This window comes from Cherax quadricarinatus, chromosome 16 (genome assembly GCF_038502225.1).
Source record: "Cherax quadricarinatus isolate ZL_2023a chromosome 16, ASM3850222v1, whole genome shotgun sequence".
NCBI classification, from domain to species: domain Eukaryota; kingdom Metazoa; phylum Arthropoda; class Malacostraca; order Decapoda; family Parastacidae; genus Cherax; species Cherax quadricarinatus.
The window spans coordinates 8,623,638-8,731,188 of NC_091307.1; the positions used below are offsets into that span (position 1 = coordinate 8,623,638).

General features: G+C 39.5%; 1 protein-coding gene across 1 annotated transcript; it reads left to right on the forward strand.

Moving 5' to 3' along the window:
• The first annotated feature begins 5,803 nt into the window (after nt 1-5,803).
• LOC138852758 (uncharacterized) lies at nt 5,804-101,295 on the forward strand. Its single transcript, XM_070085381.1, has 8 exons — nt 5,804-6,000; nt 25,222-25,602; nt 40,447-40,599; nt 69,799-69,969; nt 76,341-76,493; nt 85,420-85,665; nt 87,887-87,996; nt 100,829-101,295. The coding sequence occupies exons 1-8, from the start codon at nt 5,974-5,976 to the stop codon at nt 100,926-100,928; spliced, it is 1,341 nt and encodes a 446-aa protein (XP_069941482.1). The 5' UTR covers nt 5,804-5,973; the 3' UTR covers nt 100,929-101,295.
• The last annotated feature ends 6,256 nt before the right edge of the window (nt 101,296-107,551 follow it).

Consider the following 107,551-nt stretch of genomic DNA (forward strand, 5'->3'; position numbering starts at 1 on the left):
CATCTCTTTCTTATCATTTGCACAACATCCACGCACATTCAGACTTCCCACTTTGACAATTTTCTTCTTATTGTTTTTAGTAATCTTTACAGGAAAATGGGTTACTAGCCCATTGTTCCCAGCATTTTAGTTGACTTTTACAACACGCATGGCTTACGGAGGAAAGATTCTTATTCCACTTCCCCATGGATATAAAAGGAAAAGTAATAAGACCAAGAACTTTTAAGATAAAATCAAAGAAAACTCAGATGAGTGTGTGTAAATAAATGTGTACATGTATGTTTAGTGTGACCTAAGTGTAAGTAGAAGTAGCAAGACATACCTGTAATCTTGCATATTTATGAGACAGAAAAAAGACATCAGCAATCCTACCATCATGTAAAACAATCACAGGCTTTCTTTTTACACTTGGCAGGATGGTAGTACCTCCCTGGGTGGTTTCTGTCTACCAACCTACTACCTTGGAAATAAATAAATAAATAAATAAATAAATATAAATAAATAAATATAAATATAAATAAATATAAATAAATAAATATAAATAAATAAATATAAATAAATAAATATAAATAAATAAATATAAATAAATAAATATAAATAAATAAATATAAATAAATATATATAAATAAATATAAAAAAAAATATATAAATAAATATATATAAATAAATATATATAAATAAATATATATATATATATATATATATATATATATATATATATATATATATATATATATATATATATATATATATATACATATATATATATATATAATTTTTTTTTTTTTCAACAAATCGGCCGTCTCCCACCGAGGCAGGGTGACCCAAAAAAGAAAGAAAATCCCCAAAAAGAAAATACTTTCATCATCATTCAACACTTTCACCACACTCGCACATTATCACTGTTTTTGCAGAGGTGCTCAGAATACAACAGTCTAGAAGCATACACATATAAAGATACACAACATATCCCTCCAAACTGCCAATGTCCCAAACCCCTCCTTTAAAGTGCAGGCATTGTACTTCCCATTTCCAGGACTCAAGTCCGACTATATGATATATAGATATATATAGTAGGTTGGTAAACAGCAACCGCCCAGGGAGGTACTACCGTCCTGCCAAGTGAGTGTACAACGAAAGCCTGTAATTGTTTTACATGATGGTAGGATTGCTGGTGTCTTTTGTCTGTCTCATAAACATGCAAGATTTCAGGTATGTCTTGCTACTTCTACTTACACTTAGGTCACACTACACATACATATACAAGCATATATATACACACCCCTCTGGGTTTTCTTCTATTTTCTTTCTAGTTCTTGTTCTTGTTGTTTATTTCGTCTCGTCTCCATGGGGAAGTGGAACAGAATTCTTCCTCCCTAAGCCATGCGTGTTGTAAGGGGCGACTAAAATGCCGGGAGCAAGGGGCTAGTAACCTCTTCTCCTGTATATATTACTAAATGTAAAAGGAGAAACTTTTGTTTTTCCTTTTGGGCCACCCTGCCTCGGTGGGATACTGCCGGTGTGTTGAAAGAAGAAAGATATATATATAATTTTTTTTTTTTTTTTTTTTCAACAAGTCGGTCGTCTCCCACCGAGGCAGGGTGACCCAAAAAAAGAAAGAAAATCCCCAAAAAGAAAATACTTTCATCATCATTCAACACTTTCACCACACTCACACATTATCACTGCTTTTGCAGAGGTGCTCAGAATATAACAGTTTAGAAGTATATACGTATAGAGATACACAACATATCCCTCCAAACTGCCAATATCCCAAACCCCTCCTTTAAAGTGCAGGCATTGTACTTCCCATTTCCATATATATATATATATATATATATACAGTGGACCCCCGGTTAACGAACTTTTTTCATTCCAGTAGTATGTTCAGGTGCCAGTACTGACCGAATTTTTTCCCATAAGGAATATTGTGAAGTAGATTAGTCCATTTCAGACCCCCAAACATACACGTACAAACGCACTTACATAAATACACTTACATAATTGGTCGCATTTGGAGGTGATCGTTATGCGGGGGTTCACTGTATATATATATATATATATATAGAGAGAGAGAGAGAGAGAGAGAACACGCTCATGCATGCCTGCTGGAAGTCCAAGCCCCTCGCCCACAAAACCTCCCTTACCCCTTCTTTCAAACCTTTTTGAGGATGGATGACCCTTACATTAACATATTAACATATTTTTTTTTTTTGTTTTCTTTTTTTTTTCAACAAGTCAGCTGTCTCCCACCGAGGCAGGGTGACCCAAAAAGAAAGAAAATCCCTACAAAGAAATTACTTTCATCATCATTGAACACTTTCACCTCACTCACACATAATCACTGTTTTTGCAGAGGTGCTCAGGACAAAACAGTTTAGAAGCATATACCTATAAAGATACACAACATATCCCTCCAAACTGCTAATATATTAACGTATAATAACACATGTTGATTTATTCTATTGTTGGGCGTCTTTATCATGTTTATATATTACGTAGCATATTTATTATATAATTTTCAAAAATATCATAAATGGTTTAGCGAAAATGTCTTTATTAACCCTTTGACTGTTTTGGTCGTGTATATATGTCTTACGAGCCACCATTTTTGACATACATATCTACTCATAAATTCTAGTGGCTTCAGATCAAGCAGGAGAAAGCTGGTAGGCCCACATGTGAGAGAACAAGTCTGTGTGGTCAGTGTATGCCATATAAAAAAAATCCTGCAGCACACAGTGCATAATGAGAAAAAAAAAATCTGACCGGGTTTTTTTTTAATTAATTAAAATGCCGACTTTGTGCTCTATTTTCGTATAGTATTTATGGGTGTATTCTCGTTTTCTTGGTCTCATTTGATAGAATCGACAACATATTATAGAAATAGAGGTGATTTTGATTGGTTTTACTATGAAAAGAACCTTGAAAATGGAGCACAAAGCAGGGGAAATGTTTGATTTTTGTCGATATTCAAAAGTAAACAAATGTCATTTTCCAATAAATGTCCAAGTAGCCATTCTAATATGCAGTCATGAATGGGTTGACATTATTATACAATTATTACAATGTTACAGTAGTCTGCATAACAGTAAATCTTCTATTTTTTGTTTGAATAAAAATTCAAAATTTAAAGCCAGAGTAATGTCAGAGGGGCCTGGAGAGATGACTGATGAACAAAGAAAATGTTTCTTTAGAGCGAGGAATATCTGCATTATTCATTCTGGACCGTATTTTGATATTGTCATATTTTTTAATTTTTGTGAAATTGACCAAATTGCAAATTTCTGACCATGTTATTGGGTAGTTGAAATCGGTAAATGGGCAGCTTCTTGTACTCAATCGATAGAAAAAATGGAGTTCTAAAGAAATAGCTATGGGTTGGGTCGACTGGAACAATGGAATTAGCTGAAAATAGGGGTTAAAGTGGGCGAAATCGCCAATTCGTAAATATCACCACTTCGCTTACTTCGTGAGAGCGTGACTCCATCAGTTTTCCATCAGATTTTGTTCTTTTGGTGCCATTACAATCTGGAAAAGATTCTCTATCATTTAATAAGAAAAAAAATTTATTTTAATTTTTTTTTTTTTTGCGACACCAGGAGACACCTCAAGATTTGGGGTTGCGACAGTCAAGGCGTTAATGTAATACAGCCTTGTCTCACTTAACGACAGAGTTCTGTTCCTAAGACCACGTTGATAAATGAATTCGTCGCTAAGTGAGGACCATATGATAATGGTATGTGTCAGCCATCCTTAATAATGTTTTAATGTCACCTTTGCACCATGTATAACATTTTTGGTATATATTTAAATGTTTAAACACTAGTTTACTCTGTATTGTAATAAACAGAATAGAGGAAATCAGCTCTAATATACATTATTTAGATATGAATACTGGTCAGAGAACCTGTCGTAAGTCTGAGTTGTCATTAAAAGAGTGCGTCATTAAGTGCGAAGAGGCTGTATACATTATTTAATGCACCTCAGAGTTTTTATTATTGCATATTATTATCATTATTAACCCTTTGACTGTTTTCGACGTATAAATATGTCTTACGAGCCAATGTTTCTGAGGTATTTACTCGATAATTCTAGCGGCTTCAAATCAAGTGGGAGAAAGCTGGTAGGCCCACATGTGAGAGAATGGGTCTGTGTGGTCAGTGTGCACCACATAAAAAAAATCCTGCAGCACACATTGCGTAATGAGAAAAAAAAAACTGATCGTTTTTTTTGGAATAAAACGCCGACTTTGAGGTGTATTTTCGTATAGTATTTATCGTTGTATTCGCGTTTTCATGGTCTTAGGTGATAAAATGGAAAACATATTACAGAAATAGAGATGATTTTCATTACTTTTACGATGAAAACGACCTTGAAACTGAGCTCAAAATAGCGGAAATGTTCGATTTTTACCATTGTTCAAGAGTAAATAAATCACACTACACGTCAACTGGGGAGTCTAATATTCTTTCACTAGTGCACTGTTATTATTTATACCATTTTTACAATAATGCAGTCGTCTGCATAACAGTAAATTTTGTATTTTTTTGTATGAATAAAAAATCAAAATAGAAAGCAATAATAATATAAGAGGGGCCTAGAGATGTGACTAATGAACAGAGCATATGTTATTTTAGTGCCACGAATGTCTACCTTGTTTATTCTGGACCCTATTTTGAAATTGGCATCTTTTTTATTTTGCGTGAAATTGGCCAAATTGCCAATTTCTGACCACCATATTGGGTAGTCCAAATTAGTAAATGGGAGGTTTCTTGTACTCAGCTGATAGATAAAATGGAGTTCTAAAGAAATAGCTATGAGTTTGGTCAACTGGAACAATGGAATTGGCTGAAAATTGGGCTCAAAGTCGGCGAAATCGCCGATACGCATATGTCGCCAAGACCGCTAACTTCGCGGGAGCATAATTCCATGAGTTTTCAACCAAATTTCGAACTTTTGGTGTCATTACCATCGGGAAAAGATTCTCTATCATTTCATAAGAAAAAATAATTTTTTTTTTTTTTCAAAAATTGAGCGACATAGAATGACAGTTTCAGAGAGGGGCCTGAAACAGTCAAAGGGTTAATGTGGCATCTTCGAGACTAATAAGAGACACACTTAGTGATTTTAATTTGTACCTGCATGCCAGCACAGTATATAAGTTTACTTAGGTACAGGTACACATAAGTATAATTATCAGAGTATATATAACCAGCGTCGGTTGAATACGGCCGGTACGTTGAAAGAAGAAAGATGTTTAAAATATGAAATAACTTTAAAACACTTGGAATTTTGGAAGATTTCCAGACATAATGGTGAAATGTGCTCACAGAGAATGTAAGCAAACCGGGTGGCACGCAGTGACCATATTAAAAAGTCAAGTGGGGGGAGACATATAGCGAGTTTTCGTCATATTTTGAAATGCCCCTATTAGTGGAGTGCTTTAAAGCGGGGCCCTACTGTATCGTGCAAATTTCCCTTTGAGTGTTCACTTCATACTAATTTCCAGTTATGCAGTATCACACCTGAGTAATGATGTGTGTGTGATATACAGTACATGAAGTGTTAGGAAATGGTAGGGTTTGCAAAATATATATAAAAAAAAACTCCTTCAGAATTAGGTGTTCATGGCATGATTGAGCTGAGTACATTTATGGACCTGGAATGTAGCTACTGCACAAAGCAATGGAAACCTGTACTATAGTAACATTTCATTTCATGAAGCAAGGGACACTTACACTGTAGTAACATTCTACTGTTTTAAAAAAGGGCCATCTATACTGTAATAATATCTTACATATTTGTAATTTCTTCACCTTTCAGGGACTTCCTAAGGTCTCATCAGAAACCCAGATAAGTCAGATTATTGTTACAAGACCTTCTTTATCATCAGCTGAAGATGATTGGGATGTGAATGATTCCAAACAAGAGCTTCTTACTGGAAGAACCTCCAAAGGAGTTCGAAAGACAATGACACGAGCTGCTTCGGCAGATGCGGTTGGTAGTGGGTTCTGAATAAATTATTCTTTATTTTGTTACTAATTCATTATTTCGGTTTTAAAATTGTTGAGAGGATGAGATCTTTATTCTGATTATTTCTTTTCCTTTAACACAGGCCATCTTTCGCCGAGTTAGTGTGACCCGAAAAAGAAACACTTTCACAATCATTCGCTCCATCACTGTCTTGCCAGAGGTGTGCCAGCACTACATTTCAGATGCCCTTCCAAGCAGAAAATATCCCCACTCTTCTTTCAGAGTGCAGGCACTGTACTTACCCCCTTCAGGATTCAAATCTGGCTAACCAGTTTGCCTGAATTCCTTCAGAAAATGTTACCTTGCTCTCACTCCAACAGCTCACCAAGTCTCAAAAGCCATTTGCCTCTACTCCTATCTATTACACTGGTCTGCATGATTTTTTTTATTGACCCTGTGGTATCTTTTTCAGTATATATATGGAAAATAGTGATTCATTGTGTTTTTTATTCATCTATCACATCAGGTTGTCAAGTTACATGGAAACATTACTTTTCTTTTTTCATACAAGTAAATGAGAAAGTGGTATATTACCAATTAAAGTGCTTACCTTGTATTGACTTATATGTTAAATCTAATATATTTTTCTTTATTTTCACATTACTAATACGTCTAGAGGTTGCGTAAATTCACCAGACATATTTTGCTATGTCTGCAGGCAATTCACCCCTTCAGATTCCCAGAGCACCATTACTCCTTTATTGAAGTTCTGCTGCTATGCTTATTTTGGCTGCAAGCTTAGAGACCAGGACAAACCATTTGCGCCACACAAAGCTTGCAAGAGCTGCATCAGTAAGCTCCAAATGTGGTCACTTGAAAAACTTAAATGTATGCCCTTTGGAGTACCAGTGGTATGGCAGGAGCAGATGAACCACCATGATGACTGCTACTTTTGTATGAATAAAGTAGCTGGATTCAACAAGAAGACTGAAGATCGCATAATATACCCAAATATTCCTTCAGCAATAAGGTCTGTTCCACACACTGAAGATATTCTTGTACCTGTGCCACCTGAGACATGGCAGATTTCATCAGTTTGATACCAGTGATTCTAAGGAGATGGAAGTAGACTATGAACCACCAACAAATGACATTCCCAAACCCTTCAACCACATTGAGCTCAATGACTTGGTGAAAGACCTTAACCTTCCCAAAGAAAGTGCAGAGTTACTTGGTTCTAGACTGAAGGAACATAGGCTTCTAGGTCCTACAACAACATTCGCTTGGTACTGCCATTGTGAAGCAGAATTCACTTAGTTCTTTGACAAAGAGGAATCTTTAGTTTTGTGTTCAAATATTTCAGGCCTCATTGAACACATAGGATGTCATACAAAGCAGATGAATGGAGACTCTTCATTGATTCTTCTAAAAGAAGTTTCAACACTACTTCTCTACAATGGCAATGTGCCAATTGGCCATAGTGTCTATATGTCAGAAACTTCCACAAATATGAATACAGTTATTGCTCTCCTACTAGGTCTTCAAAGGGGGTACACCAAGTTTCTCTATTTTGTGTGTCTTTGGGATAGTAGGGCAGACAGCCAGCACTATGAGCAAAAAGATTAGCCACCAAAAACCAGCTTCTTACCTGGAAATCACATGAAAACTGCCACTAGTTGACCCCAAGAAAATTCTGCTGCCACCACTTCGCATCAGATTAGGCCTTATGAAAAATTTCGTGAAGGCCTTGAACAAGAATGGAACTGCTTTCAAGTACCTGGAGTCAAAGTTTCCACATATAAGTGAAGACAAGCTAAGGGCAGGAATCTTTGTAGGGCTTCAGATTCGGGAATTAATGAAGGACGGGCATTTTGATGAAGCATTAGTGGGAGAGTTTCAATGGAGAGGAATAAATGGGATTAGGTCAGGGGTTTCAAATAGAGTTAGAGCTAAAGAAGGAGTAGCAATAATGTTGAAGGATAAGCTATGGCAGGAAAAGAGGGACTACAAATGTATTAATTTAAGGATTATGTGGAGTAAAATAAAGATTGGATGTGAAAAGTGGGTTATAGTAAGCGTGTATGCACCTGGAGAAGAGAGAAGTGTAGAGGAGAGAGCTTTTGGAAAATGTTGAGTGAATGCATGAGGAGTTTTGAATCAAGTGTGAGAGTAATGGTGGTTGGGGATTTCAATGCTAAAGTGGGTAAAAATGTTATGGAGGGAGTACAGTGGACCCCCGCATAACAATCAGCTCCCAACTCGACCAATTATGTAAGTGTATTTTTGTAAGTGCTTTTGTAGGTGTATTTTTGGGGGTCTGAAATGAACTAATCTAATTCACAATATCTCTTATGGGAACAAATTCGGTCTATAACGGCACCCAAACAGACTTCTGGATTGAAATAATATCTTTATGCGGGGTCCACTGTAATAGGTAAATTTGGGGTGCCAGGGGTAAATGTAAATGGGGAGCCTTTAATTGAGCTATGTGTAGAAAGAGATTTGGTAATAAGTAATACATATTTTATGAAAAAGAGGATAAATAAATATACAAGGTATGATGTAGCACGTAATGAAAGTAGTTTATTAGATTATGTATTGGTGGATAAAAGGTTGATGGGTAGGCTCCAGGATGTACATGTTTATAGAGGGGCAACTGATATATTGGATCATTATTTAGTTGTAGCTACAGTTAGAGTAAGAGGTACATGGGAAAAGAGGAAGGTGGCAACAACAAGTAAGAGGGAGGTGAAAGTGTATAAACTAAGGGAGGAGGAAGTTTGGGTGAGATATAAGCGACTATTGGCAGAAAGGTGGGCTAGTGCAAAGATGAGTAGTGGGGGGGGGGGGGGGTTGAAGAAGGTTGGAATAGTTTTAAAAATGCAGTATTAGAATGTGGGGCAGAAGTTTGTGGTTATAGGAGCGTGGGGGCAGGAGGAAAGAGGAGTGATTGGTGGAATGATGAAGTAAAGGGTGTGATAGAAGAGTAAAAGGTTGCTTATGAGAGGTTTTTACAAAGCAGAAGTGTTATAAGAAGAGCAGAGTATATGGAGAGTAAAAGAAAGGTGAAGAGAGTGGTGAGAGAGTGAAAAAGGAGAGCAGATGATAGAGTGGGAGAGGCACTGTCAAGAAATTTTAATGAAAATAAGAAAAATTTTTGGAGAGGTAAACAAGTTAAGAAAGCCTAGGGAAAGTATGGATTTGTCAGTTAAAAACAGAGTAGGTGAGTTGGTAGATGAGGGGAGGGAGGTATTAGGTAAATGACGAGAATATTTTGAGGAACTTATAAATGTTGAGGAGGAAAGGCAGGCAGTAATTTCATGCACTGGCCAGGGAGGTATACCATCTTTTAGGAGTGAAGAAGAGCAGAATGTAAGTGTGGGGGAGGTACGTGAGGCATTACGTAGAATGAAAGAGGGTAAAGCAGCTGGAACTGATCAGATCATCACAGAAATGTTAAAAGCAGGGGGGGACGTAGTGTTGGAGTGGTTGGTACTTTTGTTTAATAAATGTATGAAAGAGGGGAAGGTACCTAGGGATTGGCGGAGAGCATGTATAGTCCCTTTATATAAAGGGAAAAGGGACAAAAGAGATTGTAAAAATTATAGAGGAATAAGTTTACTGAGTATTCCAGGAAAAATATAGGGTTGTAATTGAAAGAATTAGAGGTAAGACAGAATGTAGGATTGTGGATGAGCAGGGAGGTTTCAGAGTGTGTAGAGGATGTGTAGATCAAGTGTTTACATTGAAAGATATATGTGCACAGTATTTAGATAAAGGTAGGGAAGTTTTTATTACATTTGTGGATTTAGAAAAGGCATATGATAGAGTGGATGGAGGAGCAATGTGGCAGATGTTGCAAGTGTATGGAATAGGTGGTAAGTTACTAAATGCTGTAAAGAGTTTTTATGAGGATAGTGAGGCTCAGGTTAGGGTGTGTAGAAGAGAGAGAGAATACTTCCCGGTAAAAGTAGGTCTTAGACAGGGATGTGTAATGTCACCATGGTTCTTTAATATATTTATAGATGGGGTTGTAAAAGAAGTAAATGCTAGGGTGTTTGGGAGAGGGGTGGGATTAAATTATGGGGAATCAAATTCAAAATGGGAATTGACACAGTTACTTTTTGCTGATGATACTGTGCTTATGGGAGATTCTAAAGAAAAATTGCAAAGGTTAGTGGATGAGTTTGGGAATGTGTGCAAAGGTAGAAAGTTGAAAGTGAACATAGAAAAGAGTAAGGTGATGAGGGTATCAAATGATTTAGATAAAGAAAAATTGGATATCAAATTGGGGAGGAGGAGTATGGAAGAAGTGAATGTTTTCAGATACTTGGGAGTTGACGTGTCGGCGGATGGATTTATGAAGGATGAGGTTAATCATAGAATTGATGAGGGAAAAAAGGTAAGTGGTGCGTTGAGGTATATGTGGAGTCAAAAAACGTTATCTATGGAGGCAAAGAAGGGAATGTATGAAAGTATAGTAGTACCAACACTCTTATATGGATGTAAAGCTTGGGTGGTAAATGCAGCAGCAAGGAGACGGTTGGAGGCAGTGGAGATGTCCTGTCTAAGGGCAATGTGGTGTAAATATTATGCAGAAAATTCGGAGTGTGGAAATTAGGAAAAGGTGTGGAGTTAATAAAAGCATTAGTCAGAGGGCAGAAGAGGGGTTGTTGAGGTGGTTTGGTCATTTAGAGAGAATGGATCAAAGTAGAATGACATGGAAAGCATGTAAATCTATAGGGGAAGGAAGGAGGGGTAGGGGTCGTCCTCGAAAGGGTTGGAGAGAGGGGGTAAAGGAGGTTTTGTGGGCGAGGGGCTTTGACTTCCAGCAAGCGTGCCTGAGCGTGTTAGATAGGAGTGAATGGAGACGAATGGCACTTGGGACCTGACGATCTGTTGGAGTATGAGCAGGGTAATATTTAGTGAAGGGATTCAGGGAAACCGGTTATTTTCATATAGTCGGACTTGAGTCCTAGAAGTGGGAAGTACAATGCCTGCACTTTAACCCTTTGACTGTCGAAGGGCTCAATCCTGAAGTTGCTCCTGGTGTCGCAAAATATTCGAAAAAAAAAAATTATTTTTCTTATGAAAATGTTAAGATTATTTTTCTGAGTGTTTTAGTCCCAAAAAAATTTTTTTGCCATCAGTACTTACCGAGATATAGAGGCGTTAAGTTTGCAGAAAATGAGCCGCATATGGCAACAGAGGCGACTGCCGCTCACCTGGTAAACTTTCGTTTACTTGTATTTGAAGGTTTGTTGTTTTTTTTCACTATTTTATTTTTTCTTACAACTTATGTGGCCTGTGAGACCAAAGTAAGGTGCAATGTACATATATACACTCGTTGTATACAACACAATCAGCACACAAACATAATTATCAATATATTGTTTACAAAACTTGTTTACCAAAACAAACAATACAAAAAATTGTTTATTACTATTGTTCTATAATATATATACCAATATACAGTCACTGAACATATTCCTAGAAGTTCTGCAGCTTGTGGAACTCTGTGAACCATGTGTCATACACAGTGGTGTTTTACACTCTTACACATAAAACATGGTGTCATACACAGTGGTGTTTTACACTCACACACATAAAACATGGTGTCATACACAGTGGTGTTTTACACTCTTACACATAAAACATGGTGTCATACACAGTGGTGTTTTACACTCCCCACACATAAAACATGGTGTCATACACAGTGGTGTTTTACACTCACACATAAAACATGGTGTCATACACAGTGGTGTTTTACACTCTCACACATAAAACATGGTGTCATACACAGTGGTGTTTTACACTCTCACACATAAAACATGGTGTCATACACAGTGGTGTTTTACACTCTCACACATAAAACATGGTGTCATACACAGTGGTGTTTTACACTCTCACACATAAAACATGGTGTCATACACAGTGGTGTTTTACACTCTCACACATAAAATCAGTGTGTGTGCATTTTTGTTGAATTTTTTTTTTTTATGTGCAAAGACAAAATACCTCGTCTGAGCCGTTTTCTTCAAAGTATTAGCAGGCAGTTGTGTTATGTAGTTATCCTAGGTAAATGGTCGTGTGTCATCATTCCTTCCTTCCTAATTTCCTTCATTCCTTTCCTACCTGGAGGCTACCTGGAGGGCATTCCACCTCTCTTCCTACATTCCTTCATCTGTCCTTCATTACTTTTTTCCTTCCTTTCATCTAGTCCTTCCTTCATTCCTGCCTTCCCTTCTTGCTTCTGGTTTCTATAATATATATACACATATATAGTCACTAGATACTTTCATAAAACTGCTATTATCACCCTTCAGCAAGCTTGTCTTGTGTGCGAGTGTGTGGCTTATAATTGTTTTGAGTCAGGAGTCGGCAGTTGTCAAAATGACATATTGTCTCATTACTCACTCCCCCTACTGCCTGTCAAAACAATGGGGTCGGATGCTGCTTCCCCCTCCATTCTATCTAATTATCTTTCTCCCTCATTCTATCTCTTTCAATCTGTCTCTCTTTCTCTCTCTCTGTCTATCTCTGTTTGGCAGGCAGACAAATGGACAGACAGACAAATGTGTCTTCTTCTTCTCCTTCTTCTTCTTCTTCTTCTTCTCCTTCTTCTTCTCCTTCTTCTTCTCCTTCTTCTTCTCCTTCTTCTTCTCCTTCTTCTTCTCCTTCTTCTTCTCCTTCTTCTTCTCCTTCTTCTTCTCCTTCTTCTTCTCCTTCTTCTTCTCCTTCTTCTCCTTCTTCTTCTCCTTCTTCTTCTCCTTCTCCTCCTCCTCCTCCTCCTCCTTCTCCTTCTACTTCTCCTCCTCCTCCTCCTCCTCCTCCTCCTCCTCCTCCTCCTCCTCCCCCCCTCCCTCCACCCTCGTTTACGCTCATCAAAGGTCAGCTCTTATCAGATGTTATCTCCCCTTATCTTGTCACTGTCATGGGGTGAACTGTTTTCATGCCTCAAGGGAACATATTATTACATATTGTTATTATTAGGTATTATTATTATTCTTATTCTTCTTCTTCTTCTTCTTCTTCTTCTTCTTCTTCTTCTTCTTCCACCTTCCTCCTCCTCCCTCCCTCCTTCCTCCTCCTTCCTCCCTCCCTCCTTCCTCCTCCTCCCTCCCACCTCCTCCCTCCTTCTTCCTCCTCCCTCCTTCTTCCTCCTCCCTCCTTCCTCCTTCCTCCTCCTCCCTCCTTCCTCCCTCCTTCCTTCCTCTTCCTCCTTCCTTCCTCCTCCTCTTCTTCCTCCTCCTCTTCTTCCTCCTCCTCTTCCTCCTCTTCCTCCTCCTCCTCCTCCTCCACCTCCTCTATTGCTTTTGGTCTCAAACTCCTCTAAATCATGAAATTGATCTTCATTGACACTTCCATCTGTGTTAGAGCATCACTTGGGAAGAGAAGAGTCCCAGATTTGCAGGGAAGTCACATATTTCTTACCGCTAGACATGCTGAAAAAGGATGACTGAAATGGTATTCCCACAATGCACCACTGGCTCCCCGATTTTTTTTATATGGTGCACACTGACCATGGAGACCCATTCTCTCACATGTGGGCCTACCAGCTTTCTCCTGCTTGATTTGAAGCCGCTAGAATTTATGCGTAGATACGTCAAACAAGGTATCTCCTATGACGTACATATACGACCGAGACAGTCAAAGGGTTAAAGGAGGGGTTTGGGATATTGGCAGTTTGGAGGGATATGTTGTGTATGTTTATATGTATATGCTTCTAAACATTTGTATTCTGAGCACCTCTGCAAAAGCAGTGATAATGTGTGAGTATGGTGAAACTGTTGAATGATGATGAAAGTATTTTCTTTTTTGGGTCACTCTGCCTCGGTGGGAGAAGCCGACTTGTTGAAAAAAAAACAAAAAATTAGCAGGTATCGAGTTGAATGCCTGGTTTTCATTAAAGCAGATTGTCCACAACTTTCTGGGAAACAGACGCTCCCTTGAATGTAAAAAAATGAACCAAGTCCTGATTTCAAGTTTGCAACAACGTGGGTCTAGAATGAGTGTGAAAATGCACATTTTGCACTCGCATCTTTACTATTTTCCCAACAATTGTGGGGACTACAGTGAGGAACAAGGAGAGTGGTTCCATCAGGATATTTGCACCATAGAAACTAGATACCAGGGCAAATGGAATGTCAGCATGTTTGCGGATTACTGCTGATTATTGAAACATAATGATCTCGATGCATAGCACAAGCAAAAATCAAAGCGGTCCTCCTTCCTTTGATTCAATATATAGCCTAACCATTAGGAGCAAATTTTTTTAATAAAATCATTTGATTTGGAATTCATACGTTCTTAAAGCTAACAGAATGTGCCTTTCCATGATTACTTGCCTATTTTAATAAATTAACAATTTATTAAAATTTCACATTGTTTTCTAAGGGTAATGTTGGAAAATGTTGAGTGAATGCATGGGGAGTTTTGAACCAAGTGTGAGAGTGATGTTGGTTGAGGATTTCAATGCTAAAGTGGGCAAAAATGTTGTGGAGGGAGTAGTAGGTAAATTTGGTGTGCCAGGGGTAAATGAAAATGGGGAGCCTTTAATTAAGCTATGTGTAGAAAGAGGTTTGGTAATAAGTAACGCATATTTTATGAAGAAGAGGATAAATAAATATACAAGATATGATATAGCACGTGATGAAAGTAGTTTGTTAGATTATGTATTGGTGGATAAAAGGTTGATGAGTAGGCTCCAGGATGTACACGTTTATAGAGGGGTAACTGATGTATTGGATCATTATTTAGTTGTAGCTACAGTTTGAGTAAGAGGTAGATGGGATAAGAGGAAAAGGGCAACAACAAGTAAGAGGGAGGTGAATGTGTATAAACTAAGGGAGGAGGAAGTTCGGGTGAAATATAAGCAATTATTGGCAGAAAGGTGGGCTGGTGCAAGTATGAGTAGTAGGGGGTAGGGGGTTAAAGAGGGTTGGGATAGCTATAAAAATGCAGTATCAGAATATGGGGCAGAAGTTTGTGGTTATAGGAGGGTGGGTGCAGGAAGAAAGAGGAGTAATTGGTGGAATGTTGAAGTAAAGGGTGTGATAAATGAGAAAAGGGTAGCTTATGAGAGGTATTTACAAAGCAGAAGTGTTATAAGAAGAGTAGAGTGTATGAAGAGTAAAAGAATGGTGAAGAGAGTGGTGAGAGAGTGCAAAAGGAGAGCAGATGATAGAGTGGGAGAGGCACTGTCAAGAAATTTTAATGAAAATATGAAAAAAATTTCGAGCGAGTTAAACAAGTTAAGTTAAGAAAACCTAGGGAACGAATGGATTTGTCAGTTAAAAACAGAGTATGTGAGTTAGTAGATGGGGAGATGGAGGTATTGGGTAGATGGCAAGAATATTTTGAGGAACTTTTAAATGTCGACGAAGAAAGGGAGGCGGTAATTTCATGCACTGGCCAGGGAGGTATACCATCTTTTAGGAGTGAAGAAGAGCAGGATGTGAGTGTGGGGGAGGTGCGTGAGGCAAGGGGTAAAGGGGGTAAAGCAGCTGGAACTGATGGTCATGACAGAAATGTTAAAAGCAGGGGGGGGACATAGTGTTGGAGTGGTTGGTTTTTTTGTTTAATAAATGCATGAAAGAAGGGAAGGTACCTAGGGATTGGCGGAGAGCGTGTATAGTCCTGTTATATAAAGGGAAGGGGACAAAAGAGATTGTAAAAATTATAGAGGAATAAGTTTGCTGAGTTTTATAGAGGGGCCACAGATATATCAGATCACTTTCTAGTTGTAGCTACACTGAGAGTAAAAGGTAGATGGGATACAAGGAGAATAGAAGCATCAGGGAAGAGAGAGGTGAAGGTTTATAAACTAAAAGAGGAGGCAGTTAGGGTAAGATATAAACAGCTATTGGAGGATAGATGGGCTAATGAGAGCATAGGCAATGGGGTCGAAGAGGTATGGGGTAGGTTTAAAAATTTAGTGTTAATGTGTTCAGCAGAAGTTTGTGGTTACAGGAAAGTGGGTGCAGGAGGGAAGAGGAGCGATTGGTGGAATGATGATGTAAAGAGAGTAGTAAGGGAGAAAAAGTTAGCATATGAGAAGTTTTTACAAAGTGATGCAAGGAGGGAAGAGTATATGGAGAAAAAGAGAAAGGTTAAGAGAGTGGTGAAGCAATGTAAAAGAGAGCAAATGAGAGAGTGGGTGAGATGTTATCAACAAATTTTGTTGAAAATAAGAAAAAGTTTTGGAGTGAGATTAACACGTTAAGAAAGCCTAGAGAACAAATGGATTTGTCAGTTAAAAATAGGAGAGGAGAGTTATTAAATGGAGAGTTAGAGGTATTGGGAAGATGGAGGGAATATTTTGAGGAATTGTTAAATGTTGATGAAGATAAGGAAGCTGTGATTTCGTGTATAGGGCAAGGAGGAATAACATCTTGTAGGAGTGAGGAAGAGCCAGTTGTGAGTGTGGGGGGAAGTTCGTGAGGCAGTAGGTAAAATGAAAGGGGGTAAGGCAGCCGGGATTGATGGGATAAAGATAGAAATGTTAAAAGCAGGTGGGGATATAGTTTTGGAGTGGTTGGTGCAATTATTTAATGTATGGAAGAGGGTAAGGTACCTAGGGATTGGCAGAGAGCATGCATAGTTCCTTTGTATAAAGGCAAAGGGGATAAAAGAGAGTGCAAAAATTATAGGGGGATAAGTCTGTTGAGTATACCTGGTAAAGTGTATGGTAGAGTTATAATTGAAAGAATTAAGAGTAAGACGGAGAATAGGATAGCAGATGAACAAGGAGGCTTTAGGAAAGGTAGGGGGTGTGTGGACCAGGTGTTTACAGTGAAACATATAAGTGAACAGTATTTAGATAAGGCTAAAGAGGTCTTTGTGGCATTTATGGATTTGGAAAAGGCGTATGACAGGGTGGATAGGGGGGCAATGTGGCAGATGTTGCAAGTGTATGGTGTAGGAGGTAGGTTACTGAAAGCAGTGAAGAGTTTTTACGAGGATAGTGAGGCTCAAGTTAGAGTATGTAGGAAAGAGGGAAATTTTTTCCCAGTAAAAGTAGGCCTTAGACAAGGATGTGTGATGTCACCGTGGTTGTTTAATATATTTATAGATGGGGTTGTAAGAGAAGTAAATGCGAGGGTCTTGGCAAGAGGCGTGGAGTTAAAAGATAAAGAATCACACACAAAGTGGGAGTTGTCACAGCTGCTCTTTGCTGATGACACTGTGCTCTTGGGAGATTCTGAAGAGAAGTTGCAGAGATTGGTGGATGAATTTGGTAGGGTGTGCAAAAGAAGAAAATTAAAGGTGAATACAGGAAAGAGTAAGGTTATGAGGATAACAAAAAGATTAGGTGATGAAACATTGGATATCAGATTGGAGGGAGAGAGTATGGAGGAGGTGAATGTATTCAGATATTTGGGAGTGGACGTGTCAGCGGATGGGTCTATGAAAGATGAGGTGAATCATAGAATTGATGAGGGAAAAAGAGTGAGTGGTGCACTTAGGAGTCTGTGGAGACAAAGAACTTTGTCCTTGGAGGCAAAGAGGGGAATGTATGAGAGTATAGTTTTACCAACGCTCTTATATGGGTGTGAAGCGTGGGTGATGAATGTTGCAGCGAGGAGAAGGCTGGAGGCAGTGGAGATGTTATGTCTGAGGGCAATGTGTGGTGTGAATATAATGCAGAGAATTCGTAGTTTGGAAGTTAGGAGGAGGTGCGGGGTTACCAAAACTGTTGTCCAGAGGGCTGAGGAAGGGTTGTTGAGGTGGTTCGGACATGTAGAGAGAATGGAGCGAAACAGAATGACTTCAAGAGTGTATCAGTCTGTAGTGGAAGGAAGGCGGGGTAGGGGTCGGCCTAGGAAAGGTTGGAGGGAGGGGGTAAAGGAGGTTTTGTGTGCGAGGGGCTTGGACTTCCAGCAGGCATGCGTGAGCGTGTTTGATAGGAGTGAATGGAGACAAATGGTTTTTAATACTTGACGTGCTGTTGGAGTGTGAGCAAAGTAACATTTATGAAGGGATTCAGGGAAACCGGCAGGCCGGACTTGAGTCCTGGAGATGGGAAGTACAGTGCCTGCACTCTGAAGGAGGGGTGTTAATGTTGCTGTTTAAAAACTGTAGTGTAAAGCACCCTTCTGGCAAGACAGTGATGGAGTGAATGATGGTGAAAGTTTTTCTTTTTCGGGCCACCCTGCCTTGGTGGGAATCGGCCAGTGTGATAATAATAAATAAAAAGTTTTCTGAGTATACCAGGAAAAGTGTACGGTAGGGTTATTATTGAAAGAATTAGAGGTAAGATAGAATGTAGAATTGTGGATGAGCAAGGAGGTTTTTGAGCTGGTAGGGGATGTGTAGATAAGGTGCTTACATTGAAGCATATATGTGAAAAGTATTTAGATAAAGGTAGGGAAGTTTTTATTGCATTTATAGATTTAGAAAAGGCAAATGATAGAGTGGATAGGAGAGCAATGTGGCAGATGTTGCAAGTACAGTGGACCCCCGTTTAACGATATTTTTTCATTCCAGAAGTATGTTCAGGTGCCAGTACTGACCGAATTTGTTCTCATAAGGAATATTGTGAAGTAGATTAGTCCATTTCAGACCCCCAAACATACACGTACAAACGCACTTACATAAATACACTTACATAATTGGTCGCATTGGGAGGTGATCGTTAAGCGGGGTCCACTGTATATGGAATAGGTGGTAAGTTACTAAATGCTGTAAAGAGTTTTTATGAGGATAGTGAGGCTCAGGTTAGGGTGTGTAGAAGAGAGGGAGACTACTTCCCGGTAAAAGTAGGTCTTAGACAGGGAAGTGTAATGTCACCATGGTTGTTTAATATATTTATAGATGGGGTTGTAAAAGAAGTAAATACTAGGGTGTTCGGGAGAGGGGTGGGATTAAATTATGGGGAATTAAATACAAAATGGGAATTGACAGTTACTTTTTGCTGATGATACTGTGCTTATGGGAGATTCTAAAGAAAAATTGCGAAGGTTAGTGGACGAATTTGGGAGTGTGTGTAAAGGTAGAAAGCTGAAAGTGAACATAGAAAAGAGTAAGGTGATGAGGGTATCAAATGATTTAGATAAAGAAAAATTGGATATCAAATTGGGGAGGAGGAGCATGGAAGAAATGAATGTTATCAAATACAGTGGAAAGAAGGAGTATGGAAGAAATGAATGTTTTCAGATATTTGGGAGTTGACTTGTCAGCAGATGGGTTTATGAAGGATGAGGTTAACCATAGTTAGTTTAATATGTTTATTATGCACCCCATACCCATCCTGTGGGCGGTAGTCAAAAGATTACAGAGGTACATAATTGGTCCAGGGACTGGACTCCAAAGTTTTGATAGCTGAGCAAGTTACAGAGGTAATGAACTCACAATTTACAAAGGTAATGAACTCACATTTTACAAAGGTAATGAACTCACAATTTACAAAGGTAATGAACTCACAATTTACAAAGGTAATGAACTCCAGGTAAGTCTGGTCACAATCATGACAAGTTACAAAGGTATTTACAGATTACAGAGGTACGTAATGGGTCCAGGGACTGGGCCCCCAAAGTTTTGATAGCTGAACTAGGTACAAAGGTAATGAGCTCACAAGTTACGAAGGTAATGAATTCTGTAGAATGGTTACTTACGTTTATACATGGCTACAATCATGAACAAATTATAGAGTAATGAGCAATTCACACTTCCACACCCGGTCACAACTGTAATGAGTTATTGGTGCAAATATTGATTGTTGAGTCACACACACACACACACACACACACACACACACACACACACACACACACACACACACACACACACACACACACACACACACACACACACACACACACACACACACACACACACACACACACACACACACACACACACACACACACACACACACACACACACACACACACTGATGAAGGAAAAAAGGTGAGTGGTGCACTGAGGTATCTGTGGAGACAAAAAATGCCCCGAGTTTCGTGATTAATCTGTTCCAAGGAGCCTGCTGAAAGTTGAAATTTCCGAAACTCAAAACCATTTTCCCCTTAAGAAATAATGGAAATAAAATGAATCCGTTCCAGACACCCAAAAATATTAAAATAATTTTTTTTTTTTTTTTTTTCAAATTAAATAAAGATTTACATAATGAAAACAATCAGAAATCAAGTACGTGCATATAAAAAATAATAATAACATTCCACTTATCTTTACTGAAGACTTCTGGGAGGAGGGGATAGGAGGAAGGTGTACACTATTGTTTGGAAGGAGAATCTCCTTCCATTAGGATGTCATGTGGCAAGTCCTTTTCTGGGGTTACTTCCCTTCTTCTTTTAATGCCACTGGGAGCAACTTGAAGTCACTGGACCCCTGTCACACAAAATATCTGTCCAGAGAGGTCTGTTTCTGGCATTTCTTTATGATTTGCCTGAAGTGGGACAAGGTTTTGACACTGAACATGTTGCAGATATGGTTTGTTTCAGCTTGGTCAGAGTGATACTCTTCAACAAAACTTTACAACTCATTCCACATTGAACACATGTCCTTAATCACCGAAGAAGACACCTCCTTCACTCTTTTCCTCCTCCTCTGAAGCAAGTTCCTCAGCTGTGGTCTGATGCTGCTCCAGTTGAGGCTCTTGCAGTTCATCAGTGGTTAGCTCTTCCCTGTGGTCCTCCACCAACTCTTCCACATCCCCGTCACTCACTTCCAACCCCATGGACTTGCCCAATGCCACAACGCCTTCCACAACAGGCAGAGGGTCGGCAGGGTCAGGGTCTGCCTCAAACCCTTCAAAATCCCTCTGGATTGTGTTCTTCGCTTTCTTTACCAAAGGACTTGCACTAGCTTTCCTTGGGCCCATGGCGACTTATTTAGCAGTTGCAATCACAAAAAAACAATGGATTATTACGTATGAACCTGTGGGGTGATGGTCATGTGTTGGTAAACAATGGCACACTGAGTGCGAATAGCGTGGGAGGCTGGCTTTGTGTGCGCGGTGATGGGCGGACGGGTACCGGACGGTCACCGAATCACGAGTCTAATCACGAAACTCGAGGTCAAATTTCATGAAAGTTGATGCTGCTGAAACTCGGGGGTCCACTGTATTTGGGAGTTGACGTGTCAGCGGATGAATTTATGAAGGATGAGGTTAATCATAGAATTGATGAAGGAAAAAAGGTGAGTGGTGCATTGAGGTATATGTGGAGGCAAAAAATGTTATCTATGGAGGCAAAGAAGGGAATGTATGAAAGTATAGTAGTACCAACACACTTAGATGGGTGTGAAGCTTGGGTTGTAAATGCGAGGAGGTGGTTGGAGGCAGTGGAGATGTCCTGTCTAAGGGCAGTGTGTGGTGTAAATATTATGCAGAAAATTCGGAGTGTGGAAATTAGGACAAGGTGTGGAGTTAATAAAAGTGTTAGTCAGAGTTCTGAAGAGGATTTGTTGAGGTGGTTTGGTCATTTAGAGAGAATGGATCAAAGTAGAACGACATGTAGAGTGTATAAATTTGTAGGGGAAGGAAGGCGGGGGAGGGGTCGTCCTCGAAAAGGCTGGAGAGTGGGGGTCAAGGAAGTGTTGTTGGCAAGGGGCTTGGACTTCCAGCAAGCGTGCATGAGCATGTTAGATAGGAGTGAGTGGAGATGAATGGTATTTGGGACCTGACGAGCTGTTGGAGTGTGAGCAGGGTAATATTTAGTGAAGGGATTCAGGGAAACCGGTTATTTTATATCACCAGACTTGAGTACTGGAAATTGGGAAGTACAATGCCTGCACTTTAACCCTTTGAGGGTCGACAGGCCCTCTCCGAAACTCGTTCTCAGGGTCGGCCAAATTTAAAAAAAAAAAAAATTCTTATGAAAAAATAGAGTATTTTTTTCTAAACATTATAGGCTAAACAAAAATATTTTAACGTCAATACTTACCGAGATATGGAGGTGTGAAATTTGCCAAAATTGAACAACATATGGTAACATCGCCGACTGCCGTCACCCGGTATTTTTCTATTTACTTTTTTATGCACTATTTTCGATTATTTTTCAATTTTTCTTTTTCTGAGTAACTTTTATGGCCTCTGAGGCCAACATGATCAGTATTTTGTAAGTTATTTCTTTTTCAATACTACACAATAAGGGCGTAAACACTGTTGTCATTATTTTGTTTACAGAAAATATTTACACAAACAAACGATATGAAATGTTGTTTATTACTATTTTTCTATATTTTATATACACATATACAGTCACAGGACATGTTTCTAGAAGTTCTGCAGCCTGTGGAAGTCTTTGAAACATGGTGTCATGCACAGTGGAGTTTTGCACTCCTCACACATAAAACGAGTGTCTCTGCGTTGTTGTGTGCGTTTTCTTGTATGTGCACAGACGTAACACCTCTTCTGAGCCTTTTTCTTCAAAGCAGTAGCAGGCAGTTTTACCAGGAAGTGATCACCATGCTTCAGACGAGCAGGTAGTTGTTGATAATTTGGTGGGCGGTCAATTGCAGGTGCTGTTCCTTGGTACTTGAATACTATTTGTCTGATGACAGACAAACAGAATTCGCCGTACTGTGGTTTGTTTCTGGTGCTCATCTTATACATATTATAAGCATTGAGCATGGAAATGTCCAGAAGATGGGAAAACAGTTTGATGTACCACTTATAACTCTTGCGAACACAATCAGCAAACCCAATCTGCATGTCACATTTGTCCACTGAACGCATGTTGAAGGTGTAATCAATCACAGCTGCAGGTTTTAGAATGGGTTCATTTCTCTCTCTATGCTGCCTGCCACTGTTTGCCATTTCATTAGGGTGAATTGATGACAACAGTGTGACATCTCATTTGTCATGCCACCGAAATGCCATGATGTCATTGCCAGCAAACGCCTGCACCTCACCTCTACGAGTGTCAGCGTCAAACCTGGGCATGTGTTTTCGATTTGCACACACTGTGCCACACACATCTGTCATGTTCACTCGCAAAAAATCACTGAGTGAGGGGCTTGTGTACCAGTTATCTGTATATAATATATGCCCCTTACCAAGGTATGGTTCTATCATTGTTCGAACCACACCACCTGAGATGCCCAATAACTTCCTGGTATTTTGCAATGTATAACTTCCAGTGTACACAATAATATCCAGTACCAGACCACTGTAACTATCACAAAGCACAAACAACTTTATACCAAAGCGTTTCCTCTTGCTTGGTATGTACTGCTTGAAAGAGAGTCTTTGAACAGAATCAAAGACTCGTCAATTACAAGCTTCCTGAAGGGATAAAAATGCGTACTGAATTTCTGTTTCAGATTCACAAACACATTCCTAATCTTATATAACCTGTCAGTTCTGTCAGGCCTTTTTTTATCTGAGAAGTGAAGCATACGTAACATTAGCACAAATCGATTCACTGGCATTATATCACTGAAACCTGGTGTTGCAATCAGGGGGTCTGTTGACCAGTATGATTTCACTTTGTGCTTATTCTCTTGTGGCATAAGCATTATTGTGGCAAAGAAAAGATACATCTCAGCCACAGTTGCCTCCTTCCACTGGTGTAGACGTGATTTTGGTGAAAGTAATGTGTTTGCCATGGTGTACTCGTAGTATGTGTTGCTTTCCATGACAATACTTTTCATCAGTGGTTCGTCAAAGAATAACTCGAAACATTCCAGTTCAGTGGCATTGTTCCCAAGTGCACAAGATGGCCGTATTCCACTTTGGCTGCCATCAAACTGGTGGGGATTTGGAACAAAATTGACAGCTTCCTGCCAATCCCAGGTGCGGTCTGCTGGTGGGTACTGGACAATGACAGGTGGTTGTGGTTGTGGAGGTTGTGGTTGTGGAGGCTGGTGTGGTGGGGGAGTGGGGGATGGTGGCCTTTGTTCTAGATCAGCTGAGGCAGCGGCGTGGGTGGCAGCATGGCCCACTGCTGGTGCCTCACCGCCGGCACCACTACCACCACGCACATTTTCCATCCCAATTGCAACAGTATCTTCGTCATTTTCACTGTCTGTTCCTGTTGTACAGCCACGGGATGTACTCCGAGATACACTCCTTCCCCTTGGAATAGCATATGGCACACTTCCAGAGCGCATATATCGTCGTATATACTGACGCTTCACTGGGGAATATTGCACTTCACTGTCACTACTGGAACTAGTTTGAAGAGCTTGTAGTTCATATTCACTATCACTATCATCACCCATGCTCTCATCTGAGTCTGGGATTTGGGAAAATAGAAGTTTCCTCTTGGGTTCTGGAACAACTGAACGTGAACACAAGGGCCCAGCACCAGAGGTGGAAGGCTGAGGGTCGTCTGGGTTTTCTTCACTATTACCGATATTATGGTCATTAGTTTCGGTCAAAACCTCACTAAAACCACGAAACTCATCTTCACTGGCACTTCCATCACTATTAGAACTGTCACTGGGGAACAAAAGTGTCCCAATTCGCCGAGGAGTGAGGAGCTTCTTACCGCGAGGCATGGTGGACATTGTTTACTAAGAGGGCATTCCCACAATGCACCACTGGGTCCCAGATTTTTTTTCTACCACGCACACCGACCACGCAGACCCATTCTCTCACACCTAGGCCTACCAGCCTTTTCGCGCGAGATTTGAGGCCGCTAGAATTTATGCGTACTAGTACATCAAAAACCCCTACGCGTAAGACGTACTAGTACGACGAAAACCCTCAAAGGGTTAAAGGAGGGGTTTGGGATATTGGCAGTTTGGAGGGATATATTGTGTATTTTTATACGTATATACTTCTAAACTGTTGTATTCTGGGCACCTCTTTAAAAACATTGATTATGTGTGAGTGTGGTGAAAGTGTTGAATGATGATGAAAGTATTTTCTCTTTGGGGATTTTCTTTCTTTTTGGGTCACCCTGCCTCGGTGGGAGATGGCCGACTTGCTGAAAAGAAAAATGTACTTATCCTAGAAATATTTTTTGTATATGGTACTGAGAAGGTACGTTGAAAGTGAAATTTACGGTAAGTATGTTTTGGACATTCATATTTATTACTTATATTAGATAAGGAATTTTATGGCTTGGAAATGCATATTTGATTATAGCATGGGTTTCTTTGGAAAAATGGGTTCTGAGTACTGAACACTAGACTTGGGATAAATTATCAGGAATGCGTTAATGTTGTACATTGGAGCATGTAACTGTATAGTAATAAATATGTATTTAGTTGTGAGATAAACATTTCAATCATATCTGTGGATAGCATCATGGTACTGTTTTATCTTCCAAACAGGTGTTCAGAAAACCATGTATGCGAAGTGAAGGTGCTACACATCAGACTGCTGCTGCTTCATGTAAGAATGCTGCTAGTGCTACTTCGCACAGAAATGCAGCTAGTGCTGCCTCACATAAGAATGTTCCTGGTGCTGCCTCACATAAGAATGCTCCTGGTGCTGCCTCACATAAGAATGCTCCTGGTGCTGCCTCGCATAAGACTGCTTCTGTTTCTGCTACTTCTCATCAGAATGTTGTTGCTAAGAAGAACACTTTGCAGTCATCAGAGACTAGTCATATTTCTGATAAATCCTTGGGGAAGTCAGTACCAAGGGAAATGCGCTTTAATTGTGAAGATGAGGATGAAGAGTTCAGCACTAAATATCTCCTTGATATGCAGGTATTTTTTTTTTTTTTTTTTTTTTTTTTATGTACAGTATAAGCATTTGTTTCTGTGCTGTCTGCCCACCCGAAGCGTGCAAACAGTACAGCTCAAATGACCTGCCAAACCTCAGCATTCCCCATCCTTCAGAGTGCAGACATTGTACTTACCACCTCCAGAACTCAAATCACAACTAACTCACAAATTGTAAATAAAACAGATGAACAAGGAGGCTTTAGGAAAGGTAGGGGGTGTGTGGACCAGGTGTTTACAGTGAAACATATAAGTGAACAGTATTTAGATAAGGCTAAAGAGGTCTTTGTGGCATTTATGGATTTGGAAAAGGCGTATGACAGGGTGGATAGGGGGGCAATGTGGCAGATGTTGCAAGTGTATGGTGTAGGAGGTAGGTTACTGAAAGCAGTGAAGAGTTTTTACGAGGATAGTGAGGCTCAAGTTAGAGTATGTAGGAAAGAGGGAAATTTTTTCCCAGTAAAAGTAGGCCTTAGACAAGGATGTGTGATGTCACCGTGGTTGTTTAATATATTTATAGATGGGGTTGTAAGAGAAGTAAATGCGAGGGTCTTGGCAAGAGGCGTGAAGTTAAAAGATAAAGAATCACACACAAAGTGGGAGTTGTCACAGCTGCTCTTTGCTGATGACACTGTGCTCTTGGGAGATTCTGAAGAGAAGTTGCAGAGATTGGTGGATGAATTTGGTAGGGTGTGCAAAAGAAGAAAATTAAAGGTGAATACAGGAAAGAGTAAGGTTATGAGGATAACAAAAAGATTAGGTGATGAAAGATTGAATATCAGATTGGAGGGAGAGAGTATGGAGGAGGTGAACGTATTCAGATATTTGGGAGTGGACGTGTCAGCGGATGGGTCTATGAAAGATGAGGTGAATCATAGAATTGATGAGGGAAAAAGAGTGAGTGGTGCACTTAGGAGTCTGTGGAGACAAAGAACTTTGTCCTTGGAGGCAAAGAGGGGAATGTATGAGAGTATAGTTTTACCAACGCTCTTATATGGGTGTGAAGCGTGGGTGACGAATGTTGCAGCGAGGAGAAGGCTGGAGGCAGTGGAGATGTCATGTCTGAGGGCAATGTGTGGTGTGAATATAATGCAGAGAATTCGTAGTTTGGAAGTTAGGAGGAGGTGCGGGATTACCAAAACTGTTGTCCAGAGGGCTGAGGAAGGGTTGTTGAGGTGGTTCGGACATGTAGAGAGAATGGAGCGAAACAGAATGACTTCAAGAGTGTATCAGTCTGTAGTGGAAGGAAGGCGGGGTAGGGGTCGGCCTAGGAAAGGTTGGAGGGAGGGGGTAAAGGTTTTGTGTGCGAGGGGCTTGGACTTCCAGCAGGCATGCATGAGCGTGTTTGATAGGAGTGAATGGAGACAAATGGTTTTTAATACTTGACGTGCTGTTGGAGTGTGAGCAAAGTAACATTTATGAAGGGATTCAGGGAAACCGGCAGGCCGGACTTGAGTCCTGGAGATGGGAAGTACAGTGCCTGCACTCTGAAGGAGGGGTGTTAATGTTGCAGTTTAAAAACTGTAGTGTAAAGCACCCTTCTGGCAAGACAGTGATGGAGTGAATGATGGTGAAAGTTTTTCTTTTTCGGGCCACCCTGCCTTGGTGGGAATCGGCCAGTGTGATAATAAAAAAAAAATAGCATTTTATCCTGTCCTTGATCTTCATTAAGTCACAAGCGAAACAGAAAAGGGGGAACAGCCAGTAGTCAGGCCGGGTAAGATTATGTTAGGATACACAAAAAAGAAGCTAGGCGAAGATGAAGAGATATTAGGATTAACCAGTGTTAGGTCTCATGTCATGTATGTTCCGAAGACTAGAGAATTTTCCAGTGTGCTGGGAGAGGCAAGCATCTAAAGCAAAGCCAGGGCTGAGGTTTGTTGGGAATATTTTGTATAAGGGCCAGTTCAACAAGACTTGTGTTTGTGAATGCTTGAATTCAAGAGGATTTTCAAGCAACAGAGGGAGTTTTTTGTACTTGTTACTTGAAAAGATACTTTTTGGGTAAACTCTGGTAGACTTCTGAGTATTCTTTCCATAAGAGGCACTCTTAGGTATTCTCCATATTTAGTGGGGCATCCCAGTTTGTTGAACACTGAACAAAGTGTTCTGTTGTCACAAGTCTGAAGCGCTAGACAGTGTAGAAATCCGAGAATATAATGACCTTGCACAAGTCTTAACCCTTTCAGGGTCCGTCCTGTAGATCTATGGCTTTACGTTCAGGGTCCAAACCGTAGATCTACGCCATGAGCTCAGCTCACTCTGATAAACTGTGAGTGGTAAATTTGGGCCTAGATATGAGAGAATACATCTATGTGGTATGTGTGCACCACATAAAACAAATCCTGCAGCACACTGTGTATAAGGAGAGAAAAAAAACTGAGACAGCGATTTTCGATTAAAACAGCTACTTTGCAGTGTTTTTTCGTATGTTTTTTATAGTTGTATTTGCGATTTCTTGGTCTCGTTTGATAGAATGGAAGACGTATTACAGAAATAGAGATGATTTTGATTGGTTTTAGTACTGGAAATGGCTTGAAACTGTGCTCAAAGTAACGGAAATGTTAAATTTTTGCCGATGTTCAAGAGTAAACAAACGACCTCACACGTCTAATACATGCCAGCTGGTGGGTCTAACATACATTCACAAATGTGGTGATGATATTTATACAATTATTACAATATTGCATAACAGTAAATCTTCTATTTTTTGGTGTGAATAAAAATTCATTATGCGAATAAAAAATCAAAATGGAATTTATTTGTAAAGCCTCAAAACGTAACTAATGAACAGAGGAAATGTTAATTTAGTGCCATTAATACCTACATTGTTTATTCTGGACCCTATTTCGAAATTGGAATATTTTGAACTTTGTTAAATTGGCCAAATTACCAATTTCCGATCACTTTACTTTGTAGTTGAAACAGTTGACTTGGCAATTTCTTGTGCTCAATTGATAGAATAGATGTAATACTAGTGAAATAGCTAAGAATTTGGTCGACTGGAATAATGTAATTGGCCCAAAATGGGAGTCAAAGTCGGCAAAATTGCCAATTCGTAAATATCGCTGACGCATCAAAATTCGCGAGAGCATAATTTCATCAATTTTCCATCAAATTTCGTACTTTTTGTTTTATCACCTTCACAGCAAGATTCTCTATCATTTCATAAGGATTTTTTTTTTTTTTTTTTTTTTTTTTTTTTTTTTTTTTTTTTTTTTTTTTTTTTTTGAAAATTCTTGGACACTGGGGCACCACTTCAGATTTTGGCCTTGGACCCTGAAAGGGTTAAACTATGAAGCAAGCCCTGCAGGGAGGTTGGATGGATGATGACCTAGGATTAGAGTTGTTTGTGAAGGCTTACTCAGCCCTGTAACAACTTCAGACAGTATTACTCAGGCTGGCTCCTCCTCAGGAAAATTAATGAATAGAAAAAGAAATAATAATTCACAAAGATAAACACTTTATTATTTATTAAATCAAACATAAAACAATAAAACATGAAAGGTATATCCTATTTGAAAGAAAAATGAAAAATGAAATGAATAAAATAACATTTGAACTCAACGCTAATATCTACAGGGGTGTCTGGTGTTGGTGACACTGTTGTTGAAATCGTAGCCGTTGCTGATGATGGGGTGGGGGGGGGGGGTCGCAGGTGTTGGTGACCATCCACTGGCTAGTTCTTCACAGTATACCAGTGAGTAATCTCTCCCGATGACAGGAAAGCAGGTTCTTTACCGCTGCAATGATGTGGGGTTACGTCCTGCAATTTCATACAGGTGCACAGGTACTTAAATGCAAAATGGGGAAGTCTCTGGACGTTAGTCCTTCTCCTGTTCTTCTCGTTGATTGACAGGTGACCCTCACTGTCATCCAAGCTGAAAAGATAGACAGGTTACCCACTGCTTAAATAATCACTCTCCATGGCAGTGTACAATACTCAAAAGACGTGGTGATTATTACAACAGTCAACCTAGAGCAAGACTGAAAGGACTAAGTTTATTATTGGTCAAAAGTGAAGCTTTTAACCAATAAATCCACTAGAATACAAGGCAGGCATGTACTTACAGTAGTGTTGGGAGCTGTGAGTCGAGTGATTTACTGTTTGACCAGAGCCCCACACGTCACCTTTCGGGGGGGGGGGGGGAAGAGGGAGGGGAAGGGATAGCGGGAGCTAGACTGACCCTACCTTAACAAGCAGCCGGCAGTCAAACTATCACTTTAGGGGGGGCGGGGGGAGCTTGACTTACCCTACCTTAAAAAGGCGGGAAAAAGCGGGAGCTTGACTTACCCTACCTTAACTAGTAGCCGGCAATGAAACTATTGTTACTATATCGCTACTCCTATCTATTGAACTTTTCCCTCACACTCCCCCATACCAAGACTTATAGTCAAGGAGTATAAGAAGAATAGGCGAGGAAAAAGTTCTAACATGTGGAAGTCGCGTAAGGCAACAAATCTTCTACTGACTGTCACGACTTAACCAGTCAGAGAAATAATTGGATGAACCATTGATATACACAATATGGAACTTAAAAGCCTGGAGTGCCAATGTCCACCTCAAGAGGCGACTGTTGGTTCCCTTAAAAGTTTCTAGGTATATCAAAGGTTTGTGGTCCGTTTCTAAAATGAATTCTTTTCCCAGCAAATAAAATTTAAGTTTGGAGATACCCCACACAAGGGCTAAACATTCCTTTTCTATTGTGGAGTATCTTGTTTCTGCGGGAAGGAGTTTCCGGCTTAGGAAGCATACAGGGAAGGGAGTACCATCATGGTATTGTAGTAACACTGCACCTAAGCCAGTATTGGAGGCATCAGTTCTCAAACAAAATGTTTTATTAATATCAGGAATCTTAAGTATAGGGTCTTTCGAAAAGATACTTTTAATCTCATTAAACTTATCCCGAGCTACGTCGGAAAGTTCAAGAGGTTCCTTCACAGACTTTTTAAGGAAGTCGGATAAGATGCCTGTAAGATCAGTAAGGTTCGGGATAAACCGTGCATAAAAATTTACAGAACCAAGAAAGCTTCGCATGAGCTTCTTGGTTTTGGGGAATTTAAATTCTAATAAAGCTTTGATCTTACTGGGGAGAGGCTGCAGAGAGTTATTAGAAAGTATCAGTCCAAGATATCTAATCTTGTTATACCCAAGGAAGCATTTCTTCGGCTTGGCAGTGAGGCCATGTGAGCGTAACCTACGCAAAACTGATGTTAATGTTTGGATATGTTCGCCCCACGTAGATGTCATTACGTAAATGTTATCAAAATAAACTGAAACATTTGGCATATTACCCAAGACCTTTCTCATCAGTCTCACGTAGGTAGCACAGGCAGTTACCAAACCGAAGGGCATAGTTCTATACTGCATCAGTCCTTGGTGTGTAGGAAAAGCGGTGTACTGCTTAGAAGAAGGATCTAACATTACTTGATGATATGCCTGCGCAATATCAATCTCTGAAAAGAAGGAAGCGTCATAAAATTTGTGTAGATCGCTATCTATTAAGGGCATAGGCTCAGCATCCCACCGAGTTATAGCATTAAGGCCTCTGAAGTCAATAGCAAGTCTATATGAATTATCCTCCTTCTTAACCATGACTACTGGTGAGCAATATGCAGATACTGAAGGTTCAATGATCTTTAGTTTTAATAATTTGTCTACCTCTCGGTCAAATGCATCCCTAAGGTGAACTGGAACTGGGTATAATTTCCGTTTGATAGGATTGTCCGTCACTAAGTCAATCTTATGGACTACCGTGGAGGTAACACCTGGAATATCAGTAAAGACGTCTGAAAAGTTACTCACACATTGAAGTAGTTCATGTCTCTTATGGTCATCCAAAGATTCATTAATATTAATGTTGGTTGCGTCCGAGTGGTCAAGAGTCACCAAGTCATGTAGTTCTTCATCATAGTCTAAGTTAGAGGTGTCAATTACGCACACTTTACATTCTTCAGTTGTCTTATCAAGTTCGTGTGGAAAAACTAAGTCAAAGTTATTAAGGCAGTTAACCGAATTTCTTCGGTAATATTTCTTAAGGATGTTGATATGATAAAGCTTAGGTTTCCCCTTGACTTCTATGAGGTAGTCAACTTTCCCACAAATTTTTAATACTTTATATGGACCTTTCCATGCTACTAATAATTTATTTGACTTAATAGGCAAAAGTACAAGAACTTCATCCCCTACTTTAAAACTTCTCTGACTTTTGGAATCAAAATAGGTTTTGTACTGGTCCATTGACAAGCTTAGGTTTTTCGAAACTATGTCAGAGGTCTCCTCAAGTTTGGATCTAAGGTCAAGGAGAAACTGGTAAGAAGACTGAACCTCAGCATTTACCTCCTCATTAGTCCATAAGTCATGAAGGATGGACAATGGGCCTCTGGCCTGTCTACCATAGAGAAGTTCAAAAGGTGAAAACCCCAAAGAGTCACTGGGAACTTCCCTCATGGCAAACAAAGCACAGGGTAGGTAACGATGCCACTCCTTAGGTTTAAGGGAGCAAAGTTTCCTTAAAATGGACTTGAGAATCGAATGCTGGCGCTCAATCCTCCCATTACAGCTGGGATGATAGGGTGTGGTGAAGAGAGGCTTCACTCCCAGAAGTTGGTATAGATGTTGCATTAAGTCAGATGTGAATTGTGTCCCACGGTCAGACAAAATTTCTCTAGGGATGCCCACTCTGGAGAAGATGGACAAAAGGGCTTCAGCCACCTCTGTAGTAGTTATGGTCTTTAAGGGAACGGCTTCAGGGAAACTCGAAGCATAATCAACTAATGTTAATATATATCTATGTCCCCCAGATGAAAGTGGAGATAAAGGACCAACGATGTCAATAGCTACTCTTTCAAACGGTACCGTAAAGACTGGCATTTTGACCATAGGTACTCGCCTGGTACCTCGGGAGGATGACAGTTGGCAAACTTTACACGATCTACAATAAGTAGTGACATCTGAGGACATTTGAGGCCAAAAATAGGTTTCCCTAATTTTATTTAAAGTTTTACGATGCAAGAAATGTCTGGCCACTGGCAGGTCATGAGCCATTTTAAGAACAGTCTCTCTGCATTGACTTGGAACAACTAAGATGGAATAGTCTGTCTCATCTGAATATAATTTTAATGCTGACTTGTACAAGATACCTTTTATATATTCAAATTTATATGAAAAGCTTTTCCTTTGGATCACTTGATTTTGTTTAGCGGCATTATGGCAATTCTGAAGAGAAGGGCAATTACGTTGTAAATTGACAAAGGAGTCCTTCGATATGTCTAAAGGCTTAAAGTCAGGGAAAATCAAAGGATGGACAGTAGGGGAAGCATGGGCTTTGGTCTGAGCCCTAGTCAAGACATTTATGGTATCGGAGGTGATACCTTCACTTTCATCTAACAAGTGAACCGGTGATCCTACTACCTCGCTTTCGAGAATAGCATCACTGGTTTTTAATCCCACATGAATCTCACGAGACATTGTCTCATCTGAACTTTCGAGAGGCTTCTCCGACTCTACAAGAAGAGGATCTGAAACACTTATATCCATCTTTGGTGATGAAAGGTCAACCTCAGAAGGAAGAATGGCACCTTTAACATTACCTATTAGTACGGAGCAAGAAGTGATGGGAGCTAGTACGGCTTCAGACCAATCTGTGAACCATTTAGATCTAATGTAACAACGGATGGTAGGAAAAGTGTCTGTACGGCCCAAGTAGTCTGAAAGTATAGCAGAGGAATGAGTTTCTTTAAGATTAGGGAACAGCTTGTCAGAAATTACTATACATGTGCATCCAGTGTCTCATGAAATGGTAGATACATTAAGTCCATTAACTGTTCCTGAACAGAAGGGTGCTTGGTCATTACAGTCTTTAAAACATCTTCCAACTTTTTGGACCTTCTTAGGACAATCTGGACGTTTATGTCCCTTAACACCACACAAATGACAAACAGGAATAAAAGAAGTCATTTTACTTTCCAATAGAGGCTTTGATTTCTTAAGGTTTGATGAACCCTTGCCCTTAGGGTTCGATCCCTTTAGGTCTTTATAGGAATTGTGAGCCTCAGCATACAGGTCAGCAGCCTCAGCAACTTCCTCAGCTTTAATCAGGTTACGTTCTCTAATGAATGTTCGTATCTGGTGAGGAAGAGCTGTCAGGAACTGGTCAGCAACCATGAAGTCTCGAAGAGATTCATAACTGTGATCAATTCCTGAACTCTCTATCCAAACGTCGAACAAACGAAAGAGTGTTACCTGTAACTGTTGAAAGTTCTGGCCAGGCTGTAAGGTGGCATACCTGAAATCTTTCCTGTAAGAATTAGTGGTTTTTTGATATGCTTTAAGGATCGCCTTCTTCAGTAGGTTATAATTACATATAATATCCTGCGACAAAGTTGCATAGATATTTAAGGCTGTACCAGAAAATAACATTCCTAACCTGGTAGCCCAGGTGTCAGCAGGCCATTCACAGAGGGTAGCGGTATTTTCAAACCTGATAATGTAAGAAGTTATGTCTTCCCCCTCTGTGAAGGGAGGTAAATTAGGTGTTGGAATATGTGTACTAGCTGCACGTTGTTCCATTACTCCTTCCTCTAATTGTTGTTGTGTAAAAGTTAACTTTTTATTCTCTAATTGAAGGCGAGATTTTTCGAGCTCGCGATCCTTTTCTCTTTCCTCAAGTTCTCTTAATTTAACTTGTTCTTCACGTATCTTAGCTTGTTCCTCACGTTCCCGAGCTCTTTCCTCACGATCAAGTCTATCACGCTCTTTTTTGTCTTCTCTCTCTCTTTCTTACTGTCTTTCTCGGATTTCTCTCTCAATTCTCTCTCTCTCCTTTTTCTCTTCTCTTTCCCTTTCTAACTGTCTTTCTTCTCTCTCAATTCTCTCTCTTTCAAGTCTTTCCTGGATCTTAGCACTAATGAAAGATTCTAAATTTTTCCCTGTTATTCCTAACTTACTTCCAGCGTTCATCCAAAACTGGTACTCATCCATACTTACAAGAATAACTTAAACTATGAGGGGAAATGAAACGGGTATTAAAGAAAACAGAGGGTTCAATTCCTGCTCCGCTCAAACTGTAAATATACCAGAGGGCTCGATCCCTGCTTCAATTAAACAATATGTATTAACGAAAACGAAGGGTTCTATGCCGGCTCCGAGCAAACAGTAAGTAGAATGGGGTCACTTGACCATCCAATCTTCTCACCAACAAATCAAGAGTGTCCTATGACAGTTCCCTTGATATAATAAAGAGCTCAATGAAACAAGTTGTCACTGGAAAATCTCGGGTCCCTAGAGTCTAATCCTCCAAAGTGTTTCAAGCTCACATGAAAAAGTGGCAGAATTAACTATTATATCCTGCCTGACTTGAATTACAATAAATTGAGACTGTAACAATCACCAAATCTTTTAAATACCTGTACCGTAGTCCTACCATAGAGAATGATTACTCATGGCTGGTGGTAACCGTCTGTGGTATGCGGCGTTGAAGTTCCAATGGTAGATTCGAGATGGAGTTGAATCTTGATTCAGTAGAGTTGATCCTGGCAAGGTCGCCACTTGTGAAGGCTTACTCAGCCCTGTAACAACTTCAGACAGTATTACTCAGGCTGGCTCCTCCTCAGGAAAATTAATGAATAGAAAAAGAAATAATAATTCACAAAGATAAACACTTTATTATTTATTAAATCAAACATAAAACAATAAAACATGAAAGGTATATCCTATTTGAAAGAAAAATGAAAAATGAAATGAAGAAAATAACATTTGAACTCAACGCTAATATCTACAGGGGTGTCTGGTGTTGGTGACACTGTTGTTGAAATCGTAGCCGTTGCTGATGATGGGGTCGCAGGTGTTGGTGACCATCCACTGGCTAGTTCTTCACAGTATACCAGTGAGTAATCTCTCCTAATGACAGGAAAGCAGGTTCTTTACCGCTGCAATGATGTGGGGTTACGTCCTGCAATTTCATACAGGTGCACAGGTACTTAAATGCAAAATGGGGAAGTCTCTGGACGTTAGTCCTTCTCCTGTTCTTCTCGTTGATTGACAGGTGACCCTCACTGTCATCCAAGCTGAAAAGATAGACAGGTTACCCACTGCTTAAATAATCACTCTCCATGGCAGTGTACAATACTCAAAAGACGAAAGACGTGGTGGTTATTACAACAGTCAACCTAGAGCAAGACTGAAAGGACTAAGTTTATTATTGGTCAAAAGTGAAGCTTTTAACCAATAAATCCACTAGAATACAAGGCAGGCATGTACTTACATTAGTGTTGGGAGCTGTGAGTCGAGTGATTTACTGTTTGACCAGAGCCCCACATGTCACCTTTCGGGGGGGGGGGGGAGAGGAAGGGGAAGGGATAGCGGGAGCTAGACTGACCCTACCTTAACAAGCAGCCGGCAGTCAAACTATCACTTTCAGGGAGGGGGAAAAAAGGCGGGAAAAACGGGAGCTTGACTTACCCTACCTTAACTAGTAGCCGGCAGTGAAACTATTGTTACTATATCGCTACTCCTATCTATTGAACTTTTCCCTCACAAAGCATAACAGAAAATTACAACTTGAACAATACATCTGGGAAGTCAGGTGCTTGGTGCTGAGAAGCAGGGAAGCTAGCTGTGTTTGTTTTAATACGATGTTGGTTATGAATGTGGACAAAGTAAATATTCCATCGTTTTGTTTGTGTTAATGAGCTTATTAGAAAGGGATTCAAGGCATCTGTGATTTATCTTGTAATTTTCATAAAATGGCAGTGTTGCTGTCCCATCCCTTTCACAGGAATGGGTGTCATGGTGCTGGACCCAGGCATTGTTCAGGGTGTTACGCCTACAATCCCTAATGGTCTTGGTGCTGACAGTCACATCTATGTTGGATTTTTATAGAATAGAGAAACCTGGACATGATGTACTTGCATTTTGTGTCAGTCAGCCCTGACTTCTGGATGTGAATGAAACCAGTAGGTGGTGGGATCTTATATGACAAAGATTTCTATGCAACCAGTGTCTTAGTCTCCAGAATTGGGCATGTTGACTTATTGGCAAGTGGGTGTTTCACCTGCGAGTCAGCACTGAGACTGATCAGGAGAATCCTGTAGAAAAGTTCCTACCTGGGAGTGGAGAGGTGTGGTGTGTCAGGTGTGAACATGCATTGTTTGTATTCCAGAAAAATACTCTGATATAGAAGATGGGCATGTTATCAGGAATGAAACAAGAACAAGAGGGCATGATTAGAAATAACACAGCTAGAAAAGTCGCTAGTATTTTTTTTTCTCGGCAAGTTAGCTGTCTCCCACCGAGGCAGGGTGACTCAAAAATGAAAGAAAATCCCCAAAAAGAAAATACTTTCATCATCATTCAGCACTTTCACCACACTCACACATAATCACTGTTTTTGCAGAGGTGCCCAGAACACAACAGTTTAGAAGCATGTACGTATAAAGATATACAACATATCCCTCCAAACTGCCAATATCCCATACCCCTTCTTTAAAGTGCAGGCATTGTACTTCCCATTTCCAGTACTCAAGTCCGGCTTTATAAAAATAACTGGTCACTAGTATATCGGAAACTATGGCTTTAGTATAGGAATGTAAAGAGGTGGAATGAATTGATCAACTTCACAAGGGTTTCTTACTACCATGCATCCATTCGGTCTTTCAAATTCACAAGATTTATATTCCTAATGGTTCCAGCAAATCAAGAAACTGCAAATACCACTAAATAATGATAAATAATACAAAGTAGAAGTTGTATAAGGAGGGAGGAGTATATGGAGAGAAAAACGAGGTTAAGAGAGTGGTGACGGAATGTAAATGAAGAGCAAATGAAAGAATTAGCGAGATGCTGTCAACAAATTTTTCTGAGAACAAGAAAAGGTTTTGGAGTGAGATTAATAAGTTAAGAAAGCCTAGGGAACAAATGGACTTGACAGTTAAAAATAGGCAAGGAGAGTTAATAGACGGAGAGTTGGAGGTATTGGGAAGATAGAGGGAATATTTTGAGAAACTGTTAAATGTTGATTAAGATAGGGAAGCTGTGATTTCATGTATTGGCCAAGGAGGAAGAATATCTTTTAGGAGTGAGGAAGAGCCAGATATGAGTGTGGTTGAAGTACATGAGGTTGTAGGTAGAATGAAAGTAAGTAAAGCAGCTGGGATTGGTGGAATTAAGACAGAAATGCTAAAAGCACATGGGAATATAGTTTTGGAATGGTTTGTGCTTTTATTTAATAAATGTTTGAATGAGGGGAAGGTACCTAGGGATCGGCAGAGAGTAAGCATAGTTCCTTTGTATAAAGGCTAAGGGGACAAAAAAGAGAGTAAAAATTATAGCGGAATAACTGCTAAGTATACCTGGTAAGGTGTATGGCAGAGTTATTATTGAAAGAATTAAGAGTAAGATGGAGAACAGGATTGCAGATGAACAAGGAGGCTTTAGGAAGTGTAGGGGGTATGTAGACCAAGTGTTTACAGTGAAGAATATAAATTAACAGTATTTAGATAGGGTAAAGAGATTAAGAAAGCCAAGGGAATGAATGGATTTCTCAGTTAAAAACAGAGTAGGGGAGTAGTAGATGGGGAGCTGGAGGTATTGGGTAGATGGCAGAAATATTTTGAGGAACTTTCTAAATGTTGATGAAGAAAGGGGGGGGCAGTCATTTCATACATTGGCCTGGGAGGTATAACATCTAGGAGTGAAGAAGAGCAGGATGTAAGTGTGGGGGAGGTGTGTGAGGCATTACATAGAATGAAAGTGGGCAAAGCAGTAGGAACTGGTGAGATCATGACAGAAATGTTAAAAGCATGGGGGGATATAGTGTTGTAGTGGTTTGTATTTTTGTTTAATAACTGTATGGAAGAGGGGAAGGTACCTAGGGATTGGCAGAGAGCATGTATAGTTCCTTTATATAGAGGGAAGGGTGACAAAAGAGATTGTAAAAATTATAGGGGAATAAGTTTACTGAGTATACCAGGAAAAGTGTTCACTAGTGTTATTACTGAAAGAATTAGAGGTAAGACAGAGAGTAGGATTGCGGATGAGCAAGGAGGCTTTAGAGTGGGTAAGGGATGTGTAGATCAAGTGTTTACATTGAAGCATATATGTGAACATTATTTAGTTAAAGGTAGGGAGGTTTTCATTGCATTTATGGATTTAGAAAAGGCATATGATAGAGTGGATAAGAGAACAATGTGGCAGATGTTGCAAGTATATGGAATAGGTAGTAAGTTACTAAATGCTGTAAAGAGTTTTTATGAGGGTAGTGAGGCTCAGGTTAGGGTGTGTAGAAGAAAGGGAAATTACTTCCCAGTAAAATTAGGTCTTAGACAAGGATGTGTAATGTCACCATGGTTGTTTAATGTATTTATAGATGGGGTCGTAAAAGAAGTAAATGCTAGGATGTTGGGGAGAGGGGTGGGATTAAATTATGGGGAATCAAATACAAAAGGGGAGTTGGCACAGTTCCATTTGGCTGATGATACTGTGCTTATGGGAGATTCTCAAGAAAAGTTGCAAAGGTTAGTGGATGAGTATAGGAGGGTGTGTCAAGGTAGGAAGTTGAAAGTGAACATAGATAAGGGTAAGGTGAAGAGGGTACCATTTGATTTAAGTAAAGAAAAATTGAATATCACATTGGAGAGGAGGAGTATGGAAGAAGTGAATGTTTTCAGATATTTGGGAGTTGATGTATCAGAGGATGGGTTTATGAAGGATGAGGTTTACCATGGAATTGATGAAGGAAAAAAGGTGAGTGGTGCGTTGAGGTATATGTGGAGACAAAAAACATTATCATTGGAGGTAAAGAAGGGAATGCATGAAAGTATAGTGGTACCAATACTCTTATATGGGTGTGAAGCTTTCTTTGTGAATGGTGCAGCGAGGAGGCGGTTGGTGTCAGTGGAGATGTCCTGTCTAAGGGCAATGTGTGGTGTAAATATTATGCAGAGAATTTGAAGTGTGGAAATAAGAAGGTGTGGAGTTACTAAAAGAATTAGTCAGAGGGCTGAAGAGGGGTTGTTGAGGTGGTTTGGTCATTTAGAGGGAATGGATCAAAGTAGAATGACATGGAGAGCGTATAAATGTGTAGGGGAAGGAAGGCAGGGTAGGTAGTCGTCCTGGGAAAGGTTGGAGGAAGGGGGTAAAGGAAGTTTTGTGTGCAAGGGGCTTAGACTTCCAGCAAGCGAGAGTGAGCGTGTTAGGAACGTTAGGCAAGTGACGACATACTGTTGGAGTGTAAGCAAGGTAACGTGAAGGGATTCATAGAAATCTGTTAGCTGGACTTGAATCCTGGTAGTGGGAAGTACAGTGCCTGCAGAATGAAGAGGTCTGGAGGATCATCTGAGCTGTAATATCAGTCTGCTTCTTTCTAGACAGTGATAGTGAGTGATGGTGAAAGTGTTTCTTCTTTTTTTTTAGGTCACCCCTACCTCGGTAAGAGACAGCCAGTGTGTTTACAAAGAAAAATAACACATTAGCCTCAGTTTTTATTATCCAGATATTTCCTCTTCTAGGTGTTCTGATCTAAATACATGAGACTTCAGTTGACTTTACCAGTATCTCTCACTGCTCTTATTTGACTTTCATTCAAAGGCAAATTGATCATAAATAAGTATGGTCTAAAATGTTGTATATTTTAAGTTTCAGCACTGAAACTACATCAGAAAATAATGCTTAATAAAAGTTTCAGCATGTCATTCTTATTCTTAAAAATAATTTGAGGTGTATGGTGAATGATTCTTGATTCTTCTGGTCATTTCTAAGTATGTCTCCTCTCACAACATAGCCATGATGGCCATGATTTATTCACTCTTATTTTGTATTATTATGAATAGATTGGACGCTGCAACCCATTGGATGAAGCTCAGTGGAAGAGATTATCTGAGCTACAAAGACGAAATTCTCTCTATCCTCCACACATGCGATCGGCATACCCCGCTGAAATGCAGAGTATTCCTTTACAGAGTTTTGAAGATGATAAATTAAGAGTAAGTAATAGCTTGACTTTGTATAATGTTTTAGTAGTAGAGGCTTTTAATAAACATTACACAATCTCAAATTATTATTCCTGGACTGATTTGCCTGAATTTCCACATTTTTTTTTCATTTGTTTTCTCATTAGTAAGTATACTTCAGTGGACCCCCGCATAACGATCACCTCCGAATGCGACCAATTATGTAAGTGTATTTATGTAAGTGCGTTTGTACGTGTATGTTCGGGGGTCTGAAATGGACTAATCTACTTCACAATATTCCTTATGGGAACAAATTCGGTCAGTACTGGCACCTGAACATACTTCTGGAGTGAAAAAATATCGTTAACCGGGGGTCCACGTATTTGTTTTTTTTTATATCCTCATTATATATTAGGTGTTTGCTGTCTTTGTCTCTTTTAATTTTTTTTTTTATTGTGCTTCACTTGCATGTTGACCTTCGTATATTTAGTCTAGTACAAGTTTCCCTCACTTTATGCAGTTTTGCTTTATGCAGGTATTCTATCTTGAGACTTGTTATTTCCGTTGATAATTCCGTATGTGTGATACACATTAGCCATGTGTGATTGATGCTGTTAGCAAAATTCACTGGTTTGAGCTCTTCCCGTTTCATAACTTGCTTTGATTGTGTTATCGTGATTTCAGTACACCTGCCATGAGCCTGGATTATATGTACAGTGTACTGCATTAGTGAGGAGACATTCATATTGGTACATTAGTATGTGCTTCTGTGTGAAAGATCCTTTTTCATCCTGTGTTTAGTATTTTGCTTGAAGTATTTAGTTTTTGTAGACTGCTATCAGTAATGCCATGTAATGCATTTGTAAGGACCTAACTAGAATTATTTTTATCTCCTTGGATTACTTTTGGATTGAATTAGAAAGTTGTGGTGGTGCCACTGTGCCTAAAAAATTTGAGTACTGCTATTCTTATGAGGGAAACTTAATGATTCTTTCCCTAGGATTGAGATTGAGCCTTTGGGGAATTTGTAGTAATATATGATTTATAGTATCCTTTATGATAAAAATCTCTATACATTGTGAAAAGTAATTAATCTTGAATGGGGATAAAAGTTGATTTTAATACCAATATAAATGTGTGCAAATGGTTAATAAGAATTTTTGGTGACAAGATTGGAAAAAAAAGATGGCACTAAAATGTGAAAGTTGGTTTTGTGGTAAATACACCTATTTAGTCTTCTTGGCAGTTCTTTGTTTTCTATTTACTTTTCAAAGCATAATTATGTCATTGATTGAGTTATTGCGATTTCATGAGTCATGACTTGAGTTAATAGAAAACCAAGAGAGTTAAGAGGCCAGATCATCCCACAAAATAGTGCAGTGTTGCACACAAAACTAAGCTTGTATTATTGTCAAATTAGCAGTGGAGTATTGTATATCCTTGTCGTGGATAAAATGACGTCATTATGGTTGGTCGTTCGAAACTGTTTCTTGATCCGTGTCTTAATTAAATGAGCCCATTTAAGTCGGAAAGTTAAATTAATGAAAGGTGTAATATCTGGTCATGATGTGTGTGTTAATATAATTGGAATGCCTCTTACAGAGTTTTTCTTGTATAATTTATACATTAGTGTGGTGACCATTGTTATTTTTCTCGAGTCTAGGATGATAGGATAACTAAATTTAATTTTGTGTATTTTTCTTTTTCCGCCGAAGAATTAATATTCATTGGTTCTGTGCCAGTATTACGGAAACTTCACCTGAGATAGTGTGGGGAAAATTACTATGTTCTTACGTTCATAGAGTAGTGAATTTTACAAACATTGAGTGCTCAAGTTCAGAAGCATAATGGCACTAAAGTTAGTGCCAGATTTTTTTGTAGTTACCTCTGGTCAAGAAATATGTAGGCTATAAAATTCCTAGTGTAACCAAACTTTGGATTTGCGGGGGGTGGGGTAACACATGACAACAACTATCTGAATGTGTTGTTTTCCAGTACAGTATATAGTGCTGCAAAAAAAGTCTTAGAAATACACCCATTTTTAAGCTACAAGTATGTATACAGGAGACCATCGTATATGCATAGTTTTTTGCTACACTTTTGCTTTTAATTCTCCCAAAGCAAAAAGGTGTCAATTTGGGCTTATTTCTTAGGGTGTACCAAGTATGCAGTAGGTAATTTTTAAAACAGGATGCATTATACCTGCATTTAGAACACATTTTCTAAGTTAAGTTACACTAAGAAATGTATACTGCCCATTATTTTTCAAGTTTAAAGAGAAGAAACTCTTGAAAACTAGAAAAAAAAATCCTTACTTAAATGATCTTGAATCTACAACAGAGGTTCTCTCATTATGTAAACAGTTCCTTCAGCACTTCAGATACCATTAACATACAGTAAGGCCCCGCTTTACTGCGTTTCGCCTTACGGCGTTCTGCTAATACGGCGATATCAAATTATGACCAAAATTTGCTATACGGCAAGCGGTCTTTTAAATACGGCGCTCCCCACGCGGTTTGTTTACATTTTCCGTGACCACATCTATTATGTCAGGAAACTTTCAAAAATTTTAAGTGTTTTAAAGTTACTGCATATTTTATATGTACTCTGATAATTATACTTATGTGTACCTGTACTTAAATATATACTTACACACTGTGCTGGTGTGCAGGTACACATTAAAATCGCTAAGTCTCTCTCTACTCATGACGCCAATACTACGTAATAATAATCACTCTTGGGCACACTAAATGTCTTATTTTACATTAATATAGGCATTTTCATTTATTTATTTATTTATTAACAATTAATCCATCTATGATATTTTCCTCAAAATTATATATGAAACCCATTACATAGCATATAAAAATGATGCATACACTCAGAATAAAAATTGATGTAAATATGAGATTTGTTTACAAAGCAGCTGTGTAGGTGGTGTCGGAAGAATTACGTTTTCTCTAGTCAAACACTGGGGGGTAACTGTAGAAAAATATTCTTTTCGTATGCCTTTACTCTGTGTATAGCAATTCACGACCCTTGTGGGTTTAGTGCTTTTTATAATTAATAATAATATTATTATTAATATTAATAATAATAATATTATTATCTTCATTCACTCTAAAAATGGTGTGTTGCTGTTTGTTTATTCTGAACTAACTTGTACACAATGTAAGAGTATTTGTATTGTGAGGTAATTATTATTAAAATAACAAAATATTGAGGCAAATGTTTTACAAACTCTTACAAATGGACGTGAATGAACTAAAAGTAGACACACATTAATACGCATTTATTTCGCCTGACCAAGTGATCGTCCACTACCTGTTCAGTTTGTGTTCTTACATTGTCTCAACTCTGTATCTCGTTCTCTTTCTCTTTTACTCTTTCGTTAACTAGTTGGCTCTCATTAACGATGGCGTCTAAGGTTAGCTGTGATAAAAAGAGAAGTCGTAAGCCTCTTGCTTTAAGTGCCAAGTTAGAGGATGATGGTGTGCCATTCTGATTTTATTCAATAAACACCCTGCCACTCACCTCTCACACATTAATATTAATATTAATATTTTAACCCCTTCAGGGTCCAAGGCCAAAATCTGAAGTGGTGCTCCAGTGTCCAAGAAATTTTGGAAAAAAAAAAAAGAAAAAAAACAATATTTTTTTCTTACCAAATTAAAGAGCATATTTTTGTGAAGGTAATAAGACAAAAAAAAAAAATTCTGATCAGTACTTACCGAGATACAGTGCCAAGAAGTTTGTCAAAAATGATGTGATGGCGGCAACATCGACGAATTCCACATATGCGCATTACATTATTTTGCGGTTTTTATTGTTTTTTCTTTTCTTTTCCAATTTTTTTCTATTCCTACTAACATTTGGGGCCTGAGAGACCAATACTGTATATAATGTATATATATAAACTCACTGTATTGAACACAATAACCGCACTAAAGTTACAGTGGACCCCCGCATATCGTACGCATCACATAACGTTCAGTCCGCATACCGCTCGCTTTTATCGCAAAAATTTTGCCTCGCATACAGCTCAAAAACCCGCTCACCGCTCTTCGTCCGAGACGCGTCCAATGTGCGCCCTTAGCCAGCCTCACATGTGCCGCCGGTGGCATTGTTTACCAGCCAGCCTCCGCGGTAACATCCAAGCATACAATCGGAACATTTCGTATTATTACAGTGTTTTTGGTGATTTTATCTGCAAAATAAGTGACCATGGGCCCCAAGAAAGCTTCTAGTGCCAACTCTACAGCAATAAGGGTGAGAATTACTATAGAGATAGATGGTAGTAGGTTGGTAGACAGCAACCACCCAGGGAGGTACTACCGTCCTGCCAAGTGAGTGTAAAACGAAAGCCTGTAATTGTTTTACATGATGGTAGGATTGCTGGTGTCTTTTGTCTGTCTCATAAATATGCAAGATTACAGGTACGTCTTGCTACTTCTACTTACACTTAGGTCACACTACACATACATGTACACGTTTATTTATACACACTCATCTGAGTTTTCTTTGATTTTATCTTAATAGTTCTTGGTCTTATTACTTTTCCTTTTATATCCATGGGGAAGTGGAATAAGAATCTTTCCTCCGTAAGCCATGCGTGTTGTAAAAGTCAACTAAAATGCCGGGAACAATGGGCTAGTAACCCCTTTTCCTGTAAAGATTACTAAAAAGAATAAGAAGAAGAAAATTGTCAAAGTGGGAAGTCTGAATGTGCGTGGATGTTGTGCAAATGATAAGAAAGAGATGATTGTGGATGTTATGAATGAGAAGAAACTGGATGTCCTGGCTTTAAGTGAAACAAAGCTGAAGGGGGTGGGAGAGTTTCAATGGAGAGGAATAAATGGGATTAGGTCAGGGGTTTCAAATAGAGTTAGAGCTAAAGAAGGAGTAGCAATAATGTTGAAGGATAAGCTATGGCAGGAAAAGAGGGACTACAAATGTATAAATTCAAGGATTATGTGGAGTAAAATAAAGATTGGATGTGAAAAGTGGGTTATAGTAAGCGTGTATGCACCTGGAGAAGAGAGAAGTGTAGAGGAGAGAGAGAGATTCTGGGAAATGTTGAGTGAATGCGTGGGGAGTTTTGAATCAAGTGTGAGAGTAATGGTGGTTGGGGATTTCAATGCTAAAGTGGGTAAAAATGTTATGGAGGGAGTAGTAGGTAAATTTGGGGTGCCAGGGGTAAATGTAAATGGGGAACCTTTAATTGAACATTAAAATGGTATAAAATACCGACAGGTTGTTAGGTAAGACACATATGCAACAGTTAGGTATCTTTATTATGAAACGTTTCGCCTACACAGTAGGCTTCTTCAGTCGAGTACAGAAAAGTTGATAGAAGCAGAAGATACTTGAAGACGATGTAATCAGTCCATCACCCTTAAAGTTTTGAGGTGGTCAGTCCCTCAGTCTGGAGAAGAGCATTGTTCCATAGTAAGAAACAATATGGAGATGAAGTGACAGGATGGAGCCTTATATATTGCCAAGAGGTGAGACGTAGGTCACTAGGAGAGGTAAGAACTCAGATGTTGAGAGGTCAGGTCCCTCTCAAATCCAGCCGCTCTCACTAGTGGAAGTTGTCGAAGTTGATTGCAGGTCTGTACCAAGATACCCTTGTGTTGCAGTGTCTGACAGATTGAACATTAAAATGGTATAAAATACCGACAGGTTGTTAGGTAAGACACATATGCAACAGTTAGGTATCTTTATTATGAAACGTTTCGCCTACACAGTAGGCTTCTTCAGTCGAGTACAGAAAAGTTGATAGAAGCAGAAGATACTTGAAGACGATGTAATCAGTCCATCACCCTTAAAGTTTTGAGGTGGTCAGTCCCTCAGTCTGGAGAAGAGCATTGTTCCATAGTAAGAAACAATATGGAGATGAAGTGACAGGATGGAGCCTTATATATTGCCAAGAGGTGAGACGTAGGTCACTAGGAGAGGTAAGATCTCAGATGTTGAGAGGTCAGGTCCCTCTCAAATCCAGCCGCTTTCACTAGTGGAAGTTGTCGAAGTTGATTGCAGGTCTGTACCAAGATACCCTTGTGTTGCAGTGTCTGACAGATTGAACATTAAAAGTATCTTCTGCTTCTATCAACTTTTCTGTACTCGACTGAAGAAGCCTACTGTGTAGGCGAAACGTTTCATAATAAAGATACCTAACTGTTGCATATGTGTCTTACCTAACAACCTGTCGGTATTTTATACCATTTTAATGTTCAATCTGTCAGACACTGCAACACAAGGGTATCTTGGTACAGACCTGCAATCAACTTCGACAACTTCCACTAGTGAGAGCGGCTGGATTTGAGAGGGACCTGACCTCTCAACATCTGAGTTCTTACCTCTCCTAGTGACCTACGTCTCACCTCTTGGCAATATATAAGGCTCCATCCTGTCACTTCATCTCCATATTGTTTCTTACTATGGAACAATGCTCTTCTCCAGACTGAGGGACTGACCACCTCAAAACTTTAAGGGTGATGGACTGATTACATCGTCTTCAAGTATCTTCTGCTTCTATCAACTTTTCTGTACTCGACTGAAGAAGCCTACTGTGTAGGCGAAACGTTTCATAATAAAGATACCTAACTGTTGCATATGTGTCTTAGCTAACAGCCTTTAATTGAGCTATGTGTAGAAAGAAATTTGGTAATAAGTAATACATATTTTATGAAAAAGAGGATAAATAAATATACAAGGTATGATGTAGCATGTAATGAAAGTAGTTTGTTAGATTATTTATTGGTGGATAAAAGGTTGATGGGTAGGCTCCAGGATGTACATGTTTATAGAGGGGCAACTGATATATCGGATCATTATTTAGTTGTAGCTACAGTTAGAGTAAGAGGTAGATGGGAAAAGAGGAAGGTGGAAACAACAAGTAAGAGGGGGGTGAAAGTGTATAAACTAAGGGAGGAGGAAGTTCGGGCGAGATATAAGCGACTATTGGCAGAAAGGTGGGCTAGTGCAAAGATGAGTAGTGGGGGGGTTGAAGAGGGTTGGAATAGTTTTAAAAATGCAGTATTAGAATGTGGGGCAGAAGTTTGTGGTTATAGGAGGGTGGGGGCAGGAGGAAAGAGGAGTGATTAGTGGAATGATGAAGTAAAGGGTGTGATAAAAGAGAAAAAGGTAGCTTATGAGAGGTTTTTACAAAGCAGAAGTGTTATAAGAAGAGCAGAGTATATGGAGAGTAAAAGAAAGGTGAAGAGAGTGGTGAGAGAGTGCAAAAGGAGAGCAGATGAAAGAGTGGGAGAGGCACTGTCAAGAAATTTTAATGAAAATAAGAAAAAATTTTGGAGTGAGTTAAACAAGTTAAGAAAGCCTAGGGAAAGTATGGATTTGTCAGTTAAAAACAGAGTAGGGGAGTTAGTAGATGGGGAGAGGGAGGTATTAGGTAGATGGCGAGAATATTTTGAGGAACTTTTAAATGTTAAGGAAGAAAGGGAGGTGGTAATTTCATGCACTGGCCAGGGAGGTATACCATCTTTTAGGAGTGAAGAAGAGCAGAATGTAAGTGTGGTGGAGGTACGTGAGGCATTACGTAGAATGAAAGGGGGTAAAGCAGCTGGAATTGATGGGATCATGACAGAAATGTTAAAAGCAGGGGGGGATATAGTGTTGGAGTGGTTGGTACTTTTGTTTAATAAATGTATGAAAGAGGGGAAGGTACCTAGGGATTGGCGGAGAGCATGTATAGTCCCTTTATATAAAGGGAAAGGGGACAAAAGAGATTGTAAAAATTATAGAGGAATAAGTTTACTGAGTATACCAGGAAAAGTATACGGTAGGGTTATAATTGAAAGAGTTAGAGGTAAGACAGAATGTAGAATTGCGGACGAGCAAGGAGGCTTCAGAGTGGGTAGGGGATGTGTAGATCAAGTGTTTACATTGAAGCATATATGTGAACAGTATTCAGATAAAGGTAGGGAAGTTTTTATTGCATTTATGGATTTAGAAAAGGCATATGATAACAGTGGATAGAGGAGCAATGTGGCAGATGTTGCAAGTATATGGAATAGGTGGTAAGTTACTAAATGCTGTAAAGAGCTTTTATGAGGATAGTGAGGCTCAGGTTAGGGTGTGTAGAAGAGAGGGAGAATACTTCCCGGTAAAAGTAGGTCTTAGACAGGGATGTGTAATGTCACCATGGTTGTTTAATATATTTATAGATGGGGTTGTAAAAGAAGTAAATGCTAGGGTGTTCGGGAGAGGGGTGGGATTAAATTATGGGGAATCAAATTCAAAATGGGAATTGACACAGTTACTTTTTGCTGATGATACTGTGCTTATGGGAGATTCTAAAGAAAAATTGCAAAGGTTAGTGGATGAGTTTGAGAATGTGTGTAAAGGTAGAAAGTTGAAGGTGAACATAGAAAAGAGTAAGGTGATGAGGGTATCAAATGATTTAGATAAAGAAAAATTGGACATCAAATTGGGGAGGAGTATGGAAGAAGTGAATGTTTTCAGATAGTTGGGAGTTGACGTGTTGGCGGATGGATTTATGAAGGATGAGGTTAATCATAGAATTGATGAGGGAAAAAAGGTGAGTGGTGCGTTGAGGTATATGTGGAGTCAAAAAACGTTATCTATGGAGGCAAAGAAGGGAATGTATGAAAGTATAGTAGTACCAACACTCTTATATGGATGTGAAGCTTGGGTGGTAAATGCAGCAGCGAGGAGACGGTTGGAGGCAGTGGAGATGTCCTGTCTAAGGGCAATGTGTGGTGTAAATATTATGCAGAAAATTCGGAGTGTGGAAATTAGGAGAAGGTGTGGAGTTAATAAAAGCATTAGTCAGAGGGCAGAAGAGGGGTTGTTGAGGTGGTTTGGTCATTTAGAGAGAATGGATCAAAGTAGAATGACATGGAAAGCATATAAATCTATAGGGGAAGGAAAGAGGGGTAGGGGTCGTCCTCGAAAGGGTTGGAAAGAGGGGGTAAACGAGGTTTTGTGGGTAAGGGGCTTGGACTTCCAGCAAGCGTGCATGAGCGTGTTAGATAGGAGTGAATGGAGACGAATGATACTTGGGACCTGACGATCTGTTGGAGTGTGAGCAGGGTAATATTTAGTGAAGGGATTCAGGGAAACCGGTCATTTTCATATAGTCGGACTTAGAGTCCTGGAAATGGGAAGTACAATGCCTGCACTTTAAAGGAGGGGTTTGGGATATTGGCAGTTTGGAGGGATATGTTGTGTATCTCTATACGTATATGCTTCTAAACTGTTGTATTCTGAGCACCTCTGCAAAAACAGTGATAATGTGTGTGTGTTTACCTGGAGAGAGTTTCGGGGGTTAACGCCCCCGCGGCCCGGTCTGTGACCAGGCCTCCTGGTGGATCAGCACCTGATCAACCAGGCTGTTGCTGCTGGCTGCACACAAACCAACGTACGAGCCACAGCCCGGCTGATCAGGAACTGACTTTAGGTGCTTGTCCAGTGCCAGCTTGAAGACTGCCAGGGGTCTGTTGGTAATCCCCCTTATGTGTGCTGGGAGGCAGTTGAACAGTCTCGGGCCCCTGACACTTATTGTATGGTCTCTTAACGTGCTAGTGACACCCCTGCTTTTCATTGGGGGGATGGTGCATCGTCTGCCAAGTCTTTTGCTTTCGTAGTGAGTGATTTTCGTGTGCAAGTTCGGTACTAGTCCCTCTAGGATTTTCCAGGTGTATATAATCATGTATCTCTCCCTCCTGCGTTCCAGGGATTACAGGTTTAGAAACCTCAAGCGCTCCCAGTAATTGAGGTGTTTTATCTCCGTTATGCGCGCCGTGAAAGTTCTCTGTACATTTTCTAGGTCGGCAATTTCACCTGCCTTGAAAGGTGCTGTTAGAGTGCAGCAATATTCCAGCCTAGATAGAACAAGTGACCTGAAGAGTGTCATCATGGGCTTGGCCTCCCTAGTTTTGAAGGTTCTCATTATCCATGCTGTCATTTTTCTAGCAGATGCGATTGATACAATGTTATGGTCCTTGAAGGTGAGATCCTCCGACATAATCACTCCCAGGTCTTTGACGTTGGTGTTTCGCTCTATTTTGTGGCCAGAATTTGTTTTGTACTCTGATGAAGATTTAATTTCCTCATGTTTACCATATCTGAGTAATTGAAATTTCTCATCGTTGAACTTCATATTGTTTTCTGCAGCCCACTGAAAGATTTGGTTGATGTCCGCCTGTAGCCTTGCAGTGTCTGCAATGGAAGACACTGTCATGCAGATTCGGGTGTCATCTGCAAAGGAAGACACGGTGCTGTGGCTGACATCCTTGTCTATGTCGGATATGAGGATGAGGAACAAGATGGGAGCTAGTACTGTGCCTTGTGGAACAGAGCTTTTCACCGTAGCTGCCTCGGACTTTACTTTGTTGACGACTACTCTCTGTGTTCTGTTAGTGAGGAAATTTTAGATCCATCGACCGACTTTTCCTGTTATTCCTTTAGCGCGCATTTTGTGCGCTATTACGCCATGGTCACACTTGTCGAAGGCTTTTGCAAAGTCTGTATATATTACATCTGCATTCTTTTTGTCTTCTAGTGCATTTAGGACCTTGTCATAGTGATCCAGTAGTTGAGACAGACAGGAGCGACCTGTTCTAAACCCATGTTGCCCTGGGTTGTGTAACTGATGGGTTTCTAGATGGGTGGTGATCTTGCTTCTTAGGACCCTTTCAAAGATTTTTATGATATGGGATGTTAGTGCTATTGGTCTGTAGTTCTTTGCTGTTGCTTTACTGCCCCCTTTGTGGAGTGGGGCTATGTCTGTTGTTTTTAGTAACTGAGGGACGACCCCCGTGTCCATGCTCCCTCTCCATAGGATGGAAAAGGCTCGTGATAGGGGCTTCTTGCAGTTCTTGATGAACACAGAGTTCCATGAGTCTGGCCCTGGGGCAGAGTGCATGGGCATGTCATTTATCGCCTGTTCGAAGTCATTTGGCGTCAGGATAACATCGGATAGGCTTGTGTTAATCAAATTTTGTGGCTCTCTCATAAAAAATTCATTTTGATCTTCGACTCTCAGTCTGGTTAGCGGCTTGCTAAAAACTGAGTCATATTGGGACTTGAGTAGCTCACTCATTTCCTTGCTGTCATCTGTGTAGGACCCATCTTGTTTAAGTAGGGGCCCAATACTGGACGTTGTTCTCGATTTTGATTTGGCATAGGAGAAGAAATACTTTGGGTTTCTTTCGATTTCATTTATGGCTTTTAGTTCTTCCCGCGATTCCTGACTCCTAAAGGATTCTTTTAGCTTAAGTTCGATGCTTGCTATTTCTCTGACCAGTGTCTCCCTACGCATTTCAGATATATTGACCTCTTTTAGCCGCTCTGTTATTCTTTTCCGTCGCCTGTCTCTTTCTATTTTACATCTACTCCTCCTTTTTCTTAGAGGAATAAGCCTTGTGCATACATCGAGTGCCACCGAGTTAATCTGTTCTAGGCATAAGTTTGGGTCTGTGTTGCTTAGTATATCTTCCCAGCTTATATCGGTTAGGACTTGGTTTACTTGGTCCCACTTTATGTTTTTGTTATTGAAGTTGAATTTGGTGAATGCTCCCTCGTGACTAGTCTCATTTTGTCGGTCTGGGGCTCCACGCATACATGTCTGAACCTCAATTATGTTGTGATCTGAGTATTTTGTTTTTGATATGGTGACATTTCTTATCAGATCATCATTGTTAGTGAAGATGAGGTCTAGTGTATTCTCCAGTCTAGTAGGCTCTATTATTTGCTGGTTTAAATTGAATTTTGTGCAGAGATTTAAAAGCTCGTGTGAGTGTGAGTTTTCATCAGAGCTGCCTCCTGGTGTTATTACTGCAACAATATTATTTGCTATATTCCTCCATTTTAGGTGCCTTAAGTTGAAGTCCCCCAGGAGCAAGATGTTGGGTGCAGGAGCTGGTGAAAGTGTTGAATGATGATGAAAGTATTTTCTTTTTGGGGATTTTCCTTCTTTTTTTTTGGGTCACCCTGCCTCGGTGGGAGACGACCGACTTGTTGAAAAAAAAAAAAAAATGAAGAAAAAGATCATTGATAAGTATGAAAGTGTCTCCGAGCTGGCCAGGTTGTATAATAAACCCCAATCAACCATCGTTACTATTGGTGGTACAGCTGCTGCTGCTGCACTGTCAGCTGCTGCTGCTGCTGTACCACCATCAGCTGCTGCTGCTGTACCACCGTCAGCTGCTGCTGTAGTACCGTCTGCTGCTGCTGTAGCATCGTCTGCTGCTGCTGTAGCACTGTCAGCTGCTGCTGCTGCTGTAGCACCGTTGTTGGTGTGGCTTATTGAGAATACCAAGAAACAATTAACCCCAGAGGATTTGCCACCCAGGATAACCCAAAAAAGTCAGTGTCATCGAAGACTGTCTAATTTATTTCCATTGGGGTCCTTAATCTTGTCTCCCAGGATGCAACTCACACCAGTCGACTAACACCCAGGTGAACAGGGAAAAATGCCTGGAACTATTGCTCATATTGGTAAATTTAAAGCCAGCAAAGGTTGGTTTGAGAGATTTAAGAATCGTAGTGGCATACACAGTGTGATAAGGCCTGTTCTGGAAGAAAATGCCAAACAGGACCTACAGTACTCAGGAGGAAAAGGCACTCCCAGGACACAGTGTCTCATCAGTCATTGCTGCATCTTCAATAAAGGTAAGTGTCATTTATTCTTCATTTAGTAGAGTAGTACATGCACAATATATATTGTGCATGTACTACTCTACTATTGTGCAAGTATCCTTCTCTTTGTGTTTAGGAAAATGTATATTTCATGTGGTAAAATTTTTTTTTTTCATACTTTTGGGTGTCTTCCACGGATTAATTTGATTTCCATTATTTCTTATGGGGAAAATTCATTCGCATACCGATCATTTCGCATAACAATGAGCCCTCTTGCACGGATTAAAGTCGGTATGCGGGGGTCCACTGTATTATATTATTGTTTACCACTGTTGTTTATTACAATAAACATGCACAAATCTTGTATAATACTAATGTTCTATCATATATTTACATATTTACAATCACTGGACATGGTTTTAGAACTGCTGGAGCTTGTGGAACTCCTTGAAACAAGGCACCATGCACAGAGGCACCTTACATTCCTCACACATAAACCGAGTGTCTTTGCGTCTTTGTTGCCGTCGTTTTGTTTGTGCACAGACGATGCATCTCTTCTGAGCAAATTTCTTCTGAGTTGAAGGAAGTTGTATTATGAAATGATCACCTTCCCTCCTCAAACGCTTGGGTATATCCTGAGTAATTCGAGGACCGTGTTGTATAGCAGGTGTTCTTACTTGGTACTTCATTATGAGTTGTCTGACAACAGACAAACAAAATTCACCGTACAGTGGTCTGTTGCCAGTCTTTATTTGGTACATATTATATGCATTGAGCATTGAAATGTCCATGAGATGGAAGAAAAGTTTCATGTACCACTTGTAACTCTTACGAACACAGTCAAGAAAACCAATCTGCATGTCACATTTGTCAACCAAGCGCATGTTTTGTGTATAATTAATCACTGTCACTGGTTTTTGAATACGTTCATTAGTCACTCGATCAACTTTGCCACTGTCTTGCATTTCATTACGGTGAATGGTTGTCAATAATGTGACATCTCGTTTGTCATGCCACCGTAATGCCATGATGTCATTGGCAGTAAACACCTGCACGTCATCACCACGAGCACCTGCGTTGAGCCTGGGCATATGTTTACGATTAGAACGCACTGTGCCACACACATCTGTCTTGTTCACTCGCATGAAATCAGAGTAATGGGCTTGTGTACCAGTTATCGGTATATAATGTATGCCCCTTACCAAGATAAGGTGCCATCATGTTTCTCACTACGTCACCTGAGATACCCAATAACATCTTGGTATCTTTCAATGTTTTACTACCCGTGTATACAACAATATCCAACACCAGGCCACTGTCACAATCACAGAGTACAAACAGTTTTATACCAAAGCGTTTCCTCTTGCTTGGTATATACTGCTTGAATGACAGTCTACCTTTGAACAAAATCAAAGACTTGTCAATTACAAGATTCTTGAATGGATAAAAGTATATGCTGAACTTTTGTTTGAGATACATGAAAACATTTCTAATCTTGTATAACCTGTCATTTCTGTCAGGCCTGGTTTTGTCAGAGAAGTGCAACATACGTAAGAGTAAGATAAAGCTGTTCACTGGTATGATTTCACTGAAGACCGGGGTAGAAATTAGCCGATCTGTGGACCAGTATGCTTTTATATTATGCTTATAGACGTGAGGCATAAGCATTATTGTTGCAAAAAGCAAATACATTTCTGCAACAGTCGTCTCTTTCCACCTGTGTAGTCTTGACTGTGGTGATTAGATCGTATTTGCCATGGTGTACTCAAAATACTTATTACTTTCCCTGACAATAATTTCCATCAATGGCTGGTCAAAGAATAATTCAAAGAATTCCAGTTCATTGGTCGTGGTTCCAAGGGGACAAGTAGGTAGAATTCCACTTTGAGAGTCATCATAGTGGTGAGGTTTGGGAACAAAATTGGGATTTTGCTGCAAATCCCACATTCGGTTTGCTGGTGGATACTGGACATCATAGGCTGGTTGTGCGGGTGGTTGTGGTTGTGGTGGTCTGGTGGCTGACGCTCCGCTTTGTCCTTGAACTGACGAGTCAGCAGCGTGGGTCCCAGCGTGGCCTGGTGAGTCACGCATGGTGGTGCCACTACCATCACCACTAACACCATCCACTGATGCCTGTGGTCTATCTATGCCAAGTGTAGCCACATCATCCTCACTATCACTACCTAAAACTGGTGTAGGGCCATGGGATGTACTCCGGGATGTACTCCGTCCCCTGGGCACAGCATAGGGTACACTACCCGAGCGCATGCGGCGGCGAACATACCGACGCTTCACTGGTGAATATGATTCCTCACTATCACTACTCGAATGATCGTCGAGCGCAATAAAATCACAATCCACGTCACTATCATCATCATTACTGAAGTCAGAGGCCTGGCCACGCGAAAATATTAGTTTTCTCTTGCGTTGAGGAACAACCGACCGTGAGTCACGAGTGCCCACACCAGAGGTAGAAGGTTGAGGATCGTCAGGGTTTTCTGCACTATTATCGATATCCTGGTCATTCTTTTCGGTCACTAACTGATCAAAGCCGTAGAATTCGTCTTCATTTCCACTTCCATCAGTGTCAGAACTATCAGATAGGAAGAGGAGAGTCCCAATTTTCCGGGGAGTGAGAGCTGACTTGCGACGAGGCATGGTGAACAAGGGTAACTGAGCTGGCTTTCCCACAATGCTATGCGGGCGCCTAGATTTTTTGTTTATGGCGCACACCCACCATGCAGACCCGTTCTCTCACATGTAGGCCTATGAGCGTTTTCGCTCTAAATTTGACGGCGCTAGAATTTTGGCGTAGATCTACGGTTTGGACACTCAACATGAAGCCGTAGATCTATGGGACGGACCCTGAAAGGGTTAAGGTAAGTAATAAATGTACTCTGTGTGCACATTACCTTTTATTGTGTTTTTAATGCCTATTTCTATTGCTAACTTAATATAAGTTAGTGTAAACTTGTTGTCTGGCATTTATTGCATATTTTATATGCTCTGATGATAATACTTGTGGAGCCGGGTGGAGGGACAACATTACGTTTTCTCTCTTCAGCCATCAGAGAAAACGTGTATGAATCTACGTTTGGCCCAGCCACTCCCCAACTCTGCTTTTGTTTACAATTTTCGGCATGAATTATTCATTACTTCTACCTTCGTTTATGATGGCATCTAAAGGTAGTTTTTAGAAATGATTAAATTCAGTGAACAAGGCATGTCGATGTTAATATGGCTCTGGGCCACAGTGTAGGTAGCCGGAAGGTGTAGCCCAGGCTACACCTACCGGCTACCTTCACTGACTTTATGCAAATAAATACTACTCACCTCTCTTCCTATATTAAGACTACACATATTTTAAGGTAAATAATGAGTGTACTGTATGTGCATTTTACCTCTCTGGGATGTTTTAAATATCGTATATTAAGTATGAGACGGGGAGCCAGGGCTACCTACACCTGGGCTACCTGCACCTGACTTCCTACAAATAAGTACTACTCACCTCTCTCCCTACATTAAGATTACAAATACTTTAAGATAAGTAATGAATTTACTGTGACTGTATTTTACTTTGTGTGTTTTTAATGCCTGCTTCTATTACTAACTTAATATAATTTAGTGTAAACTTGTTGTCTGGCATTTATAAATGGAAAAAATATGGAGTTCTGCCTTCCAGCGATGTCTGCTTTCCGGCGACAGCCTGGAACCTAACCCGCCGTATAAGTGGGGCCCTACTGCATTTATAATAATGAAAGTTTTTGGAAGATACCCAGATGGCTGCTGCCTTTTATGAGACCCTTTGCACCAATTGTGAGAAGTGTTACATTGGGAAAATATGTTACTATAAACATCAACCTTGTTAGCATACTCTGTGCATTAGGATGATAATAATGCACTAGTTTAATGATGCTAAAGTATAGATGAGGTGCAACAACATACAGCAGAAAAGGTAAAGGAATTGGTTATAAACAACTATGTTCCCAGTTTCAATACTCTCAGCAAGAATGTTGAACTTAAGAATACATTTCTTCTTAAACTTGACAGACCCTTAAGGAAGATAATTTATGAGCAAAACATAACCTTGCAACCTCTGTGAATGTTATATTAATTTATTTGTCCCTCATGAATTTGATAAAATTAGATTAATTTGGATATGAAAAACCTGGAGAAGTACTTAGCAGTAGTTGTGGATGGGTGAGCATTCTAATGGGTCAGATCATTGATCATGGGCCAGTATGTATACTGCAGTGCTCTTAAGCTTTTGTTCTGTTGCCTGTAGGCATACTTTTCTGTTTGCTTCCGACTTGTTTGCAACACAGCCTGGCTTCCAGTTACTATACTTTAGTATTGATTGAGGAGGGTCTCTGGTTCATATACGTACTCTCATAATTATACTTATGTACCTGTACCTAAGTAAACTTACACACTGTGCTGGCATACAGGTACACATTAAAATCAGTAAGAGTGTCTTATGTCTCGAGATACCATATTAATAATGATAATTAATCAATGAGGCACATTAAATGTCATATATTACGTTAATATGCACATTTTCATTAATCCACCTATGATATTTTTTCAAAATTATAGTAAACACGCTACGTAACATATAAACATGATAAATACACCCCACAGTAGAATAAATTAACATAAATATGAGATGTGGTATCCAGGCGACTTGTAGGAGTGATGACAAGAATTACGTTTTCTCATGCCCAACATCAGAGAAAATGTGTGCACTATAGAATTACTGGGGGTAACTGTAAAGTAGTAGTAGGTTGGTAGACAGCAACCACCCAGGGAGGTACTACCATTCTGCCAAGTGAGTGTAAAACGAAAGCCTGTAATTGTTTTACATGATGGTAGGATTGCTGGTGTTTTTTGTCTGTGTCATAAATATGCAAGATTACAGGTATGTCTTGCTACTTCTACTTACACTTAGGTCACACTTCATGTTTGTTTATACACACTCATCTGAGTTTTCTTTGATTTTATCTTAGTTCTTGTTCTAATTACTTTTCCTTTTACAGTGGAACCTCAAAAATCGAACTTAATCCATTCCAGGACCTAGTTATAAATTCGAAAAGTCTGAAATTCGAAGCAATATTTCCCATAAGAAATAATGGAAATACAATTAATCCGTTCCAGAAACCCAAAAATATTCACACAAAAAAATACATTTTATAGAGATTAATTACAGTTTTACATAAAACAAATACTATAGTTTTTAATTATGTATAGTAATACATATAAAATAACATTTTTACTTACCTTTATTGAAGATTGGGGATGGCATCTGGAAGATAAGGATGAGGAGAGAGGGAGTTGGGGATAGTGTTTGGAAGGAGAATCCCCCTCCATGAGGACTTCAGGTAAAGCCCTCTCTGGGGTTACTTCCCTTCTCTGTCTTTTAATGCCAGGACCAGCTTGAGAGTCGCTGGACCCCGTCTCACAAAATAACTGTCCACAGTCCTCTATTTCTGGCGCCTCTTTAACATTTCCCTAAAATGGGACATGGTTCTGTCATTGAACTTGTTGCAAAGATGGCTTGTTTCAGCTTGCTCAGGGTGGTACTTCTGCACAAACATTTGGACATCATTCCACTTGGCACAAATCTCCTTAATCTTTGAAGAAGGCACCTCATCCACTCCCTGTAGTAACACCTTTCGCAACATCAGCTTCCTTGATTTGTTCTTTCTTTGACAGGATAGAACCGATGGTCGACTTGTTTTCCCCATACATCCTGGCAAGCTCAACAAGACTTGCACCACTCTCATACTTCTGTATTATATCCTTCTTCACATCTATGGTGTTTCTTACTTTCTTTACCACAGGGGTACCACTAGCAAGTTTCTTTGGGCCCGTGGCAGCTTATTTCACAGCCCCACAAGCACTAAACACAACGAAATAATTGTAAAATGCGTGAATGAGAGTGCAGGTTAGTGTTCACTCAAGCATAAACAAAGCTAGACTGCTCACGGCGCCTGTGCGGGGACGCGGACAGAGTGGGCAGCAGACAGGTCCCGTACCTGGTGGTCCAAAAATAGGGGCGCGTTCAATAATAGGGACACAGTTTGTCCGAAAAAATGGTCCTATTTTCGAAACATTCGAAATACGTTCGATTTTTGAGGTTCCACTGTATATCCATGGGGAAGTGGAATAAGAATCATCCTTCCGTAAGCCATGCGTGTTGTAAAAGTCAACTAAAATGTTGGGAACAATGGGCTAGTAACCCCTTTTCCTGTAATAATTACTAAAAAGAATAAGAAGAAAATTGTCAAAGTGGGAAGTCTGGATGTGCATGGATGTTGTGCGAATGATAAGAAAGAGATGATTGTGGATGTTATGAATGAGAAGAAGCTGGATATCCTGGCTTTAAGTGAAACAAAGCTGAACGGGGTGGGTGAGTTTCAGTGGAGAGGAATAAATGGGATTAGGTCAGGGGTTTCTAAGAGAGTTAGAGCTAAAGAAGGAGTGGCAATAATGTTTTAGGATAAGCTATGGCAGGAAAAGAGGGACTACAAATGTATAAATTCAAGGATTATGTGGAGTAAAATAAAGGTTGGATGTGAGAAGTGGGTTATAGTAAGAGTATATGCACCTTTGGGAAGAGAGAAGTATAGAGGAGAGAGAGAGATTTTGGGAAATGTTGAGTGAATGTGTGGGGAGTTTTGAACCAAGTGTGAAAGTACTTGTAGTTGGGGATTTTAATGCTGAAGTGGGTAACAGTGTTGTGGAGGGAGTAGTAGGTAAATTTGGGGTGCCAGGGGTAAATGAAAATGAGGAGCCTTTAATTGAACTATGTGTAGAAAGAGGTTTGGTAATAAGTAATACATATTTTATGAAAAAGAGGATAAATAAATATACAAGGTATGATGTAGCACATAATGAAAGTAGTTTGTTAGATTATGTATCGGTGAATGAAAGGTTAATGGGTGGGCTCCAGGATGTACACGTTTATAGAGGGGCAATTGATATATCGGATCATTATCTAGTTGTAGCTACAGTTAGAGTAAGAGGTAGGTGGGATAAGATAAAAATGGCAACAACAAGAGGGAGGTGAAAGTGTATAAACTAAGGGAGGAGGAAGTTCGGGTGGAATATAAGCAATTATTGGCAGAAAGGTGGGCTGGTTCAGGTATGAGTAGTGGGGGGGGGGGTGTTGAAGAGGGTTGGAATAGTTTTAAAAATGCAGTATTAGAATGTGGGGCAGAAGTTTGTGGTTATAGGAGGGTGGGTGCAGGAGGGAAGAGAAGTGATTGGTGGAATGATGTAGTAAAGGGTGTGATAAAAGAAAAAAAGGTAGCTTATGAGAGGTATTTACAAAGCAGAAGTGTTATAAGAAGAGCCGAGTATATGGAGAGTAAAGGAAAGGTGAAGAGAGTGGTGAGAGAGTGCAAAAGGAGAGCAGATGATAGAGTGGGAGAGGCACTGTCAAGAAATTTTAATGAAAATAAGAAAAAAAATTGGAGTGAGTTAAAAAAGTTAAGAAAGCCTGGAGGACAAATGGATTTGTCAGTTAAAAACAGAGTAGGGGAGTTAGTAGATGGGGAGATGGAGGTTTTGGGTACACGGGGAGAATATTTTTATGAACTTTTAAATGTCGACAAAGAAAGGGAGGCGGTAATTTCATGCACTGGCCAGGGAGGTATACCATCTTTTAGGAGTGAAGAAGAGCAGGATGTGAGTGTGGGGGAGGTGCGTGAGGCATTACGTAAATTGAAAGGGGGTAAAGCAGCTGGAACTGACGGGATCATGACAGAAATGTTAAAAGCAGGGGGGATATAGTGTTGGAGTGGTTGGTATTTTTGTTTAATAAATGTATGAAAGAGGGGAAGGTACCTAGGGATTGGCAGAGAGCATGTATAATCCCTTTATATGAAGGGAAGGAGGACAAAAGAGATTGTAAAAATTATAGAGGAATAAGTTTACTGAGTATACCAGGAAAAGTGTATGGTAGGGTTATTATTGAAAGAATTAGAGGTAAGACAGAATGTAGAACTGCGGATGAGCATGGAGGTTTTAGAGTGGGTAGGGGGTGTGTAGATCAAGTGTTTACATAGAAGCATATATTTGAGCAGTATTTAGATAAAGATAGGGAAGTTTTTATTGCATTTATGGATTTAGAAAAGGAAGATGATAGAGTGGATAGGGGAGCAATGTGGAAGATGTTTCAAGTATATGGAATAGGTGGTAAGTTACTAAATGCTGTGTACGAATGGTACTAAATGCTGTAAAGAGTTTTTATGAGGATAGTGAGGCTCAGGTTAGGGTGTGTAGAAGAGAGGGAGAGCATTTCCCGGTAAAAGTAGGTCTTAGACAGGGATGTGTAATGTCATCATGGTTATTTAATATATTTATAAATGGGGTTGTAAAAGAAGTAAATATTATGGTGTTCGGGAGAGGGGTGGGATTAAATTATGGGGAATTAAATACAAAAGGAGAAGTGACAGAGTTACTTTTTGCTGATGATACTGTGCTTATGGGAGATTCTAAAGAAAAATTGCAAAGGTTAGTGGACGAATTTGGGAGTTTGTGTTAAGGTAGAAAGTTGAAAGTGAACATAGAAAAGAGTAAGGTGATGCGAATATCAAATGATTTAGATAAAGAAAAATTGGATATCAAATTGGGGATGAGGAGTATGGAAGAAAATGTTTTCAGATATTTGGGAGTTGACGTGTCAGCGGATGGATTTATGAAGGATGAGGTTAATCATAGAATTGATGAAGGAAAAAAAGGTGAGTGGTGCATTGAGATATATGTGGAGGCAAAAAATGTTATCTATGGAGGCAAAGAAGGGAATGTATGAAAGTATAGTTGTACCAGCACTCTTATATGGGTGTGAAGCTTGGGTTGTAAATGCTGCAGCGAGGAGGCGGTTGGAGGCAGTGGAGATGTCCTGTCTAACCCTTTGAGGGTTTCGGACGTACTAGTACGGCTTACGACCCAGGGTTTTTGACGTACTAGTACGCCTAAATTCTAGCGCCCTCAAATCTAGTGGGAGAAAGCTGGTAGGCCTCCGTATGAAAGAATGGGTCTATGTGGTCAGTGTGCACGGTATAAAAAAAATCCTGCAGCACACAGTGCATAATGAAAAAAAAAAAACTTTGACCGTTTTTTTGGAATAAAACAGCGACTTTGCACTGTATTTTCGTATGGTATTGTTGTATTCTAGTTTTCTTGATCTCATTTTATAGAATGAAAGGCATATCATAGAAACTGAGATGATTTTGACTGGTTTTACAATGAAAAGTACCTTGAAATTGAGCTCAAAGTAGCAGAAATGTTTGATTTTTACCAAAATTCAAAAGTAAACAAATAATGCCAAGTGTCCAATTCACGTCAACTGTTGAGTCTAATATTCTTTTGCAAGTGCGCCAATATGATTCATACCATTTTTTACACTAATGCTGTAGTCTGCATAACAGTAAATCTTCTATTTTTTGTGAGAATAAAAATTCAAAGTGGAAAGCAAAATAATGTAAGAGGGGCCTTAAGACGTGACTAATGAACAGAGGAAATGTCATTTTAGTGCCAGGAATGTATTTCTTGTTTGTTCTGGACCCTATTCGGAAATTGGCATCTTTTGAAATTTGTGTGAAATTGGCAAAATTGCTTAATTCTGACCACTGAACTGGATAGTTGAAATTGGTAAATGGGTGGTTTCTTGCACTCATTCAATAGAAAATATGGAGTTCTAGCGAAATATTCATGTTTTTTGTCGACTAGTACAGTGGAACTGGCTGAAAATTGGGCTCAAAGTGGGCAAAATCGCCGATCCGTAAACATCGCCAAGACCACTAACTTCGCGAGAGCATAATTCCGTAAGTTTTCCATCAAATTTCATATTTTTGGTGTCATTATGATGGGGAAAAGATTCTCTATCTTTTCATAAGAAAAAATTATTTTTTTTTTTTTAACCCTTTGAGGGTCCGTCCCGTAGATCTACGGCTTTACGTTCAGGGTCCAAACCGTAGATCTACGTCATGAGCTCAGCTCACTCTGATAAACTGTGAGTGGTACATTTGGGCCTAGATATGAGAGAATACATCTATGTGGTATGTGTGCACCACATAAAACAGATCCTGCAGCACGCTGTGTATAATGAGAGAAAAAAAATGAAATCATGATTTTTCGATTAAAACAGCGACTTTGCAGTGTTTTTTCGTATGTTTTTTATAGTTCTATTTGTGATTTCTTGGTCTCATTTGATAGAATGGAAGACATATTACAGAAATAGAGATGATTTTGATTGGTTTTCGCACTGGAAATGGCTTGAAACTGAGCTCAAAGTAGCAGAAATGTTGAATTTTTGCCGATATTCAAGAGTAAACAAACTACCTCCCACGTCTAATACACGTCAGCTGGTGGGTCTAATATGCATTCACAAATATGGGGATGATATTTATACAATTATTACAGTACTGCATAACAGTAAATCTTCTATTTTTTGGTGTGAATAAAAATTCATTATGTGAATAAAAAATCAAAATGGAATTTATTTGTAAAGCCTCCAAACGTAACTAATGAACAGAGGAAATGTTAGTTTAGTTCCAGGAATACCTACATTGTTTATTCTGGACCCTATTTTGAAATTGGAATATTTTGAACTTTGTGTTAAATTGGCCAAATTAACAATTTCCGATCACTTTAATTTGTAGTTGAAACAGTTGACTTGGCGATTTCTTGTGCTCAATCAATAGAATAGAAGTAATACTAGTGAAATAGCTAAGAATTTGGTTGACTGGAATAATGTAATTGGCCTAAAATGGGAGTCAAATTCGGCAAAATTGCCGATTCGTAAATATCGCTGACACATCAAAATTCGCGAGAGCATAATTTCATCAATTTTCCATCAAATTTCGTACTTTTTGTTTTATTACCTTCACAAAAAGATTCTCTACCATTTCATAAGAAAAAATAACAAATTATTTTTTTGAAAATTCTTGGACACTGGGGCACCACTTCAGATTTGGGCCTTGGACCCTGAAGGGGTTAAAATTTGGCCGACCCTGAGAACGAGTCTCGGAGAGGGCCTGTCAACCCTCAAAGGGCTAAGGGCAATGTGTGGTGTAAATATTATTTAGAAAATTTGGAGTGTGGAAATTAGGAGAAGGTGTGGAGTTAATTAAAGTATTAGTCAGAGGGCTGAAGAGGGTTTGGTCATTTAGAGAGAATGGATCAAAGTAGAATGACATGGAGAGCATATAAATGTGTTGGGGAAGGAAGTTGGGGTAGGAGTCGTCCTCGAAAAGGTTGGAGGGAGTGGGTAAAGGAGGTGTTGTGGGCGAGTGGTTTGGACTTCCAGCAAGCGTGCGTGAGCGTGTTAGATAGGAATGAATGAAGACAAATGGTATTTGGGACCTGACGAGGTGTTGGAGTGTGAGCAGGGTAATATTTAGTGAAGGGATTCAGGGAAACCAGTTATTTTATATAACCGGACTTGAGTCCTGGATATGGGAAGTACAATGCCTGCACTCTAAAGGAGGGGTTTGGGGTATTGGCAGTTTGGAGGGATATATTGTGTATTTTTATACGTATATACTTCTAAACTGTTGTATTCTGGGCACCTCTTTAAGAACAGTGATTGTGTGAGTGAGGTGAAAGCGTTGAATGATGAAAGTATTTTCTTTTTGGGGATTTTCTTTCTTTTTGGGTCACCCTGCCTCAGTGGGAGACGGCAGACGTTAAAAAAAAAGAACTAGAAAATTATTCCTTTTGTATGCCTTCACCCAGAGTGTCATTTCTTCTTAAGATGGTGTTACATGAGAATGGGAGTGTTGCTTTTTATTTATTCTACTGTATCAACTTGGAAACAACTTGTACACAATGTGTTATGGTATAATACAATGGAAGTAAGTCACTAACAATGAAAATCAGTCACTCCTAGGTTCTTTACACACATGATGCTATGTATGATAATCTACGTAACTGTATTTGTTTATACAGTAAGGCCCCACTTATACGGCAGGTTAGGTTCCAGGCTACTGCCGGAAAGCAGAACGCCATTTGTTTCCATTTATAAATGTTGGATAATAAGTTTACACTAACATATGTTAAGTTAGCAATAGCACAAGGCTTTAAAAAAACATAAAAAGTAAAATACACACACAGTACACTCATTACTTACCTCAAAATATTTGTAGTCTTAATGTAGGGTGAGAAGTGAGTAGTGTTTATTGTAAGAAGTTTGGTGTGGAAGGTATGGTAGCCAGCCAGGGCACCCCACCCAACCCACACACAATATACGTAGACATTTAAAGAGTCCTAGAGCGATAAAATGCATATAGTGTACACTCATTACTTTTTTTTTTTCTTCAACAAGTCGGCCTTAAAATATTTAAAATATTTAAAAATATTCAAAATATTTAAAATATTCAACCTTAAAATATTTGTAGTCTTAATGATCTTAATATAGGGTGCTAGGTGAATAGTAGGGTAGGTAAGTATCAAATAGTGTTGTAGGTATCATAACCGCATCTGGCCACCCCACCCACACATTATATACTAGGCATTTAAAGTGCCCTATAGCGAAAAATGCATGTACAGTACATTCATTACTTACCTTTTTGTAGTCTTAATGTAGGGTGAGAAGTGAGTAAACAAGATTAAACAAATATGCAAGATAGAAAGAGAGGAGGAGTACATGAGAGAGAACAAACGTGAGTTTTGTAAACAAACCAGCCGAACACGTATGGTTTTAGTTCACTCCTGCAAGCCAACTAGAAAAACATCTCATATTTATGTTAATTTTTTCTACTGTGGGTATATTTATCATGTTTATATGTTACATAGCATGTTTATTATATAATTTTGAAAAAAATATCATAGTTGGATTAAGCAAAATGCCTATATTAAAGTTTTATACAACATTTATACACCTCAGAGTGATTATTATTGTGTTGTTATTATTTTTTTTTTTTTTTTTTCAACAAGTCGGTCGTCTCCCACTGAGGCAGGGTGACCCAAAAAAGAAAGAAAATCCCCAAAAAGAAAATACTTTCATCATCATTTATATATATATATATATATATATATATATATATATATATATATATATATATATATATATATATATATATATATATATATATATATATATATATACATATATATATACATATACATACAGTGGACCCCCGGTTAACGATATTTTTTCACTCCAGAGGTATGTTCAGGTGCCAGTACTGACCGAATTTGTTCCCATAAGGAATATTGTGAAGTAGATTAGTCCATTTCAGACCCCCAAACATACACGTACAAACGCACTTACATAATTAGTCGCATTCGGAGGTAATCGTTATGCGGGGGTCCACTGTATACTATATATATATATATATATTATATATATACTATATATATATTTTTTTTTTTTTTTTTTTTTTTCAAAAATTCGGCCGTCTCCCACCGAGGCAGGGTGACTTATTTGTGATTTATTTGTTATTATTATCGTTATTAATATGGCATCTTCAAGACTAATAAAACATTCTTAGTGGTTTTAATGTGTACCTGCATGCCTGCACAAAGTAAGTTTACTTAGGTATGGGTACACATAAGTATAATTATCAGAGTACTATATATAAAATGTGAAATAACTTTAAAACACTTGATATTTTGGAAAGTTTCCAAACATAATGGAGAGATGCGGTGCTCATGGAGAATGTAAACAAACCAGGAGGCATGTGCCATATTAGAAAGACTGGGAGCCATATGGAGAGTTTTGGTCATAATTTGAAATCGCCGTATTAGCAGAATGCCATAAGGTAAAACGCCGCAAAAACTGGGCCCTACTGTACCTGAATAAACTTAAGTATGAACCAAAACCAGATGTGATCGCCTGGTTTGTTTACATAACTCCACGTTTGTCCTCTCTCGTGTACTCATTTACTCTCTTGTTTATTCGTTTTATCTCGTTTATTTATCTCTGACCCTACATTAACCCTTTGACTGTTTCGGTCGTATACATACGTTTTATGAGCCAGTGTTTCGGATGTATATATACTCAATTCTAGCGGCTTCAAATCAAACAGTAGAAAGCTGGTAGGCCCACAAGTGAGAGAATGGGTCGGTATGGTCAGTGTGCACTGTATAAAAAAAATCCTGCAGCACACAGTGCATAATGAGAAAAAAAAACTCCAAACATGTTTTTGGATTAAAATGCCAAATTTGAGGTATATTTTCATATAGTATTTATGGTTGTATTCTTCTTTGCTTTGTCTCATTTGATAGAATGGAAAACATATTACAGAAATAGAGATGATTTTGGTTAGTTAATCGATGAAAACGATCATGAAATTGAGCTCAAAGTAGCGGAAATGTTTGATTTTTACAGAAGTTCAAGAGTAAGCAAATCACACCACACGTCCAATACACATCAACTGGGGAGTCTAATATTCTTTTACTAGTGCACTGAAATTATTTGTACCATTTTTACAGTAATGCAGTAGTCTGCAAACAGTAAATTGTCTTTTCTATTTTTTGTGTGAATAAAAAATTTGAATAGAAAGCAAGAGTAATATAAGAGGGGCCTGGAGACATGACTAATGAACAGAGAATGTTATTTTAGTGCCAGGAATGTCTGCATTGTTTATTCTGGACCCTATTTTGAAATTGGCATCTTTTTTAATTTGCATGAAATTGGCCAAATGCCAATTTCTGACAACTTTATTAGGTAGTTGAAATCGATAAATGGGCAGTTTCTTGTACTCAATTGATAGAAAGAATGGAGTTCTAATGAAATAGCTATGAGTTTGGTCGACTGGAAGAGAGGAATTGGCGGAAAATAGAGCTCAAAGTCGGCAAAATTGCCGATGCGTATATATCGTCAAGATCGCTGACTTCAAGGGAGCTTAATTCCGTAAATTTTCAATCAAATTTCGTACTTTTGGTGTCATTATCATTGGGAAAAGATTCTCCATCATTTCATAAGAAATTTTTTTTTTTCCCAAAAAAAATTTTGCGACATAGAGTGACAGTTTCAGAAATGGGCTTGCGAAAGTCGAAGGGTTAAGACTACAAATATTTTAAGGTAAGTAACGAGTGAACTGTATATGCATTTTATCACTCTGGGATCCTTTAAATGTCATAGTATATTATGTGTGGGTGGGGTGGCCTGGTATATTAGCCTGGCTGGCTGCCATGCGTACCACACCTGATTTCTTACAATAAATACTACTCATCTCGCCCTACATTAACCCTTAGACTGTTTCGGTCGTATACATACGGCTTACGAGCCACCGTGTTTGACGTATATATACTCATAAATTCTAGCGGCTTCAAATCAAGCAGGAGAAAGCTGGTAGGCCCACATGGGAGAGAATGGATCTGTGTGGTCAGTGTGCACCATATAAAAATAATCCTTCAGCACGCAGTGCATAATGAGAAAGAAAAACCCTGACCGGTTTTTTATTATTATTTTTATTATTTATTATTATTATTATTATTATTATTATTAATTAAAATGTCGACTTTGTGCTCTATTTTCATATAGTATTTATGGGTGTATCCTCATTTTCTTGGTCTCATTTGATAGAATGGAAAATATATAGAAATATAGGTGATTTTGATTGGTTTTACTTTGAAAAGAACCTTGAAATGGAGCTCAAAGTAGGGGAAATGTTTTATTGTTGCTAATGTTCAAAAGTAAACAAATGATGTCATTTTCCAATAAATGTCGAAGTAGCCATTGTAATATGCAGTCATGAATGGGTTGACATTATTTATACAATTATTACAATATTGCAGTAGTCTGCATAACAGTAAATCTTCTATTTTTTGTTTGAATAAAAATTCAAAATATAAAGCAAGAGTAATGTCAGAGGGGCCTGGATTATTATTATTATAATCAAAAAGAAGCGCTAAGCCACAAGGACTATACAGCCCAGAGGGGCCTGGAGACATGACTGATGAACAAAGAAAATGTTATTTTAGAGTCAGGAATGTCTGCATTGTTCATTCTGGACCCTATTTTGAAATTGTCATGTTCTTTAATTTTCGTGAAATTGGCCAAATTGCAAATTTCTGACCTTGTTATTGGGTAGTTGAAATCAGTAAATGGGCAGTTTCTTATTCTCATTAGATAGAAAAAATGGAGTTCTAAAGAAATAGATATGAGTTTGGTTGACTGGAACAATGGAATTAGCCGAAAATAGGGCTCAAAGTGGACGAAATCACCGATTCGTAAATATCGCCAAGGTCGCTAACGTCGCGAGAACATAATTCTGTCAGTTTTCCATCAGATTTCGTTCTTTTGGTGTCATTACAATTGGGAAAAGATTCTCTATCATTTCATTATTTTTTTTTTTTTTCCTCCGGAAATTTTGCGACACCAGGAGACACCTCAGGATTTGGGGTTGCGACAATCAAGGAGTCAAGACTACAAATATTTTAAGACAAGTAATGAGTGTAATATATGTGTATTTTACTTTATTGTTTTTTAATGCCTAGTTCTAATACTAACTTAATATATGTTAGTGTAAACTTATTTAGTATTTATATGCATTTACGAGTGGAAAAAATGGTGTTCCACTTCACGGCGATTTCTGCTTTATGGAAGGGGACCTTAAAAACAATAACACTTAAGCTTTTCCCCCCTTTCTTCAGGAAGGGTGTGCAGTAGAAGACAGACAGTTGATGAACTTAACTCAGGCAACAGAAAATATAGGTCTGGACTCGCCAGCCTTCAACCTTCGCAAGCGGAAGTCTTTTTCAGATTCCACACAATCAGAATCTTCTATTGATTACTCAGGGGGCAAAAGGACTAAAAGATTATCTGTAAGCTATCCATTTTCTGTACAGTTGTAGGTTGGCATTACATTAGTGGGAAGTGTGTGAAGACCTATGCACGGTTCACAACATTTAATGACAAAATGTTTTTGCCATGACTAACTTTTGGTGGTAACAGAGATGCTGTAACAAGTATAGTGTAAGAGGTCATGTGAGTATAGCCTAAAAGCAGAATAACATCTTACAGGTAATTTTGGGTAATTCAGATTACTCAGTAAATATCGTGAATTGTGCATAACATCGGGTAACCTAGATTAATCAGATAATGTCTCTAACTGTGCATGTGTCTTTACATATTTTTGGTATCATCCTGTATGTTCTCCAGCCAGTATGAGGTGTTCTAGCATGATGTATGTAAATGGTCCTTCAGTGCTTTTTTTTTTTTATCTTAGCATATAGTAGTTGCCTACCTAGTCCTTCAGTAATACAGTTAAAAAAAATTGCTTGTCATATGTTATATGTTGGTAGACAGCAAGCAGTCAGGAAGGTACATACTACTGTCCTGCCAAGTGAGTGTGAAACAGAGATTGGGAATTGTTTTACACGATGGTAGGCTAGCTGGTGTCCTTTTTTTTGTCTCAAACATGCGAGATACCAGGTTTATCTTGCTACTTCTACGTACACTTAGGTCACATTACGCATGCATGTACATGCATATATATACATACACATCTGGGTTTTCTTCTGTTTTTTTAATAGTTCTTGTTCTTTATTTCTTCTAAATCTCCATGAGGAAGTGGAAAAGAATTGTTCCTCTGTAAGCCATGCATGTCCTAAGAGACGACTAAAAGGAGCTAATAACATCTACTGCTGTATAAACTACAAGATATGGTTGGTATGTTAAAAAAGAAAAAAAAAAACATTCCAGCCATCTCCCACCTAGGTAGGGTGACCCTACAGAGAAGAATATACAGTGGACCCCCGCATAACGTTGGCATCGCATAGTGTTAAATCCGCATAGCGATACATTTTATCGCTAAAATTTTGCCTCGCATAGTGCTAAAAAATTTGCTCAACGCGATTTGTCCGAGACACGTCCATGCGGCCTGAGCCAGCCTCACTTGTTCTGCCAGTGGCATTGTTTACAAGCCAGCCTCCGCGGTAACATTCAAGCATACAATCGGAACATTTCGTATTATTACAGCCTTTTTATAGTGATTTCACCTGAAAAATTAGTGACCATGGGCCCCAAGAAAGCTTCTAGTGCCAACCCTACAGGAATAAGGGTGAAAATTACTATGGAGATGAAGAAAGAGATCATTGCTAAGTATGAAAGTGGAGTGCGTGTCTCCGAGCTGGCCAGGTTGTATAGTAAACCCCAATCAACCATCGCTTCTATTGTGTCCAAGAGAACGGCAATCAAGGAAGCTGTTCTTGCCAAAGGTTTAACTGTGCTTTCGAAACAGAGATCGCAAGTGATAGAAGATGTTGAGAGACTGTTATTGGTGTGGATAAACGAAAAACAGATAGCAGGCGATAGCATCTCTCAAGCGATCATAAGTGAAAAGGCTAGGAAGTTGCACGAGGATTTAATTAGAAAAAATGCCTGCAACTAGTAGTGATGCGAGTGAATTTAAGGCCAGCAAAGGTTGGTTTGAGAGATTAAGAGGCATAGTGGCATACATAGTGTGATAAGGCATGGTGAGGCTGCCAGTTCAGACCAAAAAGCAGCTGAAAAATATGTGCATGAATTCAAGGAGTACATAGACAGTGAAGGACTGAAACCTGAACAAGTGTTTAATTGTGACAAAACAGGCCTGTTTTGGAAGAAAATGCCAAGCAGGACCTACATTACTCAGGAGGAAAAGGCACTCCCAGGACATAAGCCTATGAAAGACAGGCTTACTCTTCTCATGTGTGCCAATGCTAGTGGTGATTGCAAAGTGAAGCCTTTATTAGTGTATCACTCTGAAACTCCCAGAGCATTCAGGGAAAAGAATATCCTCAAGGCTAATTTGTGTGTGCTGTGGAGGGCAAACAATAAGGCATGGGTCACTAGGGACTTTTTCTATGACTGGTTACACCAAGCATTTGCCCCCACTGTGAAAAATTACCTAACTGAAAAGAAATTAGACCTTAAGTGCCTCCTGGTGTTAGACAATGCCCCTGGTCATCCTACAGACTTGGCAGAGCGACTTTGTGGGGACATGAGGTTCATTAAGGTGAAGTTTTTGCCTCCTAATACCACTCCTCTCCTGCAGCCCATGGACCAGCAGGTTATTGCAAACTTCAAAAAACTGTACACAAAAGCTCTGTTTGAAAGGTGCTTTGTAGTGACCTCAGAAACTCAATCGACTCTAAGAGAGTTTTGGAGAGAGCACTTTAATATCCTCAGTTGTGTAAACCTTATAGGTAGGGCTTGGGAGGGAGTGACTAAGAGGACCTTGAACTCTGCTTGGAAGAAACTGTGGCCAGAATGTGTAGACCAAAGGGATTTTGAAGGATTTGAGGTTAACCCTGAGAATCCTATACCAGTTGAGGAATCAGTTGTGGCATTGGGGAAGTCCTTGGGGTTGGAGATTAGTGGGGAGGATGTGGAAGATTTGGTGGAGGAGGACAATGAAGAACTAACCACTGATTAGCTGCTAGATCAACTTCAACAGCAAGAGGCCTCACCTGAGGAAATTGCTTCGGAGGAGGGGAGAGAGAAATTGAAGAAGTTGCCTACTTCAAAGATTAAGGAAATCTGTGCAAAGTGACTTGAAGTGCAAACCTTCATGGATGAAAATCACCCTCAGACAGCTATTGCAAGCCGTGCTGGTGACTATTACACTGACACTGTTGTGAAACACTTTACGAAAGTCGTAAAGGAACGAGAGGTACAGGCCACTATGGACAGATATGTTGTGTGACAGAAGTCCAGTGACTCTGAAGCTGGTCCTAGTGGCATTAAAAGAAGAAGGGAAGCAACCCCGGAAAAGGACTTGACACCTCAAGTCCTAATGGAAGGGGATTCCCCTTCTAAACACTAAAACCATCCAGTCTCCCCTCCTCCCATCCCATCAATCATCACCACATCTTCAATAAAGGTAAGTGTCATGTAACTGTGCATGTTTTCTTAAGTTTGTGTGTATTAAAATTAATATTTCATGTGGTAAAAAAATTTTTTTCATACTTTTGGGTGTCTTGCACGGATTAATTTGATTTCCATTATTTCTTATGGGGAAAATTAATTCGCATAACGATAATTTCACATAACATTGAGCTCTCAGGAACGGATTAATAGCGTTATGCGGGGGTCCACTGTACTTTCACTGTCACTCATTACTATCCTGCCAGAAGGGTACCGACATCACAGTTCAGATGACTTTCTTAAGCACAATATCCTCACCCTTCCTTCAGAGTACAGGCACTATACTTGCCACCTCCAGACCTCAGGTCTGGCTAACCATTTTTCCTGAATTTTCTCATAAATGTTACCCTGCTTACACTCCAACAGCAAATCTAATAATAAAAACCATTTGCCTCCACTTGTATCTAACACACTTGCAGAAGCCTTTTGGCTGTCCAAGCCCCTAGCATTCAAAGCCTCCTTTACTCCCTCCAACCTTTCCTAAGAAGACTCCTTACCCTTTTTTCCTTCACAGCAGATTTACATGCCCTTCTAGTCATCCAATTTTTCTCCATCCTTACTCAACAACCACTCCCCAGCCCTCTGAATAATACTTACTGTAACTCCACATTTCCTTATGTTCAAATGCGGAGTTTTCTGCATAATGTTTTCACGTATTGCTACCCAGGCTCCACCATGCTGCATTATTCAAAATCCATGCTTCACACCCATACAACAGTGTTGGTACCACTATACTCTGGTACATTTTCCTTTTTGCCTCTTTGGATGAAATTTTTTGTCTACAGAGGCCTCGATACATTTTTCTCACTGTTAATTCTATGGTTTGCTTCTTCTCTCATGGAATCATCTACCAACAAGTTAACTCGTAGATATCTGAACACGTTTAAGTTATCCATATTCCCTCCCTCCAATCTAATATACAATCTCTCATTGCTTCTGCTTTTTTGTACTCTCATCACCTTGCTCTTTCCTATGTTTACGTTAAAATTCCTTCTTTTTTGCATATCCTCCCAAATTTATCCACCAACCCTTGCAAATTTTCTTCCAAATCTCCCAAAAGAACTATATCATAGCAAAGAGTACCTGTGACAACTCTCTCTATCATATTCATCATCTTTCACTCCCACACTTCTAGTTAACACCCTAGCATTCACTTCATTTACAACCCCATCTATAAGTATTGCCAAGCAAGCATTGGCTGAAGAGATTATTTGGTTAATGTGAACTCTGATGTTATGGGACACTGCTTATTCCCATGTCCTCTTTGAATGAGATCTGCAGCCTGTCCCCAAAGTCTATATTCTGTCTGGTTTTCTGGCATTTTCCCCCAGACTTCATAATCTTGCACTTGCTGGGGTTGAATTCAAGCAGCCACTTATATGACTAACCCTTCAGTTTGTTGAGATCCAACTCCAGCCTTTTGCCCTCCTTATCTGTTTTGTATTTTCCTCATTAGTTTAACATCAGCTAATAGATACATCTGACTTGGTCCCACCTGGTATGTTGTTCACATTAACCAGAAACAGCACTGGTCCTAATACTGATCCTTGTGTTACATTGCTTTGTTACTCTTCCCTGATCTGACATATCTTTCTGGACAGTCACTATTTGCTTCTTTTTCCTAAGGTACTCGATCCACTGAGTGTGCCGAGGCATGTGGGGCAAGTGAAGGGAAATATACCCCAGTATAGTAGTACCCACGCTTTTATATAGGTGTGAGAGTAGGGGTGTACTAAAGTATCGGTGCCAGTGAGTATCAGCTAATGTTGATGGTGTTGGTATTAGTGGGAATCGGTTAAGTTTGGTGGTATTGCTTTTAGACTAAAATTGGGTATTGGTTCTGGCAAAAATTTTGGTATTGTCTAATCATTAGTGGAGGCATGGCTTTGAATGTTGCAGTGAGGCAGCAGCTAGAGGCAGTGGAGATGTCATGTTTGAGAGCAGTGTGTGGTTTGAATATTATGCCGAGAATTCTTAGCCTAGGCATTAGAGGACAGTGTGGGATCACCAAGAGTATTCAGAGGTGTGATGAATGGTTTTGAAAACCGACAAGTTGAAAATTGAGGCACTTGTGCACCATATGGGAATCTTTATTTAGGAAACGTTTCACCACACAGTGGCTTCATCAGTCCAATACAAAATAGAAAGGTGCAAGGAGAGGAGGAGATTGAGGTAATCAGTCCCTCATCCTGGAGTCGATGTGTTCAGTCCATCAATCTTGTAGAATGTACAGCATAGGGCCGTAGACGTGGCTTAAATACTGTAGTCAGGTGAGGCGAAGCAGGAGGCGGGGTCATAGTGGTATCATCCACTAGTTGAAGTAGGTCTTCGTCCATAGGTAGGACAAGTTCGAGAATTCTTTGTATCAAGATCCCATGATGATGCAGTGTCTGACAGTTATGATGAATGGTTTTGAAAATCAACTTGTCGGTTTTCAAAACCATGAACCATTCAACCATGAACCATTCATCACAACTGTCAGACACTGCATCATCATGGGATCTTGATACAGAGAATTCTCCAACTTGTCCTACCTTTGGACGAAGACCTACTTCGACTAGTGGATGGTACCACTATGACCCCGCCTCCTCCTGCTTTGCCTCACCTGACTACAGTATTTAAACCACGTCTATGGCCCTATGCTGTACATTCTACAAGATTGATGGACTGAACACATCGCCTCCAGGCTGAGGGACTGATTACCTCAATCTCCTCCTCTCCTTGCACCTTTCTGCTTTGTATTGGACTGATGAAGCCACTGTGTGGCAAAACGTTTCCTAAATAAAGATTCCCATATGGTGCATAAGTGTCTCAATCTTCAGTATTCAGAGGGTTGAGGTATTGTCGAGGTGGTTTGGATATTCTGAGAGAATGGAAAGGGACTGGGTGACAAAGAGGGAGTATTAATCTGAGGTGCATGGATGGAGGGATAGGGGTTGTTCCCTGAACAGTTGGAAGGAGATGATAAAGGAGGTTTTGAGCGCTAGGGACTTGAACATCCAGAAGGCTTTTATGAGTGTGTTGGTGCGTTGTAACATGTGCTGTTGGGGTGTGAGCCAGGTAACGTTTATGAAGGGATTCAGGGAAACTGGTTAGCCAAACTTGAGTAATGAAGAGGGGAAGGACAGTACCTGCACTCTGAAGAGGGATTCTGTTGCTGCAGATGAAGGGTCATCCATTTGATATTTTATAGGCAGTAACTGTAATATGTATATGTTGTGTGGAATTAAATTGCCAATAATTTACCTTGTAGTTTTTAATAATTTTCTTGTAAACCTTTGAACAGACTTCTTACTCTCGTCCTGGACCACCAACACCTGGACGAAAAAGTTTGGGCAGAGGTGACAAGGAAAATCGGCGAGAATCCATTGCTTCTGATATATCACTTCCAAGCTTATCATATCGAGGGAGGAAGCTAATAGACACAAACAAAGTTAAGGTAAAAATTACATCATTTAGTATATTATTTATATTTTTTTTATTAACACATCAGCCATTTCCCACCAAGGCAGGGTGGCCCAAAAAGGAAAAACTTTCATCATCATCATCATTCACTCCATCACTGTCTTGCCAGAGGCATGCCTACAATCCAGTTATAAAACTGCAACATTAACACCCCATTTTCAGAGAGATGTTACTATGTACCATAGTATATTGTCTTCAGTGGCTAGTGTATTTCACTTTTTTTGAATGACTTTATGGATATTTTTATTCTCTGGTTACAATCTCCTTTTAACATTAAAAATTGTCTCACTGCATTTAAATTACAGGTATCAAGCTTTCAGATGCTGTACTGATGTTAACCCTTAACCCTTTGAGGGTTTTCGTCGTACTAGTACGTTTTACGCGTAGGGGTTTTTGACGTACTAGTACTCATAAATTCTAGCGGCCTCAAATCTAGTGGGAGAAAGCTGGTAGGCCTTCATATGAAAGAATGGGTCTATGTGGTCAGTGTGCACAGTCTAAAAAAAATCCTGCAGCACACAGTGCATAATGAGAAAAAAAAAACTTTGACCATTTTTTTTTAATAAATCAGCGACTTTGCAGTGTATTTTCGTATGGTATTTATTGTTGTATTCTAGTTTTCTTGGTCTCATTTTATAGAATAGAAGACATATTACAGAAATTGATATGATTTTGACTGGTTTTACAAAGAAAGGTGCCTTGAAATTGAGCTCAAAGTAGCAGAAATGTTCGATTTTTACCAAACTTCAAAAGTAAACAAATCGTGCCAAGCGTGCAATACACGTCAACTGGTGAGTCTAATATTCTTTCACAAGTGCACCAATAATATTTATACCATTTTTTACACTAATGCAGTAGTCTGCATAACAGTAAATCTTATATTTTTTGTGAAAATAAAAATTCAAAGTGGAAAGCAAAAGAATATAAGAGGGGACTTGAGACATGACTAATGACTAGAGGAAATGTCATTTTAGTGCCAGGAATGTCTTTCTTGTTTATTCTGGACCCTATTCCGAAATTGGCATCTTTTGAAATTTGTGTGAAATTGGCAAAATTGCTAAATTCTGACCACTGTACTGGATAGTTGAATTTCATAAATGAGTGGTTTCTTGCATCCATTCGATAGAAAAAATGGAGTTCTAGCGAAATATTCATGTTTTTTGTCGACTAGTACAGTGAAATTGGCCGAAAATGGGGCTCAAAGTGGGCAAAATCGCCGATGCGCAAACATCGCCGAGACCGCTAACTTTGCGAGAGCATAATTCCGTAAGTTTTCTATCAAATTTCAAACTTTTGGTGTCTTTATGATCGGGAAAAGATTCTCTATCTTTTCATAAGAGAAAATAATTTTTTTTTTTTTTTAAATTTGGCCGACCCTGAGAACGAGTTTCGGAGAGGGCCTGTCGACCCTCAAAGGGTTAAACTTTAGTAAAAAAAAAAAAAGACTACCACACTCTTGTAGCCATTATCTTTTATTATACTGGGTGACAACATGTTATATACATTCAGACTCAGGAATTTGCATGCTTCTTACTCTGTGTGATGTGGTTATGCATTTATACTGAAGACCACTTTGCAGATAGCTTCAGTTAGTCATGGTTTGAGTGGCCACTCTCTCTGGTTGGTATATGATCCTTAAATTTAAAATTAGCCATAAAATTGCATGCAATATGGGCTTATTCTTTCTTTAAATTAAAGCAACATTTTAAAGAAATATTGCGAAAACTTTATATTATTCTCATAAGAATAATATAATGAGATCCATGGAGGAGGAGTAGGGGTCATCCTAGGAAAGGATAGAGGGAGGGGGTAAAAGAGGTTTTGTATGCAAGGGCCTGGACATACAGCAGGCATGTGTGAGTCATGTGTGAGTATGTTTGGAGTGAATGAAGATGAATGGTTTTTGGGACCTGATGAGCTGTTGGAGTGTGAGCAGGGTAATATTTTGTGAAGGGATTCAAGGAAACCAGTTAGCCAAACTTGAGTCCTGGAGGGGTTTGAGATATTGGCTGTTTGGAGTGACGTCTAAACTGTCATATCTGGATGCATCTGCAAAGACAGTGATATGTGAATTATGGTGAAAGTGTTACTTTTTTTTTTTCTTTCTTTCTTTCTTTCTTTAGGTCACCCTGCCTCAGTGGGAGACTGCTGTCTTGTTAAAAAAAAAAAATCCATGGTTTCAGAAATAATGTCAGCACCAATACCCTAACCCCATGACTTACAGGGTTTGTATTTTACATTACAATAAGGAACATTGAAAAGTGTAAGTGGTGGGTATTACCATTGTCTGAGGTTCAGTTCTAACTATGGTTGTGCCAAAATATCAGTATTGGTGGGTATTGGCTAAATTTGGCAGTATTAGTGTCAGCTTAAAACTAAGTACAGCCTCTCCTCACTTAGCAACAGAGTTTCATTTTTAAGACCACGTCGGTAAACAAATTTGTCGCTAAGCAAGGAGCATACTATAATGGTAGTGGGTTTGTGTCGCCCATTTTTTTTATATTGTTTTAATGTCACATTTGCACCATTTATAACATTTTTAGTATGTTTATAAATGTCTGTACAGTGGTGTACTGTGTATTGTAAATAAACCCAGTGAGGAGCAGGGGTGTGGTGGGGACAATAAGGGAACACTGTATCAACATCCGGGTTCCCAGACAATTTAACATCTTACCAGAAGATATCAGAAACACGGCTGGAACCAGTGTAGAAGCCTTCAAGAGGAAACTGGACAAGTATCTTCACCAGGTGCCAGATCAACCAGGCTGTGATGGATATGTAGGGCAGTGGGCCTCCAGCAGCAACAGCCTGGTTGACCAGGCAAGCACCAGATGAGCCTGGCCCATGGCCAGGCTCAGAGAGTAAATAAACTCTCGAAACTCTTCAAAGATTTTTTTTTTTTTTTTTTTTTTTTTTTTTTTTTTCCAACAAGTCGGTCGTCTCCCACCGAGGCAGGGTGACCCAAAAAAAGAAAGAAAATCCCCAAAGAGAAAATACTTTCATCATCATTCAACACTTTCACCACACTCACACATTATCACTGCTTTTGCAGAGGTGCTCAGAATATAACAGTTTAGAAGCATATACGTATAGAGATACACAACATATCCCTCCAAACTGCCAATATCCCAAACCCCTCCTTTAAAGTGCAGGCATTGTACTTCCCATTTCCAGGACTCAAGTCCGACTATATGAAAATAACCGGTTTCCCTGAATCCCTTCACTAAATATTACCCCGCTCACACTCCAACAGATCGTCAGGTCCCAAGTATCATTCGTCTCCATTCACTCCTATCTAACACGCTCATGCACGCTTGCTGGAAGTCCAAGCCCCTCACCCACAAAACCTCCTTTACCCCCTCTTTCCAACCCTTTCGAGGACGACCCCTACCCCTCTTTCCTTCCCCTATAAATTTATATGCTTTCCATGTCATTCTACTTTGATCCATTCTCTCTAAATGACCAAACCACCTCAACAACCCCTCTTCTGCCCTCTGACTAATGCTTTTATTAACTCCACACCTTCTCCTAATTTCCACACTCCGAATTTTCTGCATAATATTTACACCACACATTGCCCTTAGACAGGACATCTCCACTGCCTCCAACCGTCTCCTCGCTGCTGCATTTACCACCCAAGCTTCACATCCATATAAGAGTGTTGGTACTACTATACTTTCATACATTCCCTTCTTTGCCTCCATAGATAACGTTTTTTGACTCCACATATACCTCAACGCACCACTCACCTTTTTTCCCTCATCAATTCTATGATTAACCTCATCCTTCATAAATCCATCCGCCGACACGTCAACTCCCAAGTATCTGAAAACATTCACTTTTTCCATACTCCTCCTCCCCAATTTGATATCCAATTTTTCTTTATCTAAATCATTTGATACCCTCATCACCTTACTCTTTTCTATGTTCACTTTCAACTTTCTACCTTTACACACATTCTCAAACTCATCCACTAACCTTTGCAATTTTTCTTTAGAATCTCCCATAAGCACAGTATCATCAGCAAAAAGTAACTGTGTCAATTCCCATTTTGAATTTGATTCCCCATAATTTAATCCCACCCCTCTCCCGAACACCCTAGCATTTACTTCTTTTACAACCCCATCTATAAATATATTAAACAACCATGGTGACATTACACATCCCTGTCTAAGACCTACTTTTACCGGGAAGTATTCTCCCTCTTTTCTACACACCCTAACCTGAGCCTCACTATCCTCATAAAAGCTCTTTACAGCATTTAGTAACTTACCACCTATTCCGTATACTTGAAACATCTGCCACATTGCTCCTCTATCCACTCTATCATATGCCTTTTCTAAATCCATAAATGCAATAAAAACTTCCCTACCTTTATCTAAATACTGTTCACATATATGCTTCAATGTAAACACTTGATCTACACATCCCCTACCCACTCTGAAACCTCCTTGTTTGTCCGCAATTCTAAATTCTGTCTTACCTCTTAATTCTTTCAATTATAACCCTACCGTATACTTTTCCTGGTATACTCAGTAAACTTATTCCTCTATAATTTTTACAATCTCTTTTGTCCCCTTTCCCTTTATATAAAGGGACTATACATGCTCTCCGCCAATCCCTAGGTACCTTCCCCTCTTTCATACATTTATTAAACAAAAGTACCAACCACTCCAACACTATATCCCCCCCTGCTTTTAACATTTCTGTCATGATCCCATCAGTTCCAGCTGCTTTACCCCCTTTCATTCTACGTAATGCCTCACGTACCTCCACCACACTTACAGTCTGCTCTTCTTCACTCCTAAAAGATGGTATACCTCCCTGGCCAGTGCATGAAATTACCGCCTCCCTTTCTTCCTTAACATTTAAAAGTTCCTCAAAATATTCTCGCCATCTACCTAATACCTCCCTCTCCCCATCTACTAACTCCCCTACTCTGTTTTTAACTGACAAATCCATACTTTCCCTAGGCTTTCTTAACTTGTTTAACTCACTCCAAAATTTTTACTTTATTTTTTATTATTATCACACCGGCCGATTCCCACCAAGGCAGGGTGGCCCGAAAAAGAAAAACTTTCACCATCATTCACTCCATCACTGTCTTGCCAGAAGGGTGCTTTACACTACAGTTTTTAAACTGCAACATTAACACCCCTCCTTCAGAGTGCAGGCACTGTACTTCCCATCTCCAGGACTCAAGTCCGGCCTGCCGGTTTCCCTGAATCCCTTCATAAATGTTACTTTGCTCACACTCCAACAGCACGTCAAGTATTAAAAACCATTTGTCTCCATTCACTCCTATCAAACACGCTCACGCATGCCTGCTGGAAGTCCAAGCCCCTCGCACACAAAACCTCCTTTACCCCCTCCCTCCAACCCTTCCTAGGCCGACCCCTACCCCGCCTTCCTTCCACTACAGACTGATACACTCTTGAAGTCATTCTGTTTCGCTCCATTCTCTCTACATGTCCGAACCACCTCAACAACCCTTCCTCAGCCCTCTGGACAACAGTTTTGGTAATCCCGCACCTCCTCCTAACTTCCAAACTACGAATTCTCTGCATTATATTCACACCACACATTGCCCTCAGACATGACATCTCCACTGCCTCCAGCCTTCTCCTCGCTGCAACATTCATCACCCACGCTTCACACCCATATAAGAGCGTTGGTAAAACTATACTCTCATACATTCCCCTCTTTGCCTCCAAGGACAAAGTTCTTTGTCTCCACAGACTCCTAAGTGCACCACTCACTCTTTTTCCCTCATCAATTCTATGATTCACCTCATCTTTCATAGACCCATCCGCTGACACGTCCACTCCCAAATATCTGAATACGTTCACCTCCTCCATACTCTCTCCCTCCAATCTGATATTCAATCTTTCATCACCTAATCTTTTTGTTATCCTCATAACCTTACTCTTTCCTGTATTCACCTTTAATTTTCTTCTTTTGCACACCCTACCAAATTCATCCACCAATCTCTGCAACTTCTCTTCAGAATCTCCCAAGAGCACAGTGTCATCGGCAAAGAGCAGCTGTGACAACTCCCACTTTGTGTGTGATTCTTTATCTTTTAACTCCACGCCTCTTGCCAAGACCCTCGCATTTACTTCTCTTACAACCCCATCTATAAATATATTAAACAACCACGGTGACATCACACATCCTTGTCTAAGGCCTACTTTTACTGGGAAAAAATTTCCCTCTTTCCTACATACTCTAACTTGAGCCTCACTATCCTCGTAAAAACTCTTCACTGCTTTCAGTAACCTACCTCCTACACCATACACTTGCAACATCTGCCACATTGCCCCCCTATCCACCCTGTCATACGCCTTTTCCAAATCCATAAATGCCACAAAGACCTCTTTAGCCTTATCTAAATACTGTTCACTTATATGTTTCACTGTAAACACCTGGTCCACACACCCCCTACCTTTCCTAAAGCCTCCTTGTTCATCTGCTATCCTATTCTCCGTCTTACTCTTAATTCTTTCAATTATAACTCTACCATACACTTTACCAGGTACACTCAACAGACTTATCCCCCTATAATTTTTGCACTCTCTTTTATCCCCTTTGCCTTTATACAAAGGAACTATGCATGCTCTCTGCCAATCCCTAGGTACCTTACCCTCTTCCATACATTTATTAAATAATTGCACCAACCACTCCAAAACTATATCCCCACCTGCTTTTAACATTTCTATCTTTATCCCATCAATCCCTTATTTTCACTTATTTTCATTAAAATTTCTTGACAGTGCCTCTCCCACTCTTTCATCTGCTCTCCTTTTGCACTCTCTCACCACTCTCTTCACCTTTCTTTTACTCTCCATATACTCTGCTCTTCTTATAACACTTCTGCTTTGTAAAAACCTCTCGTAAGCTACCTTTTTCTCTTTTATCACACCCTTTACTTCATCATTCCACCAATCACAGGACAAAGGAAAAAGGACAAAGGAAATCAGCTCTCATATACATTATTTAGGGATGCATACTGGTCAGAGAGCCAGTTGAAAGTTTGAGTCATCGGTAAACGAGTACGGCGCTAAGTGAGGAGAGACTCTGTAGGTATCGGTAAATTACTTGGTATTGTCCCTTCCCTACTTCAAACAATCTTTAGACCTGGAGACACAAGTCAGCAAAATCAAAATGTTGCATAACTCAGTTAGCTCATTCACCCTTATACACCTACCTCCTCACCTTGTAAGGAGGCAGGTGTGGAGGATTATATTGTTTGTTTTTCCTTTTTGTTGACCTACTCACAGTATACACACAAATTGATTTTCATTTTACATATGTTTTCAGTATAGAACTCTTTAAAACTAAATAACGTGCAAAAAAAGGTAAAAGTCTCTTGGGGAAATTAAAGTACAATACGGTAAATGTCTGATGAAATGGCTTAGTAGTGAGAAAGGGGTGTCTGCTTTAGTGAAAAATCAGTTATATTCAAAATTTTGATTAAGTGGATGTTGCTTAATTGACCAACTACCAGACATGAACAAACATCCGGTAAAACAGACTGTTGTATTGATATGACCAGTCATACAAAGAAATGGTGTAATGAGGAATCTGTGGAGACAATATTATCCATGGAAGCAAAGAGAAGAATGTACAAGAGTATAGTAATACCAATGCTCTTATATGGGTGTGAAATATGGGTGATGAATGTTGCAACAAGGAGAAGGCTGCAGGCAGTGGAGATGTCATGTCTGAGGGCAATGTGTGGTGTGATTATAATGCAGAGAATCCAAAATTTGGAAATTATGAGGAAGTGCGGGATTACCAAAACTGTTATCTACAGGGCTGAGGAGGGGTTGTTGAGGTGGTTCGGACATGTAGAGAGGATTGAATGAAATAGAATGACTTCTCCAGTGGAGGGAAGATGGGGTAGGGGTCAGCCTAGGAAAGGGAGGGAGAGGGTCAAGGAGGTTTTGTGTGCGAGGGGCTTTGACTTCCAGCAAGTGTGTGTGAGCATTTTAGATAGGAGCAAATGGAGTCAAATGGTTTTAAGGGCTTGACTTGCTGTTGGAGTATGAACAAGGTAACATTTATGAAAGGATTCAGGGAAACTGTTAGGCCGGATTTGAGTCCTGGAGATGGGAAGTACTGTGCCTGCATTCTGAAGGAGGGGTGTTAATGTTGCAGTTTTATAACTGTCATATGAGCTTGTATCTGGCAAGACAGTGATGGAGTGAATGGTGATAATTTTTCTTTTTCGGGCCACCCTGCATTGATAGGAGATGGCTGATATGTTAATTAATAAAATAATAAATACAAGGAAATAGCTGGTACAAGCATGCTTTGATTCATTCTCTCTCTCTTTTTCTTCTCTCTATCCAGACTTGAGTCCTGGAAATGGGAAGTACAATGCCTCCACTTTAAAGGAGGGGTTTTGGATACTGGCAGTTTGGAGGGATAAACTGTTGTATCTGAGTGCCTCTGTATAGACAGTGATTATGTATGAGTGATGGTGAAAGTGTTGAATGATGATGATTTTTTTTTTCTTTCTTTTTGAGTCACCATGCCTTGGTGAAAAACGGCTGATGTATTTAAAAAACAATATATACTTCACTCCACACTGTGACATTTCTTCTTTTAAAGTACAGTAATTTTCTTTCTTTTACACTAGCTTGCTGCTTCAATTTAATAAGTAGCTCTCTGTGTATCACCATAAACATGAAAATGATAGGGTTTGTTGATTATAAGTTCCTTACGAAGAAAAATAGAAAGTTTCTTCATTATAACATGCCCACAGGATGGGTATGGGGTGCATAATAAAGATATTAAACTAACTAACTTATAACATGCTTGCAAAGAAAAGATAAATGGTGTTAATTATAACTTGCATATGTAAAGATAATGCTGCAGTTAAAATGTTTTAACAGGAAAGTCCTCAATCAGCATATTCTGGTGGATCTCCGGTCTCAAGCCGTCGACAAACCAGGAGTACTCACTCTGTCAACTCTCCAAGCTCTACTTCAGTCCACTCCTTTCGATCTCCTGGTGGTGTTACTGTGCTAAGCAAGAAAGGACTGACCCCACGTGGGAAGAAAGGAATGACACCATCTTCATTGCGCAAGATTCTTGCTAAAGGCAAATCTCCTTGGAGGAAACTTGATAATGAGCAAGAGGTAATATTTTTTTTTTACATGCTGGCCCTCTCCCATCAAGGCAGGGTGACCCGAAAAAGAAATATTCACTATCGTTCACACTATCACTAGTGGTCTTGCCAGAGGTGCACAGATACGGCAGTTTAGATGTCCCTCTGAACAGTAAATATCCCAAACCCCTCCTTAATTTTCAGTGTAGGCACTGTACTAAACTTGTAAAAAACTGTATAGAAAAAACTGCAAAATGCATTATAATGCAAGTACTGTATGTCTAAGTTGAATACATTTTTATTTCTGCTTAAATATGCTTATCCTCAGCTTTGAGTGCCTAAACATTTTATGTATATAGTGTTTTGTTTTTTTCCTCTCTTAATAATTTCCACCATGGCAGGGTGATCCAGATAAAAAAAAATACATTCATCCATCTTTCAGTCAGTTGCTGTCTTGCCAGAAATGTACTGACATCACATTTTAGATTTCCCTCCAACTACAACATTGGGCAAAACGCCAAATCTCTCTTTCTCTCTCTCCTGTTATCTTTCTTTTCCTCTTGCCATTTCCATGATCTAATCAGCATGTTCCTTAGCAATGTGTTTATTTGTGTGTGTGTGTTATTTGTATTATACATATCAGTATGGGTCACTTTTTAGCTAGAACCCACCAGCCTTTCACTTAATAGGTAATCTTGGAATCTCCTCTGGTGACTGTTGGAAGCTTCATTGGCAGGCCTGCTGATTGTGTTGCCATGAATGCACTGGTGATATTATGCCTATTTTTATTCTTTTTTATTCCTGTCCCTTTTTTCCTTTCTGTTTCTGATCTAGATAGACTTTTCTACACCCCTGCATTTTTTCCTAACAAAATAGTGTTTTTGCTTAACTGGAACTTTGTAGAAGAGTTTGGAAAAGTGCTTCAGTGAAATAGAAAATAAATGCAGGGCTGAAGACAAGGATGAAAATCTTTAGAAATGCAGTACTGTATGTAAGTATTAGTAAGACAGTATAATTGCAGAACAATGTAAATTTACAAAAGGAAGAGGATGTGTGGATGCAGGTCAATAGTACTTCATTAATAGAGATAAATTGTTCAGTGAATTCAAGGATATAGTAAAGCTTGATAGTTTGACAGAGGGAAAGATTAAGGATTGCTCTGTGAGGGTGTTTTGCTGCCCAACACCTACTTTGGGATCCCTTTAATTTTTCACCCTTCGTCATCATCAATAAAAAATTAAGTTTTGTTTATTAATTATATAGGTTTATGCATCATAGTTGTGAATCTAATGAAAGTATTATTGGTCAGAGGGTTTCTAGAAGCTGTTAGCTGGTCATGGCTTATTGGAGATAGGTGTATAGTGATAATGTTGACCAGTGATATGGAGATTATTTGTACTGGCATTGTTGAGAATTAGTATTGTATAATACATGGGCACTTGTTAATGTTAGGGTATAGCCTCTAGTTAAGGCACTCTTCATTATAAAAATTGCTTTTCTTTAGCACTTAACTGGAAATCTTGATAACTGAATTCTATAAGGACAAAGAAAACCCTTCTGCTCATGTCTTTGCCTGTTTGTGACTTAGTTTTAATTTATTAGCTTATGATATACTGCTAAGAGGAATGTTTAAATGCATTAAGTTTTTAAAACATGGCATGTCAATCCATCACTAACTTGGTTACTTAAATGAAAGTTTTTACTTGCATTTGTGTTTCATTCATAATTGGTCATTTTTTCTAACAGTATATTGAACTCGTGAAGGATCTTCGTTATTGCTTATGATGTCACAGTGAATATAAGAGACATTTGACTCTTCCTAGGAATGTGTAAGTGGGGTTGGAAAATGGACAGTAGCATCCTGCTGTCATGGGCACCATGATTCTCTGGGCATTGAATTTAAAGCCTCCATCGAGGTTAGTGAGTTTTCACGTGATGACTCGTTAAGCTCGCATATTGGCACATAAAATGTGTTGAATTGTGAAGGAGGATTGAATAATGCTTTTAAGGTATTTCCAAATCTTACTCAGTAAACAGTTTGTTTATAGATCACAAACCATTCAGGACATCAGAGCATTAAACAAAGATTTTTTAAAAGACTGGATTTGTAATAGTGATGGCTTATTAATGGCATGTATATTTATGGTCTCGTCAGTGCATCTCCTCAGCTTTACAGTTTGTCAGTGATTCCAGAGATAGTGAACCAAGCCAAACAACTGACTAACCTCATCGCCTCCACTCACTTTTAACAGACACCCAAGGGCCTAGGGGACAGTACTGGCTCCATTGGCAGCTCAAAGCTAAGGATTTTTCGTAGGCCCTTCGGTTCCAAGAATTACAATGTTCTTTCTGCTTCGTTAAGGTTTGTTTTTGTGATTGTGTATGGCAAGGGTGTGCAAACTTCACTTCAGCTTCGTAATTCCTGCATTGTAATCAACATTTACATCTCTCTTTAAGGTTTATAATTTAATTGTAGAGCTTGCTTGCAATTCTTTTTTCTTCCGGCTAACCTGTACATCTGCCTTCTTCATAGTTAAAAGGTATTTTCATGATTTAAAGAGGAATGGTATTTAATATATTTCTTGAGTGCATAAGATTGCCATAATTTGATTTTTTTTTTTTTTAAACTAGTCATGATGTTACATTTTGGTCTGAAGTTTATATTTTCTTTCACTTTATGTGTCAAAACATAGGAGGCAGCTGCAGTTTAAAAATGTTAACTCTGCTGTATATAGGTAAAGTTGTTCCTAGCAAATCTTAAGAGATGCAACTGACTGACAGATTAAGTGAGAGAGAGGAAAATGGGAGGTCTGCATATTCATACTCTAAAATTGGCCTTTGGAACAGCCTCACACAAAAACTACTTTGCTGACTGATGAAGCAAGCCATGTTAACAGGAAAAGTATCATAATAATACAAATTCTATGAGAGAAAGGGAGATTAATAAAAGATGAAACATCATCATGGTGGAGAATGACTGTTGGAATACTCCCTGTGGTTTCATATTGTAAGCTATTTTATAACTAGTGTATAAAAACATAACTGCTTGCATATAATGCCAATATAACAATACACCTAGGTAGTAGGTTGATAGACAGCAACCACCCAGAGAAATGCTACTGTCCTGCCAGATGAGTGTAAAATGGAAGCCTGTAATTGTTTTACATGATGGTAGGATTCCTGGTGTCTTTTTTTTCCATCTCATAAACGTGCAGGATTTCAGGTACGCCTTGCTACTTCTACTTACACTTAGGTCACCCTACACATACATTTTTTTTTTTTTTTTTTTTCTCAACAAGTCGGTCGTCTCCCACCGAGGCAGGGTGACCCAAAAAAAGAAAGAAAATCCCCAAAAAGAAAATACTTTCATCATCATTCAACACTTTCACCACATGCACACATTATCACTGCTTTTGCAGAGGTGCTCAGAATACAACAGTTTAGAAGCATATACATATAAAGATACACAACATATCCCTCCAAACTGCCAATATCCCAAACCCCTCCTTTAAAGTGCAGGCATTGTACTTCCCATTTATGTACAAGCATATATATACACATCCCTCTGGGTTTTCTGCTGTTTTCTTTCTAGTTCTTGTTCTTGTTTATTTCCTTCTATTTCCATAGGGAAGTGGAACAGAATTCTTCCTCCGTAAGCCATGCGTGTTGTAAGAGGCGACTAAAATGCCGGGGGCAAGGGGCTAGTAATCCCTTCTCTTGTATAAATTACTAAATTTAGAAAGAGCAACTTTCGTTTTTCTTTTTGGGCCACCCTGCCTTGGTGGGATATGTCCGGTTTGTTGAAAAAACAAAAAACAATACACCTAGGTAGTAGGTTGGTAGACAGCAACCACCCAGAGAAATGCTACCGTCCTGCCAGATGAGTATAAAATGGAAGCCTGTAATTGTTTTACATGATGATAGGATTGCTGGTGTCTTTTTTTCCATCTCATAAACATGCAGGATTTAACATAAGAACATAAGAAAGGAGGAACACTGCAGCAGGCCTGTTGGCCCATACTAGGCAGGTCCTTTACAATTCATCTCACTAACAAACATTTGACCAACCCAATTTTCAATGCTACCCAAGAAATAAGCTCTGATGTGCAAGTCCCACTCAAATCCAACCCATCCCACTCATGTATTTATCCAACCTAAATTTGAAACTACCTAAAGTCCTAGCCTCAATAACCCAACTAGGTAGACTGTTCCACTCATCTACTACCCTATTTCCAAACCAATACTTTCCTATGTCCTTTCTAAATCTAAACTTATCTAATTTAAATCCATTACTACGGGTTCTCTCTTGGAGAGATATCCTCAAGACCTTGTTAATATCCCCTTTATTAATACCTATCTTCCACTTATACACTTCGATCAGGTCTCCCCTCATTCTTCGTCTAACAAGTGAATGTAACTTAAGAGTCTTCAATCTTTCTTCATAAGGAAGATTTCTAATACTATGTATTAATTTAGTCATCCTACGCTGAATGTTTTCTAACGAATTTATGTCCATTCTGTAATATGGAGACCAGAATTGAGCTGCATAATCTAGGTGAGGCCTTACTAATGATGTATAAAGCTGCAGTATGACCTCTGGACTTCTGTTGCTTACACTTCTTGATATAAATCCCAGTAATCTATTTGCCTTATTACGTACGCTTAGGCATTGCTGTCTTGGTTTAAGGTTGCTGCTTACCATAACCCCCAAGTCCTTTTTGCAATCTGTATGGTTAAGTTCTACATTATTTAACTTACAAGTGCTAGGGTTATGGACACTCCCGAGCTTCAGAACCTTGCATTTATCTACATTGAACTGCATCTGCCACTTTTCTGACCAAGAGTAGAGTTTGTCTAAATCCTCCTGAAGTTCCCTAACATCTACGTTTGAATCAATTATCCTACCTATCTTCGTGTCATCGGCGAATTTGCTCATATCACTAGTAATTCCTTCATCAAGATCATTGATTTTTTTTTTTTTTATTATCACACCGGCCGATTCCCACCAAGGCAGGGTGGCCCGAAAAAGAAAAACTTTCACCATCATTCACTCCATCACTGTCTTGCCAGAAGGGTGCTTTACACTACAGTTTTTAAACTGCAACATTAACACCCCTCCTTCAGAGTGCAGGCACTGTACTTCCCATCTCCAGGACTCAAGTCCGGCCTGCCGGTTTCCCTGAATCCCTTCATAAATGTTACTTTGCTCACACTCCAACAGCACGTCAAGTATTAAAAACCATTTGTCTCCATTCACTCCTATCAAACACGCTCACGCATGCCTGCTGGAAGTCCAAGCCCCTCGCACACAAAACCTCCTTTACCCCCTCCCTCCAACCCTTCCTAGGCCGACCCCTACCCCGCCTTCCTTCCACTACAGACTGATACACTCTTGAAGTCATTCTGTTTCGCTCCATTCTCTCTACATGTCCGAACCACCTCAACAACCCTTCCTCAGCCCTCTGGACAACAGTTTTGGTAATCCCGCACCTCCTCCTAACTTCCAAACTACGAATTCTCTGCATTATATTCACACCACACATTGCCCTCAGACACGACATCTCCACTGCCTCCAGCCTTCTCCTCGCTGCAACATTCATCACCCACGCTTCACACCCATATAAGAGCGTTGGTAAAACTATACTCTCATACATTCCCCTCTTTGCCTCCAAGGACAAAGTTCTTTGTCTCCACAGACTCCTAAGTGCACCACTCACTCTTTTTCCCTCATCAATTCTATGATTCACCTCATCTTTCATAGACCCATCCGCTGACACGTCCACTCCCAAATATCTGAATACGTTCACCTCCTCCATACTCTCTCCCTCCAATCTGATATTCAATCTTTCATCACCTAATCTTTTTGTTATCCTCATAACCTTACTCTTTCCTGTATTCACCTTTAATTTTCTTCTTTTGCACACCCTACCAAATTCATCCACCAATCTCTGCAACTTCTCTTCAGAATCTCCCAAGAGCACAGTGTCATCAGCAAAGAGCAGCTGTGACAACTCCCACTTTGTGTGTGATTCTTTATCTTTTAACTCCACGCCTCTTGCCAAGACCCTCGCATTTACTTCTCTTACAACCCCATCTATAAATATATTAAACAACCACGGTGACATCACACATCCTTGTCTAAGGCCTACTTTTACTGGGAAGATCATTGATATATATTATAAACAACAACGGGCCCAAGACTGATCCCTGTGGAACGCCACTTGTTACTGATCCCCACTCGGATTTAACCCCATTTATGCACACACTCTGCTTCCTGTCTGTGAGCCATGATTCGATCCACGAGAGCACCCTTCCCCCAATGCCATGAGCTGCTACTTTCTTCAACAGTCTTTGGTGCGGAGCTCTATCAAATGCCTTACTAAAATCTAAGTAAATAATATCAAATTCTTTATCGTGGTCAACAGCCTCAAAAGCTTTACTGAAGAAAGTTAATAAATTAGTTAGACAAGACCGGCCTCTTGTGAATCCATGCTGAGTATCATTAATCAAGCTATGCTTATCGAGATGGCTTCTTATAATCTGAGCTATAATTGACTCTAGTAATTTGCCTACAATTGAGATCAGGCTTATTGGGCGGTAATTTGACGGTAACGACTTGTCCCCTGTTTTAAAAATAGGAATTACATTAGCCATCTTCCACATATCAGACACTACACCTGTTTGAAGAGATAAATTAAAAATATTAGTTAATGGTTCACAGACTTCCATTTTGCATTCCTTTAGAACCCTTGAAAAAACCTCATCAGGACCCAGTGACTTATTTTGCTTCAGTCGGTCTATCTGCTTCACAACCATTTCACTAGTGACTGTGATGTTACATAATTTATCTTCTTCTGATCCACTATGAAAATTAATTACCGGAATATTATTAGTGTCTTCCTGCGTAAAAACCGAGAGAAAATAATTATTTAAAATCGAGCACATTTCATTCTCTTTGTCAGTAAGATGCCCATAGTTATTTTTAAGGGGACCTATCTTATCTCTGACTTTTGTTCTATAGACCTGGAAAAAACTTTTTGGGTTAGTTTTAGAATCCCTAGCAACTTTAATTTCTTAGTCCCTTTTAGCTTTTCTTATCCCCTTTTTAATGTCCCTCTTAATGTCAATATACTGATTCATAAGATGACCCTCGCCTCTTTTGATACGCCTATAAATTCCTTTCTTATGCCCTAGTAGATATTTCAGCCTATTATTCATCCATTTTGGTCCATTTCTATTTGATCTGATTTCCTTATAAGGGATAAACGTTCTTTGAGCAGCATGTATTGTGTTCAGAAAACTGTCTTATTGATAGCTCTCTTCGTTACCCCAGTCAACAGATGATAAGTGTTCTCTAAGCCCATCGTAATCTGCTAAGCGAAAATCTGGGACTGTTACTGAGTTATCCCTACTATCATACTTCCATTCAATTCTACATGTAATTGATTTGTGGTCGCTAGCACCCAGTTCCTCTGAAACTTCTAAATTATTAGCAAGGGATTCATTGTTTGCCAGAACTAAGTCAAGCAGGTTATTACCCCTTGTAGGTTCTGTCACAAACTGCTTCAAAAAACAATCCTGAACTACTTCTAAGAAATCGTATGATTCTAAATTCCCAGTCAAGAAATTCCAATCAATATGACTAAAGTTAAAGTCTCCTAGAATTACTACATTATCGTGCCTTGTGGCCCTAACAATTTCCTCCCATAGTAGTCTCCCCTGGTCCCTATCTAAATTTGGGGGATGGTATATCACACCTAAAATTAATTTTTCATGCCCCTCTGAAAATTCTATCCAAACAGACTCTGTATGTGTTACTTCAGACTTAATACCCGTTTTTATGCAACAGTTCAAGCGATCTCGGACATACAATGCCACCCCACCCCCCTTCCCGATACTTCTATCTACTTGGAACAATTTAAAACCCTGAATGTGACATTCTGCAGGCATGTCCCGACTTTTTGAATTAAACCACGTCTCAGTAATGGCAAATACATCTATGTTACCTGCACTAGCAACTAGTCTCAACTCGTCCATCTTATTCCTAGCACTGCGACTATTTGTGTAATAAATATTTAATGACCCTCCTCTCTCTTTACCCTTTCTGTTATTCCACTAAACCTATTACTGTCCTTGTCAATTAGTGCCACTGGCTTTCCAATATCCACCTCATTTTGCCTATTACTAGTTCTCCTAGTACTCATGTTACTACCCTGCGACTTCACAGTTTTCCCGCCAAAACCCATACCACTAACTATTCCTAGTTTAAAGACCTAACAGCTCCCTCCACTGCGTTGGCCAGTGCTCCCACCCCACACCTAGATAAGTGAACCCCATCCCTGGCATACATGTCATTTCTGCCATAGAAGAGGTCCCAGTTGTCAATGAATGTTACCGCATTTTCCTTACAGTATTTGTCCAGCCAGCAATTGACACCAATTGCTCTGGACAACCATTCATTTCCAACTCCTCTCCTTGGCAAAATGCCACATATGACAGGTTTCCCACCCTTCCTCCTAATTATCTCTATTGCTGACCTATACCTGCTAATCAGGTCCTCACTCCTACGTCTGCCAACATCGTTGCCTCCAGCACTGAGACAGATAATAGGATTGCTCCCATTACCTCTCATGATGTCATCCAGACGGCTAACAATATCCTTCATCCCAGCCCCAGGAAAACACTCTCTCTGTCTCCTACTCCTATCCTTCAAGCAGAATGCCCTATCCATGTACCTAATCTGGCTATCCCCAACAACAACAATGTTTTTACCTTCCTTGGCGTCATCTGTCGTGATGCTCTGAGTAGTCGACTCACATTCGCCAGGTAGCATTACACCACTTGTAGAATTCGTCAAGACGTTCTCGATGGTCTTCGTTGGGGTTTCTAGGGATGTCTTACTCACGTCTGCCAATGCTTCTTTGGTGCTCGTTGTGGCATTCCCAGTAGAACACTCACATTCGTCAGGTAGCACCGAGAATGGGTTGGAAGTTTCCACTGTAGTCTTCTGGTTTCTCGTTGTTTCTGCCTCTCCAACCGTTTTCTTGATCTTCAGCTTGGTTCCATGTTGCCCGGTCACTGACCAAGCTCCCCTCTTAACCTGGGGACTCACAACAGAAGGATTACTACGAATCCTCTTGTTCTCCTCCGTTAATCGCCGTATCTCCATCTTAGCAACTCTGAGCTCTTCTCTCAGCTGCTGGTAAAGTTGCTCAAGAGAGGGCATCCTGCTACAGATTCACAGAGAGCACACAAACAGGTCTTCACAGAGCTAAGTACACGTCACCACTCGCTACTTGCTACTTCTACTTGCACGTAGGTCACATTTCACATGCATGTACAAGCATATACACTTAACGACAGAGTTTATTCCTAAGACCATGTTGGTAAACGAATTCGTCGCTAAGTAAGGAGCATACTATAATAGTGAGTTTGTGTCAACCATCTTTAATATTATTTTAATGTCATCTTTGTACCATTTATAACATTTCTGGAATATTTTTAAATGTTTATACAGTAGTGTACTATATATTGTAATAAACAGAATAGAGGAAATCAGCTCAAATGTACATTATTTAGGTATACATACTGGTCAGAGAACCTGTCGTAAATCCGAGTTGTCGGTAAACGAGTGCATCGCTAAGTGAGGAGAGGCTGCATATATTTATACATCCCTCTGGGTTGTCTTCTTTCTTACTAGTTCTTGTTAGTGTTTACTTCATCTTTTCTCCATGGGGGAAGTGAAATAGAATTCTTACTCCATAAATCATGAGTGTCATAAGAGGTGACTACAATGTACATCAAAATGGTAAACAATACCGACAGGTTGGTAGTAAGACACATAGGCAACAGTTAGGCAACTTTATTCCGAAACGTTTCTCCTACACAGTAGGCTTCTTCAGTCAAATACAGAAAGTAGGCAGGAACAGTAGAGATGTGAAGACGATGTAATCAGTCCATCACCCTTGAAGTCGTAGAATTTGAGGTTGTCAGTCCCTCGGCCTGGAGAAGTTCAGTTCCATAGTCAGGAACTATCTGAAGATCAAGCGACAGTGCGGAGACTTAAATACTGTCGGAAGGAGAGGTGCAGAGTAGTAATAGTAGTAGTGAGAGTGTAGCCACTGAGAGGTCAGGTCCCTCTCAGATCCAACAGTTCTCACTTGAAAGGGTTGTCTAAGGCGTTTTCTGTACCAAGAGGCCATGTGTTGCAGTGTCTGACAAGATGAACATCAAAATGGTAAACAATACCGACAGGTTGGTAGTAAGACACATAGGCAACAGTTAGGCAACTTTATTCCGAAACGTTTCGCCTACACAGTAGGCTTCTTCAGTCGAATACAGAAAGTAGGCAGGAACAGTAGAGATGTGAAGACGATGTAATCAGTCCATCACCCTTGAAGTCGTAGAATTTGAGGTTGTCAGTCCCTCGGCCTGGAGAAGTTCAGTTCCATAGTCAGGAACTATCTGAAGATCAAGCGACAGTGCGGAGACTTCAAGGGTGATGGACTGATTACATCGTCTTCACATCTCTACTGTTCCTGCCTACTTTCTGTATTCGACTGAAGAAGCCTACTGTGTAGGCGAAACGTTTCGGAATAAAGTTGCCTAAATGTTGCCTATGTGTCTTACTACCAGGTGACTACAATGCTGGGAGCAAGGGGCTAGTAACCCCTTCTCCTGTATACATTACTAAATTTAAAAGAGAGACTTTCATTTTTCTTTTTGGTCATCCTGCCTCTGTGGGATACGGCCAGTTTGTTGAAAAAAATAATACAAATATTAGAAAAGCTGCAGGATTTAGTCTACAGGAGGAGTCTAATTAATGGGCATTGATATTTAACTTCGGTAAAAGCAAGGTTATGAAATGGGAGAAAAGGAAAAAGGAAACCAGAGAGTACCGCTAGCTATGAAAACAATGACAGAAGATATAGAAATAATCTTTCTTTCTTTCTTTCTTTCAACACACCGGCTGCATCCCACTGAGGCAGGGTGGCCCAAAAGGAAAAACGAAAGTTTCTCCTTTTACATTTAGTAATATATACAGGAGAAGAGGTTACTAGCCCCTTGCTCCCGGCATTTTAGTCGCTTCTTACAACACGCATGGCTTACGGAGGAATAATTCTGTTCCACTTCCCCATGGAGGTAAGAGGAAATAAACAAGAACAAGGAAGAAAATAGAAGAAAACCCAGATGGGTGAATAAATATGTTTGTACATGTATGTGTAGTGTGACCTAAGTGTAAGTAGAAGTAGCAAGACATACCTGAAATCTTGCATGTTTATGAGACAGAAAAAAGGACACCAGCAATCCTACCATCATGTAAAACAATTACAGGCTTCCGTTTTACACTCGCTTGGCAGGACAGTAGTACCTCCCTGGGCAGTTGCTGTCTACCAACCTACTACCTAGAATAGAAATAATCATTACCCAAAAATCTGTTCCATGTAAGTAGACAAACAATAATGTGGGCAGAGGAAAGGTTATTGATATGCTTTGAGCATTGAATAGAGAATGAAACAGAATAGCATGAAGAATTGTATAAATCTGTGATGGAAGGAAGAAGGGATAGTGTTGTTTGAAGAAGGATTGGAGATATTATATGAAGATTGTTTTAAGCATTAGGGGCTTGAGCATCCAACAGGTCTGTGGAAGCATGTTAGATTGGAGTGAATAGAGACACATGTGTCTTTAGATTTGATGTGTTGGAGTATGAGCAAAGGAATATTTATGAAGGGACTCAGGGAAGCCAGTTTGTTGGACTTGATTCAGGAAGGTTGGAAGTACCGTGCCTGCACTATGAAGGACAGGTGAGAATGTTGTAGTTCAGAGGCTCATTTGAAATGTGATGTCTGCAGACATCTGACAAGACAGCTGTTGAATGAATGGTTGTGAATATTTCCTTATTGTGGGTCACCCTACCTTGGTGGGATGCAGCGAATGCTCATTATCTTGTACCTAAGACAATTTCTTGAATATAAAACACTAGTGTAGAATCCTTATCTTATGAGACAAGGCAAACCTTTAGATACAGAAAAACATCTAGATTGGTGCCAGAGTTGAAGGAGATGGGCTATGAGGAAATGCCTATATCTGGACAAACTACACACACAATACTCAGGTACAGACATGACTGACTGGAACACAAGGACCTAAATAAATGAGCCACAATGATGTATGAACATACATTTTCAACATAAGAATGGTAAAGTTGATTATTTAGCTAGTGAGAGTAAACGAGATTTCATAGAGGGTTCAGTTAAGAGATTGGAAATAAAGTAGAGATCATTCAAATAGGTGATTCCTCAAAGGTGCTTGAAAAATAGTTCCCCATGCATCAAAGGTTGCTGAGTTATTACAAGTACAGTGGAACCTCAGTTTTCGACCTTAATCTGCTCTAGAAGGTCATTCTAAAACCGAAACGTGCTGAAACTGAATCGATATTTCCCATAAGAAATAATGTAAATACAGTTACAGTGGAACCCCGAGTTTCGGCCACCCTGCGTATTGGCCGCCTATAGTTTCGACTGCTTTTTTCGGCTATATTTTGTACTGAGTTTTGGCCTGTGCCCTGTGTTTCAGCTGGCGTACCAGACCTGTCTGCCTACCCGTGCATGCGTCATGAGCCAATCTAGCTTTGTTTATCCTTGAGTGAACATTATCCTGCGTGCTCATCCAAACATTTCACCCATTTCCGCCGTTTGGTAAAGAAAGTGAGAAACACAATAGAATTGAAGAAAAAAAATTGTAACAAAGTACCAAAGTGGAGGAGGAAGAGAGAGGGGAGAATGTGCCTTCTTCAGTGATACTACGATATGTACGATACTAGAGCAGCATGAGTCAATAAAGGCTATAGCGCCAGCCAGTGATAAAGTGTAACATTAACAGTGTAGCAAGTAAGTTAAGCGATTAATTGATAGAAAAAGGGCAGCACGAAACTGACTCCTCCAATGTTGTTGGAGTTATATAGGACGACTGACAACACCGCCATCTCTGCTGCCGCTATCACCACCACTATGTAAGGCTTATTTTTCAGTATCCCTTATACAGCCAACAACATCAACACAGCAACACTCGTTGGTTAGGGAGAGAGACATATGACATATTTTATTCATTCTAGAGCACATATCATGTTTCTATGTTATTAATATTGTTTATTATGTCATATTAGGTGAATTGTGCTAGATAAAAAAGCCGTAGAGTTGATATTAGTGTCATATTGAACGACTATCTTGTCCTGCCTCCAAACAAACTCTCCTGCCTCTCTCATACACCAACAAGAGTTTTCAATAAAGATAAAACTGATTTAAATGTTCATTTATCCATTAAAATTAGTTCTTTATATTATTTCTCATTCTTTTCTGTATGCAAAGCTGTAGTATTTATTCTTTTAAAAAATTGATTTTTCTGAATATTTATGGGTAGAATGGATTGATTGGATTTACATTATTTCTTATGGGAAATATTGCTTCAACTTTAGGCCATTTTGACTTTAGGCCTAACTCCTGGAACGGATTACAGCTGAAACTCGGGGTTCCTCTGTAATACGTTCCAGACACCCAAAAATATTCACGAAAACAAAAAAAAAAATTTTTAAAGAATGACACTAATATCAACTCAACAGTTTATTTATCTATCACAGTTGATCTGATATGACATAATAAACAATATAAATAACATAGAAACCTGATACACACTCTAGAATTAATAAAATACGTCATTATGTATGTGGCTAGTAGTGGCGGAGGCAGAGAGTTTGTTTGGAGACAGGACAAAATACTCCTTCAATATGACACTAATATCAACTCTATGGCTTATTTATCTATCACAAGTGATCTAATATGACATAATAAACAATATTAATAACACAGAAACATGATATACTCTAGAATGAATAAATATGTCATTACGTATATGGAGTGGTGGTGGTGTTGGGTTTATAAGGTCCACTGAGACCATATGCTATATAGTAGTGGTGGTGGTGGTGTTCTCAGTGGCCCTATATACCTGAAGCAACAACGGAGGAGTTAAGTTTCTTATCGCCATTTTTCTGTCTTTTAACCGCTTAACTTACTTGCTACACTTTATTGCTGGCTGGCGCTTTAGCCTTTATTGACACCTGCTGCTTTAGTCTCATACGTATCGTAGAATCACTGAAGAAGGCACTCTCTCTCTCTCTCAGCCCTTTACCACTGGCACTAGAAACTTTCTTTGGGCCTATGGTGGCTTATTTCACAGTCACAATAAACAAGCACAAAAATTGCGAAATGTTTTGGATGAATGCTCACTCAACCAGCGACAGAGCCATACTGAAGCAGCATCCCAGCGGGTGGACGTGTCTGACACATGCGATTTCCAGATCAAGGTCTGATATCCGGAACAAAATTTCACACAAAAACTGGTTCTAAAACCGAATCATCTGATAACTGGGGAGTGTGAAAACCAGGGTTCCACTGTATAAAGAATGTAAATACTATATGTTCAGGGAATGTTGGGAGTAACTGTGCTATTGGCATAAAAATTCCTAACAAGTATGAACATTTCTTCATCCCAAACATATTCAGTGCTATGCTTTCCATTGACCTTAGCATTTTTCCAGTTGGAACCAGCTCATATAGATTTTATTATTATTATTATTATTATTATTATTACCACACCAACTGTCTTCTTCCAAGGTAGGGTGACCTGAAAAAGAAGAAATACTTTTACCATCACTCACTCTATCATTGTTATGCCAGAGATGCACCAGTACTATAATTCAGATGCTCCTCCAAACTGCAGATATCCCCACCCCTTCCTTCAGAGTGTGGGCAATGTACTTCCCACCTCCAGGACTCGAGTCCAGCTAACCAGTTTCCCTGAATCCCTTCATAAATGTTACCTTGCTCACACTCCAACAGCAGTCAGGTTTTAAAATCCACTGGCCTCCACTCACTCCTATCTAACACACTTGCACACACCTGCTGGAAGTCCAAGCCTCTTGCCTACAAAAACCATCTTTATTCCTTCCCCCTACAGCCTTTCTTAGTGACCCCTATCTAAATGTATTTTAATAACTTCAGAAATTTCTAAAATAAAATTCACACTAACTGTTTATGCATCTCATGTCATATTATTTTTTGTGATTTTTACAGCATGTACAGTGTTTAACATTATCTCCTATTTAGTTAGTGCATAATATTGAGCTGTTTTTTCAGGTCGCAAGAAAATCCACCGGACCCGAACGACTCATTAACCGTATCAATCGGACGCTCAGATGCAGCAACTATTAACAAGAAGATAAGAGGGAAGAGATGATACTATAAAGTTACTCAGTTAGATTTGTCCTTATATTATGGTATTCTGTCTTTTATTTTGATAGTATCTTTTAATGCTATGATTTTTCTTTTGGTGTACATATTTTTAGTAAAACTTAGCTCCTAATTACTGTATTAAAGAGTGACACTTTATTTTATAAATTGTGATGTTTCATCATATTTACATGTATGTTATGAGTATTTTACTGATATATTAAAAATGTATAGAATAACATCAGATAGTTTTATAACATTGAATTCATCTAATAGATACGAGTAGCTAGCACTCTTGATTTAGTACTGAGAGGCTTTCTGCAAGATCTCAAGATGTGTATAGTTATTACACCAAAGTAAATGAAATGTGATGACTTGTTTTTTAACCTCATCTTGCCATCTTTTGTAACAAATATTAATTTGTTCCTGAAGATGTATTGTACCTCAGAACTCATAATTCAATCCTCAAAGTACAATTTTATTGTAATTCATTCCAAAACCCTGGAAAGTGTAACTTTTACTGTATTTTGGACTTGGTGGTGGTGGGGGAGAGAGCGGAGAGATTACTGTTGGAAGGATAAGCTACCTCTGAAAAGAAAACTGTCCATAGTTGTTTGTTTCTATTGCTTGCTTTTGAGGTTCTTAAAAAGAGAGAGAACATTATCTTCAAAAACAGAGGAAGTGAACTCAGTTTTGTCAGTGTCTGGGTACTTATGATTCTTTACACACATTCCCAAAGAATAAACAATTGAATTTCTGCAGTTGTTATCTTATGGGCATCTTCCTCTGCTTTCTTCCCACTGTCCTCATCCATCTTCTATAATTCTTGGAGCTTCACTGTTGTCAACTCTCTGTGGTCCACATCCTCATCAACCTCCAGCCCATTGCCTCACAAAGAGTGAGTCTAGATCCAGGTTTACATCCTCCTCAATCTCAAATTCTTTCAAATCATAGGTGACTGAAGGCCACAAGTTCTTCAAGGCTGCATTGAGGCACCAAGTGGAAACTAAATTCCTCCCGCCCCCACTCCTTTCCACGGATCCTCCACCACCCAGCCAAGAATCCCACCCCTAGGCCCCCCTCCTTGCACCCTCACCTTCTTTCCACAGATCCCCACCCCACCGCACAGCCTCCACCCTCCTGTCATCCCTACCCTCTACCCAAGTATAACCACTATCCAGCCCCCCACCTACCAGTCACCCCACCTCCTAGCCCACACATAAAAACCCATCACCCACCCCACCTCCCACCCCACATAAAAACCCACCACCCATCACATACACCTGCCCAAGAGCGATCATGGCCAGGAATAGTCTGTTGTATATGTGAACAAAAATTTGGGAGAAATATGAGGGGCATTGATTGTGAAGTATGTGGTAAAACATTCCATATACCATGTACAAAGCTTCATGCAACCATGACAAATGACCTAAAAGAAGACCAGTAGCCCATACCTCTGACATCATAAAAATCTTCGAAAGAGTGATGAGAAGGCAGATTACAAATTTCATGGACCAGCATATTAATGAGTGTACTGTATATGCATTTTATCGCTCTAGGGAGCTTAATGTTGTAATAGGTGTAAGTGGCCAGGCAGGATGCCATACCTCCCACACGACTTTCTACAGATAAATACTTTTAACCTCTCACCCTACATTAAGACCATTAAGACTACATAGAGGTATGGGTGTTTGTGGGAAGCAATCAGGCTGCAGCGTTAGGGTTAAAAACAGCAGTTATTACCGGGATACCTCTGGGATATGTTTAAAAGACAGTATTCAAAATAAAGTTACTAGTAATGGCAAATTAGTTGATCAACAAACAAAGAGAGATAGTAGAGGGCAATGAGTGACTAGCTCCCTTAAGGTTTACTGTACAAATAATAGGAGTCTAAGAAATAAGATAGATGAGCTAAGATTACTTGCAAGTGTAGGTAATATAGATATTATTGGTATAACAGAGACCTGGTTCAACCTGAAAGATAGAGAAATGCCTTCTGAATGCAACATACAGGGTTATAAGCTATTCCACACTGATAGGGTCAACAGGAAGGGTGGTGGTATGGCAATGTATGTCAGAGAAAATTTAAATTGTTGTATTAGACATGATATAAGATTAGAAACATCAAACACAGAATCTGTTTGGCTACAGTTTCTCGAGGGATGTGACAGATTCATTTTGGGTGTGATTTATAGGCCCCCAAACCTTGATAGGGAGGGCAGTGAGCTGTTATGGGACGAAATTCATAATGCATCTAGATGTGATAATGGGACTGATGAAGCCACTGTGTGGCGAAACATTTCCTCAATAAAGATACCCAAGAGTTACATATGTGTCTAATTTATCAACATGTCGGTTCTCTGAACCATTCATCTACAAATCTGTCAGACACTGCAACTTCTTGGGATCTTAATACTTAGGAATTCTTCGCTTTCCTAATTCTTGGGCACGACCTACTTCCACATTGAACAAATGTGACACGACCTATGACTGCTGCACCTCTCCTGCCATACGGTTTATAAGCTGCTTTCCGCTGATATGCCGTATTCTATTCAAGATTGATGGACTGAACACATCGACTCAAGGTTGAGGGACTGATTACCTCATTCTCCTCCTGTTCTTCAAGTTTCTCCTTCGTATGGACTGATGAAGCCACTGTGTGGCGAAACGTTTCCTCAATAAAGATACCCAAGAGTTACATATGTGTCTAATTTATCAACTTTAGACAAATTGATTGGAAGAATGTGAAAGGAAATCTTGAGTCTAGTGACTTTCTTGATACGGTTCAGGATTGCTTTTTAGAACAGGTTGTGACGGAACGAACTAGAGGAAACAATCTGCTTGACTTGGTTCTTGCCAACAAAGATTCACTAATTAATAATCTTGAGGTTAATGATGAGCTTGGGGAAAGTGATCACAAATCACTTAGTTTCAATATTACCCAGATAACTGCAATCAAATCTATGTCCCAGATTTTCACTTGGCCGACTTCATGGGACTGAAAAATTACCTGGGTGGGCTAAATTGGGATGTCCTGACTATGGGTCAGGTAGGTGATCTTGGTTGCCAATATGACGTTTTTCAGAGCATAGCTCTAGCTGCCCAGACAACTTTTGTTCTGAGTATGGAAATTAGATCTAACAAAAATGATCCCAAATGGATGAACAATAGATTAAAACATCTCATTGGTCAAAAGAGAGGCATATATAGGCATATCAAAAGAGGGCATGGGCAGTTAAGAAATCAATATATTCAATTAAAGAGAGAAATAAATAAAGGAATAAGAAAAGCAAAAAGGAATTGAGGCTAAGGTCACAAGGGATTCAAAGACTAACCCAAAAGGGTTCTTTCAGGTATACAGAAGTAAGGTTAGGGACAAGAGTGGCCCACTTAAGAGTAAATCTGGTCAGATCACTGACAGTGATAAGGATATGTGTGAAATTCTAAATACCTACTTCCTCTCAGTTTTCACCCAGGAAAATACTAGCTATCTTCCTGAAATAATAGATTATGTTGAATAGGATGATGATGGTAAAACGTTGGTTATAAATACCGACAAGTTGGTTTAGAAAGACACGTAAGCAAACACTATGACATATTTATTAGAAAACGTTTCGGTCCTGGGACCTTGATCACTTCTAACATACAGAGGTAGAAAGACATTATATATATAGGTGGAGAGTGAGGTGTGACGCACGTGACCTGAGGAATGTCATAAGAACATAATGGAGGAACACTGTAGAAGGCCTACTGGCCCATGCGAGGCAGGTCCTTATCAAAACAACCTCTACCTATGATGACAAACTTCTCTTCAAAGTGTATAGAAAACCTACCAACAAGGACGATCTTATACACTTTTATTCACACCAAGACACCCGCACTAAGAGAGGAGTCCTCATTGGCTTCTTCTTGAGAGCTCTTCGCATCTCTAGCCCTTGTTTTCTAGAAGAAGAATGCACTTACATAACACAAGCCTTTACACGTCTTCAGTTCCCATCTTTCTTCATCCGAGATTGCAGACTCAAGGCACAAGCTATCCTCAACAAACTGCCCATGGAACAGCCCCCTAAGCAGTTCATAGTACTCCCATGTGGTGATGTTGCCACGAATACTCGCCGGGCACTTTTGTGAGTAACATCAACATTTCCACCATAAACACATCATCTATCAAAGACCTCACTACGAAACGCAGCCCCACACCTCTAACTTCTACAGGAGGCGTCTACACTATCCCCTGTGGGTTCTGTCCCAAGAAATATGTAGGCGAGACAGGCAGAGATCTTGCAGTCCGCCTGAATGAGCATTGAAATGTATCTAACAGAGACGATGTAAGGTACGCCTGTGTCCTCCACAGAGACTCCACGGGGCATTTGATGAACTGGAATGAGGCACAACTCGTTCTCACTGAACCAGACCTCAGACGCCGACGGTGCCTAGAAGCCTCACTAATCGCCGTCACCGACACTATAGAACACAACACTGGAAACTACAAAATTTGAAAAACATTGGCATACGTGATACTTAAGCACCTCCAACCCAACAACACAGGAGTCACATGATTTCATCGTCTACCCGTCCTCATCATAAGTAGAGGTTGTTTTGATAAGGGCCTGCCTCGCATGGGCCAGTAGGCCGCCTACAGTATTCCTCCATTCTTATGTTCTTATGACATTCCTCAGGTCACGTGCGTCACACCTCACTCTCCACCTATATAAACATGTCTTTCTACCTCTGTATGTTAGAAGTGTTCAAGGTCCCAGGACCAAAACGTTTTCTAACATGTCAATGTTTGCTTACGTGTCTTTCTAAACCAGGATGATGATAAACTATGTACGATTGCCATAACTAGTGACATGGTCCTCAGGCAAATAAAGAAACTAAAACCTAACAAATCCCCAGGCCCTGATGAACTGTTTGCAAGGGTGTTAAAGAAATATAAAGAGGAACTTAGCATACCTTTGGCTAATCTTTTTAACATATCACTACAAACTGGCATAGTGCCTGATAAGTGGAAAATGACAAACGTAATACCTATTTACAAGGCAGGTGACAGGCCCTTGGCTTCGAACTATAGACCAATAAGCCTTACCTCCATAGTGGGAAAATTTATGGAATCAATAATTTCCGAAGCAATTTGTAGCCATCTTGACAGGCACAGATTGATTAATGAATCTCAACATGGTTTTACAAAGGGGCGTTCCTGTCTTACGAATTTACTAACTTTTTTTCACTAAGGTGTTTGAGGAGGTAGATCATGGTAATGAATATGATATTGTGTATATGGACTTCAGTAAGGCTTTCGATAGAGTTCCACACCAGAGGCTATTGAGGAAACTTAAGGCACACGGAATAGGAGGAGAAATTTTTTCCTGGGTAGAGGCATGGCTGACAAATAGACAGCAGAGAGTTTGCATAAATGGGGAGAAATCAGAATGGGGGCACGTCACAAGCGGTGTTCCTCAATTTACATAAATGGCATAGAATAGGAAATAAATAGCGACATAAGCAAATTTGCTGATGACACCAAAATAGGCCGTCCAATTCATTCTAATGAGGACACTAGAGGACTCCAGGATGATTTGAATAAACTGATGCAATGGTCGGAGAAGTGGCAGATGCAGTTTAATATTGACAAATGCAAAGTTCTAAATGTTGGACAGTTAAATAACCATGCGACATATAAACTAAATAATGTAGATCTTAATACTACTGATAGCGAAAAGGATTTAGGAGTTCTGGTTAGCAGTAATCTAAAACCAAGACAACAGTGCATTAGTGTTTGCAATAAAGCTAACAGAATTCTAGGCTTCATATCTAGAAGTATAAATAATAGAAGTCCTCAGGTTGTTCTTCAACTCTATATATCCTTTGTTAGGCCTCATTTAGACTATGCTGCTCAGTTCTGGTCACCGTATTACAGAATGGATATAAATGCTCTGGAAAACGTACAGAGGAGGATGACAAAGATGATCCCATGTATCAGAAATCTTCCCTATGAGGATAGACTGAGGGCCCTGAATCTGCACTCTCGAAAGGCGTCGAATTAGGGGGGATATGATCGAGGTGTATAAATGGAAAACAGGAATAAATAAAGGGGATGTAAATAGCGTGCTGAAAATTTCCAGCCAAGACAGGACTCGCAGCAATGGTTTCAATTTGGAAAAATTCAGATTCAGGAAGGATATAGGAAAGCACTGGTTTGGTAATAGGGTTGTGGATGAGTGGAACAAACTCCCAAGTACAGTTATTCAGGCTAAAACGTTATGAAGTTTTAAAAATAGGTTAGATAAATACATGAGTGGGTGTGAGTTGGACCTGACTAGCTTGTGCTGCTGGGTCTGGAGCAGTGTTCCATCCTTGAGTGGAGATGACCAGACTGGGTGGGTCATTGGGCTAATCCAGGGAGGGGGGGGGGACATGGACCTGCTCCGCATGGGTCAGTAGGCCTGTTGCAGTGTTCCTTCTTTCTTATGTTCTTATGTAAGTAATGTGTGTACTGTATATGCATTTTATCACTCTAGGGAGCTTTAAGCATCGTAGTATAGCATGTGTGGGTGGGGTGGCCAGAAGGGCTACCACACCTGACTTCTTAGAGTAAATACTACTCGCCTTTTGCCCTACATTAAGACT

Excerpts from the sequence above, each read along its gene's own strand:
- LOC138852758 (XM_070085381.1), top strand. The coding sequence starts at position 5,974 with ATGACACGAGCTGCTTCGGCAGATGCG. Across the intron at positions 40,600-69,798 it reads TTGAAGATGATAAATTAAGA|GAAGGGTGTGCAGTAGAAGA; the intron begins GTAAGTAATAGC and ends CCCTTTCTTCAG. Across the intron at positions 76,494-85,419 it reads TAGACACAAACAAAGTTAAG|GAAAGTCCTCAATCAGCATA; the intron begins GTAAAAATTACA and ends ATGTTTTAACAG.